Below are 118,122 nucleotides of genomic sequence, written 5' to 3' on the forward strand. Positions count from 1 at the left end.
CTCTTCCGTGTGTGGCTGTCCTGTTTGCAAGGCCTTCTCTGGCCTACTGGATATCAGCAGCCCAGATTTGGTAGCTCCACTTAAGACCTGCTGAGGTGATTTCTCTTTGCCAAGCAGGAGGTGTGACCCAGTGCCTGCCGCTGCGGCTTGCTGCTGTTCCCTGTGTTTTTCAATTGACAACCCGTAGCTGCCCTCAAAAGTGGCTGGCTGAAACGGGCGATCTAAAAGCCTGATTGGCCGAGACATCTCCAAGCCGGGGACCTGGCTGTGGTGTCGCCTGGTCGCCTGACTGGGACCTAGCCCTTCCGCCTGGTTGCAACACGGAGGCTCCCGTGCAGTGGTGCTTCCAGCCGGCAGAGCCTGCTGTGGCGGCGGGCAGGCAGGTGAAGGAGGCGCGGCGTCCTCTCCTCCCCGTGGTGTCTTTATCTCGGCATAGATAAGGCTGAGTGAGCAGGCGGGAGGCACGGGGAGGAGCAACTGGCCCTGGGCAGAGCTGCCCCGCTGCGGCACACGAGGATCCGGAAAAAGCTCAGCTTCCTTCTTCTCAGCTCCAGGAAGCTGAAGCTCTCCATGCCTGCTGCGGCTGCCGCCTGGCCTGCCAGCTCCTCCTGGGGAAGGAAGCCATCCCACCCTGTCCCCGAGGTGTCTTCTCCCGCGGCCTGACTACGCTTGCCTTCGCTCGCCGGCTTTTCTCTGCCGCTTGGGCTGTCCGATTGCAGCAGCCAGAGCAGCCCCTTAGCCCTAAGGACGCAACTCACTTGGGAATCGGGAGGGCGGGCAGGCTGGCAAGTGAAGGCGCCCCTCAAAAACCTTGACTGGATCTCCCATTTGGTCTGCACAGGGAAAGCGGGACCAATTGGAGGAGAAGCTGCAGCCAGAGGCAGAGTCTGGTGGATTCTCTCCACTCTCTCCTCACTGCCCCCCCACACCCGCCCAAGCCTTAGACTTAGCGAGGGAGGGAAGGAAGGAAGGAAGGAAAGAAGAAAGGTAGGGATATTTGCCCTTCAGAGTATAAACAGTAACATGCCTATTGAAAAGTTTGGTTTCCCTCCTGTCCACTCACAATAGTAATCCATGGATTCCACCCCCCACACACACACACAGGCACCCAGCAACCTGAGGGGAGGAGGAAGGGACAAAGGAGGAGGAAAGAAAGAAGGAAGGAAGGGACAATGGGGGAGAGGGAGGAAGGAGGACACCCACCCCAGTCCCACCCCCCTCCACCAAAGACCCATGGATTCCCCCCACACAGGCACCCTGCAACCTGAGTGATGAGCTGACCCCCCTCCGGCCATTGACTTTGCTTGTCAAAAAGTTGCAAAAGGTGATCACATGAACCTGGGACACTGTGACCGTCATAAGTCATTGTGACCGTCATAAGCATCCGAATGTAAATCACATGACCCTGGGGATGCTGCAACAGTCATAAGTGTGAAAAATGGTCATAAGTCACTTTTTTCAGTACCATCCTAACTTTGAACAGTCACTAAGTGAATTGTTGTAAGTCAAGGACTGCCTGTACTTTATCATTCCACCACCCCTTTCCTTTTTTTTTTTTTGGTCAAGTTTTTGACACCTTGCTGGGCGACTGGTGGTACTTGGACATTGCCTTATCCTAAAAGTGGTACAATGGGTGAAAAGGTTGAAAAGCCCTGCTCTAAACCACATATCTCCTCCGAGAGAGGGACACTGTAATATTACTATTACTGCATTACACAATATTCAATATGCACTGATGATATTACCTAGTTTGGGTAATGAAACATCCACAAGAAAACAACCAAGCTCAGAGAGGCCAAGGACCCCTCATCTCAACCCTGAGCTACAAATATTCTCTTCTATCAGTTTCAACATTAACAACAAATATCTTATTCAACGTTGTAAAAGACAACTCTAAGCACAGAGCTACACGTGAACTGCACAGACAACATCAAAGTCAGATTAACCACATAAATCACGACAACGATGGAAAAGTTCCATTCAATCAGCAAAAGGAAAATCTGGTGCTGAGTAGAGGTGCTCATATCGTGAACTCCTCGAAAAATAGTAACTTACAACAATTAAATGAAAAGGATAAGACTGCCCGCCTCCCCCCCCCCGGGAAAGATACGCAGACTGGACAGAAATATATGGAGAATAGGTTCAGAAAGGTTTCAAAATTGCTGAGACAGGTAGTCCTCACTTAACAATCTTAACTGGCACTGGCAACTCTACTGCTAAGAAGTCGCTAAGTAGGAAAGGACATGGGTGGAAAGAGACTACTCGGTTTCACGCCTTCAGCTTGTTTGCCTCCTAACTGTCTGCAAAGATGCTCAGTCATCCAGGTCACAGTTGTCTCAAAGGTGCTTTTTCAAAAGGCAATTAGACTGTTTTCTTTTTCCTTGAGGAAGAACAACAAAACATTTTGTTTCTCATCCGAAAGCTTCATCAGTTGTGACAGTGGGGGGGATGGCAGGATAGGTATCGACAGTTAAGACTGGATGGTGGGGGAACGGCAGGATAGGTTCTGACCGGATTGGGGGAAGGGGGATGCAAGTTTGCCTCCTAACATTTCCCCTTTAGAACGCTCCAGAGCCTGCGTAGTCTCTTATGCACATCAAAAGCAGTATGATCTTGCTGGCAGGCTGAGGGAGGGGGAGGGAAGAGAAAAATGAGCAATTTCTATAGATAGTCTCTCCTTTGTCTCACCCTTTCCTGTAGCCAGTGCAATCGCATTGCTATTGATGTGTACAAGAGCAAACAGCTTACTCTTTTGAAGTCCCTTCCCTTACAACCTCTCTGCTCTGCTGAGGGGATGGGGAGGAGGGTGAACTTGAATGGTCTAATCTATAGACCACTTTGAAAACCAACATACCATTTTCTGCATCCTACCAAGCAGGAGGTATATATGTAGTGTAAAAAGGTAAAGGTTTCCCCGCACATGCGTGCTAGTCATTTCCGACTCTAGGCGCCGGTGCTCATCTCCGTTTCCAAGCCAAAGAGCCAGTGCTTGTCCGAGGACGTCTCCGTGGTCATGTGGCCGGCCTGACTAGACGCCAAAGGCACGGAACGCTGTTACCTTCCCACCGTAGTGGTCCCTATTTTTCTACTTGCATTTTTTACGTGCTTTCCAACTGCTATGTTGGCAGAAGCTGGGACGAGTAACAGGCGCTCACTCTGTTACGTGGCACTCAGGATTCGACCCGCCAAACTGCCGACCTTCTGATCGACAAGCTTAGCATCCTAACCCACTGAGCCACCGCGTCTTCTATATGTAGTGTACTGACATACTATTGTTTACAAATATATGGAATCCAATGTGTATTATTAATTCCAAAAAAAATTCTTACCCTTTGTAACTCTGCATCAGGATCTGGATGCCCTTCTGCAAGAAGACGTTGTCTAATTTCTTCTAATTCTTCCTTTTCTCTCTTTCGATCCCGTTCATCCGCTTCCATTTCCTTTTCCCTGTCTCGCAATCGCTTCTGCAGAGCACTTCCCCTGAAACATACAGCATATTCACTTTGATTTACAAATTCATGCAATCCCAAACACCTCCGTTAATATTTGTCGAAAGATGAATGAATCGAACTCCTCTATTCAGAATCTGAATTAAGAGTGGTCTGTTTGATCAGCCCCAAAAGTCTACTTCTTCAAGCATTCTGTGCCCTGGTTTATATGGTTTATGGCAGTGTAGCAGTCAATTGTATTTTATTCCACATAATGTAGCCAAATGTTGGCTTAGTGCAAAATATGAATCTGATGACTGGCATATAGTGCTGAAGCTGAACATTTCTGAAGTTTGGGGGGGAGAGCAAAAGTTATTTAACCATCTCTGATTTTGAAGGCAATATATAGCTGTGAAGACAACAATGCCAAATCTTTCATTATGAATTTTTCATCTTTAATCTTTATAGGTAGTGCTCGAGTTATGATGACAACTGGGATTGGAATTTGTGTTGCTGCCCAATGATCACTGGCCCTGCCATCCTCACCACCCTGTGCTCTTGCCTTTAGCTGACTTTCACTCTCTTCTTCCTGCTGCGGCTGAGGCAGAAGCCTTTCAAAAAGACAAGGGACAAATGAATCCTCAGGAAGAAGACCTGGCATGGCCAGCTGCTGCCTAGCAGAGGGCTAGTCTGGGTGCGCCATAGCAGCAGCGACAGAAAGGTGACTGTGAAGGTTTACTGGGAGTGGCAAGGCCAGCTGGGTCAGTGATTGCAGGGTGGCAGGACTAGCGAGTGCAGGGCGGCAGGGTCAGCCAAAAAGACATAAATGCATTTCCATTTGTTCAATACTGCTGTAACTTCAAATGGTTGCTAAATGAATGGTCATTAACTTGAGGACTACAAGTAACAGTTGGGACTGGAATTTCCATCACAAATCAAGGTGATTGGTTTTTGTTATTAACTGGACCCAGTAGCCATTAGGCAACTTTCTGCCAGCTTCCCACATCAACTGAGTGGGGAAGCCAGCAGGAGGTTGCAAGTGTCCTGTGGCTTGTAAGCAGGCTGGCAGGCAGATACGTAGCTACTACTGGGTGAGAGAAGACACGAGGAGGTGCATGAAGGATATCTGGCAAAGGTGCATTAGGGTGCACAAGGGTGGTGCAGTGAGGATCGGGGAGGGTATGGGAAACGTGTAAGGGTGGCAAGGCTCAGGTAGGATGCATAGGGGTGGTGCAGCAAAGCCCAGGGGAGGTGCACAAGGGAGGTGCAGTGAGACCCAGAGGTGTATGGGATGCCTGAGGCCAGTGTAGCAGGAGCTGGGGCTGGGGGAGCCTGTACAGTTGGGGAAAACTTACCTCAATAACTTGCAACCTTCCCTTTAGGCATCCCCTTGACTTTCTGGGAAGCCAGCAGGGAAGGTGGCAAATGGCAATCACACGACTGGGGTGTGCAACTGGTTTTATGTCTGAGCTAGTGGCCAAGTACCCATAACCCAATCACATGACCATAGGAGTGCTAGAATGTATAGAACTCCTAGGACTAATCAACCACGATTTATTCAGCTCCACCGTAACTTTGAAGAGTCTTTGAATGAATGATGATAAGTCAAGATCTACCTTTACCTGTAATTTTGAAGGAATTATTTCTTACAGGTAATCCTCGACGTATGGCCAGTTAAAATTACAATGAATTTAAAAAACATCCTCAAAGTTACGATTGCCCCAGCCACTGTGGTCATATTAATATTAATGACCGCAGTGACTCACTTTATGACCATTGTAAAAACTCATAAAATCAAACTTTGTCACATGGTGCCTTAACTTACAACTGCAACAATTACAACTAAAATTCCAGCTTCAATTGATTACACTAAAATCGGTTAAGTTCACACTGACAGCAAATTAAACAATTATACTTTTTAAAAAGGTTGAACAATATTTAAAATATTAAATAATGTATCCATTTTCAGAAAGAACAGGAAAACCTACATTATTTCAGAAACAGTTCACTATTCGGTCCCTTGCTTTACCAATAAAAATTAATGAGGATAATAGTCCTCATTAACTTACCTATAATATTTGGGATCATCTCTGTCATCATCATAATCTTCTAGAAATTCTTTCAAACGTTTAGCTTCTTTTGCCTATGAGAAGTGAATACATTATTTCGTTAGTACCTGATTATTTCTAGTTATTGATGCATATACTATGAAATCACCTTTTGAGGGACAAATTCAAAGGCAGGAAAGGAGAGTTCATCATGGAGGAAAGGCTACTGAGTTGGAAAGTAGGGCATTGTGGAGATTTACACATTTGGATAATATCATTATGTATGTAATGATGTAAATTTAATGTATGGAAAAGTCCTTTGCATTAAATTCTGGTAGATCAAGGTTTCATCATACCATTGAGTTTTAGAAACCTGTTTTTAAAATCTGCCCATTTGGGGGGGGAAAAGAATCTAAAAGATTATTGAATATAAAAGCAGGTACTTTACGCCATCTAAGTAATCTACATTTGCTGCTATACAAAATATCTAGGAGCACACCTATGTTTACTTCCATATTTCTTTAACCATCCAAATCGTAATCTTGAAAGATCAAGACAAAAATATTTCTATGGCTAGCTATATTTCCTGAAGAACTTTCACTTAAAAAAAAGAAGATAGGTAGATTTCTCCAAAACTATGGGAGAAACAAAACTGATTAATACAATAGCAATTACAATCTGGGGACGCGGTGGCTCAGTGGGTTAGGACGCTGAGCTTGTCGATCAGAAGGTCGGCAGTTTGGCGGGTCGAATCCCGAGTGCCGCGTAACAGAGTGAGCGCCTGTTACTCGTCCCAGCTTCTGCCCACCTAGCAGTTCGAAAGCACGTAAAAATGCAAGCAGAAAAATAGGGACCACTACGGTGGGAAGGTAACTGCTCCGAGCGCCTTTGGCGTCTAGTCATGCCGGTCACATGACCACGGAGACGTCCTCGGACAAGCGCTGGCTCTTCGGCTTTGAAACGGAGATGAGCACCGGCCCCTTTAACCTTAACTTCTATTTCTCCATTTTGATTAAAGGCTTATTCATTTTAATCCTTAATAATCATGTGAGTCTCCTTTCTGTAGATTCCTTTTTTTCTCCTGTTTTGCCTAAAAATTAATCTACTGAACAATCTGCTTTATTTTGATAATGTATATTAGCATGGTAATGATATACAGATATATTTATGCTGCTAATTACCTGTGCAGCTAAGAGGAAAGCTTTTAAATTTTAAAGTGCAATGCTAGGCATGCTTATTTAGAAAAAATCACAGAATTCAAATGTGACTTTCTTTCTATGAAGTATGCTTAGAATTCATTTGTATCCTGATACAAGAAATAATTTGTTACCAGATTTATAACATAAATTATTTTCATAGGTATAGGCCATCAGAAAAATTTAAGGATTTCATCTTTAACACATTATTTAGAAATATAGATTATTTTAGATCCCTACCAAAAATAAAAAGGAGATATTATACATTTTTCTTAGAATAAAGTCAAAGATACAATACAGTAAGAAGAACACCCTCTAAAGTTTTAAATTAACCATAAGGGACAGCAAGAACCAGAAAAATATGCAAGTGAAAGCTATCTAAGTCAGCACCCCACAAACATTTGGGCACCATGAACCAGAGGGGGCGAGGTTTTGCGTGCTGCCTGCATGCTTGTTTGCGTTGCCCAGATGCTGGCATGCTGCAGACTGGTGCCGGTCCACGGACCGGGGATTGGAACCCCTGACCTAGGCAATATTTTCAATCTTAAACTGATCATATAAAAAAAAAACTTTTTTGGACTAATCAGATTACATGCAGTCACTGCAAAAGATGACAAAGGGATAAAGCTGCCTTCCTCAGCCTGGCATTCTTCATGTGTAAGACAATAGCTGGATTATAACCAGCCACTGTAGGCAATGATTATCCTGGCTGCAGTTAATGGAAATTTTTATCCAGCATATCTAGAGAGCATTAAGTTAGGAAAGGATAGGTTAAAGCAATACTCAAGTGCAAACCAAAATGATCCACATTCTTTTGTTCTCTAGAAAGTTGTTCCCTGGAAATTTAAGTGTACCAGGGAAGATTTGTTTGTTTCCTATGAAGCAATGGGAAATACTCTAGATCAGAGCTTTTCAACCAGTGGTACGGGTACCACCTGTGGTACATTGGCACCTGGCAGGTGATACCCGACCATCCTAGAAAAGTGGTAACCGGGGAGGGGAATGAGCTGAATCAGTGGCAGCATTGCACAAGCCTAAGCGAGAGATGGCTGGAGCTGCAGGGCTCAGCAGAAGCGCCAGGATCAGTGCTTCTTCGGGGCTGTCAGGGCTCAGTGGAAGCGCCAGGATCAGCGCCAGGCTCCAGCTGGAGCTCGGCGCTGATCCTGGCACTTTTGCTGAGCCCAGAAGAAGCACCGATCAGCTGGAATTTTGCAGCATACCCAGGGTCTTGTGATTTACATTCGGATGCTTAGCAACTGATTCATATTTATGATGGTCAGTCTCCCAGGAACATGTGAAGTGACCAAAACCTGCTACAACCACCCAGCCGAGAGGGGGAAAATAAAAATCAAATCCCCACCCCCGCTGCCAATCCTCAACAGAAATGCTCACAACAATGAAAACCTCCGACAGGAGGAAGAACGCAGCCGGGCGGGCAGGTGTCTTGCTCAGCTGTGCCTTGGGGGGCACTTTTTTCAGTGCCATTGTAACTTCGAACAGTCACTAAGCGAACTGTTGTAAGTCAAGGACTACCTGTACTTCATCACTTTTTTCCTTTTTGGGGGGGGGTCACCAAGTTTTTGACACCTTCCTAGGCAAATGGTGGTACTGGGATGTTGCCATATCCTAAAAGTGGTACAATAGGTGAAAAGGTTGAAAAGCCCTGCTCTAGATGTCCTAAAGCAGGGGTATCACACTCGCAACATCACGTGATGAGTCGCGACATATCACGACTTTTTTTGCCATTGTCAGCAATGGGGTGGGCGTGGTTTCACTATGAGGCAGGCAGTTTGACAAGCCTGTCCTAAGGTATTAAGGGTCCTCAAATTACCCACAATTTTGAATAGACTGATGTTTGTGAGCCTTTTCCAAAGCTCATATCGTAAAGCCTAAATAAATATATGCACAAGTAAAGCTTTCAATACCGTGTATACTTAAAAACTCCTAATTTATTTATGATATTACTGCCTTAGACAAATAAAACATTCACTATAATATTTTCATACCCAGCAGAGAAATTTAATATCTAATAAGAACCCTGGTAATGTAATAAATCCCTTACCATTTCCCGTCTTCTTTCTTCTTCCCTCTCAGCTTCTTTTTCATATTCTCTAGCTTTCTTCCGTTCTCTGATTTCCCAGTTTTTAAGACGCTGAAACACACAACTTTTCCATTATTTCTCCGTTCACCCAGGAATTGAATAGTTCCATATTTCAGTTTGGAAACAGCAAAATCAACCATATTTAATTTAAATCAAATAATTGTATCAGCCTCAACTTTGTATTCCAGCAGAAAAAAAGAACGTACAAATTATTAGAAGAACATTGATAGCATATGCAGGAAATACGCAAAAATTCATTCAAGGAAAATATTATTTAATGATATCTAATATATAGGTCTGAATGTAAATAATATCTAACATTTATGTTAGACCTCATTCATAAGTGGAGTTTCCCGTTGAAAAGGAACATTATCCTGGAAAACAGGTAACATGGGATACGGTATTATATTCTACCATCCCTCCTTCCATTTGAATTAGGAACTTTTCAGCAACTCCCGTAGATACCTCTTGATAAGCTGCTTCCTTTTCCCGTAGTTTCCTTTCTAGTTTCCGCCGTTCATAGGCATCTTCTTCATCTTCTTCTCTATCTCTTTTCTTGTCCTTTTCTCGTTCCCGTTCCCGTTCTCTTTCCCTCTCCCGCTCTCTCTCCCGTTCCCTCTCCCGTTCTCTTTCCCGTTCTCTCTCTCTGTCTCTGCTTTTCTCTCTGTAGAAACACAGCAACAAAGGAATACTTGGGTCCGATTAAATCGTTTTACACAAAAAGCCCCCAAAGTAGCACTAAATGTCATATTTAACAATTTAGAGCGCCCTGTAACTAATAAGAAACTCAAACTTCTATTAAACCCATCTATACATACCACAGGATCACTCCGATTGTAGCAATTTCACCTTTTAGAGTTGGCATTTGCATGGAAATATTTAGGTCATTAAAGAGGTTCAAGTGTCAATTCACAGAAAAAAAACTGTTGAGGGGAGACATACTAGCTCAGGGGTCAGCAACCTGAAACAGTGAAAGAGCCACTCGGAACCGGTTCCCTCACAAAAGGAAAAACTGGGAGCCGCAAAAAATGTGTGCACATGCGCGTACATGGGCGCATGCGCAGAACAGGGTTTGACTGAAGAGTGGAGCCAAGGCGAGATATGCACCTACCCTGCATATTTGAATTGAGTGGTTGAACTTTTTTAGTCCCACTTTTTTTTTTTTTGGACTGCACATGGCAGAGGACTGGGAGCCGCAGGAGATGGCTGAAAGAGCCACATGCGGCTCCGGAGCCGCGGGTTGCAGACCTGTGTACTAGCTGAACAGTTTTAAATTCTCTCTGATACAGGTTTGGAGGTTTCAGTCAATGAATATCCCAGTTAACGAGCACACTGAGCATTTGTCTCTGTGTGAGCTTAGGGATGACTGATATGGCCAAGCTAAAAGCCAATTAAGAGGAAGTTCCCAAATTGTATCCCCAATAAACTGTGAATTGCAAAGAAAACTGAATCAAAGGGGACACAGATGAGAGACATGTCAGACTATTAGGAACAGATCATCAGAAGAATTGGGAGAAAGAAGATTTAAGGAAGAAAAAGTTAAATTTAGGGGGAAATAGCTGTGAACTGTCAACATAAACAGATCATAGGAAGCAGTGCAGTTTGGAAAAGCTAAAGCTATAAGTCAATTTAGAATCTAAAGAAACTCTAGAGTGGAACTATGTGAACCCAACTCCCAGTGTGTAAACCATGCTTTATAACAAAGATCCAGAACCTAAAGCTGCAAGTGAAGCCTGTAAGAGCTGCTACTGTAATTTTTAACATGACAGGAATAGAAACTTATTAAATACATAAGAGACAATAACTCAATTAGCTCTGTTTTAATTAAGTGTAAGATGTAACTTAACTAAATCAAATTAAGGTTTTGTACACCCGCACTATTTTTGGAATATAACTGCAGGATATCTTTGCAGGCCTAGTTCAGGTCTTGACCTGGGGAAAAGTTGTGCATACCTGATTGAGCTGGGAAGAACATCTACTCCATATCTGAAACATAGATTTGTACATTTCTGGCTATTTTGATTCTGTCTTGCATATCCATTTTATGTTTAACTATATGTTATGGAAAGCTGGAAAACCTGGAAAGGGAGATACTAGCAGATCCTCAATTTCATGGGAAAGAAAAGTATAGAAGATGAGAAATTGCAACCCTATACCTCATGCAAAATCTCTCTTTTAAAGTGAATGTTTTCTACAGTAATTTCACCCCTTTAATTTGCATTCTTTTTGTTAACAAAATATAGATACTTATCTTTCTGAGTCTTAAATTCTGCCCCATTCCCATGCCAGTACCCAGGGTAAAAAGAGTAAAATCATGATAAAGAATACTTATTTAAGAAGAGGGGATTTTTCCCCCTTGTGTCAGGAACAGGAGAGGACATTACCCTCCACAAAGTGGTAGGATTCCCCATCCACTCCCCTCTTTAAAGAAATCAGGGATTGACCAGCATCTCCATTATTTCTTTTCCATTTTTCCACAAAAAAGGTTGGGCAAATAACCTCAGAACAATAGAAATGAATAGAAATCTGCTGAAATTGCATTCCCACAGAAAAATCAACAGTTCTTCCTTGTATGGCTTTATCAATTAATTCTGTGATGATACCAAAGAGATAAGGTGTCAAAGTGGGGCTCAAGTTATAATACTTTAGACATCATCTGCTATTATTTATTATTTACTATTTATTAAATTTGTTTTCCGCCCATTTCATCACGAGGTGACTCTGGGTAGCTTACAGTGTTAAAAACAATAAACGATGCCATTTACTGTATACATTTAGAATAGTTGCCTTAAAAAAACATTACCAAGTTATTAAGTATTTATTGTATTGCAATATTTACCTAGACCTGCTCCGATCTTTATTCCGGTCTGAGCTTCTTTCACGGTCTCTGTCTCGATCTCTTTCCCTGTCTCGGTCTCTGTCTTTAGTGCGATCCCGATCTCTATCCCGTTCCCGCTCTTTCTCCTTCTCTCGTTCACGCTCCCTCTCCCTCTCTCTTTCACGTTCCCTTCTTTCTCTTTCGCGTTCCCGTTCCCTCTCTCTTTCACGCCGTTCTTTTTCAATTTCTTGTCTTTCTTTCTCCTTTTTGCCTTTTTCCTCCTCCAATTTCTAGAAACCAAGAGGATTTTCCAAGTTAGTTCGTAACTAGATTCGGAAACCCCACCCCACAATACTAAAATCCGCTAACAAGAATATCAAGATCACTGATAATTCAACATATAGTTTGCTTTCAATTCATAGTGATGAAAACAAAGTTTTGCATTCATAAGATAGATTTCGTGCAAGTTATTTACCTAGCAGGCCAGCAATCTCCAACCTTGAATAGAAAAGCAATGCTTGTCCCCTCCGTACTGATTACTACATGAATACATTGCCTATAATAGTTCAGAGAATGAAAAATACTTTGACCCTAAACAAGATTACATTTTTATGCAGCAAAATTCATCCAATTCACATAGACAATTTAGTGATATTAACAGAAGCTTAATAGCGGATTATGTCACATTTAGTCAAATTTTTATTCTCTCTAAACTTGGAGAATAAAGCAATTTCTAATTTTATAGTGGAGAATATGACTGTATAGTTTTGAACATGTTTACAATCACAATACTTCTGTGTTGTTTTTTTAAAAAAATCACTGATTTGATTCTCATTCAAAGGGTCTGCAGGAAGGAAAAGGTTGGAAATCACAAAGGGATTATAAAAAGACTATATGTTACTGAATTTCTATAAAAGTACATTTCTTTATTGAAAAAGTCGCTACTACTACTACTACTAAAACTCCCATGAAGATAACAGAAAAATTTAATCTCATTAATAGACAAATCCATCCTTGGAAGCAATTGGTGTGTGTTAACTTACAGATGCTGTGCTAGGACATGGACCGCCAACACTGGATTAACCTTGCCTACAAGCTATATTTCTGGGAGGAAGAGCAAGTACATGGTTCACAAGTAAACCAAAAAACCCCCCCAACCCGTAAGCCAATAATCAGCCTGATGGATGCCAGAACTTTAGGGGCATGATTCTTCCTTGTACAAGTGTTGTGCCTAGAGGGATGCCACAGAGAGCATCACAGTATCCCTTTTCACACTCATTCTCTCCTTGGTACACACATTTAATGTACAAGCTATTTTCAGAATGGAAGGCTTATATATGGCTCTCATATTTCCATCCAGTCTGCCCTCAACACTTGGTAAAGGAAATATTCAATTTGTACTCTCTGAACAACTGAAGAATATGGATGGGAAGATAAGAGGAATATATACATTTCCCATTTTGAGGAATGGCCTGCTCAATTCCTTGCGTGTGCCAAGGAAAGAGTAATTGAGCTTTTCTATTCTTTCCGGAGAGCCCTCTGTACAGGGACCCAGCACTGGTATAAGGAAGGATCAAACCCTATGTGTAACTGATGCACTTTAAATAACGGAAAGAGCAAATTCATTCCTTTTGGCATCAACTTTACCATCAGCAAAATACCATATAAATCAGGACAACAAAATGTGCATATATTTCTCTCTTTCAACAAATAATTTAAGACAATTTGAAAAACAATCTTACCTGTCAGATAGTGTTCTGGGGCACACCCATGGACCAGAGAACCCAAACAAGATCATAGTAATAAAACTAAGAAACAAGAGATCAATATATCTAACCATGATGCTAAATAGTACTAAACATAAAATGCTGGCAAAATGGTGTTAGATACATTGAACTCACAAATGAAAGGATATTTCAGAATGATAGAAAACAGCCATTATAAGGAGGGAAAAAGATGAAAGTGCACATGTGGGAACATTGCAAGTCTAATTTCTAAATGAAGTGCTCTCGTATAATTTCATCAATTAAGGCATATTTATATATGCTGTATCAAATTTCCAAAGTAGAACTTACCTCAAATTTTATATACTTTTTACAGAAAAGTTTAGATACTTGAATGGGCAATACTTACTTTATTTTTAGCTGTTCCAATATTTTAGATTATTTTAGTTGTTCCAATAAAATGCTATTGGTTATGCTGCTGGTTGCAATAAAAATCATCAAATTTTATCTGTACTTAAAAAGCTCTTAAGAAAAAGAGCAACTTTAAATGAAGGCCTTTAAGATGTCAGATAGTAAATCAACAGTTATTTCATACAAATTTGAATAGGCTGCTTCCATGTAAACAAAAAATAAGGGGGTAAAAATGAAATGGAGAAAGAATTAAGGATATGCTGAAGTAGTGAGCAAAGAGTATAGACAGAACAATAATAAAATCTTACCTGAAGTTCTCTTCAGACTCATCTGTGCTGTAAATGGACGCCCCCTGCAATGCTGACACCCTAACAGTCTGATTATTCTTTTGTAAACTCTAACCAAAAAACATGCAAAGGTTCACTGTGCTCGCTAGCCAGCCCCTTTTTAATCATCCCACCCAATATATAAAATGGCCACTTTATATTAGCATTAATTTCATGTATTTCAAAAAGTAAATTAAAATGTTTTCCAATAAGATAGATCACAGGCAATAAATATGCCCAATTGCTTCTGAAACAGGAAGCATATTTTGCTTTTGTTTTTTGAACCACATCATTTAATTGCATTTTAGTTACTTGTTGGGGCTTGGAAATCAGACCATATTTCACTATGACCAGTTTCACACATCTTCGGAATACTTATCCTCAGGTTCTCATTCCCAAATAATATTGGAATATTGTGCATTGCCAGCAACATATAACTATTTTTTTTACTTAAAAGTTAGAAATGCAAATAAGCGTGACCTGTAACCAGAATGTACATTACCATTTTGTACCTTAATACCATTCAAATGCTATTAGCAAACAGAATTCCCATGTCAGGAGTGAATGTATTTGCTGGCATGGAGTAATCCAGCTTTTATGCACAGTTATTATTCCAGGAAAGCTAAACATCAAGATATACACTGCATGCATAGCTTGCACTTCTCCACCCTTGCACCACCCTCCCCAACCAGAACACATTAATAAATTCACATTACAGAAACTTCTCTAGGTGGGAATCCTGAGGTAGAATTTGCTGTGCAAACACATTTCCAAGCCAGTTACCCCTTTGCATATTTTTCTGAGGGGGCATCCATACATAATAAAAAAAGCAGAAGCTCATACTTACATCCTATTCCATGTTACTTTCCAAGCTGTGTTTTTCATCTTGCATTAGTCACCATATGATCTCTATCATAATGGTGGGGGTCAATGAATAGATTAGCTTTATGGGAATTTACAGTTCTTCCATGCATCTATATTTTGGTAAAGTCTGATAAATAATACCTAGTTTATTTCACCCCCATTCTCAATTCAGCTAATAAATTTAATCTTAAATTTAAACTAAGCAATAGGGCTTAGTAATACAGTATGAATTATGTTTTACAATTACCTGAGTATTATGGGAATCAAAGTGTGTTTCAAAGGGCAGCCCAATTTAGTTATTTGGTCGTATGTGTTATTTTAGCCACTTTGGGTTAATTTTAAAACAAGCAGAGTAGAAGGGTATTTTTTTAAATATTGTATTTGTGTTAAAGAGAGAAGATTGCAATGCAATAATATGAAAATGTTAACTAAAATATTAGACCATTCAGTGAGAATTTTTAGATACATATTATTCCTGCTATAAAGATGAACAAATCATATGTAATGTCCTTGCAAATTTTCTAAAGGGTGAAGGAATTGAAACTGGGTTTTATAATAACCTAATTTTGCGTAAGCTGCAAAAAGAAGTATATTACCTTGTGTGTATCTCTGAATTTACTAATCTCTCGGGATATCAGGTCCCTTTTATCTTCTTCCATTTCTATAGCATTTATATCCTCCTGTAAAGGAAAAAAGAGGTGGGGGACAGAACAAGAAATAAAATATTAAAATCCATGCACAAAGGAATGGGAGAACCAAAAGAAAAAACTGAAGGTTAGATGTTTTGTACCAGTCTTCTAAGAGATAAATAAAGGGCTTCTGCAGTACCAAACCTCACAGTCTGATGTTAAATGAATGAAAAAAAAATTAGATGGACACGAGTCACAAATCTGGTAACTAGCAGTAAACATAGTCATTGTCAAAGCCTACAATGTAAACGAACCTTGGTGATGAGTGGATAAGGTATCAGTGGGGCCACTGGAAATCTGCGGAAAATCTGCGGAAAAATCCACGGAGATTTTTTTTTTAAAGAATAGATTGCACACTACTCCGGAAAAAAAACAATGTTCTGTATGTTGGTAGAACAAGCAATATTGTATTGCTGTGAATTTTGGTCTGACTCAGCAAAATTACGAAGAACCTCGCTAATTCTCCTTTTACTGATCTCCTTTTCAACAAAGGTTTATTGGGTGCCACCTCACCCAGTATGTCTCCATTTAAAATTGTAGGATACAATTTTAGTATTATCATACTAAAGAAATCTTGCAAGCTAACTATGCTTGTTTACAAGTGGCCAGTGCCTTTTGCAATATTTTAAGCTTGATTTTGTACTTTACTCGCTAATTCGCAAAATTTAATGATCTCAAGGGGGTTCCCAAGTTACTGCAAATTAGCGAGGTTCCCCACATCTGAAATCAAGAGTCAGATCTGATTTGCCATTTGTTTCCCCACACTCACATTATTCTCCCACATTATCCCTCATCTCATCTTTTCAACCACAGAATGGGCAAGGGAACCAAATGTGATCATAAGCATTCAATAAAGGAGACAAAAGTGCCTCCAACCCAGTGTTACATGGCGCACACCTCAATTTATTTCCCACCACCACCATATACAGAGCTTTTCTTCCATTGGCTAGGGGGAGAAGGATGCACTCCCATCTTCTCAACAGTTGAAAAGAACAAGAGTACACTTATTTAAAGTTCAGCTATGTAAGCAATGTGTAGTTTGAAATAATCCTAATCTAAACATTAGGAAATTCAATATTCAATTAATGTAAAGTGGGCTAACAAGAAGTGATTTTTTTAACACTTATCTTTCTCAGTACCATTATAAGAGTTGCTGTATATTCAGAAGATAATCCATCATCTGGATAAATTTTAGGGGAATGAGCATCTTTAAGAAACTAAGATAAACAAAAACTTCAGCACAAGGCTTAGATTAACTGGAGGCTAAACATGAAAGCAAGAGGAAACGTGTAACAACTCTGATTGTTTTTTGGTACTGATTTTCAAACACAATAGTGGTAAAAGAAAATTAAACTTAGCAGGAGGGCTGCAAACTCAAGCCAAACCCCACCAGTTAACTCTAATTGTGACTGAGTTACAGTCAAGCATGCAACTATTTGCAAAGTACTTTCTCCCAGAGTGAATTTTATTTTTAGCCCAATTATGACTAGTTTTTTCCACAGAAGGTGGAAAATGGATATGGCATTCTTTGCCATAAATTACACTTAAAAAATCTGGACGTCAGATGGCTTAATAGCCAAATAATAACAAACCATTTTATAACAGCATAGCTTTTCCCCCAAGAATAACAAACAGCTTCTCACTTATGTGAACAAACACAATCAAAACAGGACAGCAAAGAAGGTACGTTGTGGTTATGACATCAGTGTGAACCCCTATGGCCCAGAGCTTTTGGCCTTTTAAAATAACAAATATTAATAGGCAGGACTTTTACTTTTAAGATGTCAAAACACCTCTCCATCACAAAGAACAATCTTCAATGATTGCAATAAATGAATTTTGAAGGGATGAAAGGTTGAATCAAACCTGCAGCTCCAAGTCTGGGAATTCAACCCTTGTGTATACAGACCTACATCATCCACAGGGTTTGGCATTTAGAACTGATTTAATTTCAGTATGGAACATGTAAGTGCTGCTAACATCAAGGCTTGTTGGTTTGTGGTTTCATCAGATGCTTTGAGCTAATGTTTGGCACAAGATTTGGCCCTTATTATAAGGAGAGATGAAGTAAATCTGTTTGTGTCCAAAATCAAAACACATACGTCCTCCTTCTTTTCCTTTTTCTTCTTCCTGGGATGAGAATCAGACTCTTGAGAGGGGGCATTGAGCTCGCTGGAATATTCCCGAATTAACACTTCAATTGCCCCTTTAATTAGCTGGTCTCTTCTCTTTGCTTCTTCATCAAGGGCTTCATCATCATCGGCTGCAGATTCTGGCCTGGAGTTCTAAGAAACAATATAAACAACAATGTCATAATGGAAAGGGCAAACAAACAAAACTTTTATATTTTCACCCTCTTACTTCCCCTACACAGCTAAGGCGACATAATCATTGCCATTATTGCATCAAAACCATCAAGCAATGAACATGAAATGAAACAGTATCTATACTACAAGTTTAGAATAGAAAACACTGATATATTATAAACGGGGGGTGGGGGGGTGGGGGGGTTTGTTGACAATATTTTGCTGGAATTTCTAAAAACATAGTTAAAAGGTAAAGGTAAAGGTTCCCCCGCACATGTGTGCTAGTCGTTTCCGACTCTAGGGGGCGGTGCTCATCTCCGTTTCAAAGCCGAAGAGCCAGCGCTTCTCTGAGGACGTCTCCGTGGTCATGTGGCCGGCATGACTAGACGCCAAAGGGGCACGGAACGCTGTTACCTTCCCACCATAGTGGTCCCTATTTTTCTACTTGCATTTTTACGTGCTTTCGAACTGCTAGGTTGGCAGAAGCTGGGATGCATAACAGGCACTCACTCTGTTACGCGGCACTCGGGATTCGACCCGCCAAACTGCCGACCTTCCGATCGACAAGCTCAGTGTCCTAACCCACTGAGCCACCGCGTCCCTTCAAAAACATAGTTACCATACCCCTATCTATCAATCTCATGTGCTGGCTTTTCCTTTACGAAAAGTCAGATTTAGGCGTCTTTATGGGATGGATGTTTTCCTGTGGAAAGGTAAGTGTGTCATGTACCCTTAGATGCCACTGCCAAAAACTGCACCAGTGATCTTCGGTAAGTGAGGCAGCAAAGGCCAAAGGAGGAGCTGTTCACAACTGGGTATGAAAACCTAAGGTCCTTCAGCTGCTTTGCCACACAGCTGCAAAACAAGCCCTAGATTCCTCACAATATCAAATCTGAGAAATTAATAGCAGTGCTGCACAACTACTCAGATGATCTTTACTAACTTTGCAGCTTGAGTACTGTGAGGGAGATGCCGTTTTTCATCCTCCTTCCTCACAGAAGACACACATACTGAAACTTTGCAAAAACTCTTTTAAAGAGAGAAACTCATTTCATATAAAGTATACACTCTGAAGACAAGATTAAGTGGTGTGCATTTGCTTAATTTTTCCATGTGGCAAATAATATAATAATTCTAAGCTTCTCTGTATATGGATAATCAAGTCAGTATAGGTAATCCTCGACTTACAACCATTGATTTAGTGAATGGTTACATTTGAAGTTACAACGGCACTGAAAAAAGTGACTTCTGGGTATTTTCCACACTTATAACCCCTGCAGTATCGCCATGCTCACATGATCAAAATTCAGACTCTTGGCAACTGGCTCATATTTATGAGGGTTACAGTGTCCTGGGGTCACATGATTACCTTTTGTGACTTTCTGACAAGCAAAGTCAATGAGGAAGCCAGATTCACTTAACAACCTTACTACTAACTTAACAAATACAGTGGTTCACTTAACAGCTGTGCAAGGTCATAAAATGGGGCAAAACTCACTTAACTGTCTTGATTAGCAACAGAAACTTTGGGCTCAACTGTGGTCTTAACTTGAGGACTACCTATATAGTCAAACATTATTTTCAATAAAGCAGAAATTAGAGACACGGTTTCATATGAACCTTGTCACGTGGCTTACATGATAAAATTGTCTTAGAGCAGGGGTGTCAAACTCAATTTCATTGAGGGCCGCATCAGCATTGCGGTTGCCCTCAAGGGGCCGGGTGGGTATGGCCAGGGTGGGCATGGCTAGAGTGCGTATGGCCTACTGGGTGGGCATGGCCAGCTCTACATCGCTCGCATCAAGGGTGCCTATGGGGGCCTGGGCAGGAGTGGGACAGATCTGAGGGTCTCTGGGCCAGGGCCAAGGCACTGGGGGCCATTCCCTCACTGTTTCCAGGATGGCTTTGAGGGCCACATGAAACCACTTCGTGGGCCGCATCCGACCCCCGGGCCTTGTGTTTGACATGTCTGTCTTAGAGCTTTAGTTTTAAATTTATAAAACCTGATTTCTGAACATATAATAATGTGTAATCATATACATATTAATAAATTTGCTATTGTACATGCAGTTATTTGCATTCTACTGTATATTGTGCTCTAAACACTGCTAAAATATAATTTCCAGGTAAGTTATATAACACCTGGAACAAGCCTCCCCAGTTCTTCCTTCAACTTACATTTTAGTTTCTAATACATTTAAAACATTCTAACATTTTCAGTGAACGAGACTGCTTATAACAATTACAAATATAAAAACTGAATTAATCAATTTAACTTTTTTCCCATAATTCCTCATAAAACAACTAGCACATGTTCGTATTCCTAAAGACAACAATGCAACCCTAACTGCAATCTCAGTTACCCACAACCTAATAGCAAACAAAACCCGATTATGAAGATAAATGTATATATTAATTTTAAAGAAATATTTTGCCCCATTCGGTATTGTTTAAATGCTATCTCAAATTCTTTAAAATAAACGGCAACAAAGGATTGGTGAGCTTAAAAAAGCTTGCTAAAACTTTTCTTTAGAGAGGAAATCAAAGGGACTCTCACCTTAAATTCCAAGACAGTTTATCCAGTCAAATGCCAGGTGAAGAAACAAAGAATAGAAAAAGGAAAGTCTCACTAAGCAGCAGTAGCTAGAAGCAAGGAAAGGAGGAGGGAAGGGATTGTAGGTGACAGAGAAGCTGCCATACAGAGAAGCTGTCATATTAAGAACAGCTTGGAAAGAGCTAACAGAGTATGTTGGATAAGTGACATTAAAATAACTTTGCAAAGTGAAAGTGCTATTCAGAACTAATTTGATTAAGGCTACTATATCTTTCAAAATAAATATATGCTATAAATCATAAAAACAAAAAGCTTAAAATCTTACCGAAATATCAATTATTTTCCTTTTATTCAGGATTACCTGAAATGCATGAGTTTTTAAAGGTGGTCCTCATTTAGCAACTGCAATTGGTTCTGGCAACATGATTGCTAAGCAACCCATTTGACAAAGAGAGGGAGAGATATGTTGCGAAGATCTTTGGTTGCTGCTACCCTTTTAGATACAAGTTCTCTCGTGGATCTCTGCCAGCATTACTCTTAATAGTTTATTATCAGGCACAAAACCTTGGGTTTAAGTGTATATATATATATATATATATATATATATATATATATATATATATATATATATATATATATATATATATATATATATATATATATATTGCTCAGAAAATGATTTTTAAACTATCATTTATTACATAATTTGTGGATGGTCACTTAGCAAGGCAGTTGCTAAACAAGGATTTGCTGTATGAGCTTTCTCTGTTCTACAGCTCGCAAGTTCCGAACAGAAAATTTATTAACTTCTTTGTCACAATGGCACAAGCTCAAAATTATGACTATTATTCAGATTATCATTTTGATTGTGACTGGCTGATTGTGCCAAAGGAGTAGTGTGGAGCTAATCTACAAAAGAACCATAAATTCAACACAGCAGACTGAACAGAAACAATGCAACAAAAGAGGTATGGGGAAAGTATGCCTATCAATTATTTTCTATTTTGTATATTTCTTAATTGTATACATACCCCATTGGATGCCCTTTTTTTTGCTTTCCATTCATCCAGCTGAGCCTTTGTTTTGGCATCAACTTTAACAAGTAGCTTCTTTTCTCCAATCTGGAGATCATGTAGCAATCTCAGTGCACGTAGTGTGGATTCAGGTTCTTTATATTCACAAAATCCAAAAGCTAGAAATAATTGAGAATTTAGAATATAAATTTAAAAAGTCATATAGGCAAATGATGTATCAACAATCACGAGACTGCTTTTCAATATAAATTGTGTCTTATCAAGACCTCTATAAACTACAGTTTTAAATATTTAGAAAAAATGGTCAACGCTATACATTCAAGTGTTTTAAATTAGGAGCATATATTCTATGTTGCTGTTTCTTAAGTAAACCCCCAGAATAGCCAATCAACTGCAATAATAATTTCAAAAATGATGTGGTAATTTATGTTGTTGCATAAGATAGGAAATGGACCAGCTGGAATATGGTCACCAATCTGATGGTACTAAGGCAAACCACTGAAGACCACCGCATTGTGCAACAACAGTTCAGTAAACCAACTACAATTATCAAGTAAGACCTCCTATTATCACGTTTCTCTTCTCACTACTATTGACAATGCGGACTGAAAGCCCTCCCCTCCCCCTTTTAATCAATTTTTAACATTCCCTGCTTCTTTCAATTTTTGCACACTGATTTCTATGCTTTTAATATTTTACTGTACACTGCCCAGGGGTCCCTCTGTGAGAGAGATGGGCACTTCCTAAATATGACAAATAAATAAAATAAATAAATATGGGATGATTTATTAACAAAGCTTGTATGTTCATATATACATACATACATACATACATACATACATACATATATATATATATATATATATACACACACACACACACACACGTGTGTGCATGTGTGTGTGTGCATGTATATGTATATATATATCTGTGTGTATGTGTATAAAAAGACAAGAAAATACACATACCTTGGAGTTTTCCAGAAGCTCCTTGAACTCTCTTCCAACTCAAAACCAACCCACATTTCTGAAAAATATTGATTAAAAAGGCATAAATGTTAGTGGACAATGGCAGAATATGCATCACAAAGAAATACCTTTCCTGAGTAGTTTTTATTAAAAGAATGCCTTTTAGATTAATTCCTGTTAATGAATAATACATTTAATTATTGTACAAAGAAGATAAGAGTGCCTTGAATTATCTCGGGTAGGAGATATAGTATAGCCAGCCGTACCAACAGGCTGAAGAACAGCTTTTATCCATGGGCTGTTAGGCTTCTGAACGGGAAATAATTTTATAAACTTTATGCATGATTGACTTGCGAGGCCTGTGCGTTTGCAATTAGCTCACATGGTGTAATAAGATGGAGGGTTTGTGTCACTGTAAGTTGGGGGTGGGGGCATGAAGGGAGGCTCAGCCAATCTCAATGTATACATGGTTGTACTTTGACAATAAAGGTTCATTCATTCATTCAATTATGGATTTGGACAGAGTACCATGAACTGCAAGAATCAGTCAATCCTGGTCCAAGTAAAAACTAATGCTCTTTCCAAATGATCAGCATGCAAAAACTGAGGAATATAGTACACAGGCTGATGTAGGAAAAATGAGTATAATTGGCAAGATAGAAAGAAAAAAGACAACAAAAGATAAGGTGGATTGCAGGACTATCCTTGGAATAGCCAAATCTTATTGCTAAAACATTTATACATGCAGTCACCAGGAAACAATTCTGTCTTGACAGCATGTAACAATTATCCACTCTATTGCAAAATTATACAAGGTCTGATTTCATAGACCGTGGCTGAGCAATATTTCTAGCTCCACTGAAGGATGCTTTATTGGATTCAGGGCCAGGCATGATGGCAATAGTAGTGGAATGGAAATTCAATTGGCTAAATGCATCAAGAGATAATTTTGGGTATTCTATATACTTTGGACTGCAATTACTACTATCATTTTTCAATGGCTAAGTCAGTTGAGGTTCATTCTTTGTGTGAGTATAGAAAATGAGAGGTATTTTTCACTACCATATGAAAATACCGACAAACAGCCAAGATTAAATTTCCTCCGTGGCAAATTGCAAGTGCCATTAAGTTGCAAGTTTAAATCTTGGCCAACAGAACATTTTAAATCAGTACACAAGTATAACAAAACAGACAATGTCAACATATCCAAATTAAGATCTGCTGGACTAAGTTCCAATACTGTTATGTTACTTACAGCAAGAAGCTGTCGTATAAGCATGTCAGACGCCTTTTCAGATATGTTGCCTACAAAGACAGTGGTGGTGGGTCCACTGTTTTCATCATTTTCTTTATTCTTTAGACCTGGATGTTCCTTTCTAACACCCATGTGTTTTCCAACCATTGACACTGTAGTTGGAACCAATACCTGAAAATAAAAAGATTCCTATTGTTAATTTTCAAAGAGGAAAAACTCTTATCAGATCTTCATTAGAAGAAAAATTCCAGAAATACAGAAGGACATTATTTATTATTAAAAATGGTAAAATTATTTTATGCAATTTTTTTGAGGTGGTTCTGTAAGAATCAAACTGCACATAAAGTAATCCAAACAGGAAATTATACAGAAATTCAGAATATTTCTTTTTAATTTATATTTTTTAAAATAATCTACACATCGTATTTCTTCATATTTAAAATGCTACTCTGAGAGGAATAACTTTCCTTAAACTTGGAAAGTATTAATTAAAATAGAGATGGACATATTTTGAAATTTGGCAGCAACTTTATTAAAAACAATTATTTGGCTCCCTAGACTGCTCTGAAACATGTAATAGGTTCAGTATTTGCTTTTCCCCTCCATTTTGGGGATTTGAAATATTTAAAGTACCAAGTAGTGTATTTTAAAGTTAGTGCCTCTATTATGTACTTTTTGATACAAAGTTTTGCCACCGAATTTGGGTACAGGATTGGGGAGTGCTCCAACAGTCATAAAATTCCCCATCCCTGTATTATAACAACTGAATGATCTTTTGGAAATGGAGATCAGTGCAAGTACAATTTTGATTCTTTACAAGAGATTTTTCTTTTATATTTGGAGCATGCCAGTTAAGAAACTCCATTTTTTTCTCTTTATTGTAAAACACTTTCCTTCTTGGCTTCAGCAATGGTTATTGGGGCAATGGTAATGATAGTTCTAATTTAGCAATGATTTCAAGACATTTTGCAAACAATAATTAAAGTTAGATTTAGGTTTAACCTAGTTTCAAATATAAGACAAAGGATAGAAGCTGTTTATCAAAGAAAGGGGAGTCCTGTGTTCCTGAATATGACTCTAATTTTGCAAAATATAGGCGACTACTATTATACTGATCAATCTTTGATGATCACTTTAATTTTTTTTTGGGGGGGGGGGGAAGAGTATGTCCATACATAGCCATAGATCTCTACAATGCTTTTTACCATAGAATAGTTCTGGCAGCCTAGGTTTGCTAGTTCATTCTGTTTACACATCCAAGGTATACTGCAGTGGGTGAACTAGCTTTGCAACAGCTGGCTAGCAGTGTTCAATATTTTTGTAATTACTATTAATTGCTATTATTTCTGTCAGACACTAATGTCATTTTGGCAGATGACATAAAACTAATCAAATCTTGCAATTATTTCTATTAAAATTTTTTACACAAGTTGTATTTTATATTATGCTTACCGTTGGTGCAGGAGCCATAATACCCATTGGCACAGGAATCATTGGTGTCCCTGTGAAAAGAGTTTATATTAAGTTTTTGTTCCAGAATCAACCACAATTTTAAAACACCAACTAAATAGAAATGCAAGAAAACTATATTTATAAAGAAGAATATTTTCCTTAACTTACCTTTAAAAAAAGATTTATTGATTAGTGATGGGAAAATGAGGCTAATTTGAAGAGTTTCTGATGTAACTTACCAGGAGGTACAGGTGGAGGAAAACCTGGAAACTGTGGAGGTGGAATTCCAGGTGGAAGTGTTGGGATTCCCATTGGAGGACGGTTTAAGTGAGGTGGAAAAGACATTTTAACAATAACCTAAAAACAAAACAAAAAAAGCACAGAACAATCAGATTCAGAACTGAATCTTTTAAAATATCCATTACTAAGTACTTACAGAGAATCTCCTCTCAAAGTTGCCTCTATATTCCTCCCCTGAGGTTACTAATGTGTGAAGAAATATTAATTTAGATAAGATAAACAGAAATAACAGCTCTTCTAGACTTATTCACTAAAAATAAATCAAGAGAATCCTAAAAAATTAAACTCAGGGCTTTGCTATTTTACATGAATAACATTCATAATATATCTATATATATATATAAATAGTAGATTGGATCAAAATATGTATTGCCTCAAATATTTATACTTTCATAAAGTTCATAATATGGTGCATAGATGGGCCATCTGGAGCACAAATTATACCTCCATAGGCTCTCTATGAGGCCTGCTGAGTCTCCAGTTTCTAGAAAGGAGTTTTTCTTCACTCACTCTAGTACTATAAAGCAGGGATGGAGTCACACAACTAACCCCTCTCACTTGCAGAATACTGACAGAGGCCTGTCAAACTGACATCAAAGAAAAACATTTATGCTCTAATGCAGTGTTTTTCAACCACTGTTCCGCGGCACACTAGTGTGCCGTGGGAAAAATTGAAAAGTAATGATAAAATACTTTCTTTGTGTTTATTTGATTCCTATTCAAGAGAATTACTTTATATATAGTCAATATAGGCACAGAGTTAAATTTTTTAACATTTTCTAATGGTGGAGTGCCTTGTGATTTTTTTCATGAAACAAGTGTGCCTTTGCCCAAAAAAGGTTGAAAAACACTGCTCTAATGTTCATTTCTGATTTCTGTCAAACAAGCCATGATGGTAGCAAAGGAATCTGATCTAATCTGAAACTCCACAATTTAGCTAGAGTTTAGTATGTTACAGAATAAAATAACAGAACTGAAATGTATCCTTCAAAACACCTTCCCAATGTGCCAAAGATTAAATATAAAAAGTTTATATTTATATTTTTATATAATAAAAGTAGGATCACTTGAACAGACAACCAAGTATTTTGGAAATATAAAACAAGGAAATTAAAGCAACATATAACTTATATAAAATTTACAAAGCTTCAGCCATCTAAAACTTCTAATGTTCTTTATTGTTATAATAAAATATCCAGAGTAATTCCAACAGTTTAGTGGAAGATGCATTTGATATAAGTTCATAGAGATTGTTATTTTGAGCTCTCTCTTTATAGTCTACTTCAGCAGTAGCTCACTGGACATAACCAGATACTTCTTCACACAATTGAAAAATAATCTCTCTTTAAGCATTCTTATCAACTAATGTAGGTTTTTGACTGTACTAGAAAATGTGTCTGCCTGTTATAAAATCTCCAAGTTCTGTAAAAATGATTTATTCTAAACTATTTAGGGCCAGTAACCAATAATGTTATGTTTAATTCTATCAAACCTAATTGTATTTGGTCTCAAACAAAAAAGAACTTCATTAAGATCCTTAACATGCTTCCCCTTTTAGGATGACATTATTCTATTACTGGGTTAAAACAATAGTTCCAGGCAGTTACACAGATGGCATTACAATTGTTTAAATAGGAAGGCAAGTGTATAGCTATATACACACTGTGCTGCCACAATTTCTATTAAATTCAGTCAAATCGGGTTACACCATTTTCATTAAAATTGTATTTCTGATTGAACAGCACCATTTTAGAAATGTATTTAATTCGGTACTCACAAAAGCTGATTATGTAAAAAAAACTATATTAATCAATATAAAACATTATTTAATGTATCATTATCTTTATCTTTATTAGACTTATATACCGCCCTTCTCCCGTAGGACTCAGGGCGGTTCACAAGGTGGCCTTATTAAAGAGCAAAATACTTCTGAAATAACTCAACTGATTCAGCTATATTCATCAGTTGTTCCTCTCAGAATCTGTTCCCAATTAATTTTTGTAACTATCTGAGGAAATAACAGAAGTTAGTGTCAGGTGGCATTTTCAAGTACAGGTAGTACAATTGTTCTGGTTTGTTTACTTTGGTATATTGATAAAATCTATGAAACATTTCTGCAATTTCTAAAATTAACTTTCCTTAAAAGCCTGGTAACAAAGCCAGGTCTTGAGGGACCTCTTGAACATCAACAGGGATGGAGCCTTGCCTCACTTTTTGGAACAGGGAGAATACCTGCCTCCTGGTACCCATCAAGTGTAAATCCCTAGAGGTTGGAACCCACAGCCTGCATTCTCTACCGTACTTAGAGGGACAGGCGGTCTCTCAGATAACTGGTCACACACCACAAAGGGCTTTAAAAGATAATACCAGCACCTTGAATTGGACCCAAAAGCAAAGCGGCAACATATGCAGCTTGCCGAACAGAGGTGCAGAATACTATGTTCTGGAAACATATTCTGCACCTGAACTTCCAGGTACTCTTCAAGGGTACCTTGTAGAGTGTGTTACTCAACAGCAGTCCGATAGGGAGGCATGAGTGATTGTGGACAGTCTCTCCTGATCTAGGAATTGGCGCACAAGACTGTGCAAAGGCCCTCCTAGCCACAACTGACATCTTCTCTTCTTTTAACTGATGGCATTTTAACTGAAGCAAGGAGAGAAAAGCTAGGGAAACTACATCCAGCACCTAAAACTTGAAGTACATTAAAGCGGCTAACAGGCTATGTATGGATAACCACATTTTTAAGCTAAACTCCCAAGGTGCCCTTAAAGTCAACTTACCACCTTGTCTTTCTGAGATTACCTTCTCACAGCTTCTCATTACCTTACCATCTGTTTTTTTCTGAGATCAGCTTCTCTTTTCTGGATTACAAACTCAATGCATTTAGATTTCATTCCAGGTAAATATTTTGGGGCTTAAGAGTACCTTTTTAATATCATTTACAGGGCAATCCCCCTTTTAAAAAAAAAAGTCAGTTTGGCTTTAATTCCAGATAAGCGGATATAAGATTACAAGCTCTATTTAAAAACGTCCACAGAAGATGGCAGATCCATAAAATAAATAAATAAATGCACGGATGGCCCTGCGCGCTTTTCAGGAATGGATTAATTGCTATTTAAAACGGTCGTGAGGAATCCTATACACCAGGGGGTCTTCAAACTTGGCCCTTTTATGACTTGTGGACTTCAACTCCCAGAATTCCTCAGCCAGCTTTGCTGGCTGAGGAATTCTGGGAGTTGAAGTCCACAAGTCATAAAAGGGCCAAGTTTGAAGACCCCTGCTATATACACCGTGAGACGATCCCGTACCATTTCAAGAAACGCCGAAGGTGATTTAAAAAAAACCCCACGAGCCCTCAGACCGCCTAAACCACCTGCTTTCAGAAAAAGAAAAAAAGAAAAACTATTGCCAGGCGTAAAAAAAAGCCTCCTCCAAGGATTCTTCTGGATCTCTTTTGAGATTTCAACGATCTTTTTTTTTTTTTTTTTGCCCGCCGAGGGTTGCTTCGCCATGGCCCCCCCCCACCTCCCCTCACACAGGCAATTCACCTCTCGATGGATGCCGCGCTCCTCAAGCGCTGAGGTGAACTGCCTATGCAAAGCCAACGAGGATGGGCTCGGGCGAGGACATCTAGTCTGAATGGGCCCGGCTCTCAGGCCCTCTTCGAGGGCTTTCGGTATCGCCCTCTATCCCTTTTTCGGAGCGTGATGCTTTTTGAAAGAAAGAGGGAAGCATCCACACCCTTGTCTTCTCGCGCCCGCCCGCGTCGTAACCCTCCCTTGAAAAGCTCCAAAAGGGCCACCCTTCAGCCCGCCCCGTTCCTGAAGGGCCCCCGACACAGGTGCCCCAAGTCGTCAAAACCCACCCCCCATCCCTCCTCGGTCCCTGCTCTTTATCCAGAGGATAAGCTTGCACGGGCATTGCCCCGCTCTCACCGAAAGCAGCGGCCCCAGACAACAGGCCCGACACCCTCCGCTCTCCTCGACCCGGCAAAGGAAACTAGGCCGCAAACGCGCCACTCGGGAGCCACAGGCGCCGTCGCGTTACGCGGCTGGTCACGTGAACAACCTCCCCTGCTCGGCTTTCTCCCCCCCCCCCACCCCAAAGACCGCCCAGCTCCGCGTTCGTTTTGATCACGGAGAGGAGGCAAATGAATAGTCCTAGAGATATTTTCGAGAAACGGGCACCTCTAGGAATTGCCTTGGGGTCTGCGCATGTCTACGGTTCGCCGACTTCCATCCTCTCTCCCGGCCTTTTGGTTGTTCCGCTGGAAGAAGCGGTCGTGGGCAAAACTCGTGATTCTTTTTGGCTTAGGAAATTTCTCGGGGGGGGGGGGTTCAGCTGAGTCCTTCGGGAGAAGGGCGGTATAGAAATATTAATAAATTAAATTAAAATTAAATTAAAAGAATCTGTAATGTTAACAAATCTGAACTGGGAAAATCTGGACCAGCAATAAATACTGGCAAAGAGATACAGAAAATTCTTAAGTCTGCCTCGTGTTGGTGGTTTTTCCAGACTAGATCTTACACTCTAGACAAGAAGAGAAACAAAAATTATCGGGAATGGAGCCTAAAACATATAAAGAACGGTTGCTGGCATTGGGTGTGTCTCGTTTAATGAAAAGAAGGGGTGACATGATAGTGTTCCAATATCTCAGGGATTGCCACAAAGAAGAGGGAGTCAAGCTATTCTCCAAAGCACTGGAGGGCAGAACAAGAAGCAATGGATGGATACTGATAAGGACAGAAGCAACCTAGAACTAAAGAAATTTCCTGACAGAACAATTAATCAGTGGAACAATTTGCCTCCAGAAGTTGCGAATGCTCCAACACTGGAAGTTTTTACTTTTTCACTGTTACTTTTCCTCCCTCTGTGTTCTACTCTTGAATCAGCAATTAGGACAAATGGCAAAAGATTGAAGAACAGTAAAATGATAACTGCATTCCTGTGTTATTGTATAGATAGTCCTCAACTTACAACAGTTCATTTAGTGATCATTCAAAGTTAACAGCAATGCATGATCATTGATCAAAATTTGGATGCTTGGCAACTAGTTCACATGATGACTGCAGGTCATGCAATCCCCTTTTTGTGACTTTCCGTCAAGCAAAGTCAGTGGGGAAGTCAGATCCACTTAACTATTATTAACAATTGTAGTAGTTCACTTAATAACTAGCAAAAAGGTCATAAAATTGCTAAGCACATTGGTTTGTGCTTAAATTGTAAGCCGCCCTGAGTCTTCGGAGAAGGGCGGGATATAAATGGGATAAAAAAATGAGGCAAAACATATTTAACAAATCTCTCAGCAACAGAAATTTTGGACTCAATTGTGGTCATAAGTACTACATAAAGTTTGGAGAGTGAAAAAGAATGGTGCAAGAATTTTGTCTCCTGTACATGTTGAGGCATCAATATTCCTTAAGAGTAATTAGTATGGAATCCTATCTTGAGATTGGCTTGATTGCTACCATAACAAGTGCTATGTTGCTGTATATTTCATGACTCTTCTGGCTCCTTTACTGTTGATACCTAATCACCATTTTAATATCTTCACTGTAGATTCTGATAGCTATCCCTATTATGATCAATTGGTATTCTTGATATTTAATTGCAATCCTTTTTCCCACTGTGATCTTTGTCATTTATTCGTAGATACTGATATTTGCATTTCAGGTAGTGGAGGAGTGTCATCTGCAGGGTGTTGATATTTTTTTCTCCAATTTTAAAACCATGCTTATCTTCCAATCCAGCCTCCCTCAGTATATATTCAGTCTGTATGTTAAACAAATAAGAAGCCTTGCCTCACCATGCTGAGCCTAATTTGTGTTACCATGTTCTGTCCAGGCTTCATGTGACTTGATTTTCACAATAGGAAAATGAGATATGAGAGATTCCCTATTCCCTAAGGAGATTGCCTTGTTTGACATGGTTGACTTACTGTAATACGGTGCCTTTCTATATAGTCAATAAAGCTCAAATTGACTTTTGGGAGATATTTATTGGCTTTCTCAGTTATGCCATGTGGATTAGCTATAATGTCTCTTATGCTTTAGCATTTTCTGAAAACAGTTTGAACATCTCTAGTAAACACTAAGGCTCATAATTCTTCGAATATAACGCACAGTGTATATTCTATTTGGGCGACGCACTTCCTTAACTTCTACCACCGTTTTTCCATAATTATGAGCCTTAGTTGGACTTCGGAAACTACGTCTCTCTCTATAAGCTGTGCGATTCTGTTTTACTGCTTCTGAGGCGCTGTCTCCTTTCCAACGCAGCAAAGCTGCACACAAAAATACTGCAATTCCCACAATGCACCTGTCCGCCCTTTCTCCTTCCCATTTGACCACTTACTTTCCTGCCTAAAAAAAAAAATAACCCTGAAGTTCCCTGAGATCAGCTGATCAACATTGACAACAAGGGGGAAAACAGACGATCTTGGGACTGGCCCTTATACCTACCGGGGCGCCAGGTTCACACGCTGGGACCCAGATAGTTAAATTCTTCTATTGGGGAAGAAAGGGATCCCTCCCTGTCCACCGCCGGGTTTAGTAGTTAAAAACAGGAGCTGGAGGAGGAGACAACCGTTTGATTACTTAGTCACTGAGACTTGCAAGGAGGAGGAGGAAGAAGATGCCTATTGTTTAATAAACAATAGATCGGGCTGCGTTGTTCTGTACGGTTTGTTTTTGTCGTCTTATTTTACTCCGCTTCCTCTCGCTTGTTCTTGTTTACACGGGGAGATTTAGCGCCTCACGAGAAATTAATTCATTAATCCAGAGATTATCTGTCTGGATGTGGTGCTTTCAAGTAACTCAATCAAACCGTGAGTTATATATTATGTTTTTTTTAGATTATCGGACAGGGTGAACTCAAGATCTTCTCGTGGTAGCGAGTGAGTCACAAGTGAACACTGTACCAATGTGTTTTTGTAACCATTCTTTTCCCCTCCCCCTCCCCGCTTTCTTGGCCCGTATAAAAGCAGTTTAAAGTTAATTTTTTTAATGCTTTACTTTAAGTAACTAATTCATCACTATATGACATATTGTCTGTTTGTGGGGCTTAACAATAGGGCCAATTTTGATGTGGTTTACTTGGTGTGTGTTTATGAAAGATGTTATCCTTGCTTGGAAGAGTACAGTCCAAAGCATTTTTACTTAAGATTAGGTGCCACACGGTTTGAATGGAAAGTGACTTGTTTAAAACAACCTACGTGGGCCTCTCAGTTGAATGGTGTTAAGTCCTATACTTTTTTTTTTTTTTAAATAAAATCGTCCTTGCCAATCTATTATGAGAATCCCCGGGTTGTTTTTAATCACATTTGAAGCTCGAATGGACATTTTGTATATGAGTAATTTAATCAGATGTATCTTTTGTTATGCAAAAGTTTTAAACTATATCCATAAGTGTTTTTCATTTTGAAGGAGAAATAAATCATGTAAAGAAAATAACAGGCTTTTTAATATTATCTGAAACATTTATTGCACTTATGTTTATGTGTATGTTTTTATATGTATACATTAAATCAATATTTTCCCTTATGTTTTAGACATTGCGAAGAAAAAACTTAGCTTACACTTTGGAGACAGATTGTTTTTCTTACATGTATCCAAGTTTATTGTGACTTTAAGTGTGGAATTTTACAGTCCCCTCAATCATTATGCAAACTTGTGTTTACAATTCTTAAGCCAAGTGGGACTTTTTTTATGCCTTTCATGAAAGCATCATAGAGGTGAAGAATCAAAACTGATACATATATCCCAACATTTATAGTTTCCTCTCTCTTAAAATAAGTACTAATTTTAGTTCTTTGGCAAACCAATGTATGTATCTGATAAAAAACCCCAGTTTTCTAAAGTAATAATTTGTGGAAGATGAGTGCCCAACCTCCATCTGTAGATAAAGGACTGAATACCACACTTTTGTGTCAGGAAAGCTATGCCTGCAGTGGCACAGATGAAGCAGTCTTTGAATGTGACGAATGTGGAAGCTTGCAGTGTCAGCGTTGCGAAGAAGAACTGCATAGACAAGAAAGACTTCGAAATCACGAACGGACTCGAATCAAACCTGGCCATGTCCCCTACTGTGACACCTGCAAAGTCACAAGTGGCAGCATCCTGCAGAACAATATCATAAGCTCTAGACAAAGGGCAACTGTAAGGTGCCAAGCGTGCAAAATAAACTTATGTTTAGAGTGTCAGAAGAGAACTCACGCTGGAGGAAATAAGAGGAAACATCCCATTACCGTATACCATAGTGGCAGACATCATGAGCAGCAAGAGGAGGAAGGAATGGATGAGGAGACCAAGAGGAAGAAGATGACAGAACATGTGGTAAGCTTCCTGCTGGTGGATGAAACGGAGGAAATTCAGGTAAGAATTGTTTTAAGCTTTGAAAATGAATAGAGATCAATAAGAATGTCTTATTTGGTTCAGGGTGGTGCTATTTTGGAAAAAAATAAACTCAGTTATCACTCTGAGGGTTTCCCTTCATATTTGTATCAGTTCATATTCAAGTGATGCTCTCCTTATGATTTGACAAGATACATGATAAGTCAGACCTGGGCATTTGATGGCCGCTGGGTCACATCTGGCCCTTTGACAGTCCCTGTCTGGCCTGCGTGGATTGCTTTTATTTTGAAGGTGACTGCTATTTTTTTTTCAATTTACGTGTGTGCATGCCTGCCTGCGTACGCACTTTCACATCCCTATTGGTTTGATCCTCCACAACAGTCTCAGTTTCTCATTTGGCCCCTTGGAAAAATTTGTTGCCCACCCCCGTGATAAGTAGTTTATACCATTATCCTACTGTCTGCAAGCATCACACTAAGTCATAATAGTTGATTTGGTTTTAGCATAGCTTGATGAAAATTCAAGTAGTATGGTTTATAATTTATGGCTTAGTACAGCATGTCTATCTAGACAATTGTGGCTTATTCAGTAAACTGTGGTTAGGCCAACCATTTCTTAATAATATAATATGAGTACCCTGTCAATGTGCTAAACCAAAATTAAAGAAGTCAAAATATAGTTTAGCACAATTTATCAATTATGTTAATGTTTGGACACTTACCAAAATGATCTTTTTTCATGTATATACAATAGGAACCAAGCAGTTGATTTATTTTGATGCTGTAGGAGGCAGAGACATCACTATTTATATTGCTGTTACTCTTTTGAGGTTATGGAGAAAAACCTTGGGCCTGACTTCTGGGAAACTAGCATTTTAATTCCAAAGTCCATAAGCAACTATTGCAATACTGTACTGTGTAATCATTTGTACCCAATGAGTACAGATTGAATGAGTCATCGTGAAATTTTTCAGTGGCATAAGCTATTTATTGGAAGCCCAGTTTAAACCTTTGACCAATATCTTTAATAAGAACAATAATTTTGTTTTTCTCCCTTTAATTTGTAGTCTTCCTTAAAAAAATGGTAACAAGCACCACAACCAATTAATTGTAATTTAATTGATCACCATGGCCAATTGACTATAATTTCAACACATCTATAGGGTACCAGATTGGGGAAAATGTAAATCTAATTAGACATTATTGTTGTTTTCTGAACAAGTAAAGATCATGACAAATAATTATCCTTAATCATATTATTCATCTTCCACCTATAGTAGGAATTTTTTGAACTGAGATGATGAATAAAGTAAGACAATACTATGTAAGCATTTAGCAAATATGCAATTTTAACTTTACTATTGTTAACGCCTTTTTAAATTATTTAAACAATGCATAAAAAGATTAAGTTAGAAAAAGATCCTAAATTAAGAAACATGATTAATTTGTTTGCCTGTTTTTCTCTCTCTTCGTTTCTGATTGGGCTGTACAGTATTTCAGGTTCAAGGGAAAATAGTGCTTCAAATATAATGAGACTGTGCCTATCTGCAACTTCTTAAGCAGCTATAAATTGAAATGGTCCATTCTCTGTCCAACTTTTTTGACTAGCCACACTTTCCATGGCTGCCATTTGAGGAATAATTAAGCCCTGCCTGCAGCCATTTTGTGCTAGTATTCACAAAATTTGATGTATCTGTTTGCATGAAAGGTTGTTCTGGCACAACATTTTTTACTTTTAATAAGTGTTTCATATGAAGGAACACTAAAATTGGCTCTATCACACACAGTATGAAGTCATAAATTTAATTCTATCTCTGTAGGACTTTACTTCATTTCATTCCACATGTAGACCTAGGATCCCTTTTCTATACATTGCAAATTTTGCTTAGAAATGAATATGATGAAAAATACAAATTTAAGGGTTTGAGGCAAGGACTAAAATTGATCCTTTATATGTCTATTCAATGTAATAAGTTGAACAAATACACACTTTTTGTTCTCCCAGAAATAAATTTCATAGTTAAATTTGGTAATCCAGGATCCTATTATTTAAGAGCTGGCTGACACTATTGGAAAATACCATAAGAGAAAATGATAGATCCTAAGAGCCAGTTTGGTCTAATGCAGGGGTAGGCAACCTCGGCTCTTTTATGACTCATGGACTTCAACTCCCAGAATTCCTGAGTCAGCATAGCTGACTCAGGAATTCTGGGAGTTGAAGTCCATGAGTCATAAAAGAGCCGAGGTTGCCTACCCCTGGTCTACTGGTTAAGGCACTAAGCTAGAAACTGGGAGACTATGATTTGTAGTCCAGCCTTAGGCACAAGCCAGCCATTCCCTCTCTCTCAGTCCTAGGAAGAAGGCAATGGCAAACCACTTCTGGAAAAACTTTGCCAAGAAATTTGCAGGGAAACTTCCACGTACTCTCTAGGACAGAGGTCCCCAGCCTTTTGGGCACCAGGGACTAGTTACGTGGAGAGAAGTTTTTCTGCAGACCGGAGGGGGCTGGTTTTGTATGCCGCCTGCATCCCGCGGATGGGGTTTTTGCTTCTTTGTGGGGACCGGTTGCTGTCATGCTGCAGCCCGAAACCAGTCCACGGACCGGGGGTTGGGCAGCCCTGTTCTAGGACTCAATACTGACCTGAAGGCATAAGAAAAAGAAATACCCATTTAAAAAACATTATTTGTTGAACAAAAATTTTCTCTTCAAGATGTATCAGTTTTTCGATTCATTTCTTTTCTAATTTTATCCTTATAACAACAACATAAATTTAATCCGGTTGAGTAGGTGACTGATTTAAGTTTGCACATTGGACCTAATTCTGTGTAGTCCTAGGCGGATATACTAAGTATTGCAGAATTATTATGAGATGTGAACCACTCTTTTATAGATTTTGTGTGTGTTTTGTTTTGAATGCCAAGGTTTTTGTATTTGTAATTTAATCATTGTTATGTTGCTTTGACTGTTTATACCGGTAATCCTATTCTAAGAGAGGCTATAAGGTTTTTAAAGTCCTTTTAAGGTTAGAATGGCATACCAAATTCAGTTGGCTTAGCCTTTTGAAATTGATAGATATCCCCACCTATTTGGGGACTGGTATATAAAGATATATAAATAGTAACATTCTTGGAAGAGGTTATTAAAATATGGGGGTCCCTTTGATGCAAGTCTGATCAACTCTGAGCATTGCAGATTTAACATGATAGTTGGCAGCTTGATTACATCTAAGGTTTAAGTAGTAGCATTGTTCAGAAGCTTTAATGTCCTGTACGCTCCCACAGAGAGGGCCTCCTCAGGGTACCACCGGTCAGAGAATGTCGACTGGTGACCCCCAGGGGGAGAGCGTTCTCGGTGGGCGCACCAGTCCTTTGGAACCGCTTACCGGCTGAAATACGGATGGCCCCCGACCTTCGCTCCTTCCGGCGTGATCTAAAAACTTATCTATTCGAACAAGCCGGCCTGGTCTGATTGGTTTGGGGTTTTAAGATTGTTTTTAACTAACTTAATACATTGGGCAAATTATTTTAATTTAAATCTTGTATCCTGTATTCTTATTTTATTGCCCTGTACACCGCCCTGAGTCCTTCGGGAGAAGAGCGGTATATAAATCAAATAAATAAATAAATAAATAAATAAATAATGTTCTCATAAAATCTTAATTTTTTTTTCTTGTGTTGGAAGGTGGAGAATGAAGAAGAATTTATCAGGAAACTGAACTGCAAGGCTGACCAACATGTAAAGGTGGTGTCTATTTTTGGGAATACAGGGGATGGGAAATCTCATACCCTTAACCACACCTTCTTTTATGGCCGTGAAGTCTTTAAAACGTCTCCAGCACAGGAGTCTTGTACAGTAGGTGTTTGGGCTGCCTATGACCCTGTTCATAAAATGGTAGTGATTGACACAGAGGGTCTTCTTGGTGCCATGGAGAATCTAAGTCAGAGGACCCGGCTGCTTCTGAAGGTCTTGGCTATTTCAGATCTGATCATCTACCGCACACATGCTGACAGACTCCACAATGATCTCTTCAAATTTCTTGGAGATGCTTCGGAAGCATACCTAAAACACTTCACCAAAGAACTGAAAGCAACCACAGCCCGTTGTGGACTGGATGTTCCATTGTCCACTTTGGGTCCTGGAGTCATTATCTTTCATGAAACTGTGTACACACAGTTATTGGGTGCTGGTGAGTAGAATCCAGTGGAAATATATTGTGCATTAGGGCTGCATGAAACTTTGGTAGGATGCACTGATGTGGAATATCTTTAGGTGAAGCACTCTTTTTCAACGAAGTGCTGAATCAAAGTATTCAATCCCCCTTGGATTGAATTGATCATCAAAATGACTACTGTAAATATTACACACACACACACACACATATCTGCCCATCTTTCAGGCAACCTTGGGTGGCTCCCTATAAAATTATTTTGAAAACTGTAAAAAACATTCGAAACATAAAATAATAAAAACGATAAAAGGAAAAAGCTGACGTCAATCCATGCAAATAGATCACCATCTAATCTCCCAATGTTTGGGAGTGGGAAAAAAAAGCAGATCTTTAAAGCTTTACAGAAGGGTAAAAGGATGGAGGTCTGAACTTCAGCGGGCAAAATGTTCCATAGGGCAGGAACTGCCGTGGAAAAGGTGTGCTTCCTAACTCCCATTAGATGACAAAATCAGGAGGGTGCCCACCCTATCTGACATAGTAGGACAGGTAGATGTCTTTAGGGAAAGGCTGTCTCATAGATAGCCTCACGTAGAGCTTTGAAGGTGATGGACATCACTTTGAATTGTACCCAGAAAAACACTGGAAGTAAGTGCATCTCACACAACAGAGATGTTAGCATGGGCAAACCTAGCTTCCCCCACCATTCCTGTGTTGTGGATCAGTTGAACTTTCTGGGAAGTCTTCAAGACCAGCCCCAGGTAGAACACACTGCAGCAGACATGTCAAACACAAGGCCCGGGGGCCGGATCCGGCCCACGAAGTGGTTTCATGCGGCCCGCGAAGCCATCCTGGAAACAGTGAGGGAATGGCCCCCACTGCCTTGGCCCTGGCCCAGAGACCCTCCTCCTGCCAGAGATCTGTCCTACTCCTGACCAGGCCCCCATAGGCACCCTTGATGCGAACGATGTAGAGCTGGCCACGCCCACCCAGTAGGCCATATGCACTTTAGCCACGCCCACCCGGCCCCCTGAGGGCAACCGCAATGCTGATGCGGCCCTCAATGAAATTGAGTTTGACACCCCTGCACTGCAGTAATACAAATGGGAGGTGACCAAGGCAGGGGTGACCATGAGCAAGGCCACCCGGTCCAGGAAATTGGCACACCAGATGAATCTCTGCAAAGCCCTCCCCACCAGCCACGGCTGCCACCTGTTCTCCAAGCAGGAGCAGTGAGTCCACGAAGACTCCCAATTTTTTTCTGGGAGACTGTGGGCTTCCTTGTACAATAGGTTGGCTGCTGTGAAAACCGACTGCTGGACTACATGGGCCAGGGGTCCATTGTAGCTGGATACTGTTTATGCTTTTAGAGCTTATTTCCGAGTGAGAATAAGATGATTTTAACCCTTGGAAGCTTAAATAATTTTCATCCCATTTTAATCTTTTATGATTTGATAATGGCCCATGTTTAGGTGTATGAGTCTGTATTGCTTCTGATTTATTTGAAGATGTGGTTTAGACAGAAATGTGATTACACCAGATGTCCATCTGGACATGGCAAAGATGCATTGCACAGATATTTTCTTTCTTCAGTGTTTCCACAAATATAACAAGTGCAGAAATCCTTAAAGGTCTAGATAACCCATTTGTTGTGTAATTTTGGCAATCCCATCGCTGTTATTTTACCCTGCTCTCCAGAAATATATGACACTCAGGATATATTTAAGGATTGCCAGAAATATTCAGAATTATGTGGTTCACCAGCTTACTAACAATTACATGTTAATAAATCCATTCAGATAATCCTTCTGAGGTGCCTGAGAAACTAATTCAGGATCGATTCCGCAAACTTGGTCTCTTCCCCGAATCCTTCAGCTCAATCCATTACAAAGGAATAAGGACGCAAAACCCACCAACAGATTTTTCTAGCCTCAGGCACGCTGTGGAGCAGCAGCTAGAAAATAATACCACCCGTTCTCCACGTCCTCCTGGAGTTATCTACAAAGCACTCAAAGTAAGTAAAATTTGCTCTGTAGTAATAAGCCCAGATTTCTAATTGGAACAGTAATTCTAATGTTTTCCAGTTTATATTCTGTAGCAGGAGCCTATCTTCCAAAACTTATAGTTGTCCTGTTTTAATTCATGGTACAATTTGGTACAATTCTTTTCAAATGATATGCCTAGCTTCTCATCCCGTCGATAAGGCCCTGAATTCAAAAAGTAATCTACAGCAATCGCTTCTCAAGAATGGGCAAGCCCAAAATGGTGCAGCAAACGAGTCAAGCCTCAGGAGTAAAGAGAATCTCAACTTCCTCAACTGTCTAGGAAAAATGGGCCAGAACCTTTGCAAATCAACAACTAGTTCAGAACTCTTCTTCCTGACAGTTGAATTTGCCCTCTTTTGTTAGTTAAATAAATAAATGCTTGATTGTAACATTTTATGTGGTAACTTAGATCAGAAGTCCCCAACCTTTTGGGCACCTGGGACCGGTTACGTGGAGAGAGGTTTTCCCACAGATTAGAGGGAGTGTGGTTTGTATATGTGTGTGTGTGTGTGTGTGTATGTACGTGTGTGTGTGTGTGTGTGTATGTATGTATGTAAAAAGGACGACATATTGATCTCCGGGACGGAAAGTATATTTTGCACTGAGCTTTCGTTAGCCGCTGCTAACATTGTCAAAGAGTAAGCCAACATTAGTGAGACATTGTTTTTATAGCCCTTTAACTATCAATAATTTAGCCATCGAACGCGTGATAGGTCCGTCGGTTCGCTCTCCTCCCTATTACAGTCTGGTGTGTTATTGCCACCTCGTGCAGTTGACCTGGTTGGTGGGAGAGCAATGGCGGGATAATGCCTGACAGTTTGACATCACGGGACAAGTGCACACAGCCTAGGAAGCAGGCGACAGGAAGCAGGGCGAGGAGGGCTATGCATATATCAACCAATACAGATGAGCCGGATGTGACGCATCCAATTACATTGCGGGCGGCAAACCGACGGACCTATCACACGTTTGATGGCTAAATTATTGATAGTTAAAGGGCTATAAAAACAATGTCTCTCTAATGTTGGCTTACTCTTTGATAATGTTAGCAGCGGCTAACAAAAGCTCAGTGAGAAATATACTTTCCATCCCAGAGATCAATATATCCTCCTTTTTTATAAATAAATACACCTGGGACTCAGATTTTTAAAACGGTTATTGATTATATATATATATATATATATATATATATATATATATATATATATATATATATATATATATATATATATATATATATATGTTGTTGTTGTTAGTTGCGAAGTCGTGTCCGACCCATCGCGACCCTATGGACAACGTTCCTCCAGGCCTTCCTGTCCTCTACCATCTTCTGGAGTCCATTTAAGCTCACGCCTACTGCTTTAGTGACTCCATCCAGCCACCTCATTCTCTGTCGTCCCCTTCTTCTATTGCCCTCAATCTTTCCCAGCATTTGTGCAAATTATTCAAATTGCTAATAAAGAATTTGGGAGGCTAAGATGATCATTTCAAACTCTTTATGTTCTCATCAGTTAGTCATACCCTTTATCTGAGATTCGAACCTGGGCTGATATATACACGTATATATATATACGTTTCAATAAATAGACTGGGCTAGAAGAAACTTTGGTCTCTATGTGGAGAAAGTGAAGAGCTCATGCAGATTCAATTCTTTGGCAAATCTAGTTTTGATAAAGACTGTAATCTAAACACTCAGAGTCTCAGGCTGGGTGTCAGAGCACTATACATTCATAAGCTATCAGAACTGAGCTATTGCAGTGCAACGGAAAGGTCCATATTGTTACCAGGGTAACTGACAGGACATGGTCTCTAGGCAACAAATCATTCGTTGGTTTGCCTTGACTTTCCTGAATTTTCTTAAGCGAGAAACTAGATTTTCACTGATAGATACCAAAGATGTGGCACCTAGAACAAACAGAGGCTAGAACCCAGGCTCTTCAAGGAGCAATGTAAGATGCTGAGAAGCAGCAGGGAAATGTAGCGATACAAATCCTTCTGAACTTTACCATCTGGATGAGTTTTGGACTGCAGACTCACTGAAATATTCCTTCACTAAAACTTTCTGCTCACCTTTCCCATGGAGTGGGTTTTTCTTTTGTCCTTTCCTGCGGAAATGAAATGTAGGTGATATTTGATGAACATGCATTAAGACACATTAAGACACGTTATCTGTGTATTCCATGAAAAAAATAATATTAAACTACTTAGTATTATTTTACCACCCAAATCTTTTCTAGTTTTGTAACATTAAACATGATTCAGGATAATGGCTACGCATGTTTACTCAGCCATTAGCTTTAAGATTTATTTATTTAGGGGTTTATTTCCAGATTAAAATGTATGAAAAAGAAGTGTCATTGGATAGATAAATAAATAAAAATAACACTACCTCAGGGAAACTTTCTCCTATAAGATTTCCTGGAAAAAAAAGTCCATCCTGGCTAAAAATTTCCAAGAGGTTAAGAAATTAGTGGTTTCTTTATGCTTGCTTAGGGCTAGCATCTACACATTTCACATACTTTCAAAACTTTTGATTTTGCTATTAATACATTTCTTTGGGGGAACTAGGTTTTATTTTTTTACCCTTTTTTATAATAATATCTCAGTTGATGGTTAACTTCTTCATTCATAACTATTGGGATGATCCCTAAACTGTTGTTTTTAATACTCTGGGCTAAAAATTTAAAATGGAAAATGGAGAAGGAATAACAGATTATTCTGCATGTGATGTTAAAAGACAACTAACAAAACAATAATGGAGAAACTAATAGGTTCTACACTAAGGCACAAAGTAGTTTGTTTGATTTTTGCATAATGTGTTGTTTGAATCGAACCAATGATGGTTCATTCATAAACCATTGTTAAACAAACAGGGATTTGTATGAGGGAGTGGATCCAATCCTAAATTCCCAAGTGCTATTTTTTTCCCCACCTCTTTCACCAAGTGTACACCTGAAATTCAGTTGTGCATTCAGAGGCATTGATGAATAGAATAGAACAGAACAGAACAGAACAGAATAGGAAGGGACAGCCCCCTGCTCAAGTGACAAGTGACTGTCTAGTCCCGTGGTGGCAAACCTGTGGCATGTGTGCCACAGGTGGCACATAGAGCCCTCTCTGTGGGCACACGCGCCATCACCCCAGTCCTAGGCCTTCAGCTGGATTTTATAAAACCTTTTCGCTTTACGCCTCTGCCGCAGTGTGCAAAAAAAAAAGTTCAATCAATCAATTTCAACTTCTTGTGGGGGAAAAAAAAGATCTCGCAAAGTTGGAATTGATTGAACTTTTTAGTCCCACCCAGTCTGCCGTTACCACTGCAGCCATGGGCCACGCCCACCCAATGGGCCACACCCACCCAATGGGCCACACTCACCCGGCACCTGACGATACATAAGTGAGTTTTGGGTTGCAGTTTGGGCATGCGGTCTCTAAAAGGTTCGCCATCACTGGTCTAGTCTCTTCTTAAAAACCTCCAGTGATGGAGTGCTCATGATTTCTGAAGGCAAACTGTTCCACTGGTTAGTTGTCCTCACTGTTAGGAAGTTTCTCCTTAATTCCAGGTTGCTTTTCTCTTTGGTTAGTTTCCAACCATTGTTTCTGGTCTTCCCCTCTGGTGCTTTGGAGAATAGTTTGATGCCATCTTCTTTGTGACAGCCCCTCAAATACTGGAATACTGCTATCATGTTGCCCCTGTTTCTTTTTTTCTTTAGTCTCAACATCTTTTTTGTAGTATGGTGACCAAAATTGGTTGCAGTATTCCAGGTGTGGTCTTCTATGCCTCTGTTTATACAACCCAGGATTGTGTTCGCTTTTTTGGCTGCTTCTGCACACTGCTGGCTCACTACAAAAGGAAAACAAAAGGGGGGACAGTTTTGAGGGTCACAGGCTCTTGATCCCTTGACCTATACCAGAGGTAGGGAACCTTGGCTCTTTTATGACTTGTGGACTTCAATACCCAAAATTCCTGAACCAGTCATGCTGGCTCAGGAATTCTGGGAGTTGAAGTCCACAAGTCACAAAAGAGCCAAGATTCCCTACCCCTGACCTATACCTTTCCATAAACTTGCTGTGTATTCAACATGCCTACCATTCTATGCTTATTAATGATTTTTCTCTCTCTCTCTTGTCATCCAGGCATTAAGTGATCGGTTCTGTGGTGAAATTCCAGATGATCAAATGGCTCATAGCTCCTTCTTTCCAGATGAGTATTTTACCTGCTCCTCTGTATGTCTTAGCTGCGGGTAAGTAGATATAAAGGCCCATATTTGAATAAAGTTTATCCAGTCCTACATTATATTGTAATGTTGGAGTGTTTCTGAGAATAGCAAGGAATCATTTGGTTTTGTTGAAGAGATGCCTACTATAGTTTCTTCCGGTATACATTGCAGATCATGTCTGCTACTAAAACACTGAAGTGTGGCTCATACACTTACTTATAGTTACAGTATACTTTCAAATTGGATTTTTTTATTTGCTTTGTTTGTTAAGATGTTGTAGATCACCTGACGCATTCGTTTTTAATGGCCTTGGTGCTATTTTAGATAGTCATTAAGATTTCTACATTAAGAAGATAGGATTTGGGCTATCGTAAAAACTAACAAATCTAAAGTGACTATATTTGCTTCTGGATAACACTTAATAGATCAGAAATGGAAGTTCCATTTGTTGCAATTTCATATTTCCAATTTGAGTTCAATAAATAATTCTCTGGTATTAGAATGACATATTGACCCTCATCAAATGGAACTAGAGACTGGCTAAAATCCCCATCTTTAATCATGCTCTATTAGTTCTAAAATTGTAGTATTTATTGTAAGAGTGGTTTGCTATTGATGGATATGTATTTCTTTGTGTAATATTTTTGTTGTCCTTTTCCCTTTTCTTTCATTTTGTTGTTGTATAGATGAATAATTTCTCTGTGTACTGTTATGACTGTTTCAAGGTAATCAAGTAAGCATTAGGTTTTGATGGTTATAAAATTACTAGGGGAAAACAAGCTGTGTATAAGACAGTAGGACCCCAAATACATCAAATATTCAATTTTAACAATTGTCAGTACAGACAAAAGTGCAGAAAGGTAAGTAAATGTCTCCTTCCTTCTTTTGCTGTCTTTGAATAACTATTGCAATGCTATTTTCCCCCTTCAAATGGGGCTACTTTTTTCCTGTGAAGATCTGCCAGCAATATATTACTGCAAGGTGATATTATCAAATCATGTTGTTATATTACAATATCATAAGTCTAATATAAAAAGAACACAGGGAGCCCCTTACCTTTAGGTGAAGGAACACAATTTAGTTTTGTCTCTTTTTCCAGTTCTTCCTCCCCTCCCCCCCATTCCAATTTTTTTTGGGGGGGGAACTTACTTTTTCTGAGATGAAATAGGTAAAAAGAGTTTGATTCTAATGTTACTTAGGACGAGCTTGCAAAATTGAATTATTATTTTACTGTACTGAGATATGTCATGCCAGCTGTTTGACCCCGATCCTTTTTTTTTTTGCTTTTTTACAATTTTAGAAGTGGGTGTAAAAACAGCATGAACCATGCAAAAGAAGGAATCCCCCATGAAGCTAAAAATCGCTGTAGATATACTCATCAGTACGATAATCGAGTATTCACCTGCAAGGTGAGTGGAGCAAGGAAAGTGGCATTTCTGGTACTGAAGACCGTAAGCTGCTAAGGTGAAGGTGATCCAAAATTCATTTGCAGTAGAAATAGAATAGAACAGAACAGAACAGAACAGAATAGAATAGAAGCTGGAAGGGACCTTGGAGGTCTTCTAGTCCAGCCCCCTGCTCAAGTAGGAGGACCTATATCATCTCAGACAAGTGACTGTCTAGTCTCTTCTTAAAAACCTCCAGTGATGGAGCACCCACGATTTCTGAGGGCAAGCTGTTCCACTGGTTAATTGTCCTCACTGTCAGGAAGTTTCTCCTTTATTGCAGGTTGCTTCTCGTCCTGCCCTCTGGTGCTTTGGAGAATAGTTTGATGCCTTCTTCTTTGTGGCAACCCCTCAAATACTGGAATACTGCTATCATGTTGCCTCTGTTCCTTTTTTTCTTTAGACTTTCTCAACCACAATCCAATTTACATTAGTCACGTTTTTAGATTTCCTGTTTTAAAATTGAAGTTTTTTAAAAAAAAAATTTTTTTAAAAAAACCCCTCTCTCTGGGTATTTCTGGCAATGTACAGAATTAAAACATTTTTTACCTTTTAAAAAATATTTTAATTTATATGAATAGCAATAAGGTGGGAGTAAAGATTGTCCCTGTAAGCCCTCCTTTCCTTCTTTCTGTGTACGGTATATTATAGGATTTAGCTAATTCTAGCAGTCCTAAATAATAGAAACAACATGAACTAGGAACTGGGAATTCATTTTGGTAGATCCCAGATAGTAGTTTTCAGCTGGAAATGATGATGGTTTCCCTAATTTTGTGGTTTCTATGCTCTGCTTGAAATCATGATAGGTGTTATATATATACTTACGTTGTCATAAAAATGTTCAGCTCATGCCATTTCTTGCTACTCCTTTTCTGAAAAGAAAATTTTTTGTGCAGAGCTGGCCTGAACATTGATATTTGAAGAGAAAAGCTTTTTAACTGATATCCTGCTTTTCAGGGCTGTTATGAACATGGTCAAGAGGTTAGGGTAGTGCCCAAAACATCTGCTTCTACCGATTCCCCTTGGATGGGCCTTGCTAAGTATGCCTGGTCAGGGTAAGTGAAAAGTCCATCCCCTCCCTCTCTGCTCTCTTAGTCTTATCACTTCAAGAGGCTGAAGTGAGCAGCTCTTTTCATCCCTACTTGCAGATATGTAATTGAGTGCCCCAATTGTGGAGTTGTGTACCGTAGCCGGCAATATTGGTTTGGGAACCAAGACCCTGTGGATACTGTGCTGAGGACGGAGATTGTACACGTCTGGCCAGGAGTAAGTCTGTTGGCGATGATTGGCTTCCAGTTTCTTTTTTTAGGACCGTAAGGATTGGAAAGGGCCACTTAGATAAAGGATGGGCAAACTTTGAATGGTGTGTGTGTGTGTGTGTGTGTGTGTGTGTGTAACAGGAAGCTATCCAATGATGTCCAGTGCTCCAGGCCTGCACAAAGTGCAAGGTTGACTCAGCCTTCCATCCTTCCGAGGTAGGTAAAATGAGGACCCAGATTGTTGGGGGCAATAAGCTGACTTTGTAATAATGCCGCTTGGGGGGTGTATGAAAGCCCTAATAAGCAGGCATATACATAGAATGAAGGCTACTGCTAAGCTTGTAAGCCGCCCTGAGTCTTCGGAGAAGGGCGGGATATAAATGGAATAAAAATAAAAATAAATAAATAAATAAAATAAAGTGATTTGGCCTGTTTTTTAACTTTTGGGGAGGATTTTGAAGGTGCAGATGGAACGAAGGAGTAAGCCATTCCCATTCACACCCTTAAATACTTCCCCCAAGATTTTGACGGGTGCTAAGGAGGCACATTCAAGCTATTGGTACTCACCCAATTTAGGACACTGAGTTCAATTAAACCAATCTTAATATGATTATAATTGATGATAGCTGTTGTTTATTCTGTGATGCTAACTCTTTCCCTGGATTTGACATGTGGAAAAGAATTTTCAGTGACTGGATGTTTTAAATTCTTCCTAAGGCAAGTGTATAGAGCTTGTGCCATTTCTGATGTTCTGCCCTTTGAATTTAGCAGCTCTTGACAGCATGTTCCAAAGCCCCTGCAATCTACTCAAATGTGTCACGGTCAGGACTGATCATTCCCTCAATTATTTTGGTGGTATTAATATTTTTTGCTATTCTTCTCATAAAGGGGAACATCCGGATGCGTTTGATGAAAACAGCTTGGCAGCAGCAGTCAAACAAAATAAGATGTGCACTTTACTGTTTTATTTCAGACTGATTGCAGCCTGAAGGACAACAACAATGCTGCTCAACGCCTGATTGATGGAATGAATTTCATGGCACAGTCGATGTCTGAACTGAGTTTGGGACCTACCAAAGCTGTAACCTCGTGGTTGACAGATCAAATTGCTCCGGCTTACTGGAAACCCAATTCCCAGATTCTGGTACCCAGCACCAGCATAATTATTTGCAAATATTTCTTGTTTTTCTTCACTTTGCTTTTTCCGAAGAGCTGAACGAATGCTTCACAATTTGTTTAAGTGCATTTATTACAATGTACAAAACTATAGACTGAACAGTTGTTCTTTTTTTTTCTTTTCAAAATTGCAAATAGCTACTCCCCTTGGAATGAGTATAAATTAGGGGTCCTTGGTGCTCTCTGAGCTTGCTTGTTTTCTTGCAGATGTTTCATTAAGTAGGCAACATCATCAGTGCTAGTAAGGAGTGCTGTTTGCTGTCTGAGAGCAAATAGCACTCCTTACTAGCCCTGATGATGTTACCTAGTTAGGGTAATGAAACATCTGCAAAAAAACCAAGCACACTCAGAGAGCACCAAGGACCCCTCATTTCAACCCTGAGCTACAAATATTCTCCTTCATGAGTATTAATTGTTCCTAGGAGACGTAAAATGAGTATTAATTGTTCCTAGGAGTTGTAAAAAAAACCCAAAAACCTAGGGGTTGTGGTGGGCAGACTGTCTGAAGCAGGGGTCTTCAAACTTGGCCCTTTTATGACTTGTGGACTTCAACTCCCAGAATTCCTCAGCCAGCATGCATCAGCCAAATTTTCTGTTTTCTCTCCTCTTGAAATGTAGAAGAGCAATGCACTATTTTCATCTCCAGGATGTAGTTTACATTTCAACAAGATTTGTCTCTACATATTATGTGCTAATTGACCAACCCTATCTTTTTTTCTTTTTTTTTGCTCCTTTAAAGTCAGAATGAGACACACAATTCCTGACACTAACCAGTGGCTAGTAATTTTGAGTTTCTCCTCTCTCTTCAGGGCTAAAAGCTAGCCCACAAGCTCCTTGGATAAGACACCGATACTGTGTCTAATAATCTCCCAGGAAGCCAGCTTAGTGAAGACATCCATATTAATGAGGGATGTAGCAATATTGCTTTAATCTATTCTTCCCTGATCTGTGGTTGAAATATATTTAATTACAATTTTCACCAAGAGCCACTGTCCAATGGCAGAGCGTATATTTTGCTTTGAAAGGACCTACGTATTTCTAAATAAAACTGGAAAAGCTCCTATCTAAAAAAGTCAGCACAGATGCTAAGCTAGATAGGTCAATAGATGATACAAGTTGACAATATTGTTTCTGTGAGAATGAGAGTTGAATTTGAGTGTTTTTGGAGGACATTAAGTTGAGGAAAGCTAATTTAGCCAAAGCGAGTGGAGTGGCTTAAATACCTCTTCGTATACCGTTTTTCCTTCATTTTCATTAAACGGGAAAAAATCCTGCAATGTTTTGACTTTGCTCATCCTTTCTTGTTCAGAATTGTAGGAAATGTGGCATATCTTTTAAAGATAATGATACCAAGCACCATTGTCGGGCTTGTGGAGAAGGTTTCTGTGATGGTTGTTCATCCAAGACTCGCCCTGTCCCGGAACGTGGTTGGGGACCCACACCTGTGCGAGTATGCGACAACTGTTATGACAACAGGGGCTTTCAGTTAGGTAATCTTGTCTTGATCATACTATGTGTGTGAATCAAAGTGAGGAATTAACAGTGGGGTTTTTTAGTAATACTGTATTGTGATAGTGTAAATCTTGTGATGTCTGAAAATGAAAGCAAACTAAACCATACCTGTGATCAGCTACTTGTAACTAACATAGTCTTGTTAATTTCACTGGGTCTTCTCCAAGACTGAATTTGCACAAGATATATATTAATGGTTTGCTTAACTGTGATTCAATGAATAAAGCACCCACAAATGATAGTGTTATATAAATTCAGTTGACATATGACTTGGACATAAAACCCTTAACTTTTGGAATATCTTTCCATTATATGCAGCTCATTTCAGTCACTTTTGAAGCTAATGCTATTATATACAATGTCTTAAGATGTTGGACTTCACCCAAAGAACCCTGGGTTTCAATCCCACCTCATGTGGAGCTCATTAGATGATTCTAGGCTACTCACTCCTTCTCAGGTTATTGCTGTGGAGATAAAATTAAGGGAGATGCCAAGGTTAAGGTTCCTGAGAAAAAGTGAGGAATAGACTAGACTAGACTAGATAGACTAGACTAGACTAGACTAGACTAGACTAGACTAGAATAGAATAGAATAGAATAGAATAGAATAGAATAGAATAGAATAGAATAGAATAGAATAGAATTCTTTATTAGCCAAGTGTGGTTGGACACACAAGGAATTTGTCTCCGGTGCATAAGCTGTCAGTGTACATACAAGTAATAGTGATAATCATGATCATATACAACATGAAAATATTTTAATCATAAATCGTGAAATACAATAATTCATCATAAATCATAAGATGCAATACTTAGTGATAGTCATAGAGTACTAGCTAAGCAAACAACATAAATCATACTAGGATATTTTAAAAACCCAATATAAATTGTAAGATACAAGCAGCAAAGTTATAGTCATAAGAAGACAAGGATAGGTGATAGGAAAGAGGAGGGGTATCATAGTAATATAGCTTTACTAAGTGTTTTGATGGTGTTGCGTTAAGGAAAGTATAAGCAGCTATTACCTCAGGACAAGTAATCACATAAGCAACCTGCATATTGTTCAGTTTACTGTTCATGCATATTCTGTTCATATTCATAATAAATTGTTAAAACATGAGAGATTTTTTTCAGTAATTTATCTTATTTAGTTGGTGTCCTTGCCAGCTGCATCCCTTGGCTTAAAAACCAAACCATTTTAGGTTACGGTATTTATATATTTAAATGTATTGGCTGCCGAACTCCAATGGACTCTGAGCAGTGTACAAAACTAGGAAAACTAAAGAAATGGCTAAAAACTTTGAATCCCACAGGCAGTTGAGGCAAAAACAACAACAGAACAGGGACCATTGAACACATAATAAAAATCAACCCCAGGCCAAAGCTTTTTTTTTTTTGAAGTTTTCTGGAACCTCAGGAGAAAGACTGCTGTCCTTATCTTGGGGGCGGGGGGCAGAGAGGGCTGTTCCAGTGAGTGTGAGCAGCAAAAGAGAAGCCATACTTCTTAGATCCCACAAACTGGCAAAGCTAAATGGAAAGGACCTGGAGCGCATCTTTTCAGCTGGATTATATTGGGAAAGCAGAAACAGTTGGAGATAAGCGAGATAATCACAGTATGACACACAATACTGCTAGCTTAATATGCTGCTGTGAGGATGTCGCTCCAAAGTGTCACTTGTTCATTTGATAGCATCTGGAAGTTATGAATATTTCATGACTTTCCAACAAAAAGATGAGAAATAATCCTGGTTTACCTATGAACGCATTCATCTGGAAAAGTCACACAAATTTGGTTGAAGCTCTTAATATTTAACCCTGAATGGATTTTGGCCTCCACTGTAGACTGGCTAGCTCAGGATAACTGTGGGAGCTTTATAAAATCATGATTAGAAGAAACCATTTAGCCTACTGAATCCAAATTAAAGAATCTCTGACAGGTACCTGACCAATCTCTGTTGAAACTTATCTTTCAGTGGGAAGTTTATGACCTTGATAAGATATAGTCTTGTGAGCATTCAATCAGAATCTTCTTTGGCTAACATAAGAGAAATATTCTTATGTTGTGATGTTTTTAAAATAGGGTTAGGGGATTCCTTTGGGATGGAGCTTTTGGTTTTTGACCCTAAAATTTGTTTTGCAGAAGTGGCTGAGGTATCAACAGATGAGGAAGGAGGGACAGTGATTGCCAGGAAAGTTGGTGAAGCTGTGCAGAATACCCTCGGGGCTGTGGTAACCGCCATTGACATCCCACTGGGTAAGTGTTATAAAAATGGGGAGGGGGGAGGTTGGGACAGGGGGAAAGCAACATGGGGAATGAACAGAACTTACCTCTGAGGCAGCTGAATTTTTTTTAATTGATGGGTTTATAAATTTAAGTATTCTGAGTTACCCTCACTTTGTGATTATGGCCAGGTAGTTTCAAATCTCAGTTGGAGGCAGAGACAATTCCCAGGAGTGTTTCCTTTCCTGGCTGTACTCTATGTGTCACTAGGCAGAGCCAACATAGAGAGGGACTAACAGACAGAGCTTAACATAATTAAAGTATAAAGGTAAAGGTTCCCCCTCACATGCGTGCTAGTCGTTTCCGACTCTAGGGGCCGGTGCTCATCTCCGTTTCAAAGCCGAAGAGCCAGCGCTTGTCCAAGGACATCTCCGTGGTCATGTGGCCGGCATGACTAGACGCCAAAGGCGCATGGAACGCTGTTACCTTCCCACCGTAGTGGTCCCTATTTTTCTACTTGCATTTTTACGTGCTTTCGAACTGCTAGGTTGGCAGAAGCTGGGACGAGTAACAGGCGCTCACTCTGTTACGCGGCACTCGGGATTTGACCCGCCAAACTGCCGACCTTCTGATCAACAAGCTCAGCGTCCTAACCCACTGAGCCACCATGTCCCTTTTTAATTAAAGTATATGCATACATAAACTTTAAATTGTTTTTTTATAAACAGAAGAGACTACGTAACCTTTGCCCTACTTCGCTGATATCAAACTAGCTTTGTGGGATTTTTTTTTATCGTTTACAGGTCTCATGAAGGATGCCGCTAGGCCTGCCTACTGGGTACCTGACCACGAAATCTTACACTGCCACAATTGCCGGAAGGAATTCAACATCAAATTGTCAAAGCATCACTGTCGTGCTTGCGGTCAGGGCTTCTGTGATGAATGTTCCCATGAGCGCAGAGCTGTCCCTTCCCGTGGTTGGGATCATCCAGTTAGAGTCTGTTTTAATTGCAATAAAAAGCCTGGTGATCTTTAACCCTAACTTTCCTTCTGGGTACGCAGTAACACCATAGCTTCTCAGGGTTAGATAAAAAGAAAAGAAAAAGAAAAACTAGGCAGAATGCATGCTGCTCATGTCTAGCCTTCTTTACATGTGTAGATTTCAGTAACGTGAAATAATCAATAGCCCGGATAAGGCTTGATTGCCAGTTGTGATCATGGAAGTTGGGGACTGGAGTATGTGGAGAAGCTTGCAATAAGTCGAGGAATCCCAAATCCTGTATATACCAGTCAACTGTATGTATTTCTATATCCTTATAATGTAGTATGCTAAATGCAGCTGGCTGATAAAGCATTGATAATTTACTGTTAACATTGAAACGTAAATAGAAATTGGATTTTTTTTAAAAGTGTAGTGGATCAAGCACAACCTCTTGAGTGCCTTGGGATTCATTTGCTTGAAGGATTCTGCTACTTACAGCCTCATGAATTTCAATAACTGAGATTCTACAAGTTGGTCACTTGAAATAACCACCATCCATGAGCCTTGGTTTTGGATACAGAGTACCAGGCCTTTGGTCTGGCCTTTGCAACCCTTATCACCTCTGTTTATTTTAGCCCATTCTGGTTTCCTTTTGCTGATAGGGTCTTCCCAGTCAAAGCTGGAGGGATGCTGTTTATTACTATGTGCAAGGTCTCACGTGCAAAATTGGAAGCCCTTGTTCAAGCAAGCAAACAGTTCAAATTTGGAGAGAAGCTAAGTTTGTGGCACAAACCTAAAACTTACCTACTAAAGCCATTCCAGGTTAATTCTGAGGTGATGAATCCTTTCTCTTCTTATCCACAAATTTGTGAGGTTGTGGATTTCTGTGTGATTCTCATTTCTTTATCAGACATGTCCAGACTGAAAGCAATGGTAAGTACGAAGGAAACTTCCAATAGTGTAGTATTTGTTTAGCTTCATAAGCTTTAGTTCTTTGTAAGTTGGCAAATGTCCGAAAGGACCCTCAAAGCACTCAGATAAACAAAATTGAAAATGGGCAATCTTCTGAGTGTACGAGCAAATGAGACAATGGTATTATTTTTTTACAACAGCTCTGTACTGAACCACTCTGAGGCATTCCACTCTGAGGCATTGATCTAGTCACTGAATAAAGTGATAGGATTAGGCTTTTCTGTGGATCTTGTTACAATGATAAACAAGATACCATCAGAAGCTTAATGAACAAATCCCTTATCATTTTGCCTCTTCTGAGTCAAATGGCAAATTCCTGTGGTGGAGACTATCTAGATTAATAATGGCTGGACTTTGGCATGATATCTAACACTCTTTTCCAATTTATTAAGTATACCCTTGTATATCTTGATGCCTGAAATTCTGTTGTAGGACTGTATTAAATTAAGTGCTATAAAGGACTTAACCCTTCTGAACAAGTGTGCTGATTTTTTCTGAATGCCTGCCTAGTCGTACTCTGTTACTAGAGGGAAAATATAGTGTTGACTTTGTATATCTAACAGAATTGGATTATATAGTAATACATTTCTGAATTACACATGATTTAATATGTATTTTGTAATTGGAAGCTGAATAGCCTTTCTATCCCCTCCCAAGGGAAAAGTCTTAGTGGAAGATTTTGTTTTCTCCCAATATTATTTTTAGTATTGACTTGTGGTGGAACATAAAAATGGAATTTGTTTGTAAACTCTGTGTTCTTCGTGCCTGTAGCTCTTCCACCATGTTACTGCACATACAGAAATACTGAACATTCCTCATATAAAATATTCACTTATAAGCTTCTGCTTTATGTAGTTTTCTTTTTTTAATCAAACTTCATTCTAAGGAGCTCAACGTTTGCCAGTGCTGTCTTCACCATCCTGGTGTCTTTAAGCTATTTTAACTTCAAGTTGCTTTGTTCCAAGTGACTAGGCATTCTACAGTGCAAGCCACAGTAAACTCAACATACTACTGATGCTGCCAAAGGACTGAAGTTGCGTGGTCTTCACTATGTCACTAATTAAGTGGGCTTAAAAGGTCATCCTTAGAACAGAACCAAATATACCCTAGAATTAAGAGTTTTCTGCTAAAGTAAAAACTACTGCTCCGTTTGCAATCACAAATAATATTAAATATCAGTATGAAAATTGGAGAGAGGACAATGCTAATGAGAACATCTTATTGGCTGAAAGATAGTTACGCAAACACTTATATCACTCCTTAAATAGTTTAGGTTGACTTAACACATTTCAGCATATGAAACTTACAAGAATTCAAGGTATCAAGCTGTACTTGGTCTTCATAGTTTTAAAATCAAACAACAAATCAGCAAACACCTTGATGCAAACAAAGTCATCACTAAAAGTCAACATGGGTTTATCAAAAACAGATCGTGCCAGACAAATCTTATTACATTCTTTGACCAAGTGACAAAATTAGTGGACCAGAGGAATGCTGTAGATATAATTTACTTGGACTTCAGTAAGGCATTTGATAAAGTAGATCACAACCTACTACTTGATAAGATAGAAAAATGTGGGTTAGATAGCATCACCACCAGATGGATTTGTAGCTGGCTGACAGGCCGTACTCAGCGTGTGGTCCTCAATGGAACTGCATCTACATGGAAGGAATTGTGTAGTGGGGTGCCCCAGGGCTCTGTTCTGAGCCCAGTGCTCTTCAACATCTTCATTAACAATTTGGATGAGGGGATAGATGGGGAACTCATCAAATTTACAGACGACACCAAGCTGGCAGGAATAGCCAATACTCCAGAAGATAGGCTTAAGATACAGGAGGATCTGGACAGACTCGAACACTGGGCGCTATCTAACAAAATGAAATTCAATTGTGAAAAAAGTAAGGTTCTACATTTAGGCAGGAAAAATCAAATGCACAAGTATAGTATAGGTGGTACCTTGCTCGATAGTAGTAACTGTGAGAGGGATCTCGGAGTCCTAGTAGACAATCACTTCAATATGAGCCAGCAGTGTGCTGCAGCTGCCAAAAAAGCCAACACAGTGCTAGGCTGTATTAACAGAGGGATAGAATCAAAATCAAGTGAAGTACTAATACCACTTTACAATGCCTTGGTAAGGCCACACCTGGAATACTGCATCCAGTTTTGGTCACCACGATGTAAAAAAGATGTCAAGACTCTAGAATGGGTACAGAGAAGAGCAACAAAGATGATTGGGGGACTGGATGCTAAAACATATAGGTAATGGTTGCTGGAATTGGCTATGTGTAGTTTAACGAAGAGAAGGGTGAGGGGTGACATGATAGCAGTGTTCCAATATCTCAGGGGCTGAGAAGAGGGAGTCAAGCTATTCTCCAAAGCACCTGAAAGCAGGACAAGAAGCAACGGATGGAAACTAGTCAAGGAGAGAAGCAACCTAGAACTAAGGAGAAACTTCCTGACAGAACAATTAACTAGTGGAACAACCTGCCTCCAGAAGTGGTGAATGCTCCAACACTGGAAGTTTTTAAGAGACTGGACAGCCATTTGCCTGAAATGGTTATAGGGTTTCTTGCCTGAGCAGGGGGTTGGACTAGATGACCTCCAAGGTCCCTTCCAACTTCTTCTTCTTCTTCTTCTTCTTCTTCTTCTTCTTCTTCTTCTTCTTCTTCTTCTTATTATTATTATTATTATTATTATTATTATTATTATTATTATTATTATTATTATTATTAAATTCAGGATCACATCATACATAAGAGTATAGGAAGCCAAACATAATGCTATAGTAATGTTTGAGCTTTTACCTGTTCATTGCAAGACAGGTACTGCAATACGGTTGCAGAAAATTATCCAGATAAAATTGCTTTTGTATAAATGGATCATAATAAACTTTTGAGAGGAGTTGGACAAATATTCTATTTTAAAAAGTGATGCTTTGTCAGAAGCCCATTGCATCTCTATAAATGTGGACAAATAATGGATGCAGTTCAATGCACTACAAAATGAATGTGGAAGAGCATATTTCCATGGAAACATTTATTTTGTAGATTAATCCCATTTATCTATCTCCCCTTCCTTGTCTCTATGTTAGGGCTTGAATCTAGAGTTTCTACCAATGCCCTGCAGAATCCAAAATAGGCTTATATCAGTTACAGAATGATTTCTGCAGCATATACATTGAATAATTGGAGTAATTAAAATACATTAATTGTTCTACACTTTCATCGTATTGGAAAAAAAATTGGAACAAATTTCTCTCTTCTGTAAGAACCAAATTGCTTAACTCATACATAATAGTCCTTTCCTCATATACAAATTCTAAAGTTCTGTCTGATGTCAGCATATGACTTTAAATATGATAGTAATCTTTCCTCCAGTGATGCACTCAACTAGTGTAAAATGGTTTCGGATGGGCAAATACAAAGGGCAGTTGCTGTATTCTAACAGACTCACTGGCAAATTGCTTTTCATACAAGATAGCTAAAAACACAAAATAGCTAAACCGTCAAACTTAACCCAACAACTGTCTAAATTAGAGATGTCAAACTGCTATCTAGTTTTGCTAAGTGTTTTATGTGATCAAACTGAAGCATAGCTTTAGATTTTGTACCAATTAAAAGACAAATTTCGCTAAGGTTAGCTAGTATAAAATCAAATCCAATGAAATGTAAATCAATAATTTACATATATAGAGCAAGATTTAATCAATTTATCAAAAAAATGTTCATTTTCTTCCCGTTTAAAATATGAGCTTGTTCTTAAACATAATACAGTATAGAATCTCGCCTGCAGGCTTTACAGTCTTAAAGGGCCATTGGGATTTTTTCTTTGCTTGTTTTTATTATATAATGCATTAAATCTATTTCAGTGGATATGTGACTGAAGGTCTATTGAAACATATTGAAATATTCAAATTAAGGAGGCTTGTCTAAAATAAGCACGTTGGATAGATTTCTGTGCTGTGTGTGTAATGCTACTCAAATAATGGGACTTTCCTCCTAAAAACCCCTCTATCTTAACCTGCATTCTCAAACTTTGTTTTAAATCAAAACATTTTTAATGTTACATAAAAGATTCTGAAGGAGATAGTAACAGGCATAGGATAGTTATCCCTTCTATTCTTTGAACAGAAACTGCCTCTTCTGGAAATGTACATTTCTTTATAACTAATAATCAATATTGGTAATGAATAGAGAACAGAGAACTGTAGTGTATGAAAACCAGTACAATTCCTCATCTACCTGGGGTTAACTAGGACAGGGTTTTTGGAAGGAGGAGCAGACTATGTAGGATGAAACAGAGAATACTAGGGAAAATTGAGGACAGTACAAACAGAAATATGTTTACACCTATTGCTAAAAAGAACAGTGGCAAAACAGGCAACGAAAGCTTTGGAGGAAATATCTCTCAAGTTATCCTACATTAGGCTGACAACCAGAAGCTTCCCATCTCAGTTAATACTATTTCAAAAGTAACATTACACAAATAATATGCTTTGGTACAATTATCTGCTTTACTTAATCTTCAAATAATGATGGGCTTTGGAAGTCTCAAAAAATCAAGTTCATTAATGTAGCAAAGATCACTCTGGACCAGGGGTGTCAAACTGCCAGCCTGCGGGCCAGTTTCATCATACCGAAGCCACACATACCCTATTGCCGGCAATGCAAAAAGAGTTGTCACGTGCTCTGGACTTTGTTAAGATGTTCAGATCTATTTGTGGAACATTCAAACATTCTGCCCCCTTTGTAATTGTGAAACATATCAGCTTTCACCATAGTTGTAAGCTTTAGCAACTGTATTAGAAGTCAAAGAAATACCAGCAATTTGAGTTTCAGTTTGTAATTACTATGAAAAGAAAAAACAAACAAGAAAACGCACACTATCCATAATCTGTTTTATTTTAACTGAAAAATATTGATAATTGTAAAAATCCCGAACGTTAACTATGAGAACTACAGCACAACTATACCCATCATTCTTATTTTCAGTCACTATGCAAGGTAGAACAGTCCGTGTTTTTAATATCCAGGCAATATGGGTCATCTGTCTTATAAGAGAAATAGTAGAGATCTTGTCTGACTGCCATAAGCAAGCCAGGAACACCTCGGACACCTCCGAGCTGTGACGAGAACACCACACTTGGGATAGAATCTCTGGAGGATGGAAATGGAGATGGGATAGTTCGTAGCAAATGAGCATCCTGGAGACTCCAAATTCGCGTATAGCAGTCTTGACCCACTAGGAAGAAAAAAGCAATTAAAATATGAACATAAAACTATTGACAGACATTTCAATAAAACTAAGTTCTTCATCCACTGCCTTTCCCAAATTAGACTGCTTGCTATAGATTTTGGTAAAGGTGGCTGATTGTAATTAAAATGGATGAAATGGCCACACAATCTGACAAACCTAGGGGGAGGAGATCATTTGTGGTACCAAGATGGAGAACAGAATGGTCTGTCTTCTGCCATTGAGCTAGTAGCTAAATTTGGGTAATAAAAACTCCAATCACCTGAGCAAAGTGAACATGTATGTGAAAAGAGACATGCCAGTTTGTCAGAGAAAAACTAACCTATTTTAGAGAATAGCAGTTTTCCTGAAATCTGGATCAATATCTCAAGCATATTATTAAAGCTAGTTAGGTGCTATTTTCATTTTGTATTAGGCTTAAAAGTTTGAAAACAATAAATACTGCTTCCAGAGTCTTTGGTTTGTTCTCAGGCCAACTTCATTTTGTATACACTAACAGTATGCGCCCTACCTTCCGGAGAAAAAAGGAGGAACCTGCCCCACTTTACATCGGGGAGGACTGTGTGGAGAGAGTTTCCTCCTTTAAATTTCTGGGAGTCTACCTCTGTGAAGATCTGACCTGGAAAGTTAACACAACCCAGGTGGCTACAAAGGCCCAACAGAGGCTTCACTTTCTTAGGGTCTTGCGGAAGAACAGGGTAGAACAACAGCTAATGACCCTCTTTTACCGGTCTACTATAGAGAGCGTCCTCTCGTACGGTATTGTGGTTTGGTATGCTGGTATGACAGCCGCGGACAGGAAAGTATTACAGAGGGTAGTGAGCACAGCACAAGACATTGTGGGCTGTTCCCTGACACCACTGGATGACATCGCCAGGGCTCGTTGCCTTGGAAGAGTGAGGAAGATTCTCAGGGATGGCTCACACCCTGGACGGTATCTCTTTACTCTCCTACCATCCGGTAGGAGATATAGGAATATAGCCAGCCGTACCAACAGGCTGAAAAATAGCTTTTATCCGTGGGCTGTTAGGCTTTTAAATGGGACATAATCTTATGCAGAATTGACTTGGGAGGCCGGTGTGTGGTGTAGTTGGTTCACATGGTGTGGTAGGATGGAGGGTTTGTTGTCACTGTGTGTTGGGGGGAGGGAGCACGGGGGGAGGCTCAGCTAATCTCAATGTACACATGTTGTACTTTGACAATAAAGGTTTATTATTATTCAGACCTGTTTATTATTTAATAATAAATACAGTCTAAGACCAACAATGCCATACCTGCTGAAAGAAGCCCTTCCTCCTCATTGATGTGCAAAGGAAGAATAGTATGCTCATTTTTATGACCGCTATATTCTTTTACACATTTTAGTTGTCTCATGTCCCAGAGCTTTATCTGCAAGTGATCAAAGCAACAGAACTAATATAACTCTGTTTTAAGTAGAAGGATGTTATTGTCAGGAAAATTTTATTTTAAAAAATCCTACCTGTCCTAACATATCTGCAGCCAGGAGATACTGCTCACTTTTCAGGAGATTAACAGATGTGACTGCTGAGTCATGGAAGAATTGCCCTGCTTTCCATCTTTGCCCTTTATGGTTGCATTGACGGACATCTATACTGAAAATCTCTCCTGAACGACAACCATTATATAAAACTGGAGACTAGAAAAGCCAAGGAAGAAATTAAAACATTTTCAACTAAATCTGCCCTCAAAAACAGCCTTCATTTTTTAATAACACTTTATATTGGATTTTTTTAGGCTACAGAAGCACATAAGGGGCTGTTAATTCTAATAATATATAAATCATAATATAAAAATGGGCTCAGTAATTCTGTTTTATCCAAATGCAAGCAGCTGAAGAAAGAGGGCAAGGTTTAAGTTTAACTGTATCATATATCTTTTATTACATGTCCCAAACTGGTTGTCTGGCAAAAAGTGGTTTACATTAGCAGCAGATTTTCTAGTGACCAAATATTCAGCATTAGTGACATTATATCATGTGATTATCTGAATAATAGGCTGCAATTTCTTTCTCCTAGAATGCCATGCCAACAAATTTAAACAGCCATTATCTTATAGCAGTTCATCTGCTTTCTGTCCTCTCATGCCCTTATTATATCCTGCCAGCATTAAGTTCTGGTGAATAAATGTATATCAAGCTGATAGCCTCTCCTACCTGGGTGGCAAATTGCTGTGCTAGAACATCACTGTTGGTATTAAATGTTTGATGATGACCAGTCACTGCATTAGTAACAATGATTCGTTGACTTAAACCTAAGACAAACAAAAATGTTAAGTGACAAGTGTATAATAAGAAGACACCATAATAGAAATTTGAATTACTAACCTGTGCTAAAGCAGTTATTCGCCTGAGGGTTATGACACCAGGCACAAGACCAGGCTGTGGAGATGTTGAACCTCCATGATATTCCACATTGATCTCCTAAAATAAATAGGAAGATATTGAATGCTGCATTTTTTGTCCCATATCTTCATTAATTCTTGTTTGCTTAATGTGTTTTATGATTTTTACTAATATTGGGCTTCACAAGTTTCTATATCCCTAACCTGAGATAGAAATCCAAGTTCTTACAATAATGTATATTATGTAGCAAAAAATGTTCACTCCTGGACCAATATTGTTGTATTTTATCACACATCAACAGAAATAGTTCAAATGCATTTTCCAGGGAAAATACGTCTATTTTATAATATCTATAGATAAGACTTGTTTTCAAATTTCAGTTCCCTGTTAATATTCTCATGGATCAAAAATATATGTACCTATATGGGTAGGAATTAATGGAGTAGCAGCAGACACAACATTCTCTTCAGAGATATGTAAACATTTATTGATCTATTTAAAACATTTATATAGCCGCCTACATAATAACAAACTTTCTTTTTGTCCCATCCTCAAACAAATATGAAATACCTGTGTTAGAGGTGCTGAAGAAGGAAGCTGGGAGCAGGCTGGCACACCCTAAGTTTTCTGCAGCACCCATGAGGCAAAACTTGAAAAATGCAGTTAAGGATATTAAAGATGCAAAGAGTGTGCATAAAAGCAAACTGTGTCACACTGATAAAATCTTTCACTAGAAAACAGTAGTGTTCAGATTATATTAAACTATACAGTAAAATATTCATTCACTGAAACTAATGCTTCCATTCTGATTTTACTGATCCATTGCAATGATTTTACACTGTTCATTTGAAAGATACTGGGCAATTTTTGACCATTAAAATTCCATCCCTCTCTTTTTAACAAAATGAAAAAAGAAATATTCTTCCTCTTCCGTCCATAAAGGAGGGTGAGTGCAACAAAGGCTAAAATCAGCATTTCTTAATCTGGTTTACAAAATAGCAAAAATATGTTTTTGTTTTTAGTACAGGATTTTCCAGAAGTGCTACACTTTGTGGCAGATGTGACCCTGACTTCAAATTAGTCTGCAGCTTCAAGCCTTCTTATCAAATGGTAACTTTAAATCACTTTTTAACTTTCAAATCAAGAATGTAGTTGCATATGATTCTCATCAAATATTTTCCCATTCCCTTTGCTACAGCCTCAGTCCAGAAGGATTTAATATCATCAAGAAACCTTACAGAGTTGGTTTTTAGTTTTTTAAAAACAAAGTTACTCTGTGCAATAGTTTTGTAATGAATATAAACTTAAGACATCCATTATTTAATTATAAGGATATAAAACATGAGAATCCAGATGACTCAAAGAGGCCCAGCACACAGAATTCACCTTGGAAAATAAAAGGCAGATAAGCCTATTACAGCAAACAGTAGGAAAAATTAAATGAGAAGACTGGAGCAACTGCTAAAAAAGATGCAAAAAATCCAATAGGCAATACTACTTTGGAATGAAAGTAACTATACAGAAAAACAGGAATATGTCACTAAGGTGTACGTAGGCCTCAGTAAATATTTTATTAAATCTTGTACATGCTTCAAACTAAACAAAGAGCAACCAACAAAAATAAAATGAAACCATATTAAAACAGATTGCAATGAGGACTATTCAGACAACCAGAAAAAGAATTCAAAATGGGCTCACAAAACCTATCTGGCGGAAAAGCTTGGTTTTTATAGGCAGGGGTGGAACTGCTATAAACACAGCAGCAACTCTACGGCATTTCAGAATATATTAATTAGTTGAAAGTATGAATCATTAATATTCATTTTAATTGCTTACTAGACAACCTGAAACCTGTTGGGTCATTGCTTTGGAGAAATGCCCTTACCTAAACAGAGAAGCATAATGACTGCAGGCAGGCAGGAGAGGAAAACAAAATCATTGGGAGTGGAAGCAACTTCCAATATCCTGGTGGCTGCCCGCTTAGGTTTCCTTGTGGGAAGCCGCCAATGAGCCCTGGAAATCTTCCCTTCCCAGTAGGCAAGTGAGTGATTGCTGCCAGGTGGGGGAGGGAGCAAGGGAGTGTGTACGTGGCCAGCAATATAGCGTGACTGGACCATTTCTCCATTGACTTTCTCCCTGCAAGCTTCCCACAAGAAAAGACTTTGCTAGCAAGAAAGGTGGCAAGGAGCATAAAAGCATCAGCAATCATTATCGGTCCTTTCTGGATTTCCCATTAACTTGAGGAACCGTCAGAAAGCGCTGAAAATGAGGACCAAGTGACTGCAGATAAACACGGCAGGGGCACTGAATAGCAGCAGCGCCGTAGCGCTGAAGCAGCAAACAAACAAAGAACAAAAACAACATTTCAATCCCTGGAAAGTAATGGATTCCAGCAGTTGATGACAAAGTTTTGCCCTACTGATGCAGTGTTTTGCCCAACTGAAGGTTACAAAGTATCAAACAGGCATGGAAGTTTTAGTAATAGATGGACATGAACAGAACTTCCTCTTTAAAGGCCAGATTGCAATGTAAAAAAGAAATGTATAGGACACATCCATTGCATCCAGCCTAAGTTATGATAAGCAAAATACTACAACTGATCAAGTGGGAAAAAACACATTCTAACAAGTTCTCAGGTTAATTACTCAGCAGAACTCAGATTATTCTATTCATACAAGAACCAACACGCTGACAATTTGTAATACTTTTTCATTCTTACCCAGTATTTTAAATTAAACTGCATAAAAAGACATTTATATCCCATCTTCTAAAAACAGTCCAGGGCTAGAAATATAATAAAATAATTAAAACCCCAAAGAGAAGCATTAATGCCTAAAATAACAGAACTATTATTTACATAGCAACAAAATGTCAGCAAAAAGGATGCCTTTATGAGATGTATTTTGGAAAGCCCTTTCACTTTACATACAAGTGGGAGCATCTAGAGCAGGGGTCAGCAACCTGAAACAGTGAAAGAGCCACTTGGAACAGGTTCCCTCACAAAAGGAAAAACTGGGAGCCATAAAAAATGTGTGTGCATGTGCGTACATGCGCGCATGCGCAGAACAGGGTTTGACTGAAGAGTGGAGCTAAGGTGAAATATGCACCTACCCTGCATATTTGAATTGATTGAACTTTTTTAGTCCCACTTTTTTTTTTGGACTGCACATGGCAGAGGACTGGGAGCCGCAGGAGATGGCTGAAAGAGCCGCATGCGGCTCCAGAGCCGCGGGTTGCAGACCTGTGATCTAGAGGATCTACACTGACCTCAATAAGGTCATATGAAGAAAAGAAATCCATGCGATATCTCAGCTCTGCATTGTGAAGCCATAAAACCCCTGGAGTTTAAATAGGGGTTGGAAAAACGATCAAGAGTTACTACAGTTACTTAGAAAGAAAAGAAATTGGTTCTCAGCATCTAGAACACAGCAACATGTTCTAAACTACAAATTCTGAAGTAATCCATACATAATGAGTAGCCTAGACCGGGGGATAGGCAACCCCCAGTCCGTGGACCAGTGCCCAGCTGTGGCATGCAAGCAACCGGTCTGCACAAACAAGCAAAGCCCCATCCGAGGGATGCAGGCAGCACACAAAACCATGCACCCTCCGGTCTGTGGAAAAACATCTCTCCATGGAACCAGTCCCTGGTGCCCAAAAAGTTGGGGACCTCTGGCCTAGAGTAGGATAACTGAGGTGCATCAGCTCAAACTGGTGGAAAACACTCTGGAGTATAAGCCAAGAAAACACCCAAATTCTTTTTTTACAAAGAATTTATCCAACTCAAGAGTTGTACTGAATTCTACAAAAACTTCTATCACAAAAGTTGAATTGAGTTCCACTTGGGTGCTATATTTACCATTTTTCAACCCTTAAATATTCTGCGTTGTTCCTTTTTAAAACTCATTTAACATTTCATTTTGTAAAATCAACCAAATATAACTTAACTAAAACCATCAACCATAATGTTTACCAAATAAAACCTTAACCACAAGTTTATAATTTATGTCATCAAAAGATATGAGTGACTGCAGGACAGAATACCTTCCGATTTGTGAAACATGGGTTATCGTACATCTCTACGGTAAGAGAATTCTTTCCCAAACCACTGAGGTCGACAATTCCATATTTACATCCTCCTCGTTCTGCATCGTTCACAGTGATTATTCTCTCAGAGGCAGTGTCTGCCTGCAAAAAAAGATGTGAATTATTCTACAACGGTGTACTCTACAGTTTTTCTCTGAAGGCACATCCACTGATATTCAATGATGGAGAATATTTTTTTATTCCTTTTAAACTGTTAATGTCCCCAAATGTCATAGTTTAACACATGTCAATTTTTAATTTTCTTGGTTGATATTTCCTAATAAACACAACCAGTTGCATAATGTTTCACAATATAACATCAAACATGTCAAACGTTTCTCTCATCTCACAGTCCCATTCTAGCTAACTCTTGCATTCTTCCAAACGTTTCTTAAAAAGAATTTGTAAAAATACTTAAGAGAATACCTGCAAGAAAAAAAAATCCTTAATGTAAAATCATATTATAACCTTAATGTAAATATTATTTATTGGGCTTATAAGTTGCTCTGCTCAACTGACTCTATGCGGCATACCATTCCATAAATCTGTAATCTGAGTTAAATATATAATAAAAATTAAAACCAACAAATCTGCCACCATACCACAATTAGTTTAAAATTGTTGCTTCCAGAAACTGAAGAATTGAGGTTCTCAATTTCTAATTTCCTTCTCTGCATGCAATTCACCTTTAATTCATGAATCAGCCTACATAAGAAAGCAAAACAGGGACAATTAAGTAAACTGAAACTGAATGTCAATAGAGACTATTACTTAGCTAAAAGGCAGTTTTCAATTGCTCAAAAATCTCCAGCCCTGTTTATTCCAGTGTTTTAACCAGGCTATTTGGTTAAAGTTATTTTTTAAATATTAGATGTATATGGGATATACGTATATATTAAAATAACATTAGCTGATCAAAGGTAAACAAAACCCTAATAATTACAAAGATAAATAATATCCTAAAATAGAACGTATCCATCCAGGAAGAGCCTCTTGAAGGTCCCCCAACTTCACACAGTGTATGGGGCCACAGATCAAGTGATAAGATCGTGTTGATGGTAGACCCTACTGCATCAAACATTTTATGCCTATCTTTACATGTGGCTCCAATTCATCCTGACTTCAGGAAGCAAGTTAAAGGGTACCATTATAGCAGGGGTCTTCAAACTCGGCCCTTTTATGACTCATGGACTTCAACTCCCAGAATTCCTCAGCCAGGCACACTGGCTGAGGAATTCTGGGAGTTGAAGTCCATGAGTCATAAAAGGGCCGAGTTTGAAGACCCCTGCATTATAGTGTACTTTTGACTTACAGTTTTGTTTGCATGATCTTATGAATGTTACTGTTTTGATTTTTTTAAAAAAAAATGTATTACATTTAAAATATTGTATACTGCTGAGAGTCTATGTGGAATGGGCAATTTAATAAAACTGTCACATAGGTAAATCAGGATAAACCCATAAAAATACAATGTCTCCAGAAACAGTCACCCCTGGTATTAGGTTTTAGTCTAGCAAACAGATTCTCTTTTCTGCGGGACTATTAAGGTCAACACTATAGTGTAAAAGCTCTGCAACATAAACAGGTCTTAAAATATCTTACCTGCAATAAGTGATAGAACTATAGAAACCTAATTGCTTCTTGCGTAAGATAGTTGAAGAGTTCAGCCCAGATCTGGGTGTTTTCTATTGAAAACAATAAAAAAACAAAATAATGTTTCTTGTTCAGATTAAATTATGTGTGGTTACCATTTTAATATCCAAAAATCGAATGGATTTCATGCAATAGTAGACCCCCTTACTATGGTCAAACCAACAGTTTATGATTGCAACTAATTGTTATTAGCACAAAGATTTATAATGAAACTCAGATGAAAATAAAGAGAAGGCTACTCTCTATCACAAAACTAATTTTAATGAGTCGAAAGGGTTTAAAAGCAGGTACGAAATGTTAGCACTATGTGACAGTAATTCAACCCTACCTTTACCATTTTCTCATCCTCTTTTAAAAGTTTTAACCTTTGCCTTTCCATCTCTTTCTGATGAATACCCTCCTTGGTGAGAGGATTACAGTTGTTATGCCCAGGAAGTAAACGAAAATAGCGATTCTTTTCAGGATCATAATAAAATCCTGGTAATTCTTAAAAAAAGAGAACGACAGATCCTATTATTAGAAGGCTCTTTCAACTTCTTCAAAACTTACACAGTATTGCAGTTTTAGGATCGGGAATAGGAAACTTCATACTTCCAGTTCAATCCAAAGAAGTTCCTTTTGTTTGTTATACTACAAATAAGCATGGCTACTAAAATAGTAATAAAAATCCAGTCTGAACATCTGACTCACTGTGTGACAAACCATGATAAAAGATAAGAATCATTTATACTAGTAAGATTAAAATAACTCAAAATAAAATTCAGCAAGTAGAACAGCAACGTTTATTCTAAAAAAAATTAAATGAATTTTATGTAAAAGTTATCTAACACACTGTCCTCACCAAAAAGCAACTATACCGTGCTTATACTGTATATTTTTCTCAAAATATTCAGACTTTAGATGCACTTTAGATACCAGTTATGGTAGTTATAAAATAGCCAATCACACACATTTGCTGCAATTAGCAAAATATTTGCATCTGAGCAATTACATAAAATTGTCTAACAATCACAGTCTGAGAGAGGAGGAAAGAGTGTAAACTGTATAAATTACGTGAAAAAAAATGTCTTCCTATGTTAATACTTGGGGAAAAAGCGATTGTTACTAAAAACAGTCATTTTCTATTTGTCCATAAAATTTGTCATTTTGAAAATTGATTTATTTTTAACCATGAAGGAAAATCATGTTTTGAAAAGTTTAATGACTTTTTTGGCTCAAACCTATAGAAGTAATAGAAACCTGCCTGGAACAGACGAACTTTGGCATGAATGGGAAGATGCAGAGGGTGATTCAGTTTGGCTTCTACCAGAGTCCTGCAAGCTTTGCAATTCTCTTTGTTCAGGCCTATGAATATGTGTAAAAGAAAGAAATAAGAAGATAGTAGACAAGCTAAATAATGAAGCAAACACAGAAATATTCAAGGGCTAAAAGTTTACAAAGAGCAGAAAATGATGTCAAAAATTCCACTGCTGCATATATAGCACAATATCGCATCTGAACTATATCTTTAAATTCGTTTCTCAGGCCTTTCATTAATTTACTGAAGCAGCTGACAAGGCATGGAGGGTACTGAGAAATGGCCTCCATTAAACTAGAGAATCTTGGAACTGCAGGAGAAATCTGTAGTTAATAGAATTCTTGGTGTCTGCCAAACATGTTTATGACAGCAACTAGCATTTAGAAGAGGCTTTACCATAGTGCCAATAAAAGCCCTCTCTGCCATGTCCTCTTAAATCACAGAAGAGTAGTGATAGCACAGCAATTCCTTTCGGGTGCTACATTGAAAAAAACCTTAATATGCAGCTGAGCTTCACAAGCGGAATGTATCAGCATTTCTTAAGGATTACCCCAATTAGTAATAATAAACCAAAACATAAAATGTTCCAAGTACTACAGTATAAGGATGGGTTACATGACCTTAAAAGTAGCAAAGCATTTATAGTAGATAGAAAAAAGCAAACCCATACAGTATAAATTTCTGGCACATAACTTTTAAATAATCTACTCTCTTTGAAATGCATTTTTAAAAGGCCAAAAATAAACACTTGCCTTTCAGTAGAATGCTGATGGTGGAATACCATGTAAGGTTGGGTATTACGCATTCGTCTATGATTATGCTGTTCATGGTTTCTTCTACCTCGCCACCTATTTCTCTTCATCTCTGTAATGAATAAAAGTACTTTAAAATATAACTTACCAAGCTTTTTGAGTAATGTTGATAGCTTTGGAATTCAACAATCTACCAGAAAAATTAATAACAAGCATGTCCACTTAAATATTTCAAAAAAATAAATGGTGGCCACCATCATGATCTGCAAATCTAACACAGACAGGAGAACTTGTTCCACTGTGCATACAAGAGTCATAATTAGGCACAAATTGTCCACCAGTTTGTAAACAAGTTCATCAAATTGACCCTTTCTTTGTATAAATTTAATAATAAACCTTTATTGTCAAAGTACAACATGTGCACATTGAGATTAGCTGAGCCTCCCCCCCGTGCTCTCTCCCCCCAACACACAGTGACAACAAACCCTCCATCCTACCACACCATGTGAACCAACTACACCACACACCGGCCTCCCAAGTCAATTCTGCATAAGTTCGCAGAGATTACACCCCATTTAACAGCCTAACAGCCCACGGATAAAAGCTATTCTTCAGCCTGTTGGTACGGCTGGCTATACTCCTATATCTCCTACCGGATGGTAGGATGGTAATCCAAGTATGCAACGTATTCCAAAATTATGCATAAATGGTCCATCTTAGGAACACTTCATTTTTAACAAATATCATTTACAGGAAAAAGTACAGGAAGAAAGAAAAGTCAAACTTAACTCACTGTCACTATATGGACATAAAGCTTTTTTCCCACGTCAGTAAATAAATTGTTGCTGTGTTTTTGACTTTTTAGTCAAGCCTACAATCTGATATGACCATACTGCAGGGGTAGGCAACATTGGCTCTTTTATGACTTTGGACTTCAACTCCCAGAATTCCTGAACCAGTCGGCTCAGGAATTCTGGGAGTTGAAGTCCACGAGTCATAAAAGAGCCAAGGTTGCCTACCCCTGCCCTATTGCCTCCAATCCAAGAACTATTGTAACTAGAACTGACTCTGTTTTGAACCCAGGTAAGCTCAATATAGGGGCTACAGGTAAGCGAAACATAGTGATTTGCGTTTTTTGAATTTATTAAATTTGAACTTCTGCAAGTACTAGCTTTAGGGGATGATTAAGCTGGTGTAAAACATCAAGATATGTTTAGCATGGCAGTTTTTATCTGCAGTGACTTAGGCTACTCTCTTCACATTATTACTCTGCCCCAGTCGCATGTTGCCTCCAAGGATTTCTCCCTGTCTTCATTTTGTCTTTACAACAATCTGCTTAGTTAGCTCACGCAGAAAGGGATTACCATACAATCATCCACAGACTTTAGGGCTTAAAGATTTTTTTGATTCTGAGTTTCCTCCACATCTAGTCTCTTATCCCAAAGTGCTTCAAAGTTCAAGGAAGATGGTACCAAAAACATAAGCAAAAATTCTCACATAACAAGCTCAATACTTGGAAATCCTGCAGATGCATCCATCCATTTCTCTTGGGGAAAAAGCAATAAACATTTGTTGTTGTGGGATCCTTGGTACCCTCTGAGCTTGTTTTCTTCCAGACATTTCATTACCACATAACAAAGCTCAGAGAGCATCAAGGGACGCACAGCTCAACCTTGAGCTACAAATATTCTCTCCTATCAGAGCTGAGGAAGCTTCTTGGATGAGAAGCGAAACATCTTCAAAGAAAAACAAGAAAATCCAGTTGCCTTGTGAAGAAAGCACCTTTGGGTCTCGTAATGGAAGTTTGCCATTGTTTTCTGCTGGGACTTTTAAAAAAACAACAACATTGTTTGACTTTGACAGCCTTCCATCCAAGTCCGAGTCAGACCCTGCCTAGTTTCTCAAAACCAACTAAGATCAACTAGGTCAGGGGTGTCAAACTCAATTTCATTGAGGGCCGCATCAGCATTGCGGTTGTCCTCAAGGGGCCGGGTGGGTGTGGCCTGGGTCTACTGGGTGGGCATGGCTAGAATGCGTATGGCCTACTGGGTGGGCATGGCCAGCTCTACATCATTCACATCGAGGGTGCCTATGGGGGCCCTGGCAGGAGTGGGACAGATCTGAGGGTCTCTGGCAGAAGGAGGGTCTCTGGGCCGGGGCCAAGGCAGTGGGAGCCGTTCCCTCACTGTTTCCAGGATGGCTTCATGGGCCACATGAAACCACTTCACAGGCCGGATCCGGCCCCCGGGCCTTGTGTTTGACATGTCTGAACTAGGTGACTCCCACAATCGTGCAGTTACGCAGTTCGCCTTTTAGATCGTCTGCTCCGTGCAGGGATCCAATCCAAAGCCTCCGGGAGAAATGGTGGCTGCCCTCTGCTTCAGCCTAGCCACCTCTGAAGAGCTTGCCTGGTTCCTGGGTAACCACACCATCTGAAATCTCCATCCCCAAAGCACCCGAGAGCAGGACAAGAAGCAAGGGATGGAAACTAATCAAGGAGAGAAGCAGCCTAGGACTAAGGAGAAACTTCCTGACAAGTTAGAACAATTAATCAGTGGAACAACCTACCTCCAGAAGTGGTGAACGCTCCAATAATGGAAGTTTTTAAGAAGAGATTAGACCAGGGGTCTTCAAACTCAGCCCTTTTATGACTCATGGACTTCAACTCCCCAGAATTCCTCAGCCAGCATGTCTGGCTGAGGAATTCTGGGGGTTGAAGTCCATGAGTCATAAAAGGGCCGAGTTTGAAGACCCCTGGATTAGACAGTCCCTTGTCTGAAATGGTATAGGGCAGGGGTAGGCAACCTCGGCTCTTTTATGACTCATGGACTTCAACTCCCAGAATTCCAGAGTCAGCTTGGCTGGCTCAGGAATTCTGGGAGTTGAAGTCCACGAGTCATAAAAGAGCCGAGGTTGCCTACCCCTGGTATAGGGTTTCCTGGCTTTCCTGCCTGAGCAGGGGGTTGGACTAGAAGACCTCCAAGGTAAGGTCTGTCCTGTCCTATCCTATCCTTAAATGCCTGCCTTTTTATAGGGACTTCTCTACGTTCGCAGAGGAGCCCTCCCGCTCTCCTTCAATCTGCTACCACCGGCCACGAGCAGAGGAAGGAGATTTTACGCCCCGTCCTGCCTCTTTCTCCCGTCGTGAAAGCCACGGATCTCACCCTCGCCACGAACCCGCCTAACCCGCAGAGGAAGACTTCGTTTTCGCTTGCATCAACCTCTCGGCCACCCGGAGATTTCAATTGGCCAACAGCGGGCGCCTATCCCGTCGCGCGTTCTTTCCACAACGCGGAAACAGCAGGTTCCGAGGCATTCCCTCTGTCACGTGGCCTCGTTCCCTTGCCCCTTAAACAGGGCTAGGCAGCCTTGGCTCTTTTATGACTCGTGGACTTCAACTCCCAGAATTCCTGGGAGTGCCAGCACAGCTCAGGAATTCTGGGAGTTGAAGTCCACGAGTCATAAAAGAGCCAAGGTAAAAGAATCGGGTCACGCGATTGTCCGGCCTTGGAGGAGGAGGGAACTTACTAAATACATGCAGAAGTAGGCGGTGCGCTGCGGAGAAATGAGGTTTTAACTGGAGAATGTGCGAATGCGACTCTGACAACAGAGAGATACGAAATAGGTTTACTGTGTGACGGTATTTCTCGATCTTGACCGCGGGAGGATGGGTGTATTTCAACTCCCGCTTGGTTGGGGAATTCTGGGAATTGAAGTCCACACGTCTTCGAGTTGCCAAGGTTGAGAAACACCGGGTTAGAGGCACGAACCTGTCAGTATTGTAGAAGTGAAACATACATTTTCTTTAAAAAAAAAATCAGTTGAGAAGAGCAGTTTGCAAGCTGTAGATATTGCTGAACGGCTTCTCTTTTATGACTTCTGTTTTAAGGCCATGAATGAAAATCCTACCAAATGAATAAGGAAAACTGCAGAATGAACATATGGTCATCCATATGTCACTGGCTTTCCTTTGATGAAGGGGTACTAGGAGATATTTTTTTTAAAGGATAGACAAGACAGTCACTTGTCTGAAATAGTATACGGCTTTCTGCCTGAGTAGGGGGTTGGACTAGTAGACCTTCAATGTCCCTTCCAACTCTGTTATTCTGCATTCTGTATTTATTTTTGGGCACTTAAAACATTTTGGATTTATGAAATAGATTGGTGGCAGTTTTTATAAAGTCTGTTTCCTTGCAAGAAATAGTACGTTTACTTATAAAACACCTGGGAACAAGCCAGATAAATTGGACTAATTGTGTCACATTAATAGACCCATAGATCTATTAATGTGACCCAGCTATGCCCAATCAGATTGTTTCCTGCTGGTTTCATGTTAGTATGTAGTATGCAGTAATTTTCAGTATGTGATCTTATTTTACATGTTTAGTCTTTCAAAATTTGTTGGAATGTGTAGATTGGTTTCCTCAACCCCAGTAATTTGAAATGTGTGGACTTCAACTCCAGAATTCTGCTAGCATGGTTGGCTGACGAATTCTGAGAGTTGAACTTCACACATTTTAAAATTGCTGAGGTTGAGAAACAATGGTTTAGATCACAGGTGTCAAACTTGTCGCATCACGTGATGTGTCATGATGTGTCGTGACTTTGCATTGCCGTAGCTGGGATGGGCGTGGCCTCCGTGTGATGCAACCAGCCCACAGGCCGGCAGTTTGACACCCCTGGTTTAGATCAGGGGTGTCAAACTCACAATGTCACTTGACGTGTTGTGACTTATTGTGACTTTTTTTCCATTGCCGGCAATGTGGTGGGCACGGTTTCAGCATGACACATCTGGCCCAGGGGCTGGCAGTTTGACACCCCTGGTTTAGATGGTCACAATGCTGGGGAACTCCTGTTTGCTTTATGAAAAGCTTCTTTGAATTTCCATCTTTAAAATCTGGGATATCTGCCTCATAAGTTGGGAAACCTTGGAAAGTTGAGAAAGGACCAGCTGGATATTAAGCCATCCTTATCCTCCTTCATACCTTAAACATTGTAAACGCTTAGACCATATTGACATACTTTATTCTTTGTAAGAAGAAAAAGAAAGGAAGAAAACAGAAAAAAATCAAATTTCTCCTGGCCTGCCTTGATAGTCTGCTATTTGCAAAATACTGGATTTTTTTCAGAAATGTTTAACATTGCAGTCTGCTGTGACAGGACATAAAGTTTTGTATTTTTGCAGGTAATACCTTAATGATAAACTATTATTCGTAGAGATGATTTTGATTTGATCATTTTGTGTAGGCAATGGTTAGTCAGTGAGACTAGTTCTCATTTAACAGAATAACAGAGTTGGAAAAGACTTAGTCTAGTCCAGGGGTAGGCAGCCTCGGCTCTTTTATGACTCATGGACTTCAACTCCCAGAATTCCTGAGTCAGCATAGCTGACTCAGGAATTCTGGGAGTTGAAGTCCATGAGTCATAAAAGAGCCGAGGTTGCCTACCCCTGTTCTAGTCCAACCTCTTGCTCAAGCAGGAGACCTATACCATTTCAGATAAGTGGCTGCTCAATCTCTTGTTAAAAACCCTCAGTGATAGAGCACCCACAACTTCTGGAGGCTGGTTAATTGTTCCCAATGATGGGAAATTTCTCCTTAATTCTAGATTGGATCTCTCCTTGATAGGTTTCCATGCATTACTTCTTGTCCTGTCCTCAGATGCTTTGGAGAATAGGTTGATTCCAATTCTCTCTGTGACAGTCCCTCAAATATTGGAAGACCGCTATCATGTCAGCCCTAGTCCATCTCTTTGTTAGACTAGACATACCCAGTTCCTGCAACCATTCATTATATGTTTTAGCCTCCAGCTCCCAATCATCTTGTTGTTCTCTGCACTCTTTCTAGGGTCCCATCATCTTTTTTGTATTGTGATTAAAACTGGACACAATATTCGCGTAGCCTTACCAAAGTAGTATACAGTAGTAGCTAACACTTTTTGTGATTTTGATACTATCTCCTTGTCGATGCAACCTAAGACTGCTTTAGTTTTTTTGGCAGTTGCAGCATACTGCTGGCTAATATTTAAGTCCACCAGGACTCCTAGATCCCTCTCACAGTTATTGCTGTTGAGCCCCAGGTACTGCTTATTCTATACCTTGTGCATTTGGTTTTTCTTGCCTAAATATAAAATCTTCCTTTTCTCACTGCTGAATTGCATTTTGCTGGATAGGGCCCAGTGTTCAAGTGTGTCAGGTGATATGGTGCCTATCTTGTAAATGTTGGCTCTTCCCTCTGGCTTGGTGTTGACTGCAAATTTTATGAGTTCCCCTTCTATCTCCTAACCTGAATCACTTTTGACATGCAATACATCAAAGTTTAAACATTCTTCATTATGCCATATTTGTTGGACTGCATGCTTTTTAGAATAGAATAGAATGACAGAGTTGGAAGGGGCCTTGGAAGTCATCTAGTCCAAACCCCTGCTCAGGCAGGAAACCCTATACCATTTCAGACTAATGGTTGTCCAATCTCTTCTTAAACATTTCCAGTGTTGGACATTCACAACTTCTGGAGACAAGTTGCTCCACTGATTAATTGTTCTAACTGTCAGGAAATTTCTCCTTAGTTCTAGGTTGCTTCTCTCCTTGATTAGTTTCCATCCATTGCTTCTTGTCTTGCCTTCAGGTGCTTTGGAGAATAGCTGGATTCCCTCTTCTTTGTGGCAACCCCTGAGATATTGGAACACTGCTATCATCTTTGTTGCTCCTCTCTGTACTCTTTTCAGAGTCGCAACATCTTTTTTACATCACGGTTACCAAAACTGGATGCAGTATTCCAAGTTTGGCCTTACCAAGGCATTATAAAGTGGTATTAACACCTTAAAGTGATCTTGATTCTATCCCTCTAATGCAGCCTAGCATTGTGTTGGCTTTTTAGGCAGCTGCAGCACACTGCTGGCTCATATTTAAGTGATTGTTCACTAGGACTCCAAGATCCCTCTCACAGTTACTACTATTGAGCCAGGTTTGTACATTTCTTTTTTCTTGCCTAAATATAGAACCTTACTTTTTTCACCACTGAATTTCATTTTGTTAGATAGCGCCTAATGTTCAAAGCTGTCAAGATCCTCCTGTATCTTAAGCCTATATTCTGGAATGTTGGCTATTCTTGCCAGCTTGGTGTCATTTGCAAATTTGATGAGTTCCCCATCTATCCCCTCATCCAAATCATTGATGAAGATGTTGAAGAGCACTGGGCCTAAAACAGAGCCCTGGGACACCCCACTGCATACTTTTTTTAAAAATTCCATTTATATCCCGCCCTTCTCCGAAGACTCAGGGCGGCTTACAAGCTTAGCAGTAGCCTTCATTCTATGTATATGCCTGCTTATTAGGGCTTTCACACACACCCCAAGCGACATTATTACAAAGTCAGCTTATTGCCCCCAACAATCTGGGTCCTCATTTTACCTACCTCGGAAGGATGGAAGGCTGAGTCAACCTTGAGCCTGGTGGGATGCGAACCTGCACTAATTGCAGGCAGCTGGTGTTACTTAAGGAGGCATTAGCCCACTGCTCCATCTACTTCCCTCCATGTAGATGCAATTCCATTGAGGACTATACACTGAGTGCAGTTGGTCAGCCAGTTACGAATCCCTCTAGTGGTGATGCTGTCTAACCCACATTTTTCTATCTTATCAAGTAGTACAGTAGGTTGTGGTCTACTTTATCAAATGCTTTACTGAAGTCCAAGTATATCCTGTATACATACACATTATTTTGCTGGTCCACTAATTCTGTCACTTTGTCAAAGAATGTAATAAGACTTGTCTGGCATGATCTGTTTTTGAAAACCATGTTGGCTTTTGGTTATGATTTGTTTGCCTCTAGTTGTTCACAGATTCATTGCTTGATTATCTTTTCTAGACTCTTCCCAGGTATTGAGATAAGGCTGATAGGTCTATAGTTTCCTGGATCTATTTTTCCCCCTTTTTTGAATATGGGAACTGCATTAGTTATTTTCCAGTCCCCTGGTACTCCAGTATCTTTGAAATATATAGTTCAGTGGTTCTGCGATCACGTCTGCCAGTTCCTTCAGAACCTTGGTGTATAATCCATCTGGTCTTGGTGATTTGAATTCATCTAGGATGGACAGGTGCTCACTTACTATTTTCTTGCCTATTTTAACTTGTATTCCTAATCTGTTTTTTATGGTACTGGTTTTGATAGGTTGGACTGTTTTTTCCTTTTGTGTAAAGAATTTTAATTTTACCTTTTCTCTCTTGGCCAGAGGAACACATATTGAATGTATTGTATATTTAGAATGAAATCCTGTATACATACATATTTAGTAGATCACACCAACTATACATACAAAGGGAAATTTGCCCCATTCTACAACTTTTCTTGCCACAGTTGTTAAGTTAATAATTGCATATAAGTTAGTAACATGGTTGTTAAGTGAATCTTGCTTCCCTATTGACATTATTTGTCAGAAGGTGACAAAAACTGATTACATGACCCCATGACACTGCAACCGTTATAAATGTGAACCAGTTGCTAAGCATCTGAATTTTGATCATGTGACCATGGGGATGCTGCTATGGTTGTTAGTGTGAAAAACATCATAACTCGCTGTAAAACTCCATACTCTGCACATATTCTTATAAATGATGTGCCTCCGTTTTCCCCAACTTTGCAATGAATGTCTGTTTTGAAGCAGGTAAATATGAGTTTATAAGAGAATTTTTGTTTGTTGTTTAAATCAAATACTTGTGCTCCTCAGACACCTTTGCCTTGCCTTCAAAATCTTGAATTGCCTAACACTTACTGGGATCGCTTACTTCTGTTCTATCTGCTCTTGCAGGCATCAGTCATAATTCTATGAGTATCTTTGAACTAAAATCATACTGTAGACCTAATTTGGTATTGGTATTGTTGGAATTGGTATTCTTTTCTATAAATATTCAGTGTGGAGTACCTTGATTACACCAGTGAATCATGACTTCAATAATTTTAATCTGAAGTGCATATTCACCCTAATTATAAGTGTCAAAAATTATGATTCTAGACTGTCAGCTGTTTTAAAAATGTTGATTTTGGTCTAATGAATTATTGACAATTGATGTAGCAGCTCTCTTTTCTCCCCTTGGAGTATTTTTTAATATTGGAGCTAAGTTGTCAAATGTTTACACACAAAATAAATAGCATAATGTTTAATATCCAATATATGTCTTCTAAGACTTTTCTGATAAAAGTGTCATTTTCCATTGTGGTCGGTAGAGAGCAGCATTAACATAAAGATTGCCAAATGTGCTGTCCATATCTTTTTTTCCCTTTTTTAACAGATGTCATGAATTGACACATTCCTTTACAAATTAAAGCATAAGAAAAAAAAAGTGCTGGGCAATTCAAAGATATGTTTGGAAAATAGATTCAGTTGTATTGGTTGCGTTTCTGACTGCAGTCAGGAAAGGACTACTAGCTGCTCTTTGTATAAGTGTGTGTGTGGATCTTGGAGTTGAACTTGATTCCTGCTGCTTACATGGACAAATCTGTGCAGTTTGCTTGGCATTTTTTTAAGAATGGTTTTCTTTTGTTTTCTTCCTACTAACTGGGAGAGAGTGACTGGCCCAAAGTCATTCAGTTGGCTTTCCGCCAAAGACAGAACTAGAATTCATGGGTCCCCAGTTTCTGTCCATATTGTCAGCCTCTGAAATGTTTTTTTTTTCTTTAAACCCAGGATGACAAAACTGGATGGTCTAGAAAAGAACGTTCTGTTTTTCTTCCAGAATGTTCTGTTTTTCTCCTGGAACACACCAGTATCATTGTTCCAAGAGCGCTCTGTATTATTCCAAAAAGTATGCTGACATGTTCTGCTTCCTAACATATCTTTAAACCATGAACACAGTGGATGATGTTCACTTGTTTTGCATAATCCCTACCCTTAAATTAACAATGTAGGATGTTTTTAGCATCTTGCAATTAATTTGGTAGACATAACGTCTACCAAATACATAGCGTGAGCAAATACGTTTTCTGTACTTTAGTTAAGGCAATCTGTAATATCAAAAGTAAATCATCCCCCCCCCCGCCAGCCCTGGTGCCCTGATTCTAGTCAGACCTTTCATTTTCCCCAATCAGCATGTTATCAGGTAAACATTTTGAGAATTGGAGTCTATTTCAAAAGGCAGTAGCCGAATATTCTCCCCCACAACCACAGAGCCTGATCTTGTTACCAAATCCTACTTCTCCAGAGGACAGATTTGGCTCGAGTCTGCATCTGTACATTTGTCTGCATCTGGATGCAATTCTTCTAAAGCAGATGTCATCTCTGGAGAGTTTCCCTTCCAAAAGTGGAATCCCATGTAAGTCCACAGCAGGAAAAAAGCCAGCTAAACGATATCTAGTAAAGCCCTTGGATACACATGCTGGTGAACTTAATGCTGTTTTTATGGGTGATCATAAATCATTCTGAAGAAACCCCCTCAGGATGTATTCTGAATGTGTTCCATTCAACCTCTGCCGTTTTCATTATTTTGGATTTGTGAAAAAACAGTCTACTCCGCTAGTATAAATAAACACTGTCAAAAACAAAGTACTATTTTACTGAGTTTTGAGATTTGCATTCAGTTTAAGTTACTTTATATATTGGCTTCAATGTATTGGTATTACATCATGACACAGCACTTTATCCGAAGCCTTTTTTTCTATTTAACCAATTACTAGAATTCCTCAGTTGTCTCCCCATTCCACATGTTTAAAGACATCAGTAATAATAACCTTTCTATTTGAATTTGCAGGACAAAATCTCCAGTTTATAGATTTTTGGCTTTTTGTCACTGAATAGTACTTTAAGGAAGCATAAACTGGTTGAAACACATAAGCTTTCACTTTTATTGAGAAGTAAATTTGATGAGACAAGAAGGGACAATTAACTTCATCGGTACCTTTGATTTCCTTCTGTCTCTAGCTCCTAAGTTTAATTGTCATTAAGACTTAATGCCTGATTTTAAAAAGGAATGCACACTAACATTCAATGACTTGTAGTATGAGGGGGAAAAATATTGCCTCGCAAAAATATTGTGTCATATAAAAATTTCCCTAAAAGTCAGTCTAAGAAGGATGGGGGTGGATGGGAAGAATGAATAGTTTCAGGTTGGTTATAATTAATTATATCTCCAATAAAAACAATGTATGTCCCCTGTAGAATATTCCTGTGTCCAATAAGTAATTGTGTCTTATGAGCTGTGAGTGTAAGCTATAAACTTGCTTGGGTTCAACTACACTTTATGATTAGCCTAGCACATCCGATCCTTCTTCAGTGTAAAATCCAATAAGACCACTTTTCTTTGATCCTAATCTTGGAATATCTTCAACTGGTGGATTCCTACACTGCACAATGTATTCTCATTTCTGTTAAGCACACATTCTGTGTAATTAACACTTTTTTCCCACTGAATGCTGTGCCATTTACAAGGTTTCCGTCTCCTCACATTATTTTTAAACACATGCACATACACCCATAGATAACTGTCAATTTTATTTATTTATATTTGTAAATTTATTGGCCGCCCATCTTATCACAGGGCAGCTCTTTTTATACTTTATAATATTTATATTTTGTGTTTTGTAATATTCTATAATACAAAAAGCTATTTTAATGACTAAGCATTATAGTAAAAACAAACTTCTCTTACAAGGAGTGTTGTCTAAAGAAGAACAATGTATCATAAGCTGTAGAGTTGGTTTCTAATGAAGGTACTGCTATATAGTCAATTATTATAGTGTAATAATTTCTTGTGTTTTGTTTCCTTTGCTCTTCACCTTGTCTGTGACACATACATTTCATATACATACACACCCATTCAGTTGTTGGTTGCTACCTTTTCACAGTAACTGCACACCTTCATCTATATTTAGGCCTTGATTACTGAACAGGAATTAAATATCAAAATAGTTAAAATGTAAATAAACATTATATTGCCTCAGCAATTCAGCTAGGGCAGGGGTGTCAAACAACATCACGTGATGTGTCGCGACATATTGTGACTTTTTTTGCCATTGCCGGCAATGGGATAGGCATAGTTTTGCTATGATGCATCCGGCCTGCGGGCTGGCAGTTTGACACACATGAGGTAGGGTGCTTTCTTTTGGTTTTGGTTCTTTAAGTCATTTTTGGATTCCTTGTATAGGCAAGTCCCTGTACTTTTTTCTTGGCAAGGTTTTTCAGAAATGATTTGCCATTGTCTTATTTCTAGGGCTGAGAGAAAGTGAATGGCCTGAGATCACCCAGCTGCCATTTTGTTTAAAGTGGGACTACAATTTATGATCTGGTTGATAACCTGATGCCTTAACCACTACACCTACAGCAAATAATGGAAGGTTTTCAAAGTTACAATATATAAAATCACAGTGCTGTCCCCACCAGGTAAGGCAATGATGCTGTATAAGAAATCTACATGATTTGTCTTTTAGTTTGATCTTTTATAGTCTATAGATTGCCACAATAAGTGTTTTAAACTACATGACAGTAAGTGTCACATAGTAAAATCTGGAGATGTGGTTTGGAATCAAAGATCTCTTAACGATTACCTTCCTATTCTGTAATTCTTGAGTGCTAAAACATTTTTGTGAGTACAGCTAGCAATGTGAATGACCTAAAGCTTTGTATTTTCTTACAAAGGGCTGTGATTGTATTTCAAAGGCCTCAAGAATATATATGTGATTTAATCATATCTTGCCCAGGCATGTACTGAATTACCTGAATGTAAGGTTTCATTCCCCCCCCCCCCCAGACTCAGGAGAGAGGGCCTTGTTGCTAGTTGTTTCAGGTCTCTGCTAGTAAAAGACAAAATAAGAGAGAGCTGGCTTTGTTTCTTACAAGAAATCTTATGGTCTTATTACTTATTCTAGAAATCAGATTGTGTAGAGACTGAATATGTGTAAGTAAAGACAATTCAATAAGTACAGCAATCACACATGAGCTTTTCCATCTATTTTTTGAAAGTCCTAATTAAAATGTGATTGTAACAACATAGCCAGTAATAGCTAAATAGTTAAAATATCCATGGATTCTTCATTGGGTAAGTTTTTCAGGTAACAGAACCATTTTTGGGGTTTTTTTTTATTAGGTTTTATTCATTTATAACATAACGTGAAAATACAAAAGCAAATAGTTGGGGACAACAGTAGAAAAAGGGAAAACAAAAAAGGTGTGAAGAAAGGGGGGGAAGAAACAAAAGGCATTGACTTCTGACTCTCTCTGTTGCAGTAAAAACAGACATTAAAATCAAATCTCAACTTTGTACATTTCTATAGTGGTATGCCCTACCCATTTCTGTATCGGTAAATCAGTCGGTAAAAACCAAAATCGTGATATCATTTTTTTCCGACTCAAGCACAAAGTCCAGAAGCGGTTTCCAAGTAGAAACAAAAGTACCTACCGGTATATTCTTTTCTTTTATCAGCACAGTCACTTTGGCCATCTCTGCTAATTCCATCAGCTTTTGTAACCATTCGTCCATGGTAGGAATTGAAGCATCCTTCCACTTTTGTGCATAGAGCAATCTTGCTGCTCTATATAAAATCAGAGTTCCAATTTTTTTCCCAGCTCTCTTTCCATTAGGCCCAGAAGGAAAGTTTCTGGTTTAATCTTTATGTTCCCTTTAAGAATTTTCTCCATTAATATATGAATCCTACTCCAATATTTCTTTGCCAGCTAATAAAATCATTCATAGCAATCATAGTTTATTTGTATGATCAAATACAAATGATTCTATTAGGTGAAAATCTTACAGTACTGAGTGTAGCACTTTCTTCATTGGCTGGAGAAAGTCACAAGCAGAGATATTATTGTATATGCAGTAGAACTACTCTTAACTATATATGGTTTAACATTTAAATGATAAGCATATAGTAGCATACAGTGGGATAGTCTACTTGAATTTTTTTTGCAGGAGAGATTCTTGGCAAGTGCAAACTGAGGTAAATATTATCCTATATATCTTTCATTAGCTTCCATTATTTCTTGTTTAGTCTATCTTTTTGCTTTCCATCCCACAGAAAGCAAAAAGATGGGATAAACAACACTTCTTTGTGAGAATGTTAAGAGCTGCTTTTAAAAGTTGCCAGTACTTAATTAACAAATTAAGAGTTTGCTGTCTTCATATATTGGTATGGAAAAATGATATAATTTTATTTATGACACTTGCTGGCATATGATCAAATTTTACTAAACAGCTTAAAATAGTAATAGAAAAATCAAGGACAGATGTAAAATAAAAAACAGTAGAATTCCAAAGTTCTACAAAACCCTGAAAACCCTTTATGCTATTAGTAGTACTAATTTTTTTTATTTATACGTAAATTTCAAGTTGTTTATTAAATTTATTTTTAACTTTTAAATAAAATTAATTTGTATTAATTATTTTTAAATTAACTTAATTTTTAAAAGCAGAGAAAATTATCCCCCTCTCCCTCCCAAGTAACCCCTTCAAAGTGTATATTGGACAAGAGGACTTCTATAAATGGAATGTAATCTGTCAAGAATCTCTATAGTCACTTGCTGCTTCTCTTTTGGAAAAGATAAAGACTTTAAATCTATTTAAATTGTTAAACCCATGCTTTCAACTGAGCTTGAAAATGGGCTGGAATCTGGTGCATATTTTAACTTACTTTTTACAACTACACAAATTTCTTTTGGTGGGGGAGGACGCAGGATCCATGTGGAATATTAAGAATCTGCAATGGGTGCCTGGCGGGTGGAGGGTGAGAGCAATCTTTGAGAAAAGATGGCTCCATCCTGATGAGAAATCAGAGAGGCATCAGAGAGAATTTGAAAATTATCCTGCCTTGATTTTGTTTAGTAGAAGATGCGACAGAGAGAAAATTGGACATGTTTCCAAGGCCCTGTTAATAACCTCACAATAGTACCTTACAATAATAAACAGCATTCTTGAAATCCCTGCTGTGCCTGTTTCTCCAGCTGGCCTACCTCACAGGGGTGACAGCTACCGTAGTCATAAAACACATGCCAGGAGTTTTCTGGGTCTCTATATCCTTGCTATAAATAGAGATAGGAGAGTGTTAATTGATAGCACTTGGCTTTGCTGCATATTAGATTCCTATTTATTTTTTAATTCAATTTCTATAGCCGCTCATCTCAGTCAATGATTCAGGGCAGCTTACAATTTAATTTAATTTGCTTTCAAAATTTAATTTATTTTCAAAAGTCAGGTGGGATAGAGAGTATATCCCCATGTGGGTATCTTGGGAAAGGGGATATGTGTCTATGTCATCAACCTCTGCTGTAACAAAATGAAATTATTTGGCTCTTGGAGTCATCTTTTAAGTTTGGCAGTATAAAATATGGTTAGCAAATAAATAAATAAATCATGCCATCCTTTGCAGGAGTCACTGACGTCCCCAAGACCACTTTTAAAGGCAGCCTACATGAGATAGCTGAACAAACATCCATTTATCTTGCAAAGGAAGGACATTTGACATGAAAAATGATGGCAATATCATATGTCTACAGCTGGAAAACTGGGACACTGGTGAAGCAGTGTACATTAGATATCACTATCGGTGAATAATTAAGGATCCAAAGGCTAGCCAAGACTTGCTTACCCTTCCAAATTTCCATTGCCTTCCTTTTGAACACTTACAAAGCCTTTGTCAAGTGGGTGTAGAGTGTGCAAGATAAGGCATTTAATCAGAGAAAAGGGGAAGGGGCCCAATGTTAATTTCTTAACCTTAATGTAACAATGCTATTTCTGTTTTCATATTTTGCTAAAACACCACCAGACGGGATTTAACAACTCTATGAGCAAGGACAAAATTTTCCCAGTGGAAGGAGTTTATTTATTTATTTTTTTTGCCATATTCTCAGTTGCTAGACCTTCCATTTTCTCATTTTGAAATAGTTAATTTTATCTAGACAATTTTGTGGTATTTGCCAAGTGTAATCAGCTTAAGACAATATTCCCAAGTAAAGAACAAGAAATTAAGTCTATACATGTGACATTAAAGAATGGATTGTTCTGTATTAACCTTGTTAATAACTAATATTACCACAACTGTACTATATGTTATACAGAACAATGGCTGTTAAGAAATAACTCAGCAATCATTCCAAATGACACCAAAGTGTTAGATATGATTGTTCCAGGATATCTTGATTTAATAAATACCATTTATTGCTAGTCTAATGATATGTAGAGCTGTATATTTCATAGTTCCCTCATCCTTCTGGCTCTGGAAAATCTAATTCCGTCTTAATAAAAAAGAACTCTCCGTTAAAATATAAAATGTAAAGTATAAAATATAAAATTCTCCATTGCTATTACTCAACATTTAGAGAGTTTATTTGTGCAATGTATGGTATCAGGTTTAAAGATCCAGGTTTAGAGCACCAAGTGACCCCAAATATAATTTAATTTAATTTAATTTAATAATTTGATTTCTATACCGCCCTTCTCCCGAAGGACTCAGGGCGGTGAACAGGGCAATACACAATAAAAATATTATACAAAAATTAAAAAGTCATTAAACATTATGCCCTTAAAATTAATACATATTACAATTAAAACTATTTATAAAAACCCAACCCCATCCCATCAGACCAGGCCAGCTTGTTCGAAAAAGAAAGTTTTGAGATCGCGCCGGAAGGAGCGAAGGTCGGGGGCCATCCGGAGCTCAACCGGTAAGCTGTTCCAAAGGTCTGGCGCGCCCACAGAGAACGCTCTCCCCCTGGGGGTCACCAATCGGCATTCTTTGATCGGTGGCACCCTGAGGAGGCCCTCTCTGTGGGAGCGCACTGGACGGAGGGAAGTTGACGCCGGCCGCAGGTGTTGCCGTAGGTAATCCGGACCCATGCCATGAAGGGCAATAATGGGTGGCTTTTGACTACGGATTTTCAATAACTCAACCCAACTGGCAAGGTTATTGTAGGGATAAAATGAGGGATGACCCATATGTATTTGAGCTCTCAGAAGAAAGGTGATATATCAATGCTGCTATTACTGTGGATTGATCAGGATGCTCATAAGGTGTCAATCTAATTGGACAAGTCCTTGTTTTCAAAATGTCCATTGTTACTCTTAATCTAGATAGTCACAATTCATCAGATATCTTTGTAGGCAGTTATTCCAGATACATTTTGCAATACCTTTTGTTATAGTCTTTCTGCTTTGGGTACAAGCTGTCCCACTGTTACCTTATGTAAATTAGTCCCATCACATTTGTGAGAAAGCTGTTATCAAAGTGCTGTTGTAGGATAATGGCTATCTATCTCAGGAGCTTCTCTTTCACTGTCTACAATCAATATCTTAGCATATAATAAGGTATAGAAATATTTTAGGCTTCTCTGGCTAACATGACAGAACAAACATTCCCATTACAGGAAAAAAAATCAAACCTAAGTCAAAGTTAAATTTAATTCCAATAATTGTGTAAAATTTTGTCACTGGAGTCCCTCTAGAGGAAGTTAGAGATGCTGTTCAGGTATACACACCAAAACTGACAAAAGGTTGTATATGCTATTTGCTAGTTTTTGCTGCTGCCACCTGTTTTCCAGGGAATGCCTCACCTGATTCCCACTTAGTATCCCTGGTGTGTGAAAAAATAGGGCTATTGTAATCTGTTTTCCTTTAATCATTTTTGGAACACAAATGATTAAAATGCCAAACCCCAAAATGATTTCAATAATGCATTGTCTTGAACTGTAGCATAGTGGCATGTGGCTAGATAATTTAGCCTGTCCTTCCATCCTTGGGTGATAAATTAACCTCACCTAGTATTAACAAAATCAAACTTTATTTAAAAAGAAGAAAAAATAAATGTATAATAACTGATGCCTGAGAGATGGAGAGTATTGGGGTTTTGTTAATGAAGACTAAGGTCCTTGTGGAGCTCCTGAACAAAAGATGGTGGTAAATGGATTTACGTTAATCTGAGTCAGAAAAAGAATATCCTATGATTCTGATTCTTTCTGGTTAGGACTAATGGGTGCTGCACATTGACTCTCCTTGGGCACAAATTTCTAGTAAAACCCAGCTAGCTCCAAGAATGACTGCATCTATCTTTTGTTTATAGGGAAGTGTCACTTATGGACAGTCTATATACCTTGTCTTCCACAGGTGATATAGTCCCATGGCCCAGTAGATACAAACTGAATAAATCCACTTTAAGTGAGATGTGTCTCATGATGATGGTATATGGATTTAGTGAAAAATTACTGTGAATTGGGTGAACATATTACAATAAATATTTTTTAAAAGAAAGTGGCAACATTCTGCACAGCCACTTAGAAAGGTTTCTATTTAAAAGTTGGGCTCCAAATATCTGTTGTCAACTTTTAACGTTGGTAATATAGATGTAATCACTGTTTTAATGTCTCCTTATTTCAGCACATAATTTTTGTAAGCTGAATACCTTTGTCTGATAAATAAGATCTTAAATAAATGAGAGGGAGTTACATCAAAATAATGTATTGCAATCATTTTCATATATAGTCACCCCCAACGGGAGTGTTTTATTCATGATAAAAAATACCATTCTGTTTCAACACAAAATGTCAGAGATTTTGGGCTATAAAACCCACAATTGTCAACCATAATGATCTAAGTCTAAGAGACTCAATCAGACAAAATAAAACCTCCCTTAGTTTTTTATTTTGTGGAGTTCCCCCATCCACAATTTATTGTTAAACCTTACTTCTGAGGGATTCACCATTTGTTGCAGTGAAATGCTTTTTTTTTCTTTTTAAGCAAGTTTTATTAGTTTTTCAATTTACAACCTATATATTTAGAAAGCATCATGATACCTGGGTAGTGTTCAATTGAGTAACAGAGTTTTCAATACATAGCTCGGGTTACATTATCATAACATCCTTCTCTATTTCCCTCAACATTCAATACAACATATTTAAACTAACAAATTTCTAGGAATAGCATGGTCAGTTAAAGAAGATTTTGTCAATCCAATTTCAATAAAGTATATCTATATCCTTCCGGTTCTGGATCTCAGCATGGCCAGACGTGCAAGGGAATTGCTCCTCACATCGCCTGGATTTCTTTACATGGGGCCCCTGTAAAGGGGTCGAAAGTTGCCCTGGAGGGGTGACGAGCGGGGGAGAGGTCTCTCCAGTCGGTGGTACTCTCCGAACTGAAGAATAAAGTATCGGCCACTCCCATGGCCCATTGTTTAGCCATTTCCTGCCAAAGCCAAAAGCACTACAAAGCACTTGAAAGCACTTGAAAACTGGATGAGAATTGCCTTCTTCTTTTCCTAATCGTCTACTTTTCCTGTCAAAAGTTTTCTGAATTTGTTTCCCCTTGTGAGGAGAGAGGGAAGGGATTTTTTTTCTTTTCCCCACCCTCCTTAATAGCGGCTTTGTTTACATTGGGAGAGAAAAACCTTCTATTAAATGATACTGATTAATTGGACTTACTGCCTTTCTACTTTTGGCCCAAAGTTCCTATATTTACAGAAATGGACTACTCTACCTATTAGTCAAAAAAGGGGACAAAAAAAAATAAAAAATAAAAAGACTGTCTGAGAAGGATTTGAAGTACTCTGGGGACATCTAGTGGCCAGGTCTGTTATAGCAAGTGAATACTACTGGCAAACAAGATTGCTTACATTTTGGACTGACCTTGGCATTAAGATAACCTGAAACAACTGGAGATGAATTTGGCTTAGACCTGTGGAGGTAGACATTTACTGATTTTTGTTTGAAAAATAGCCTCCACTAAGGAATATTTATAATTACTGCAAAATGGAGAAGGATCAGCCACAAACCTTGCTTGATTACAACCATATACTTGAAACAATCTATAGAGTTACTGAGATGTCTATCTCCAGATTAAATAATTTACATGCCAACTTTAATTTACAAACTGAAACCCAGACTGCAACTAAAGAATTTACACTTCAGAATATAACAAAATTGGAAGATACTACTATTGAGACAGAGGAATATAAGCAACAGCAATGAAGTACTGAAAAAACTAATATCCAAAACCTGATTTTACTCAAAGAACCATCAATTTTTAAAGTACAAGGAACTGCTACTATGACAGACAATTCTGAAATGCTTTTCATATATACCACATTAAGGAATCCTATGGGGACTTTGGGTCTGGATAAGAGTGATGTATACTGCTCAAAAAAATAAAGGGAACACAAGATAAGACATCCTACTATTAAATACAGTACATTGTGTTGTTTAAGTGTTCCCTTTATTTTTTTGAGCAGTATATAAAATCAGCCACCGTGTTGTAAAATTTTGGTCATGTCTTAATGTGTGAACCAGCTTTTAATCTTGTCAGGGATTCTTGTGGCATTGGTAAGGATTAACATGATTGTGGCATGTGTTCTTGTGGATTACCCACATATTAACTTGTACACAGGAATGTGGTGATGAGAAATAGTAAAAAGTGAGCTGAAAATGAAATACAGGCCTTCTGTATCTTCTGCAAGCCACCGAGTGTGCTCGATTATCAACCTGTTGATTGCTTGATTTTGAGTGAATGGTTCACCTCTTTTGGGTTGTTAAATAGGTTTGATGTTTTTCATATAGCCAATTCTCCTAAGCATTCTGATCTCTCTCTTTCTTTCTCTCCCTCCCTCCCTCTGGTTCAAGTCTCCTCCTCCCATCCTTCCTGTCAGCTTTCAACCACCTGAGATCACTATTTAGATCAGCAGTCTTTAACCATTCTGGCTTTCCAGATGGGGGGGGAGAGGAGATGCTTCTGCACTAGCGGCAGGCAGGCAAGTATGTGTGTGTGTGTGTTCGCATGCCTGCTGCAAGTGCAAGTGGAGTTGCATGCACGCATATTTGCACACTGCTTCCATGGCCTGGTTCTCAACAGGCTGCAGTTCGGTAGTGAGCTCTGTCCCAGGGTTGGGGATCTCTGATTTAGATCATATAATTTGTAGGCTTCTTGCAGTATACTTTACCAATGGACATGCCTCATATCAGACATGCCTCTTCACAGACAAACAAGCAAAAAGTTCCACACTAGGTTTTGGTTTTGATATCACAATTTAAATATGCACACTGCAATTGTATGTAATAAGCTGATTAGGCTGCTCTTATTCTGCAAATTTTCAAAAGGGAAAAGATTAGAGGGGAGGGGGGAGGAGAATGGACTGCTTAAACACTTTCTTCCATTCAATTGTTCCCTAAAACCTTTCTCTTCAAAGCTGTTGTACCTCTGTTAAGTATTCCAGGCTGCGCTCACCTGACAAATAGTTTTGAGAGCTGCATAAGTAGAAACAGCTGGGAGGAGTGTTGGGGAAAATGATTGGGGGAAAAAGAGTTAAACATGCTCTGCATGGAAAAGATGGATGTTTTTTCTAGGACCCATGCTGCTGGGCCATGTAGGGCAACTGGGCTATTGCCAGGGATCTTTTGAATATAATATGCTTACTTTGGGATTTGGAGTACAAGCAAAATTCCCATGTTCCATAAATGCAGGCTGTGACTGAGTGAGAGAAACAGCTGCACAGCTTTGGCATCAGGCTTTCCAAGCTGACCCTTAGTGTGTAACCTCGTTCCTCTGGAAAAATGGCATCCATTTCAGGCACTGTGGGCATTTATTTACCAGGGAAAGCATTAGGTGGTGAATTGTTCCAAATGTATAAATAGCGTGGGGCGTCTCCAGCATGTTCAGGGCAGACATGACTTGCAAGTACCTTTCACTTTAAAGGATGAGGCACACTCCTATCATAGATTTAAAAAGCCAGGATCTGGACTAACAAATATGTTAATCCATAGACTAGATACATTAAATATGTGATTCGCACAGGATTTGGTTTCAAGTAGCAGTGGATAAAATGAATGAATGCACCTCCATGAAATATAGGTCAGGAGTGGGAAATGATTCTAGGACACTCTTTTCTAATCTTGTGGCTTCCAGAGGGATAATGACCACAGCAGCTGGGAATTCTCCACATATAGAGGACATCCAGTTGGACAAAGCTACCTTAAAGCAGCTTCCATTTAGAACTTCAGTGAGCAAAATGGAGCCCTAAAGCTGATTCTGCTCTGAGGTGGAGTAAGTCAGCTGCTTGTAGATGTCATGAAATGGCTTTCATTTCTTTGGGAATTGAGTTATCATGACTGTGCTTTACAGCTGGGAGGGGAGGCACTCGTGAACATTTCTACCTTAGGGACTACGAGTTTAGCTGATCTTGGTCTTAATGCACTTTGACTTAGTCTACTGGCAACATTTGTTTCTCTCTACTTAGGCAACAAAATGTTTAGACTAAGGAGGTGCTCAAGTTTCCTTTCTCTAAACTGTACGATTGAACCATAGCCCTAGCGAACAGTGGTTTATTTGTTCCTGGTCAAACATTCAATGGAGCAGAAGCAGAGGGATTTGTTTCTTCTACTGAAAGACATGGTAGCCACCTTGTCTCCTGCCAGCCTCTTTTTATTTGTTTTGCCTTTGACTTTCCAAACACTGGAATCTTCACCAATGACATTTGCCACCACAGTATCTACCCAGAATGTCTAAACTTCAGTTTCATTAGTAGTGCTTCCAGAGATGAGTATGGCTTTACTTCATCTAGTATGGAATGATACTCTAGTACAGGGGTCTTCAAACTTGGCCCTTTTATGACCTGTGGACTTCAACTTCCAGAATTCCTCAGCCAGCAAAGCTGGCTGAGGAATTCTGGGAGTTGAAGTCCACAAGTCATAAAAGGGCCAAGTTTGAAGACCCCTGCTCTAGTATGTTGTTCTTGCACTCCAAGGTATTATCAACAATTTTCTCCAGTACTATAATTCAAAGGCATCCTTTGTTGTTTTTTTTCATTCAGCCTTTCCGATAGTCAGTTATCTCAGCTCAACATATCTATATGTTACAACCTAGAAAACCACGGCTTTGACTTAAGTTTCTGTTATTCTCACTGTGATGTCTCTGCTGGTTTATATTTTGTCTAGATGTGGCATATCTTTGTCCCAAGTAGCTTTTATTCCGTAGCATTAGTCATGATCCCTGTAAATTTGGGAGGGTAAGAAGATAAAGGCTTGCAAGTATTTCAAATACTTCTTTGCCTGTTTGCATTGGGTTGACTTGGCTTGTTATTGTAACCCCAAGGAGGAGGGGGAGTTAGTATTGAACTGCAGGCTGGCCTTTGCCCTTTCTCCTTTCACCTTCAGCAAGAGGTTCCTTACGTTTCTTTGCTTCCAGCGTATCTGAGGTTGTTGATAATTCTCTCAGAAAGTTTCATTCCAATATGCATTTCTTCTACTTCAGTAATTCATACTCTGCATATGAATTAAACAAAGTGATACAGCCTTGGTGTGCTCCTTTCTATATTCTGAGCCATTTAGTTGCTTCATATTCCATTTGAACTCTTGCTTTCTGAGTATTATACAAATTCTTAAATAAGCACATGGGGTAGCCTCTATAGCAGGGGTGTCAAACTCAATTTCATTGAGGGCCGCATCAGCACTGCGGTTGCACTCAGGGGGCCGGGTGGGTATGGCCAGGGTGGGCGTGGCCTACTGGGTGGGCGTGGCTAGAGTGCGTATGGCCTACTGGGTGGGCGTGGCCAGCACTACAGCGTTCGCATCAAGGGTGCCTATGGGGGCCTGGGCAGGAGTGGGACAGGGTCTCTGGCAGAAGGAGGGTCTCTGGGCCAGGGCCAAGGCAGTGGGGGCCATTCCCTCACTGTTTCCAGGATGGCTTCGCGGGCCACATGAAACCACTTCGCGGGCCGGATCCGGCCCCCGGGCCTTGTGTTTGACATGTCTGCTCTATAGCTTTGTTTGCGGTGGTGAGGCCCCTCCTCAAGAAGCCTGCCTTGGACCCAGCTGTATTAAACAACTTTCGTCCTGTCTCCAACCTTCGCTTTCTTGCGAAGGTTGTTGAGAGTGTGGTGGCGCATCAGCTTCCTCTGGTCCTGGATGAAGCGGATTATCTAGACCCGTACCAATCGGGTTTCAGGCCCGGGCACAGCACGGAGACGGCATTGGTCGCGCTGGTGAATGATCTCTGGAGGGCTCGGGACAGGGGATATTCCTCTGTCCTAGTCCTATTAGACCTCTCGGCGGCTTTCGATACCATCGACCATGGTATCTTGCTGCGGCGTCTCAGGGGATTGGGAGTGGGAGGCACAGTTTTACAGTGGTTCTCCTCCTATCTCCAGGGACGTTCGCAGTCGGTGTTGGCAGGAGGACAGAGGTCGACCGCGAGGTCTCTCATTTGTGGAGTTCCTCAGGGGTCGGTCCTCTCGCCTCTCCTGTTCAACATCTACATGAAACCGCTGGGTGAGATCATTCGTGGCTTTGGAGTTGGGTATCATCAGTATGCTGATGATACCCAACTTTTCCTTTCGACCCCAAACCACCCCAGTGATGCCCTCAACGTGATGTCCCGTTGCCTGGAGGCGGTTCGGGTCTGGATGGGGAGGAACAGACTCCAACTCAACCCCGACAAGACTGAGTGGCTTTGCATACCTTCATCCCGGGTTTATTCGGATGTTCCACCTCTGGCTATGGGGGGTGAATTATTACCCCCCGTAGATAGGGCTCGCAACTTGGGAGTCCTCCTAGATTCACGGCTCACTTTGGAAGACCATATAGGAGCTGTGACTAGGGGGGCCTTCGCCCAGGTTCGCCTGGTGCGCCAGTTGCGGCCCTATCTTAGCCGGGATGATTTATGCACGGTCACTCATGCGCTCGTGTCCTCTCGTCTGGACTACTGCAACGCTCTCTACATGGGGCTGCCCTTGAGGACCACCCAGAAGCTCCAACTGGTACAGAATGCAGCCGCGAGAGTTGTGTTGGGAGTCTCCCGATACTCCCACGTTACACCGCTGCTCCGTGAGCTGCATTGGTTGCCAGTTGTCTTCCGGGTGAGATTCAAGGTACTGGTAACAGTGTTTAAAGCCCTTCATGGCATGGGGCCGGAGTACCTTAGGGAACATCTGCTGCCGGCATCAAGCTCCCTGCGCCCTGTGCGTTCCCACAGAGAGGGCCTCCTCAGGGTGCCACCGATCAGAGAATGTCGATTGGTGGCCCCCAGGGGGAGATCCTTCTCTGTGGGCGCTCCGGAGTTGTGGAACCAGCTACCGGTAGAGCTCCGGATGGCGCCCGATCTTCGCTCCTTTCGTCGCGATCTCAAGACGTTTCTGTTTGTTCAAGCCGGCCTAGCCTGATGGGGATTGGTGGGGTTTTTTAATTTTGTGCTTTAATTTTAACTAGGTGTTTTAGAATTTTATTCCAACTGTTTTAATATGGGCAATTATTTAATCTGGTTTTAATGTTTGTATTTAGTATTTTATTCTGCCCTGTGAACCGCCCTGAGTCCTCAGGGAGAAGGGCGGTATATAAATATTATTAAATTAAATTAAATTAAATTAAATTAAATTTTGTATCCATTTGTTGTGATCTCTGTAAACAAAAAGGCCTGATGTAATTAATAAAGCAAAAATAAATATTTGGGGGGATCGCTTTATCTTTTTCATTATTATCTATAGAAATAATGATGTCTCTGCTTCTTCTGAATTTTAACTTGTGCATCTGGTAGTTTTTATTTTATGTATTAATTCCTTTCTGTAGGTCACATCGGTGGCTTTTTTATGCACAGCGTATGATTCATTGTCATTGTGTGGAATACTTATCGATATAGGTCTGATCCTGCCATGTATTTTGTTTAAGAAGTAGGTCTTTCTGAGTTCATTGGACTTAAACTTTAGCAGAATAACAGAATAACAGAATTGGGAGGGATCTTGGAGGTCTTCTAGTCCAACCCCTGCTCAAGCAGGAGCCCTTATACCATTTTAGACAAAGGGATGTCCAGTCTCTTCTTGAGAACCTCTAGTGATGGAGCACGCACAACTTCTGAAGGCAAGCCATTCTACTGGTCAATTGTTCTCACTGTTAGGAAATTGCTCCTTAGTTCTAGGTTGCTTCTTTCCTTAATTAGTTCCCATCCATTGTCTCTTGTCTTGCTTTCTGGTGCTTTGGAAAATAGGTTGACTTCTTTGTAGCAGCCCCTCAAATATTGGAACACTGGTCTCATGTCACCCCTAGTTCTTCTTTTCAGTAGACTAGCCATGCCCACTTCCTGTAACCGTTCTTCATATGTTTAGCCTCCAGCCCCATATTCATCTTTGTTGCTCTTTTCTGCACTTTTTCCAGAGTCTCAACATCTTTTTATATAATATGGTGACCCAAACTGGATGCAGTATTCCAGGTGTGGTCTTATGTGGTTTTATAAAGTGGCATCAATATTTCACATGATTTTGATTCTATACCTCAGTTTATACAACCAAGGATTGTATTAGCTTTTTTGGCTGGCTCACATATAAGTGTGGTCTTACTAAGGCTTTATATGGTAAATAAATTCTAAATTTCTGGATTTGTTTAGGAAAAAAAATATAGTTTTAAAATAAAACCTACACTGAATTTGGTCACTCTATTTCTCAGCATCAGTGTAGATACAAAAATGGTAAGCTCAGGCTTATGTCATATGTTGTAATGGCCTTAGTAGTTAAATTTAACGATGGTTTCAGAACAATGAGCAATTAGCCTTTGTTTTGCTTTTCATCCACTGGAAGGCAAATGAGCAATAGTAGAGTTCAAGTAAAAGTAACTGGTATAGATTGAGTGAGTGGAAACTGGACCACTCACATCTTTCAGTTCTTGAATAATACAACTTCAGATCTGATATGGATTCCATTGCAGAAGCTTGCCAGTGCTGCCTCAGGATCAGCAGCAAAAAGGAGCACCTGAGCCTTTAGCATATGTCCTTTCATATGCATCCATCACTGAGTAGTCCATAATAATTCTTGACAAGCCATCTGCAATATTTCCTTACTAAGGCAGAGAGGTCAAATGGGGGAAACAACACTCACTTGGAGGAGTCTAAGTTACAATCTCAAATGACTCTCCATCTCAGCAGAACATAGATACTGCAGAAGAGACTGCATGCCAAAATATCTGTTTGCTTTCATCCTATGCTATAGGAAACAAGGATCTATCTCTTCTGTCCTTGCTCCATTACTTACAGAATTAGAAAACATATGAGTGATTGAAACTTGGCATTATATTTCCACAAGCATGTACATGTAGTAGACGATCTACCATTTTGGGATAGGAAATCCATTGATGGCTGGGTTTGCCATATCTGCCAACACACCACTTTAGATTTGCACAGTTGAAGTCAAAAACAGCTCAGGAATCTGGGTTCTCTGCTTGGTAGATGTTTTTTTGGTCAAGGTGGCATAAAGTCTTGAACTTTCACCACAGGAAATAGTAGTACATGGCCAGTTTGGTCTAGTGATTAAGGCACTAGGCTAAAACCAGAAGACTGTGAGTTCTAGTTCCACCTTAGATATGAAAGCTGGCTGAGTGATTTTGAGCCATTCACTCTCAGTCCAACCCACCTCATAGGGTTGTTGTTGTGAGGAAAAATAGGAGGAAAAAATATTATGTATGTTCAACATCCTGGGTTACTTATGAAGTAATAAGGTAGGATAAAAATCCAATCAATCAATCAATCAATCAATCAATCAATCCTCTGATTATTGGCTCTTGATAAAAGCAGATCTCACCCCCAAAATCCTCTCATTGGGCAGTGGTGGTTGGCATTGTTCCTGGGACAGAAGAGTGAAAAATGCCAGGGAGATAAAGAACAGCAATGATGTGAGCAGGGGCTGGCTGTGGAACAGATCATGAGCTTTTCAAGCACAAATTCCACGTTGAAGTAAAGCAGAAGAAGAAACCAAAACCACTTTCCACAACATGGTCTTGCTCATGTACCCATCATTTTCAAGAGGAACATTAGGAATCATTTTGAAAATCTTTCAATAGATTTCTGAAATCAAAAGGAGGTTCTAGCAATAGCAATAGCATTTAGACTTATATATCACCCCATTGCACTTTACAACACTCTCTAGGCCAGACATGTCAAACTCAAGGCCCGGGGGCCAGATCCGGCCCACGAACTGGTTTCATACGGCCCACGAAGCCATCCTGAAAACAGTGAGGGAACGGCCCCCACTGCCTTGGCCCTGGCCCAGAGACCCTCCTTCTGCCAGAGACCCTCAGATCTGTCCCACTCCTGCCCAGGCCCCCATAGGCACCCTTGATGCAATCAATACAGAGCTGGCCACGCCCACCCAGTAGGCCATACACACTTTAGCCACGCCCACCCAGTAGGCCACACCTACCCAGGCCACACCCACCCGGCCCCCTGAGGGCAACCGCAATGCTGATGCGGTCCTCAATGAAATTGAGTTTGACACCCCTGCTCTAGGCAGTTTACAAATGTCAGCATCTTGCCCCCAACAATTTGGGTCCTCATTTTACTGATCTTGGAAGGAGGGAAGGTTGAGTCAACCTTGAGCCCCATCAGGATCAAACTACAGGCTGTGGGCAGGACTTGAACTTAGTAACCACTGCAGCACCAGGGCTCCTAACCTCAAGACTGATATGTTAAAGAATGCCAATGGACAAGTAGTAATTAATCACCTTGGGATGTGTTTTCCAAATTTGGGTGCTTGTTAACAATTAGTTTTATATTTTCTCTGGGCAATCCCACCATCCTGTTAAATTATATAAAATTTAGGGCAATGGCTGAGATGAGGGAATGAAAGATATAAACAATGTTCCCCAATTTCTTCCTTCCCTTATAAATTTCTTCCCTGTTTTTTTAGAGTAATACTGTATATTGATCAAGGTACCAGTATTGAAGTTGACATAATGGACTCCATGGATCTATTGAAGTAATCATGAAGGGTAGCTATGGGAAGGAGGTTGAAATATTTAACATTATAGGATTCTGTTGAGGAATAGTATGGATTAGCTGATGGCCACCAATCAAAATTATATTTTTATAAAAATTCCTACCGGACATCTTTTTTATAACCCATAAAACTGATAATTATATTTAATAAGACACTTAATGTAAAGTCTTTAATACAGATAGTTCTAATATCAACAAAGTAATATGTCCATATAATAGTAACATCACATATAATCACAAGTAGTGATATCACATATAATAAGGTTATCAGAATCTAATTAGTGCTCTGTTCTGTGGAAGATTCTGAATAGTCTCTGTTCACCACACTAGGCAATGTAGAACCTAGACATGAGAATTTGATATATTATTAAATGAAATTATTTTTCTAGAGGGTGTTTTTGTGTCTAATATTCTATTAATAAAAAGTTTGCATCTCATAGATGTATCTGACTCAAATGGACAGAAACAGAGAGCCCTTATTTGGTCTTAAGGCTTGCATCATAAAATTTCAACTGAATCCACTGGTTTCATTCTATGAATATGCATCCTTATAATTATGCATCATATTTAGAATATCCGTTTTTGATTCAGATAGTGTACATATGTTGTCTGTAAATTTTATCAAAGATTTTTCCCCATGTACTATAAAAATGCAGCTGTTCTTTTATTCAAGTCAGTGAAATATATTACCAGCTAAATATCTGTTCTGTGTCTAGTTTTGATAAAACATGCTTGTACTTAATTATTGAACAGATTACTTATTAAAGTCTATTTGTTAAACAACTAAAACGTTAATATCTACATTAATGAATGAAATAGATTAATAATTAGTCTATCTATCTATCTATCTATCATCTATCTATCTATCTATCTATCTATCTATCTATCTATCTATCTATCTATCTATCTATCTATCTATCTATCTAATTTAGGTACTGCCCATCTCCCTCTCAGATATATGATGATTATCATGCTTTGATATGACTGCAATATATACTTCATTGATGAAAAATATAAAATTCCATTCTCAAAGATCTCATTAGGTTTCAATAAATAAATGGAAGAGCCTTGGTGGAGCAGTGGGCTAATGCCTCCTTAAGTAACACCAGCTGCCTGCAATTAGTGCAGGTTCGCATCCCACCAGGCTCAAGGTTGACTCAGCCTTCCATCCTTCCGAGGTAGGTAAAATGAGGACCCAGATTGTTGGGGGCAATAAGCTGACTTTGTAATAATGCCGCTTGGAGGGTGTATGAAAGCCCTAATAAGCAGGCATATACATAGAATGAAGGCTACTGCTAAGCTTGTAAGCCGCCCTGAGTCTTCGGAGAAGGGCGGGATATAAATGGAATTAAAATTTAAAAAAAATTAAATTAAAATTTATAACATTCCACAGGAAAGCCATGCAGTCCTGGTTGCTTTAATTACTCATATTAAAAATCATTTAAAAAAATCATTTCCATGGTCAGAAGTACGTAATTGTTGTTATGAAGAATCCAACTGCAGAAAATCAATTTTAGATTAAAAGACTTATATCTCCATCAGATAAATTTTCAGGGTTGCTACATAAATCCAAATAAAAAACTTAAAAATGAAAATGTATGTCCTCTGGCAGTTATATATTTTGCTTACTCTATTTTCTTTTTTGTTCCTAAAATTCTAAATTCCCACAAAACTCCTCCACTGAGTCTCAAAGATAGAATTCGCCTTCCAAAAGATCTTAATTGATTAATATTTGCAGAAACACTTTATTCTTCTTCCTTCCTTCCTGATAAGACCTTTTTTTTCTTAAAAAAAGGTGGATTACCAACTTCTAAATTCTATAATTTATAGGGACTGCTATCTTCCTCATTTCCACTCATCTACCACCCAGAGTTGCTTGATAGAGTTGCCTGTATAAATTTAATAAATATATAAATAAATAAATTTCCAAACTTTTGGAATATTTATAGAAAGGCTGCATCTTTATCAAATTAAGTATCAGGGTAGTTTACAATTTAATTTTCATAAAAGAAGGACACAAATATTTAACTGCTTTGCATTGTAATTATATAAAGTTAAAATACAACATCAGCATTCTTTCAAAGATTCATGAATCATATTTTTTTCATGGCCTATTACACACTTATTGCTTATTTTAGATAATTGGCTAATTTACCTGAGGATCTCACTTTGAAAATGAAAGAGGTATGGACATCCCTACAACACTACTCTAAGGTGAAAAATGCACCTTTGATCTGCTTGTATTGAATTATTTGTGCCAATGTATTTCTTGAGAGGGACTTTATGGATCTACATAAAGCTGAATCTGTCTCACGCTAGAAAGTGAGGGACTGCGAGTTTTAGTCCTGCCTTAAGCACAAAGCCAGCTGGGTGACTTTGGAATAGTCACTTTCTCTCAGCTCTAGGAAGGAGGAAATGGCAAGCAACTTCTGCAAAACTGTGCCACAAAAAAATGCAGGAACCTGTCCAGGCAGTCTTTGAGCATCAGACACAATTAAACAGAAGGAAAAAAAACCCCTGATGTTTAACTGACTGCCATTAGGTGAGATTCGGAAGCCTAACAGGTCCCAAACAAATCTCTAACAAGAATAATTCTTCCTCAATCTTGCCTTTATCATCTAGACCAGGGGTCCCCAAACTCTGGTCCGTGGACCAGGAGCGGTCCGCAGCATGCCAAAAACCGGGCAATGCAAACAAAGGAAGCCCCATCCGTGGGAGACACACAAACCACACCCCCTCCAGTCCGTGGAAAAACCTATCTCCACAGAACCGGTTTCTGGTGCCCAAAAGCTTGGGGCCCACTAATCTAGACCCCACATTCTCTTTTGTGGTTCAGGTTGACAATTCTAGTTTGGATGTGTATGGTATGCTTATACAATCTACTCCAGATTTTGATGACAGCTTCTTCCTTGTGATCTTTTTCTTTCAGACGGCTGCTTCTAGTTGAGTAAAATTGTTATACTTTTTTAACAAAGAGCTTTTGGCCACCAAAGATAATGCCAATGTTGGCATTATCTCCTTTAAATCACAGAATGCCCTGTCAATGTCAGAATTGACAAGAGAAATTTGGAACACTTACAGTATAAACCTCTAACACAGGGGTCCTCAACCTCTGGTCCCCAGCTCAGTATCTGTCTGCAGCCCATTGGGAACTGGGCTGCACAAGTGGCGGGCAAGTGTGCAAAGCTCCATTTGTGCATGTGCAGTATTAGGTTGGGTGTACAAAACCATCCCCACCCACACTGCCTGCCGCCACTGGTCTGCTGAGGCGGAAAAGTTGAGGACTGCTGCTCTTAAGAGATTTGCACAGCATCGGGACAGATGGACGGAATTCTCTTTCCATTTTAACTTTTCTATCTCTTATATTCCTACCTCACAGAACAAGCATGACGATAAGCCACCATTATTTCTTGTCTGATATCCTTCCCCTTATACAGTAACTGTTTGGTGGCTGGAAAGCTTTGGGCCCCCTATGACCTTCTTGGAGTGCAAGGGAGACTTCTTCTGTAATGGACAGAATCTGTATTCAGCAATGTATGTGTGAACATGGGTGAACGACCTTCAAGATGCTTCTCATCATTCACATTCCCTTTTTTTTGGAGTGGGGAGAACTACACCATAATGGCTGGACATACATTTCTTGTTCCTTGAGGAAAGAAATAGTACCTTATGCCACAATAATTGGCCAGCTGGATACTTCAGAGCATTGAAAATGACTCTATCTTCTTCTCTGTAACTTTGGTGGCCTCAAATTAGAGCTGATATCAAGGGCAATGTTAGTCTTGCCATATCTCTCACAATGTTAGCACTTTTGTTAGCAAGTGAATTGGACTTCCCATCTCCTCTGCTCCCCTGCAGGGCTTTGAAATATAGTTTCCTTGAATTTTATTACCTTTACTATTTTTCTTATACTTTATCACATTTCAAGGGCTTGGATGCCATTCCAGTGGTAGCTGATTTCTTTCTTCCGCTAAGATGGCTCATTTAATCTCCTGCCATAACCTCCTGTCCATTCTTGAAACAGGCTTGTCTATTCATTCAACAGAGTTTCCAGAACCACAGCTTGCCCAAGCATCACATTTCAGTCCACACAGGTGTTAGATATCATCTCTGGCTTTCTAGGAGCTTCTCTGATTGGGAGACGGGGAAGGAGATGCTCTTGGCATTTCCACATTCGTAAAAGACAGAAGTTAAGCTGAAGCAGAGGAGTAAGAATTGCAACCTGTGAGGCAGGAATCTCTGATTTTCATACCAGCAAAAACCAGTTTGTAAACAAGAGAGAAGACATCAAGGCTGGGAAAGAAGCAGCTACATTTTCTTTGACTCAAAAAGGGGCCCAGGATTTAAACTTAGGGGCTAATACAAATAGTCCTTGACTTACGACTACAACTGTGCCCAAAATTGCTAGGCGGGACCGTTGCTAAGTGAATTTCCCCCCATTTTACAACCTTTCTTGCCAGCTGTTAAGTGAATCTCTATGGTTGTTAAGTAAATCTGGCTTCCCAATTGACTTTGCTTGTCAAAAGGTCACAAAAGGTGATCGCATGAGCCCAGGACACTGTAACCGTCATAAATATGAGTCAGTTGCCAAGTGTTTGCATTTTGATCACATGACCATCGGGATGCTGCAACGCTTGTAAGTGTGAAAAATGATCGTAAGTCATTTTTTTCCGGTGCTTTTGTAACTTCGAACAGTCGTTAAATGAACTGTTGTAAGTCGAGGACTATCTATATATGTGGGGAACAGGATTCTAGGATGCTGTTACATGGAAAACCTCTTAATTTGTTTGGATTCCTCAGCAGGAAATTTATTTAATTTTCTTCTTTCTATGGAACGGGTGAGAGGGTATATTTATTTTTTATTTATTTATTTTATTTTAATTCCATTTATATCCCGCCCTTCTCTGAAGACTCAGGGCGGCTTACAAGCTTAGCAGTAGCCTTCATTCTATGTATATGCCTGCTTATTAGGGCTTTCACACACACACACACAAGCAGCATTATTACAAAGTCAGCTTAATTGCCCCCAACAATCTGGGTCTTCATTTTACCTACCTCGGAAGGATGGAAGGCTGAGTCAACCTTGAGCCTGGTGGGATGCGAACCTGCACTAATTGCAGGCAGCTGGTGTTACTTAAGGAGGCATTAGCCCATTGCTCCACCAAGGCTCCACCCATCAGGGGTGTCAAACTGCCGGCCCAAGGGTCAGACATGTCATGAGGAAAGCACGCCCACCCCATTGCCAGCAAGTTCCGATACGTCGCACGACGCCATGTGACATTGCAAGTTTGACATGTCTGGTATATATGAAATGAAGCCATGATCTAGAAATTTTATAGAATTCCAGAGATGATGAGGCCAGGATAAGACAAAATTCTATTCACCAGAAGAAGCACAAGAGCTCTAAATGTAGATGGACCGGCTTACTACATTTTGTAAGAAATGTAATACTGCATATCACTATCCAAACTGGTTCCTATCCCACAACATTGTTTTAAAAACACAGGGCAATACATAATTGTCCTCTAAAGTGAGAATCCCATGTAAGATAATGAATTGGAAAATCTAAAATAACTCAACTGAGGGGTGGTCCTCAGTTTGTGGCCATAATTAAAGCTGGAATGATGGTCATAAATTGTGCCGGTCATTAAGCAGGTCACAATGTAATTACACCTGATTTTACAACCTTTTTGGCAGTGGTTGTTAAGTGAACCACCATGGTCATTCAACTAATGTGGCATTTGTTAAGCAAACTCAGTGTACATAGTGGGTGGGGAAACTGGAAGTAAACACTTGCTTCTGACACAAAAGTTGTAAATTATGGTCACATGACCATGGAACACTGCAAACAATCATAAATGGAGACCAGTTGCTGATTTCCAAAATGCAATCATGTGATTGCAAGGGGTCCCAGCCATTGAAACCTCCTATGACAGGGGTGTCAAACTGCTGGCCCGCGGGCCGGATGCATCATCAGAAAACCCCACTGCTGGCAATGGAGAAAAAGCTCTGATATGTTGCACGATGTCATGTGTCATCGCAAGTTTGACATGTCTGTCCTATGATATCCAGTTCATAAGTAGCTTTGGGGAGGTCTGTTATAACTTTGCTATAATAGTTGCTAAATGACTGGTTCTAAATTGAAGACTACCTGTAGCTTTTTTATATGGATGAAATATTTTCATGTCAAATAGATTTATCAATAGCATTACTCCTGATATTGAAGTCTCTATTGTCTTCATGCTATACTACTGAGAAACATAGAAGATTTGGGCAGGCTACTTTAGGAAAGAGGATCCGGGACCTTTGTTCTAATTCATGAAAATGTACTTCTTATACAGTAGCACTAAATGTAATTTGCAGCTAATTATGAACCTTTTTAAAAAGACTGTGTCTGAGCAGGATACAAACATATGCACCCGCACGGCCGCTGATATGAAATAATCTAATTTATATTTCCTGCATTATTTCAAATATCATTGATAGATGATGGCACTACTGATTAATAAAAAAGACTTCAGAGCCAGAAAGAAAGCTTTACAGTCACTGCGAGTTACCAAGCCATAAACCAATTAAGTGCATTGTAACCCTTTCACTAGATGATTGAACTCTATAAATTGTGTGAAGTGCAATTTCTTTTTAAAAGCTTTGTGTATCTGAACAGCGAATGTGGAATGTAAACCACTTTGACAAATATCAATTATTGTAAGAAAAGTTCATACTTCTGGATACCACAGCAATACACAAGATAAGTGACAGTTTTCTCAGAACAGCATTTTTGGATTTTATAACATCCTTTATGTGTATATTTTTAATCTGATGTCTCTCTGTTCAGCAAAAAGCTGGGCCAGTTCCAGATTCTCCTTTGTATTAGTTGACAAACAAGTCCTCAAAGAACTTTTTACAGCTGCCAAAAATAAATCCTTTAATTATGAGATAGTTTTACAGCAGACTTTTTTATATCCCTCAGTATTATGGGAGCTGATATTTAATAACTAGTTTAAGATACAGATTGATCCATGGCTGTTATTTTTTCTTAATGGAGTAGGTCTTTGATGCTATACACCGTACTGCATAGTGAATTTCTAAATTCTGTCGTAAAAGATAAAGTTGCTTGAAGCATTCTATTAATTCTGATATTTAGTTAGATGTGTAATAAAAATATCACTGTTTTCACATTTTTAAAAGACACAAATCAAGTATTTATTTTTAAACAAAATTTATTTTAAGCCCAGGGTAAGCCACATTGTAATGAAGTGAAAAACTATTTACTTATACTTTAGTATCAGTCCTGTACAATTTGAGGCCTGGCACTGTGAGAGTTTTGATAAGACTCCTTCTCTGGGACTGCAAAAAACGGTATAATTATCATGTCATATACCTTGAAAAAATAGCATCTGTGGCTGATAAGCTGCGTATGACTTGGAATCCAACCACATTTTTCAGGACTTCCATATGGAAGAATTCCAATAGTCAGTTATATATAGATAGTCCTCAATGTACGCCCACAATTGAGCCCAAAATTTATGTTGTTAAGTGAGAAATTTGTTGTGAGTTTTGCCCCATTTTACAACTTGCCCCATTTGTTAACTGAATCACTGCAGTTGTTACATTAGTAACATGGTTGTTAAGTGAATCTGGTTTCCCCATTGACTTTGCTAGTCAGAAGCTTGCAAAAGGGGATCACGTGACCCCGGGATGCTGCAACCGTCATAAATGTGAGTTAGTTATCAAGCATCCAAATGTAAATCACGTGACCATGGGGATGCTGCAATGGTCACAAATGTGAAAAATGGTTGTAAGTCCTTTTTTCCAGGGCCTTTCTAAATTAAAATGGTCACTAAATGAACTGTTGTAAGTCGAGGACCACCTATAATCAAGTTCCATGACTTTGTTTAATCCCTTTTATAGCTGTTCAATTTAATTATCATTACAGATGATTGGAAGTTTTCTACTTGACTGTCAAAAATTTAAATTCACTAAATAATCCTGATTTTTAACATGAAGAGATCCACTTTCTCATCTATTTTTTAAAATAATTTTATGAAATGTTTAATAAACACAGCAAAAACTAATACAAACTAAATTAGAAGAAAAAAGAAAAGTTAAAGAAGAGTTCAGAAATTGCAGAGAAAAAAGAAAAAAAGTAGAAGGGAAAAGAAAAAATAAACAAGACAGTAATAAAGAAGTAGGGACGCGGTGGCTCCGTGGGTTAGGACGCTGAACTTGTTGATCAGAAGGTCGGCAGTTTGGCGGGTCGAATCCCGAGTGCCGCGTAACAGAGTGAGTGCCTGTTACTCATCCCACCTTCTGCCCACCTAGCAGTTCGAAAGCACATAAAAATGCAAGTAGAAAAATAGGGACCACTACGGTGGGAAGGTAACAGCGTTCCGTGCGCCTTTGGCGTCTAGTCATGCCGGCCACATGACCACGGAGACGTCCTCGGACAAGTGCTGGCTCTTCAGCTTTGAAACGGAGATGAGCACCGGCCCCTAGAGTTGGAAACGACCAGCATGCATGTGCACGGGAACCTTTACCTTTACCTTTTAATAAAGAAGTAGAAGTAATCTTAATCTCAGAGAGTGTAATCTAATGTAATTTTCACTCTCTCATTTAAAATTACAAAAAAATATTCTTCCCATAGCCTAACTTTTATCTAGTTATAATCCACAAGTCATCATCTTTTCAGTCCTGGTCAGCAAAATGTCCATTAGGCGTTACCAGAAATATCAAACTAATAGTTCATTCCTGATCACATAGTCCAACTGAATATTATTTCTTTTCTTCACAATCCTGACCTTTAAATCATTCTAATAGCATGACAAGATTTGATCTTTCATCAATTTTTGGCATTCAAAATGAGTTTTCAAAGCATTCAACAGCCAACTTTGTAAATCCCATCAATGAGCGTCAAACCAGAATTTCTTGTCACAGCTGTTGCTTGCTTCTGGACTTGTCTTTTATATTGCAATTTTGGTAACCTCAATTTTATTGTCTTCCATACCTTCAAATTCCCTAAGTCAGCATCAGGTAAGAACTGTTTTTAAAATTCTTTCTCATCACCTTCTAAAAGTTTAATCATTGAAGGGCTTTGTGCTTTCCCCCACCCCCCTCTGCCCCCAGTGGATCTTTCTCTACTTCAACTCTTATCTTCCCCTCTGCTGGACTTGCTGACACCTTGAGCTTCACAGTGAGGGGCTCTGTTGGTGCTGGGCTCACTCATGTCCCTTACTGCCCCCTCCTCCTCCATGCTGGGGCTTAAGTAGAGAGAGAAAAAGCCAGGAGACAGGCAGAGTGTGAACAATGGGGGTCCCCATTTCTTGGACCTTTCAGTAGAGAATGTGGGATTGGTAAAGAGTGCTTCTTGCAGATGAACCTCATGCAAGGTACCAAAGATACCTTTGCAATCATTTGCAATCATTTGATTTGACAGGGCTGATTTTTCAGGAACCAAGGCCACCTAGATCTGGAGCAAAACAGTGACCTGGGGCTTTCAGCAATCTCATCCCACCCCAGATCCTACTTCCGTCACAGCACTGCCCTGGAGGAGGAGCCTTGATGCCTGAGAAGCTCTAAGGGATGAGAATGACATAACTCACACCCTGCCTTCTCACCTGTGGCCTTCCTGACGATGATGATGAGGGACTAGAGGCCCAGGCAGTGGAGGAGGAGGTGATAGTGAGGGATGGGGGTGAGCCCAGTGCCGATAGAGCCCCTCTACCATAGTGCTTAAGCTATCACTGATCCTAGCAGATGGAAAGTTGAAGAAGAGCAGGAGAAAGGTCCACTGGGATGGGTGGGCAGGAGCATGTGGTCCCAGCAGTGTGCTGCGGTGTGAACATTTATGCCAAGGAGGAGATGGACAAAGGTCAGCAGGGGTGACATTGGGGGAAGTGGTGAAAAATACAGGTGTGGCCAAATCATGTGACTGCAGGAGTGCTGCAAAAATTATATGGGTTATGAGGACAGCTCACAACTCTATTTTTTCAGTACTGTTGTAACTTTGAATGGCTGTTGAACAAATGGACATAAAGCGAGGACTATCTGTAATACATCACCACTATTACATATCATATTTTTTTTCTTTGTTGTTGTTAGCTGCGAAGTCGTGTCCGACCCATCGCGACCCCATGGACAACGTTCCTCCAGGCCTTCCTGTCCTCTACCATCTTCTGGAGTCCCTTTAAGTTCACACCTACTGCTTCAGTGACTCCATCCAGCCACCTCATTCTCTGTCGTCCCCTTCTTTAGTTGGTTTAGTTCTTCACCCGCAACAAGAGGCTCTTTAGTTCCTCTTCACATTTTTTTTTCTTATAGAGGAGTTATTTAAGATCTCCAATACATTTTAGTTTGACATCTTTTGTATCTCTGGTATTAACTTTTTTGAGACGCAGCTGGAACTATGGTAAGTAAAATATTCCAAGTATGTCCACATTATAGATTCATATAAAGACATTATTTCTAAATCTTTAAATAATTCAAAACATATTTGTCCTTTTTCCACAACTCTTGCCTACTGGGTTGAAGTTTTCTCTGAGCAATCCTTGACTAGCCCACAATCTCAATGTTGGTTTATTACCACAGGCTTAAATCTCTAGAGTATTCTGAAGTATTATGAAGCTGAACCTACTTTTTTTCTGTCTTAAACTAATTTTTGGATTTAGTCCTGCACATATAAGGTTGAACAAGGTAAGATTTGTTTTTTAAATGCAAAATGGTAAAACAGTCTATGGAAGGGTAATAGTTAGTATTTTAGTCTGCACTGTAATTTATAACAAGCCCTATTTAGAACTGTAGTTTTCTGAAAACCTTGTGCTCTCTTGGGCCACATAAGACATTGATGTACTGTGGTCAGAGTTGCTTGTTAAGATAGGCAGCTACAGAAATCAAATCAAATCAAATCAATAACCAATGTGGAGTTTTCATATGTGAGTGCAATCTTTGCATGAAATTCTGATAATTCTCTAAGCACGAATCATTTCCATAAATCACTGCCTTTTCTTTCAGCAGACTAAGAAGAAAGAAAGGCAATCCTGGTTTGGCCTGTAGGCACTAGCACTGCCCATAAACAATTCACACTGACTTGTAAAAGTTAGGAATTAATCTTGTGCTACCCGAAACTTTTCTAGTAAACTTCTGGGACATCAGAACAATATTGGCTGTGCATCAACTAATGGGGCAGCTCCTGGTTGTTTATCACGATCAGTGTGCTAGGTGCATTATGGCATTCTGCGGCTTTGTTACTTGTGCCTCCATGTGGTGTTGATGTTGTCATATTGTCTTGCCCACCTGTTCCCCAGATAGAGGTGTGCCTTGAGGATTGGCTGCCATATCTGTTGCCAAAGTCAAGGACCAATGCCTCTCTGATGAGACAGTATTTTCAATCCCCCCCTGCTTGCTTGCAGATGTGCCCAGCAGCTTGCCAAGGTCAACACTCCAGATTAGCTCTTTCCTTCCTCATTCCCAAAGTTGGGTCTGTCTTCCTCCACGAGAAACATTGGTGGAAATTTCCAAATGTGTGCTAATTTTATTCTATCATTTAAAATAAACCCAGTGAAATTGTGATTAAAGTTCTTCTAAACTGAAGTGTAATTAAAAAGATTGCAGCTTTACCATGGGATACATATATATATAAAAGGAAGCATTGCTGGGTAATTTGGAATTTCTTCCAAATTTACAGTAGGTGCCTGGAAGAATCCCTGAAAAAAAAAGAGAGGACTTGTTTTGCTGGACACAAAATAGCTTTGCAACTGGAAATAAATGATAAAGAAGAGGCCTATTGAAATTACAGTAGTGGCCAAAATTGTGGAAACCTTTTGGGAAAAGTGTATTTTTGAGGTTTGATGGCTAATAACACCACTTTTTTTTTGGAGCAGTACCATAAAAAAATTGCAGATGATACCACTCTAATGGCAGAAAGTAAAGAAGAACTAAAGAGCCTCTTGTTGCAGGTGAAGAAGGAGAGTGCAAAAGTTGGGTTGAAACTTAACATTAAGAAAACCAAGATCATGGCATCTCAATTCCTGGCAAATAGATGGGGAAGAAATGGAGGTAGTGACAGATTTTATTTTCCTGGGCTCCAAGATCACTGCAGATGGGGACTGTAGTCAAGAAATTAAAAGACGCTTGCTCCTCGGGAGGAAAGCCATGGCAAATCTAGACAGCATACTAAAAAGCAGAGACATGACCCTGTCAGCAAAAGTGCGTATAGTCAAGGCTATGGTCTTCCCAGTTGCAGTGTATGGCAGTGAAAGTTGGACCATAAAAAAGGCTGAGCGCCAAAGAATTGAAGCCTTTGAGCTATGGTGCTGGAGAAGACTCCTGCGAGTCCCTTGGACTGCAAGGCGATCAAACCGGTCAGTCCTAGAGGAGATCAACCCTGACTGTTCTTTAGAAGGCCAGATCCTGAAGCTAAAACTCAAATACTTTGGCCACCTAATGAGAAGGAAGGACTCACTGGAGAAGAGCCTAATGCTGGGAAAGATTGAGGGCAATAGAAGAAGGGGACGACAGAGAATGAGGTGGCTGGATGGAGTCACTGAAGCAGTAGGCATGAGCTTAGATGGACTCCAGAAGATGGTAAGGCCTGGAGGAACATTGTCCATAGGGTCACGATGGGTCAGACATGACTTCGCAGCTAACAACAACAACCATAAAATTATATATCAATGGAAAGATAACTTAATCAAGAATGTAATGCAACAAAGTTTGTTCAATTATCTGTACTGTATTTATTTATTTATTTTTAATCCCATTTATATCCCGCCCTTCTCCGAAGACTCAGGGCGGCTTACAATCTAAGCACAAATCAAATGTGAAAAGTTATAGACAAATAACCAGAAAAAGGAAGCACAACTTGCTTAGGTTGATATCAGGTAGCTTTCCTTCATCTGATTGTAGCCAATGAGCATGGGTGTTTAGGGAGCCAATCAGATCACAGTAGGATTTAGTTATTGATGTCATGTGCTGAAGCTGAGAGGAGGACATTTGTCAGTGTGTTATGTGGTCGCTAACAAGTTGGTTGGGGTTTTTTGTGTTCTTTCATTTAGAGAGCTTGTAAAACGTAATAAAATTCAAGTAATGTTGCAAAGAGTTGACTGGTTGCCCAGAAAGCAGTGTAAAATAGTATTATTAAGTAAACAAGGAAGGCTACAGTTATAAAGAAATTAGAAGAAAAATTGGTGGAAACTTAACCAAAGGTGGCATTCTTACTGTACACTTTTCCCAAAAGGTTTCCATAATTTTAGCCACTGCTGTATCATTCATCTTCCTGGGGACAGCAACTTCAAGCAATCCTCAATCACATTTTTCTGTTTACTAAGTGCACTATTATTCCACTCTTTTCTTCCTTTCTATTTTGTGTAATTTGAAACAAAGATTACTATAGCAGTGGAAAAACATGCAATGGTTATAAATGAATCATCCAAACCTTTATAAATTCTATGAATGAGATAAAGTAAAGGCCTTATCTGGAAACATCTTAGCTCATCTCATTGTGTACAATTTTAAAAAAAGAGTAATAGTTCCAATACAAATCAAAATCTATGTAGATAGAATTACTTAGGGAATTCAAAATTATATCCAAAATAAACCTTCTCATTGCCAATTGGTAGCTAATACCTACAACTGCCCAAATAAACAAATACTCTGTACTCGCCTGTCTCCTAAGACGATTTAGGTTTCTTTCCTATCATGGCACAGTGCCAAAATTTAAAAAAAAACCCCAAAAACCTATATTCTGATTCAGGGTCAAAATCTGCTGCAGACATGTGGATCTCAGATTCTAAAATTCCTCAGTTTGACTATTGCTGAAAATACTAGCAACTGAAGTCTAGTTCTCTGGCGGGTGCGATGGTCAGAGGACCCTGTGCTTGGATTGATTCCAGCCCCTCAGGATACTCGGTGGATCTTCCCAGGAAGGAAGGCGTCAAAGAGAGCTTTGTGTTTCAGCTCCATCTTTCCCAAGCAACAAAGGTATTCTCAAGTGATGACATGTTCCCCAATCCTTGTTGATTTGTTGTGATTGTCCAAGAGTTCTTGGCTGTCCTGTGGAGGTTATCCAGCTTCCAGTGGCGCTTTTGAAGCATGAATCAGATAGGTGGAAAGAGATGTGTGAATCATGAAGTGGGTTACCTTAGCAATGTTACCATAAGAATACTAGCTTTGTTTTATTTTTTACGCACACACAAACTGCTGCTGCTCTAAACAACGTAATTCCAACTGGCTTTGATTCCTGCATCAAGTGACAGGAGACCGAGGGCGCCTAGAGAAGATTTTCATCCTGGTGGGAGCAGCAATAAATGCATCCAAGTCCTGGTATAGCCTTCCAGAGAGACTTCCCTAGCACTGAGCTCCCCAACCTTTTGGGCACCAGGGGCCAGTTCCGTGGAGAAAGGTTTTTCCACGGACCAGAGTGTGTGTGGGTTTGTGTGCTGCCTGCATCCCATAAATGGGGCTTTGCTTGTTTGTGCAGACCGGTTGCTGGCATGCTGCGGCCCAGTACCGGTCCACGGTCTTGGGGTTGGGGACCCCTGCCCTAGCACACTCCCATTCTGATCTTTTCCCATTAAGACTAAGGCCTCACTGGGTTAATTTGAGTTTGGAAGGGAGTAACATGATGGAATGATCATTCTGAATATGTGAAAAGTGTGGGAGATGTGGGGCTAAAATGGATGCTGGAACAGACAAAGTGATGTCATTTAGAGTGTGAGTACGTTTGAAAGGAGGAATCCAAGGCATGGTAATAGTTACATTAGGGAGGTGATTTTATAAGTTAGTCCATATCCATGTTTCTATGTATTTATTAATATTAGTTGTGTTGATGATATGACTTGTGTTGATTGACCCTCTGCATTTTTAAAATGTCCTGTCTTCTGTTCCTCTTAATGCAAGGCCAGCTGCAAGAGCTTAACAGTTGCAGCTTTTTCTGTACCTTTCAAACCAGCTCCCTTTGTCATGTTCTCCTTGAATTATACACTATATGGTTTTGATTTAGAAACTGTATGCCTCTACAGCTGCAATCTCCTCAAGGATGCAGATAAGAAATGCCTTTACAGCTTCTCCGCCTGAGGTGGGTTGAGGGTCAAACTGTTAAAATAGCAACAAATGGCAACCAACGTGGCATCTGTATTATTGTTAAGCTAAGTGCTTAGCACTACAGAATATTGCTGTAACCAGACTGGAGGACGCCCAGATTTCCCAGCATTTCTTATTACTTGTAAACTCTTTCCCATAACAAGATCAAACGGTGCTTGCACCCCTTTCAATTCTCAGTAAACCTAATGTACAATCTGTTTTGATCAGCCGCTATGTTCTTAGCTGTTGTGGGTTAGGAGGACAGTCATCACTGTAACTTTGCTAGCTTAATAAAGAAGCCAGCTTGGACTTCTCCAACCACGCTGACTTATTTCTTAAGATGGGTTTTTGGCTTCCACAAAACGCAATGCTCCAGTGAACGGTGTTCATGAAAAGAGCCAGAATTGGGGAGAAATTGTGCAACTTTGTGAAAGGATTCAATTCGGGACAAAAATGTTTCTTTTAAATGACATGAATGGATGGATGCGTGAAAGTGAGACAAACGGATACAGAAAATGACTGGGCCATTTGAAGACTGAATGAGAATAATGACTGATGAATATCAGTTAAAACTCCCATCTCAGATAGGTGGTTTAAACCAGGGCTTTTCAACCAGTGGTACGGGTACCACCTGTGGTACATTGGCACCTGGCAGGTGGAATGCAGCCATCCTAGAAAAGTGGTAGCGGGGGAGGGGAATGAGCTGAACCGGTGGCAGCACTGCACAACCCTGAGCGAGAGATGGCTGGAGCTACAGGGCTGTCAGGGCTCAGCAGAAGCACCGGGATCAGCACCGGCCTCCAGCTGGAGCTCGGCGCTGATCCTGGTGCTTCTGCTGAGCCCAGGAGAAGTGTCGATCAGCTGGAATGTTGCAGCATCTTCAGGATCTTGTGATTTACATTCAGATGCTTGGCAACTGATTCATATTTATGACGGTCACAGTGTCCCAGGGTCATGTGAAGTGACCAAAACCTGCTGCAACCACCCAGCAGAGGTGGGGAGGAATAAAAACCAAACACCCCACCCCCGCTTCCAATCTTCAACAGAATTGCTCACAACAATGAAAACCTCGGACAGGAGGAAGAGCGCCGCCAGGCGGGCAGGCAGGTGTCTTGCTTGGCTGTGGCTTGGGGGCACTTTTTCAGTGCCATTGTAACTTCGAACTGTTACTAAGCGAACTGTTGTAAGTCGAGGACTACCTGCACTTCATCACTTTTTTCCTTTCTTTTTTTTTGAGTCATCAAGTTTTTGACACCTTGCTAGGCGACTGGTGGTACTCGGATGTTGCCATATCCTAAAAGTGGTACAGTGGGTGAAAAGGTTGAAAAGCCCTGGTTTAAACATCATAGATAGCAAAAGAATACATCTCAATGTATAATTAAGAGTTTGTGATAAATGACTGAGAAGCAGAGAAGCATATAAGGGTAGTATGAAGTTCTGAATACTGTATGGGACATAATATTATTTGGTAGTTTCAAGAATGGAATTTAGGAAAAAAATGGAAGGAGGAAAAAATGAAAAACTAAAGTCAAATGGCTGTAGGAAGTATGAATTTTCTAAGAAACAATACTAGGAAATACATTAATCTCATCAGAACAAAGGGAAAGTGGATATAGGGAAAGAGAATTAGAACAGATTGTCTGCAATCTACTAGGAAAGAATGCTATTACCAGGAGCCCCCATGTATCTGTCAAGAACAGATCGTGAAAGAATGTTTAGTTTGGTTGTAGACCAGGGATAGGCAACCTTGGCTCTTTCATGACTCGTGGACCTCATCTTCCAGAATTCCTGAGCCAGCCATGCTTGCTCAGGAATTCTGGGAGTTGAAGTCCATGAGTCATAAAAGAGCCAAGGTTGCCTACTCCTGGTGTAGACCAAGGGAATGCTACAGAACAGGGGTGTCAAACTCACAACGTCATGTGATGTGTCGTGACGTATCGTGACTTATTCCCCATTGCTAGCAATGGGGTGGGTGCAGTTTCAGTGTGACGCATCTGGCCTGCGGGCCGGCAGTTTGACATCCCTGCTATAGGATATTGTTCGTTGTTTAGCCATCCTATCTGACAGCTAAATGCTAGAGCAGTCTGGTGGATTTCCAATAATAGAACATAGAACATCCTTATCCAAAGGGTAAATGATGCTGCATTGTTATGGAGGGAAACTCATGTGGTGTTCCCTGGCTTCTGATCTCTGAAAATGGCCATCCTCTGCCAGAGAAGATGGAATGGAAGAACTGCTTATCAGATCTGCAGATGATACCAAACTGGGTGGATTAAAGGGCAAAATGCAATAAAAAAATTAACCTGAAAGACTCCAGACGTAGGCCAAATTGCTCAGGATGATGCCTTGGTGGAGCAGTGGGCTAATGCCTCCTTAAGTAACACCAGCTGCCTGCAATTAGTGCAGGTTCGCATCCCACCAGGCTCAAGGTTGACTCAGCCTTCCATCCTTCCGAGGTAGGTAAAATGAGGACCCAGATTATTGGGGGCAATTGAGCTGACTTTGTAATAATGCCGCTTGGGGGTGTGTGAAAGCCCTAATAAGCAGGCATATACATAGAATTAAGGCTACTGCTAAGCTTGTAAGCCGCCCTGAGTCTTCGGAGAAGGGCGGGATATAAATGGAATTAAAATAAAATAAAAATAAATAAATCAGCTGTGACAAGTATCGTCTTTCATCTGAGTCAGATACTGCACTGGAGGCAGATGAAGAGGAACTAAGACTACTAGTAGCCACCAATCTTAACACAAGCATAAACAAATAGAAAGTCAGATGACCAATAAAGTCTTGCAATGCATTAACAGATCACATCCAATTAACAGAAGGCAACAGTGCCATAGTGCTAATTAGGCCACACTTGTGCTGCGCTTTAAAATGACATGGAGAAATTGGAGTGGATTCAAAAGAGGGCTGCTAGGATGATAAAGGGGTTTAAAATCCAAGCCCCATGAGGAATGGTTAAAGCTGCTGGGCATGTTTAATTTGCAAAAGAGAGGACTAGGGGAGATGTGATAGATGTCTATAAATATCTCAAAGACTGTCATTTGCAAGAGGGGCAGACCTCTTCTCTATTGAGACCGAGAACAGTACAAGGACAATTGGTTGAAATTAAAAGAAAATTCAGGGGGAACATAATGCAGAATTTCCTGATGGTAGGAACTGCTTATCAATAGAGCAATCCATCCTGGCCTCGATGTTTTCAAATTAGAGCTAGAAGCTGTAATAGAATGGCTTAGCAGTGGCTTCCTGCCCTGAGCAAGGGCTCGATCGGCAGCAGCTTCATTGCCAGTACCAATATCTGCAGAAGTTGGCAGGAGGAGGCCGGACATTTTGATGCTTGAGACAAAGAAAACCTTCCCGTTACACATACAACGCACAGGTTAGCTGCATTAGCAGCAGAGGGGATTTTACTTCAATTCTTGCTGATGGAACAACATCCTTCCTCCATACTTGAGGACAGCGCATGGTTTAGGAAGCACTAAACAGAGTGCATAACACACAGAGGAGGACTCTAGGGAGCAGATGGTTGGTGAGCAGCCATCATAACCTTCTTCTCTCCTCAGTATTCACTGTTTTTCAAGATAGACCTCCAGGAATTCTGGCCAAGTCATTATTCGTTTGAGGTACACACCATTCGTCATGGGTTATTTTTCAGCTAAGTGGATCTCTTTAGTTTCTGTGATCCAAATGAAGGGACAGTACATGCTTTGTCTCCAAACATGTCCCTGGGAGTAAGCAACAGAATCTGTGCTTCATCTGAAGCCTTGAAGCTGTTCAGAGACACAGACCTTTAGTCTGCAAATCCACAGTTCAATACTCAGCCACTTTCTTATGGAGGAGTGAGATAGGCAACAGTTTTAACTAGGGAGACTGACCTGGAAACCTTTGTATGCAAGGAATATGCTCTGTCACAGGTTGCAGCATGGAGGAGCAACTGCCAATCAGAGTATTCAGCACTGAGCTAAGTGGACCAATGAACTGACATTGAAATATAACTTCCTGTGATACACAGATATTCAAAATGGAGCATTATTGCAAAGGGTGTTGCTGATGGAGGCAGGTTTATGCTGCAGCTGCCAAAAAGGCCAACACAGTGCTAGGCTGCATTAACAGAGGGATAGAATCAAGATCATGTGAAGTACTAATACCACTTTACAATGCCTTGGTAAGGCCACACCTGGAATACTGCATCCAGTTTTGGTCACCACGATGTAAAAAAGATGTTGAGAATCTAGAAAGGGTACAGAGAAGGGCAACAAAGATGATTGGGGGACTGGAGGCTAAAACATATAGGGAACGGTTGCTGGAATTGGGTATGTGTAGTTTAACTAAGAGAAGGGTGAGGGGTGACATGATAGCAGTGTTCCAATATCTCAGGGGCTGCCACAAAGAGGAGGGACTCAAGCTATTCTCCAAAGCGCCTGAAGGCAGGACAAGAAGCAATGGATGGAAACTAATCAAGGAGAGAAGCAACCTAGAACTAAGGAGAAACTTCCTGTTAGAAAAATTAATCAGTGGAACAACCTGCCTCCAGAAGTGGTGAATGTTCCAACATGGAAGTTTTTAAGAGGAGACCGGACAGCCATTTGCCTGAAATGGTATAGGGTTTCTTGCCTGAGCAGGGGGTTGGACTAGATGACCTCCAAGGTCCCTTCCAACTTCTTCTTCTTTCTTCTTCTTTCTTCTTCTTTCTTCTTTTTCTTCTTCTTCTTCTTAATGATGTAATCCTTGGAAAGCTCACTCAGTTGTAAATCTTATTATATTCATCTAGCTACCCAGTCATAAGTTAGTATATCATTGCAAGTTTCCTATCAGTAATAAGTTTGACTGACCCTTTACAGTGTTGCGTAGGATTGCAGCCTAAATAGGTTTAGTCTCAAATCAGTTTAATTGCAGTCTTAGCACATTAAAAATCTTTTCCCCCCCTCCTACTGGATAATTAATTCACAGACTAGTATAATTATCTATAGGTAAACTCAGCCACCTTGGAGTTTTGGTGATTTCCCCAGAAACAGGGGTGATGTCTCCACTTTTTTTCTTGCAGTTATTATTTTTTTTTTAAAAAAAAGCTATATAGTTAATGCTCCTTCTTCCTTCCTTCCTTCCCTCATGTC

The 118,122-nt window shown here is 39.5% G+C and overlaps 3 protein-coding genes across 15 annotated transcripts; 1 reads left to right on the top strand and 2 right to left on the bottom strand.

The window, feature by feature from the left end:
* Positions 1 to 3,257: 3,257 nt before the first annotated feature.
* On the bottom strand, positions 3,258 to 29,539 carry RBM25 (RNA binding motif protein 25). 4 transcript variants are annotated; one of them, XM_083372055.1, is made up of 15 exons: positions 29,411 to 29,539; positions 25,414 to 25,531; positions 25,175 to 25,224; positions 23,723 to 23,893; positions 22,468 to 22,525; positions 21,497 to 21,657; positions 17,708 to 17,890; positions 15,860 to 15,913; positions 15,513 to 15,596; positions 11,613 to 11,881; positions 10,727 to 10,759; positions 9,239 to 9,437; positions 8,735 to 8,824; positions 5,498 to 5,571; positions 3,258 to 3,480 (listed from the first exon to the last, which is right to left on the bottom strand). In XM_083372055.1, exons 2-15 carry the CDS (start codon positions 25,517 to 25,519, stop codon positions 3,270 to 3,272), a joined length of 1,743 nt encoding a protein of 580 aa, XP_083228181.1. In that variant the 5' UTR covers positions 25,520 to 25,531; positions 29,411 to 29,539; the 3' UTR covers positions 3,258 to 3,269. The 4 variants fall into 4 exon arrangements, with proteins under 4 accessions (XP_083228181.1, XP_083228184.1, XP_083228183.1 ...); XM_083372058.1 differs by lacking the exon at positions 15,860 to 15,913; XM_083372057.1 differs by lacking the exon at positions 10,727 to 10,759 and having other exon boundaries at positions 29,411 to 29,538.
* A 2,340-nt stretch (positions 29,540 to 31,879) lies between these two features.
* On the top strand, positions 31,880 to 54,298 carry ZFYVE1 (zinc finger FYVE-type containing 1). 3 transcript variants are annotated; one of them, XM_083350540.1, is made up of 13 exons: positions 31,880 to 32,151; positions 32,329 to 32,370; positions 33,025 to 33,847; positions 37,508 to 38,012; positions 39,791 to 40,005; positions 44,171 to 44,277; positions 45,554 to 45,662; positions 46,656 to 46,753; positions 46,847 to 46,964; positions 47,931 to 48,101; positions 49,443 to 49,623; positions 51,785 to 51,898; positions 52,669 to 54,298. In XM_083350540.1, the coding sequence occupies exons 3-13, from the start codon at positions 33,350 to 33,352 to the stop codon at positions 52,899 to 52,901; spliced, it is 2,349 nt and encodes a 782-aa protein (XP_083206666.1). In that variant the 5' UTR covers positions 31,880 to 32,151; positions 32,329 to 32,370; positions 33,025 to 33,349; the 3' UTR covers positions 52,902 to 54,298. The 3 variants fall into 3 exon arrangements, with proteins under 3 accessions (XP_083206666.1, XP_083206665.1, XP_083206667.1); XM_083350539.1 differs by lacking the exon at positions 32,329 to 32,370; XM_083350541.1 differs by lacking the exons at positions 31,880 to 32,151; positions 32,329 to 32,370; positions 33,025 to 33,847 and having other exon boundaries at positions 37,512 to 37,567.
* Positions 54,299 to 58,698: 4,400 nt separating this feature from the next.
* Positions 58,699 to 72,493, bottom strand: DCAF4 (DDB1 and CUL4 associated factor 4). 8 transcript variants are annotated; one of them, XM_083350551.1, is made up of 14 exons: positions 71,792 to 71,838; positions 69,224 to 69,335; positions 68,418 to 68,518; positions 67,503 to 67,660; positions 67,124 to 67,206; positions 66,124 to 66,226; positions 65,480 to 65,623; positions 62,772 to 62,821; positions 62,006 to 62,085; positions 61,418 to 61,513; positions 61,247 to 61,344; positions 60,554 to 60,730; positions 60,348 to 60,462; positions 58,699 to 59,061 (listed from the first exon to the last, which is right to left on the bottom strand). In XM_083350551.1, exons 2-14 carry the CDS (start codon positions 69,331 to 69,333, stop codon positions 58,808 to 58,810), a joined length of 1,569 nt encoding a protein of 522 aa, XP_083206677.1. In that variant the 5' UTR covers positions 69,334 to 69,335; positions 71,792 to 71,838; the 3' UTR covers positions 58,699 to 58,807. The 8 variants fall into 8 exon arrangements, with proteins under 8 accessions (XP_083206677.1, XP_083206681.1, XP_083206683.1 ...); XM_083350555.1 differs by lacking the exons at positions 67,503 to 67,660; positions 71,792 to 71,838 and adding an exon at positions 72,388 to 72,493; XM_083350557.1 differs by lacking the exon at positions 67,503 to 67,660 and having other exon boundaries at positions 71,792 to 71,808.
* Between the last annotated feature and the right edge of the window lie 45,629 nt (positions 72,494 to 118,122).

Source organism: Vipera ursinii (assembly GCF_947247035.1).
Source record: "Vipera ursinii genome assembly, chromosome: 1".
NCBI lineage: Eukaryota > Metazoa > Chordata > Lepidosauria > Squamata > Viperidae > Vipera > Vipera ursinii.

Excerpts from the sequence above, each read along its gene's own strand:
- DCAF4 (XM_083350551.1), bottom strand. The coding sequence starts at position 69,333 with ATGAAGAGAAATAGGTGGCGAGGTAGAAGAAACCATGAACAGCATAAT. Across the intron at positions 68,519-69,223 it reads CATCAGCATTCTACTGAAAG|GCCTGAACAAAGAGAATTGC; the intron begins GCAAGTGTTTAT and ends ACATATTCATAG. Across the intron at positions 67,661-68,417 it reads CCAAAGTTCGTCTGTTCCAG|AATTACCAGGATTTTATTAT; the intron begins GCAGGTTTCTAT and ends TCTTTTTTTAAG.
- ZFYVE1 (XM_083350540.1), top strand. The coding sequence starts at position 33,350 with ATGAGTGCCCAACCTCCATCTGTAGATAAAGGACTGAATACCACACTT. Across the intron at positions 44,278-45,553 it reads TCTGTATGTCTTAGCTGCGG|AAGTGGGTGTAAAAACAGCA; the intron begins GTAAGTAGATAT and ends TTACAATTTTAG. Across the intron at positions 45,663-46,655 it reads ATCGAGTATTCACCTGCAAG|GGCTGTTATGAACATGGTCA; the intron begins GTGAGTGGAGCA and ends CCTGCTTTTCAG.
- RBM25 (XM_083372055.1), bottom strand. The coding sequence starts at position 25,519 with ATGTCTTTTCCACCTCACTTAAACCGTCCTCCAATGGGAATCCCAACA. Across the intron at positions 25,225-25,413 it reads TCCTCCACCTGTACCTCCTG|GGACACCAATGATTCCTGTG; the intron begins GTAAGTTACATC and ends CTCTTTTCACAG. Across the intron at positions 8,825-9,238 it reads AGGAAGCAGCTTATCAAGAG|CGTCTTAAAAACTGGGAAAT; the intron begins GTATCTACGGGA and ends TGTGTGTTTCAG.